Below are 121896 nucleotides of genomic sequence, written 5' to 3'. Positions count from 1 at the left end.
TTTGATTTATCAAAGAGCTTGCAGCCTCTTTCACAAAGATTTGTTCACAATGCCAAATTGTTTTTATCAAATGATATAAGTTGAATTCCATGCCAACACTGAGTGCTCATTTGTCATTATTTTATTTTATTTCATTTCATTTCGTTTCATTTCGTTGCGTTGCATTGCATTGCATTTTATTTTATTTTATTTTATTTTATTTTATTTTATTTTATTTTATTTTATTTTATTTTAATTTATTTTATTTTATTGCTCACAAGCCAAAGGAAAAAATGTATATACGACTACTCAAATATAATTAGGGTCCTTTGTGTCTAAAGACATCTCTGTATTTATTAATCTTATTCCGGTACTTTTGGATTTAGCTCTACTGCCTTGCTTTCTGTCCAAAGTGCCATATGTTGAGTTACTTTTGTGTGAAGTGATTGGTCCAGAGTCTGCTTGGGACCTACAAATTGGGAAGTATTTCCTGATTGGTTGCTGTGAGCAGTTCGGGTCACTGTGGCGACTCTCATACAAGTGTGGTCTTTCAGTGGTTGGGAACAGTGCTTCGTTTTCATCTCACTTTCATGTCGAGCCTCTGAGGCAGAAGGACCTGCCCTCACTTGGTGCTGCAATGGCTATGCCATGGTTTTACTGTGTGCATTTTGCATTTATTTGTCTTCTGCGTGGTGAGTTTTTGTCTATGTGTGTGTATTGTAATTGTTTTTTGAATTGTGTGTTTAAATTAATCTTATAAATTAGACAGGAGAAGTAACGTGAGTGTTGAGTGAATGTTGATCTTGCTACTTTTGAGTGTGAGAAGTTGTGTGAGATTTAGCTTGTGGTTTTTTTAGTTTTTTTTTGTTTTGCAGTAACCGATTGCCTCCAGTCAAAATCTGATTTGTGTGATTCAAGTTGTGCAGGTGAGAAATGTTTGTTCGAGTTTGTGTCTTTAATATTTCTCAGATTTTCTTGGAAAAAAAAGCTGCATCTAAATGATATTAGTTGTTTCTTTGAACAGGTATTTCCATACAAATCTAAAAAAAAATGTTGTTATCCCTGCATCTCCTCAGCATTCTCGACTGCTGGTATGTCCTGTCAGAAAGGGGTGAGGTATACTTACAGGTATAAAACAACAATCACTACATCCTTGCACGGCTCAAATGCCGGCAGAAATGGATTGGCTCTGGATTGTTTGGTTGATATTGATGCCATCTCCGAATGTCATCTCATGATGCAGGTCAGATTCTGTCTCTTTCGTGTTTTGACATCACAAAAACTAATTGTTGATGACTTACAATGTGCGACTTGTGTCATAGATAAGAAATCCACAGATAAAGCGACTTTCCCCGCAGAAGGAACACCTTGTGCCTCGGTTAAAAAGTTTGCGGTAATGTCAATATCGACCTGCATTTGCATCCTTGTATCAGTTGGTGTGCTCAATGTGTGTGGTGTTATCCTTTATTTATTCTCACAACAAATCATGACATATGATACTTGCAACGCTCGTCTGTGTTTTTGGGTCTCGCTAGAGCTCAGCTGGTGTTTTTGTTTCCCAGGGAGTCGTTGGAGAGAACACCCCTGAAGTTCTGCCTTCATGGGGGGAAGGTTGTTAACTTATGCATCCAGGAGGGGGAGCAGATGTGGACGTTGAATGTGAAAAGGGCATTTCTGAGCATGCTCCAGACCTCCAACACAAAATCCAAACATTCAGAAATGGAGGTGAGATTTGGTCCTGTTTGAATTTAATGTTGATGTGGACACTGTCGACTCAAGTACATTCGTGAATCAAAGACATTTTTAGTAGCCTCAGGCCAGTAGTCTTCATCCCTTGCCCTTTTATCTTATGGTGTCCCGCAGGGGTCAATTCTAGTCTAGTCCATTTCACCAATTACCTTCAGGGAAAAAAATCATTCACATTTACAACTTTTCCGACCTCCTAACTTTGATCAAATGTTCCCGCTACAGACCGACGTGCACGGGACGTGCGCTAGCGTGTATGAAAGGCGAGGACGATTACTGTTGAAAACCAGGTCTCTGAAACAGTGTCAACAATCAAGGCTTGCACATTTCTGGACTCATTCCGTGGCTCTAACAGGAGACACGGTAATTTCATGCTTGTTTTTTTAGCAATAAAAACAAAGAAGTAAATAAAATGCATTGTTTGTACAATACACGCACGGGACCAGGATTTTTTTTCCCACTGGTGATTTTTGGGTGGGGTGGAAATCTCATATTTCCAATGAAAGGATGATTAAAAACCACAATTAGTCGAAAAAAATAAGAGTACCTTGTTGAGTACCACTCAACAAAGTCAGATACAAGTGATTACAGGGCATTTTTTCTGCGTTTAAAATGTGGTTATGTACATGAACAGTGTCACAAAAGGTACATTTAAAATCCAAACTATACGTTTTACCCTTCAGTGTGGGCTACACTATCAAGCATCATATCTACAAAGACATCCTGAGATGCATGAATACATGCTTTCTTCATTGTTTTGAGGGTAATACAAAACGATTATTTACCTTACCCTTACCTTATTCTTGTTTGCTTCATCAACAGTTAGTGCATCCAGAGCTGCATTGTGTGCAGGCCTATGGCTCTTCAGTTATGGAAGAGGCTAATTGTACCGAAACCATATCTATAGCAATGTGGTCCAAGACTGCAGGGCAGGTGACGACGCAAACCGAGTCAACTTTGCAGTTGCTCAGAGCCCAGTCAGACACCGTTACAGGAGCAGGTAAACGATGGAAAGATGGAAACGGGACCCTAACAGATGAATTTTGTTTCATGCACCACATGGAATGTAAATGACAACAACAATATGATGCATAGTATGTCACTGCACTGCCAGGGTTCATAAGTTGTCGGACAAAAACCGACTTGCGCTTTGAGGACGAAGGCGCTGCAAGATCTGGAAATAGTTTTACTCCTCACCAAGTCATCCAAACGACCAGGATGTTGTGTAGCGTCACATCACTTCCACATGAGGTAGGTTTAAAATGCAACAGGTTTCAGCGGAACATCAACACATAGGAGGAGATGAAATGCTCTGACTTTTTTTGTGTAATGTACTCTCTAAATACCGTATTTTCTGGTGTATAAAGTACACCAAAAAGCCTTCATTTTCTTCAAAAGATGACGCCACGCCTTATACACCAGTGCGCCTTATATCTGAAGTAATATTGAGCCACGACAAGTCTCGCTACTACTGTCAGCAGCCACCGACTCCATTTCCCACCTTTCGAAGAAGTAGTGCTTAACCCCAGCCATTATAGCACCTTATGATGCCGTGTGCCTTATATCTGGAAAACCTTTATATATTTATATATTATATTTGGAGAACCTTTTTCATTAATTGAAAGTTTTTATTATTATTTTTTTGTTTTTGTTCTTTATCTTTGCCTTTGCCTTTCATTTTTATTTTTATTTTTATTTTACAGTATTTTATTGTTAATTTAAGCATGTTATTTTTTATTGTTTATTTTCCATCCTTAGGTGTCTCATTGGTTTCTTGAGTTGACTTTTCAGCTTAGAGATTTGACCCTACCGCAGCTCAAGATACTCTGGCAGGAAGCGTCTTTCAAGTGCCGCAATGACTGGTCAGTGCGGTCAGCGTTCTGTTGGCATAATGTTGTTATATTGTCATATATCTGCTTCTTAATGACATTGTGTTGTAACCAACGCTCAATTTCATTAATAAGTTGCACCCTCAATGTTTTGTATTTGCTTATTCTGCCCTTATCGAAGTGAACTGCATAATTTCCACAAATGCAGCAAATGTTTAAAATAATTTTCATTCACTATTGGGACAGGCAGCCGTTGTTGGATGCATTACCCGCTTGTGGTTCAGAAAACTGCATCATACTATTGACCGACCTAATGAAGAAGAAAGAAGTGGAGGGCGAACAGGCTCATTCTTTCCTCACCACCATCGCCCTCATCCCTAACCCTTCGCCGCGAATCATACACTCCCTCAATGTAGGAACGTTTGCTTGGCATGAACCACAGATGACACCTTCTGATTTTCCCTGATGAGATGAACTACATGTGCAAAGTATTGTGGTATAATCGACTCAAAATGTTGTGAGTTCGCACTTTGGAGGGTGGGATTCATCACCATTTATCCAGATTAATTTGTGGGACTTTTTTGGTAGTTTAATATATTTTTTTTGTGATTAATTAATTAACTCTTTCGCTGCCAGACATGTGCAAAAATGTGCCCACTACAGTGCCAGGGTTTTTGTCATTTTCGCTCACATTCAAGGACTCACAGAATATTGAGTTTTAGGAATACATCAACATTCAATGCAGTGTAAGAAACCTTAGACACTCTTCTTTCATCAGAAAAAAAAATCATTTCTAAGTTATATGTGTCTGAGTTATGTGAGCTTGAAATGGGGCTGGCTGTACAATACAATCCATACATATTGATTTATATCGCGCTTTAACAACAGCTGAGGCTGTAACAAAGCGGGCTAACATGGACAAAAGGCAATTGCTGCCTCTTTGTGGAAGGGAAAACATTGCCAGAGGTCTTACCAGTGCTTTATCGGCACCCCCTGCAAGAAAAACCAAAACCCGAACAAATTCGGGAATGGCGCTCCACATCATATTTTCAATTCCAGAATAAACTCGGAAATGGCAGTGAATAAGTTAATTAATTAATCAACTCAATAAAAAAAACTATCCAATTAATTAATTAATTAAAAATAAAAATTCTGTCATGAAATAAAATAAGTGAGAATCAATGGGTTCATCTCAATCCCTGATCTATGACTAAATCGGAAAATATGTCTCAATAACTTTGCCCATGTAGTTTAGATCCTATAAAATGCAACTATTTTTGAGGAATAAAAGCTTTAAAACTCCCGATTTTTCCGAAAGACTTTAGTTGAGGTCCAAGAGGTCCGGAACAAGGTTCTGCTGACGGGTTCCTCCCTGATCCATCAACTATGTCAGCGGTCCACGACTCCCTGCATTGATCTTCCTCAGGTTCAGTCCTTCATAAAGAAACTAGAAGTGTCCTTGAAGGAATGCTGTGAACCACAAAGTCCCGCAAAATTGAGAGAGGTATAATAAATGCTGAGTATAAGATTGGCATTTGTATTTCGAGACAAAGTTAATGGACAGAACATATTATAAAATCTTTTCTTTCATCCAACAGTTTATTTATGCGATGAAATCCGTGGGCAACATGGGCCCGGCTGCTTCAACCTTCATCCCTCTTTTAAATCACTGCGCACTCAATCAGTCAGCACCTTTGGAGCTCAGACTTGCTGCCATCAAAGCTTTCAGGCGTTTTAATTGCTCAACTAATGTGAGTAAACATGACAATGTTTTGCACTAAATGATTTCTCGTGTTCTGGCATTTGTTTTGTACAATTCAGTTAAGTGTCTAAATCTGTGCTTTACGACGGGTTGAGGTGAAAAGGTGAGGAGGTTGGCGGGAGTCTGACATGAGTCACTGACAACAGTTTCCCTTTTTCAGAGGACTTTGTTGTTGCAGCTGTACCGCTCCTCCCCAGAGGATTCGGAGGTCAGAATTGCAGCATACCAGCAGCTCATGCGTTGCCCGGATCAAGATGTGTTTGAGGCGGTGAAGGTGATCTTGAGAAATGAAAACTCCAGCCAAGGTCCGTAGATGAGGCTTCAAGATGTAGTTTGACTGGCTATGGTGGAAAAACAGTTAGCATGTTCACAATGGTGCAGGTGTCGATTACAGCTTTCCCGGACAGAGTTTGCTTATTCTTCCTGTGGTTTTTCTCTGTGTATTCTGGTGTCCACCCGCATTCTCGAAAATCATGGCTGTCAGGTTAATACAACAACCAAAAATCAGAATCAGAATTATCTTTATTGGTCAAATATGTAGAACGCACAAGGAATTTATCTCTGGTAGAACACGCTGCACTAGTATCATCATAAAAAAAGACATGACAAATAAGTATGGAGGACACTAATAAAAACAAAACGAATCTAATCTAATCTAATCTAATCTAATCTAGTGGTACCTCTCAGGAACAACTGTGAGACAATGTGCAAAGTATCAAGCAAACAGTGCTTCAAGTGAGTACAGGGCTGGAGCTACAGTGATTGTAATGAGATGTTGTTCCACAGGGTTGTGCAAAATTGCAAAGAAGCACTATCCAGTTATATTTGTCTTACTGTTTAGAGAGTTAGTGACTAGGGGGAAGAAGCTGCCTGCCTGAGGGGAGTAGCTGGAAAAGGTGGTAGGCAGGGTGCGAAGGGTCTTGATTCTTGCAATGTACAAGTCCCCCGGAGTGGGTAGGCGATGCCAATGATTTTTTTTTCCCGCCGTCCTAACTGTTAGTTGAAGACGGATTTTGTCCATTTTTGTGGCGGCCCCAAACCAAACCGTGATGGAAGAACACAGGATTGATTTGATGACTGCCGTGGAAAAATGTCATAGCACCCCCTGTGGCAGGCCATGCTTCTTCAAAACCCAAAAAATGTCCAAAGTGTGATTATGACGACGAATGGTTGCTCCTTTGCGACATTTAATGTTTTCCATATTTTGCATGAATTTTGTGTTTCTGAATAGTGGGTGCATTTGTGTGGAGTCACCTAACCAGCATCCTGAGAAGCGAAGACCCCATGAAGCAGACCCTCTCCGATTCTCTCCCGAATGACATCATCAGCAAAGACTTTGAATCAGAGTTTTTGAAATACTCTTCTTATTCAGACAACACAGTGTCAAATGGTAAGACAGAGTAAATCTGTAGATGTTTATTAAAAATAGAGTGGTACCTCACTTTACGAACTTAATTGGTTCCCACAAAGTGTGTATAAGGCGAAAAGTTCATCTGCCAAACATTTTTTCCCATAAGAAACGATTAAAAATTAGAATAATCCATTCCCAGGTCCCCATGAAACACAATTTTGTGATAAATAAGCCTTAAAACTACACAAAATATACATTATTTTACATATAATAAATGTGCTTTTGTATTGTAATGAAAGAAATAAACTGTACTGTATAATATAGTTGTTTTATTTACCTTTGTGATGGTCGTTGATGTAGTTGCCTCTTGATGATAGCCGAGTGAAATTGCCGTGCTTTGGATTTGGATTTGCCTTTATTAGTCTCACAGTGGGGAAATTTGCATTTTTCTCGGCGATAATACCCTCACACACAATGTCCCCTACTAGTTGCTTTTCGTTAATCCAAATCAACAGAAGTTTTTCAACCTCTTCTCTTGCCTGAGACCCTTTCTTAGACAACACAGAAACACCTTTAGCGAGACGTAACAAAGGTCGACTTAGCATACTGGTACTGGGATGCTAAATCACACAAAGGCACACCTCGTTCGTGTTGATCTCCTTCTTCTGCTTGACCGTAATTTTGTTTTGTGTCTTCTTCGGCTGAACACTAGCCTGTGTTGGGGTCTTTTTCGGTCCCATAATAGCAAAAGTGTCCTTGATAACAAACCACATATGCACTCATGGAAAGAGGTGATGAAAACTAGTCCGCCAGCCACCGTGGCGCTGTTCGCCCGTGTGGTTTGGTGTTCTTCCGCCGAAAACTAGTCCGCCAGCCACCGTGGCACTCCGTGTGGTTTGGTTCGTTTGCCGAAAACTACTTTGTATGCCAAGATTATATTCTCGCGAATTTAATCTTGGTAAGGTAAAAAGTTTGTAAAGTGTTCGTAAGCTGAGGTATCACTGTACCTTGAAATGAGAAGGAGTCTTGGTTTGGCAGGGGTAGTGTCAAAGGTCAAGCCTTTTTTTCCTCCGGCGCCACATAATAGCTCCTGAGAAGAAAAAAAAATCTTACACTCTTCATATGTTTCTTATTGTTGAATGTTTCAGGTATGGGAACCACCAACGTGGAAACAACTCTAATTTTCTCCCCCAAATCATTCCTTCCGAGGTCAGCATCCGCTAACCTTACACTTTATTTTCATGGTTGGGCCAGCAACCTTCTTGAAGTGAGTGCCATTTTTTTTAAGCTCCACTTTCTTACCAAAAAAGTACTAATGGAGATGTGTCCCCAATTTACAATCTAGGTTGATCTTCACATTAAAAATGCCGAACCCCTTCTAAAGAGCGTATTGGATCAGCTGAGTCCCTTCGCAAAAGGGGAACGCACATCTTCACATCAAAACGATTCAATGTCCAAAGAGGCAATGACGAGAGGAAAACCAATAAACCAAGACCATCTCGAGAGAGACGTTTGTTTATCCAGCGCCAACACTTATCTGAAGCGGGCCAGGGCATTGGTGAGGTCACACAAAAGGGTGGGAGACAATGACAACGCCGGCGTGTTATCATAGGCGTGTACAGTACATGCTCGGAAATGTACAGTCTGTGCCGCAGAAATGACAATTGGTCTTTTTGCAAAGGCCTAACCATGGGTCATGTTTCAATGAATGTATACTGTATATTTTTATAAGGTGATACGCGGTCTGTAAATTAACTTATTCACTACCAGACGTGCAAAAATGTGTCCACTCCAGTGTTTTTATCATTGTCACTTGAATTCTAGGACCCTCAGAATATTGAGTTTTAGGACTACATAAACATTCAGTACGGTGTCAGAAACCTTAGATTATCTTCTTTAATCACAAAAAAAAGAGTTAATTCCTAAACTATATGGGTCTGGAGTTATATGAGTTTGAAATGAGGGTGGCTGTCCACAATGCAATACATACATATTGGTTTATTTAGCGCTTGAACCACAGCTGAAGCTGGAACAAAGCACTAACATGGAAAGAAGGGAAATGCTGACCCCTTATGGAAGGGAAAAAAACATTGCCAGAGGCCATGACCAGCGCTTTATCGGCACTCAAGCATGAAAAAAAACAAAACCCGAACAAATTTTGGGAATGGCGCTCTACGTGATATTTTCAATTCCCGCATAAATTCATGGATGGCAGTAAATGAAGGCAATGAAAACAATCATAATATGTATTATTATAAAGACACCTCAGTATCTATATATTGTAGTTCTGTAGCACACGTTCTGAGAATGTATATTCAATATAGCGTCTGCTCATCATGCATTTGTTTATGTGTTCCAGTTATCCACAAGACAAAAAATGGAAGCGCTTCGCCCAGAGTGTTGGCTTAGTGTGAAAATGTTTGGTCATGAGCTCAGCGTGTTTACGTGCGACGATCTCTCAGCGCAAATGGACCAAATGTCACTTAGCGCGGCGGGGCTAGCTGTCAAACTGCTCAAGGTGTTTTATTCGTCATCATTGTCATGATCTCGATTTGAGTTTTCCAAAAAAGTTCCTCCTTTGTCTTCCAGGGTCACGAGGTTCAGTTGAATCACAGGGCTGTGCTCTTGACAGAAGAGTTAGTTCTGCCATCTTTGTCTGGTTTACCTATGAAAATAGCTACCAATGTCACTTCCTTTCTTTCACTGCGGCTCAAAGGAAACATCAACTACCGTGATGTGTCACACTTCTCCCTTGGTGGTTACATTAAACCCAAGTAAGTACATATCCAGAAAGCCATTTGACCTTTGATTCGATGTCCTTGTTCTTGGACTCTACGATCAAAATCCCCTATCGCAATACATATTCTGCCAGTTTCAAACTGAATTGAGTTGTGTCAATTTTCCAAAGTGCTTTTGTAGGCCTGTCCGCCGCAATGGGGGTTGATGGCGTCCTGGGTCAGGCTGCAGTCGGCTGGATATCTGAACTGGTGAGCTCCACTAGTCTGGATGGTAGCGTCCACATGCAGGAGGGGCAAGATCTCAGAGTTACACTGAACACCCCAGAGGATGTCATGGACATCACGTCCCTTCAGTGAGTGCACCGTGACACAAAAATAAATCACAGCAAATTCGAAGAAATGAAAAAAAGTAGTCAAAGGTGTTTTGTTGAATATGTTAAAACATTCCTCCATTTGTTTACCAGCTCTCAAGTATTTCAACTCAGTGGCGATCATATGGAGGAGATTAAAGGACCGAAACGTCGCATCCAGCACACTGCCTGCACACCAAAGACTTGTAAGACATTCACATGTCCACTGCAGACATCGGTGAAATGAAAGTAATGGTTACAATATGCCTCCATCTGCCTCCTTTTGTTCAACCATATAAACAAGACATGACGGCCATTTTGTCATTTAATCTCATCACTAATTGTCATATCAGTGCAAAATATCAAATACCGTATTTTCTGGTGTATAAGTTGCACCGGAGTACGAGTCGCACCCCCGTTGAATAGTGTATTTTCAATTCTGTCATATGTAATGCGCACCGGACTATAAGGCGCACCTTCAATAAATAAAAAAAAAAAGGTTCCCAAATATAATAATATATAAATATCTCAAAGTTTTCCAAATATAAGGCACACCACATTATAAGGTGCTCCAGCAGAGGCTGGTGTTACGCACTACTTCTTCTACCGGGTGGGGGATAATGGAATTGTTGGCTGCTGACAGTCGTGGCTCAATATTACTTCAAATACAGTAAAGTCTCGTTATATCGATATCGGATATATCGATAGTCCCGGTTATATCGATACTATTTCTATGCACGCACGGAGAAAATTACATGCAAACAGGGTCGGATGTATCGATAGTCCCAGTTATATCAATATTTTTTCGGACTCCCTTGAATATCGATATAACAAGACTTTACTGTATTAGGCGCACCCGCGTTTAAGCCGTAAGGTCATCTTTTGAAGAAAATCAAGGCTTTCGGGTGCGCCTTATACACCAGAAAATACGGCACATATTGACAAAGACAACATTTTTGTGTATATTTGCCACATTCAGCCACTTCCCTCAGAGTGTTGCCTCTCTTTCTGCTCTCTCTTCGCAGATTCAAAGATGGTCGGTTGGCAACTTTGCGCCAATGTGTCCCTCCCCTTTGCTTCTGGGGGCATCTCGCTCCCGCCCACGGGTCCCAGCCACTTATCCATTCGGCTGCTAAAACTGGACAGAGGTCTCCATTACTACTTGCTTGAGGCGGCCTACTCCATAACCCCACTGGTATGAGAAATCTATCAGATATAATGCAGAATTTCTATTTGTTCTTCTTTCGGATATCTGTGTGAGAGCGATAAAGGTCATATTGTCATGTAAATTTCATTCGAACCAAAATATAATCTTGATGTGATTTAACAATGTCAAATACTTCAAGCGTATTTTTGACTTCAGATTGGCAGCTGGTTCCCCAAAGAGGCTTCTGTGCACCTCTTTCTGGCTACTCCAAAATCATCCATCCCCAGGGACATGTCACTCGACGTGGCCTTCAACCCTCATAGATTCTTGCTCAGGGTATCGCACCCTCTAAAAAGTATCCTTGTACAAGGTGAGTCCAACAAACAACATTCGCCAGATTTAGTTTGCAAATACAAATGATGTTTTATGTTCTCAGGGCAACTCGAACAAGAGAGAAGTACAAAAACTGCAAAACTTGAGCTAATAATTGACGGCGTTCAATATTATGTTTTGGTAAGTTTTGTAACAGAAAGAGTCCCTCTGTTATGAAAACACACACTATCATAAACCATGGGTCCACCTGTAAAACGGCACACGCTGACAAAGAGTGGCAAAAGTCATAAACCAACACTCACTTGTAATTTGATGAGGCGTAGTTATTAAGCAAGCACATCAAATAGTTTTGAATTTGGATTTAAAGACTTCTTCAGCATCGGCATAGTTTGAATATGTTAAGTGCGCCCAAAGTGTCTGTGTAATTTATAGTGATTAAATTAGTAATTAACTCATTCACTGCCATTCCCAAATTTATTTGGGAATTGAAAAGCATGACGTGGAGCGCCATTCTCGAATTTGTTCGGGTTTTGGTTTTTCTTGCGAGGGGTGCCGAGAAAGCACTGGTCAGACTGGCAATGTTTATCTCTTCTACGAGCGGGGAGCATTTGCCTATTGTCCATATTAGCGCTTTGTTACAGCTTCAGCTGTTGTTAAAGTGCTATATAAATCAATATGTATGTATTGTATTGTATTGTGTTCAGCCACCCCCATTTTGAGCTCAAATAACTCCAAACTCAGATAACTTAGGAATTAACGACTTTTTTCTGATCAAAGAAGAGAGTGTAAGGTTTCTTATGGTGAATTAAAATTCAATATTCTGTGCGTCCTGCAATTTAGTTGCTTGTTTATGTGTTTGTTTATTTATTTTAACCAAACAAATTGAAATACAGTACCTCTATCTTTTGGGAACTACTTGGCAGTGCGTCATTTGAATTCAGGTCAGATATATATTCATATAATCCTTCAGAGCTTTGAAAGGCACTTATAGATGAAATGTATTATTATTATTATTATTATTATTATTATTATTATTATTATTATTATTATTATTATTATTATTATTATTATTATAGTATACCGGCACAGATTGTAAATGAGATTGAATGCAATGGATCTTACTCCATGTAAGGTGCAGTTGTGTCAAGTTTTCTAATCTGTACGTTTATTTGAATCCATTTTTCGTACTCAAGGGTTTGGTTGAAAAACAGACTCTCATCTCAGAACTTAGGACGCGCTACCATTTTGAAGCCAACATGCCTGGCAATCAAAATCCAATCATCCTCTCTGCCAATGTTACTCGTGAACTGGGCAGGAAGATGAGCTTTTCAGTCACGATGAAGAACGTGTTCAGACTACCCGCGTCACTTTCAGGTATACAACCGTTTTGCCATGTCTCGTGTTTCCTTCCACAATACAATTCTTACATAAAATGTGTGTCTGTAGTGGCCCTGGAGCGAAGGAGGGACAGCCAGAGCAGACAATACTCTCTGGAAGCCGATCTTCTCTTCCCCGACATGGTTGGCAGCAGAGTTCTGGGAATCATGGAGCAGAAAGGGGCCCTGTGGAGCTCTGCACTTCGTCTCAAATATGGCCTGGGCGGTGAGTGTTTGAGAGACATCCTCCAACATACTATTAGTATAAATACTTTTGTATACAATCTCCTTATACCTATTGTGTTGCTAAAATATCATTAATGATATTTTGGACATGAGTGTATGTCAATATTATTATGACAGATTGCTAATGTCTTTTCGCCCCTTTGTAGGTGACGCCCGACACCTGCATCAACAGTGCCACACATCCCAGAGTGTCAAGAGTGAGAGGCATGCAAACCTCACGTTCACGATGAGAGCTGGCCACGAGTTCTACTGTTCCAACACGCCTGCTATCAATCACAAAGTAACTGCTTTATAATGATATGATGATTTATTATGGTACAACTGATTATCAAATGTTACACTAAAAATATATTTTGATCGTTTGACCAACCAATTTGCATTCTTGTCAGATCCATTTCAAGCACGAAGAAACCCCCAGTCATGTGAGGTCATCTTTGGATATGAGCTACGGTAAACACTGGGACGAGATAAACAACAAACGCACGCTTTTTATGAGCCAGTCTTTTAAAAATCAGACTATGCAAAACAACACCAGCTACATCTTAGAGGTAATCCAAACCCAAAGTTTGATAATGTTTTGTTTACAATTCTGTGTCTCTTACAACAATATTCCACACTTTATATTGTTCCACGACACTGCCCACTTTGTAAATTTGTGTTTACGTCACATGATTCTGATACTGAAGAATACTCACAAACTTGCATGAAAGACTAAAATAGTCCCCAAATCTTTTCAGTTCAAGTTACAAGTTCCCGATAAAGATTTAAACTATCGGACCCAGCTATTGCACTCCTACGTTCGACAACTCGGGTCGGACAGCAGTACGCATCTTCAAGTCAACTACAACAACTTGACGCCTTTTGTGGTTGGTTTACACTGGAAAAGTCCTCTGAATGATATGCCGCACAAGAAATGGGAAGGTGAGCTTTGCTGTGAATTGAGTCATGTCAAACATCTATCTGTCTGTCTGTCTGTCTGGCCAGCTACTACTATACTTATTTATTTACTTATTTATTCAGTTATTTATTTGTATTTATTCATTAGTTTATTATATTTGTTTATATGTTTGTTTATTTATTTATCTATTTATTTATTTATTGTTCCTGTGTGAAGTGAAAAACACAGCATTTCAGTATTTGACTTCCTCAGGAGCATTTAATATGGACACTCCGTGGCTGTACGTTTACACCACCCACAAGCTGAGTCAGCACCATCGCCACACACTGCAACTCAACTCTGAAGTGACGGCTAACAAATGGGTGACCATCCGGAATCTCATCCTGAAGGCTTCCTACAGAGATAGAGGTCGCGAGAAGGAGGCCCATCTTGAGCTACGCACTCCAGATGTCACATTCCTACAAGTAATGTGAAACTTCACCTTATTCATTATGCCGGGTTCAGTGATTCTTATAAATCAGTGGTGTTCAAAGTGTACCACGTCCCTTGACAGGTAAGAGGACTGGGATTTAAAGGAAAGAAGAATATGAAAGCTTCCTGTTCTCTCAGCTCCCTGTGGACTGCTCCCTTGACAGGCGACATCTCTTTGGAGACGCTGAAATCCAGCCTCACCCTGCGGATGTCGTCCAGTTACGGCAAACAAAACATCACCTTGGCAGCTGCCCTTAACACCATTGACAAGGTGCTCCGCTCCTATTTGGAAAATGCACGTGCTTATATTATTGACTGTATTCTCCACTATCCTGTTGAAGCTTTTGAAAAAGAGGCAAGCGATACTGAGCTTAAGCTTATTGGAGCACGACAGTCCCTCTACCGTGTTGGAGTTTGAAGGGACGTTGGAGGAACTGAAGAAAGACAAGAAGATGTACCAGAAAACAGCAATTTTGCATCTTAGGTCTGTTTAAGACTTTCATTGGCGCTGGTAAACCTTTGTATTCATGATTTTGTTGTCAATAAATCCATCTTACACAGACAGCCTTTCAAGTCATTTCCTCAGAAGCTTCTCCTGAGGGAGACTTTTACCGTGGACCTCCTAAAAGGCCTTTACATCCTAGAATCTAGAGCCGGTTTCAATGGGATGAAAGAGATCATTCACACACTGACCCTTGGCTCCAAGTTGCCAAGCCCTTTTGTAAGTGCGATCAAATCATGAATTTACAAGAGGATTGCGCGAGTTGTTAATTCTGTACAGTCTTGTTGAATGTATGTTCACATATTTAGATTTGCTCTGCGCTGGTTCATCCTTTCAACACGGAAATATTTCCATCAGACTGTGAGATCTGTGTCATCACCTTCAGCAACCAAGTAAGTATTTTTATTTTTAAACCTTTAACATTATTGCCCTTTCTAGTTGTTTGAAAATTTGTTACACTGTAAAAAACAGACATACTTAATAAGACATAATATAATATTATATAATATATAAGGCAATATAAAATAATTAAAAACATTCAAGCAACATTAAAATTATTGAAATATTTCCATTTTAATTATTCAATTTCTTTGAAATTGACTGACATGTAATGTTCAAATCAAACATTGAAGACATCCATTTATCAATGTAACCATTTATCCATTTGTCATGCATATTAGCATAAAAGACAATAAAGCTGACTTTGACTTTATCAATGTATCCATTTATTTATTTATTTATTTGTTTGTTTAGTTGTTTGGTTGTTTATTTGTTTATTAGGTGTGTGTCACTTACACACGCCTAATAAACATGTATCGACATTTTCCTTCAAGACCCATAAAGGCATTCGAGGGTGGCTCCGGATCGGCAGCCAAGAGAAGCTGAATTTCTTTGGAGAACTTCTCTCAAATTCATTGCACCCAAATCAACAAGCGATAAAAGTTCGAGCCAATGTTACTCATCAACTCCAGGTAAATTAGCCCATGAGGCAATCAGACAATTTGGAGAAAAAAAAGCAACAACAGCAGAATGGCTTCCTAAATTACACCTAATATGATGTTGAGTATTTGTCTGGCCTCGAAATTGACCTTTTGACAAGTTCAACAGTTTTTTCCGTTCCAGCTGCAAATCCCCTCCTTTGCTTTGGTGGAGGGCAATGTACACTGGAGCCCCCAAAACAGCAGAGAATTTGATTACGGAGTTTGTGGGAGACTAAAAATTGAAAGACAAGAGTGTGAAGTGAGTAAACAGTTGAGGTGTTCATTCAAGTCAAACCAGGAGTTTTCAAATGCTTGCTTTTCTGAAACGCTATTTTCCCTTTAGCTCTCGATGCAGCTCAATGGAACTTCTGACAAAATTCTTCTTTATTCATCTCTCAAGCATCCTTTCAAATCAAAGATTCCCAAATCTCTGGAGGTGGGTTGATTATGATTCAATTTTCTGATACATTGTTTTTTTTAACTGATTGTGAAATACAGTATTAAATGTTTGGGAATTTGGAAAACAAATGCAACTAATCTAATTGGAGCAACCATGTGTAAAAAAAAATCCCCCCAGGTTTATCGTGATTTAAAGGACAACCGACACCATTTTTTTGTTTCCTAACTGACATCAGAAAAACGTTTGATAGCATCTAAAATACCCAAAACATGCAGGCTGATATTTTAGTCAAATGCAAAACACCAATAAAAATGACATAAAGTGTCCCAAAACTACTTCAAAATGACCCAGGCGATGCAGTTTCAGAAGGTCCCGCCCCCTTGTTCGTGACGTCACGCCAGGACGTCTTGCCTTGCTCTAGAATCAAAACAATGGCTTCAGATTCGGCGAAGATGCTTTCTTGTTACTCATCCAGTTATAAATATGATTCAAATAGTTCTGAAGAGGAAAGCATAAATGTTTGCAATCGATTAAAGAAGTCCTCCCGTATCAATTCGAGCCATCAGGACTCCAATGTAGCTTCCCAGAAAATGCACAAGATGGCGCCCAAGCTCTGTTGGAAATGGGCTGATTTGTCTGCTGGGAATTTGTGTCAACTAGTATCAAATAGTAGTCTTGGTGCAACACACAACGATTCACCACCGCGTTATTAATGTGTTTTCCTTCTAATTTCGCCATCAACACGGAAGTTTTCAGACCAAACAAAGTACCCACAATGCATTGTGTGTCGCTTTCTCGGTCAGGGGCGTTCCCGACGTGATGTCACGTCAGGCATCATCATTAACTCGAAAACAAGACTTCCTGAATATTTAGCGCGAGTCTTAAAACGTAAAATATAGCTATATGCCGTGGAATCTTTGTAAAATACGCTCAGTAGAAGTCATTTGAAGTGATTTTATGAATTATGGACGCAACTTGTCCGGGGGCGTCGGTTGTCCTTTACGTTTATTGTGATTAAGAAAACTAACAATAAAGGAATGTTTGTATATTTGTGCAGAACCTCCTAATGTTTCTGTTTTCACGTGAAGGCAAAAGCCACTGCTAACCTCTCTATACCAGTCGGGAGAGGAAGTAGCTCCATTCATGTGCAAACCGATGGGAAGGACAAGCTTATATTGGATGTGCAGGTCTCTCACTTATTCCTGCAGGATGACAAATCTGTGCTACTGAGGCTCAATTTATCGCAAAGTTTGCTGCCTCAACTCACTAACTTGCATATAAAAATGGCTGCCCACATGTCCCGACAAAGGCACGTATTGTTTCTCTCTTGTCCACCCCCACCAGTTGATCAGAAAGTATTGATATCTGGATAGTTTTCTTCTTCACTTCTGTTCTTCTAGCGTGTCTCTACATGGTTCCTATACAGAGGGACATAACACTTTGATAGCTATAGTGAAAGCATCTCGAAGATATGGCGGTGGTCTTCAGTTTGCAGTGTCGGGGAAACTGAGGCAGTCGATGACTAACCTTGCCGGTTTGCCTCCCATTATGGGATTAGATGTCATACTGGGACTATCAGACACCATTACAGAAGGTTGATCTATTTATTTATGTATTTATTTGTTGGTCTGTCTGTCTGTCTGCCTGTCTGTCTATAATAATAATAATAATAATAATAATAATAATAATAATAATAATACATGTAATTTCAAAGCGCCATTCAAAACTCTCAAGGACACTTTACAGTCATGGGATTTTAGTGCGGGTGAGCAGCGGCAGCCATTCGCACCAGAGTTCATTCTACCCGGAAGTGAGAAAGGAAAGAATAAAGTAGAAAAACAAAATACAGGAGCCGCTGGAAAGACAGCCACCCCGCGGTGCCGCCTTGAAGTAAAAAAAAAAAAAAAAAAAAAACTGAATAACAAATAATTTGATTTATCTAGCTAGGTACCAAGCTAGCTAGTTATCAAGTTACCTAGCTATCAAGCTAGATAGCTACTTACCTACCGACTGTACCTACCTACCCACCTAAAAACCACTCACCCATTTATTTGTGTATTTATTTATCTATATTTATTTAGCTATTTATTTATTTGTTTGTTTATTTAGTTGGTTAGTTAGTTTGTTATCCACCTATTTATTTTAGTACGTATCCATGTATTTATTTATCTATTTGTTCGTTTATTTATTTAGTTGGTTAGTTAGTTATCCACCTATTTATTTATGTCTGTATGCATGCATGCATTTATGTATGTATTTATTTATTTATTTATTTATTTATTTTTGTTAATTCTTCAAATGATTCAAGGGCAAGTCCGGGTGAGAGTGGAGGAGACTTTTTACAGCATGGATCTGAGGCATCAGGAGGAAACGGAAGAACTTCTTGATCAGATACTGCCCCCCACCCGTAGCTGGATGTGTGTTCTGTCGGGCGCTGAGAATGTCTGTGTGAATGCAAGTAGGCAATCGGAGACAAAAGGGGTGGGTGAGGTCCGCATCCAGCTTTCTCACATGTCCCGATTACTCAATGCCACAGGTAATCGGCAAATCACATGACCGCTGTATTTAGTTTTTCTCAAACCTCCATTTGTCATAACCACAGTTTGTTTTTAAATCCAAAATGTAAAATGGCGATTTAAACCTAACTTTTCTTGCTGTGTGACTCCTATTAGGTCTCCCGGCGAGTAGTAGTGCCCACGTAAGTTGGAACCAAGATGAAAATAGATTCACAAGCTCTGTAGAATTGCAGGCTGGACCTGAACATTTAAAAGGTGAGTTGAAAGGTGGAAGGACAAGCCGAATTGCCCCACGTTGGGAAATCCTCTCGACATTGCAACACGGAGTGAAAGCACTCCAGAAAAGAGGCTTACCGGACTCCATGCAAGTCATTGCGCATTGCGAGGTACAGTATGTCCGAAACTTTCTTTATTATGAATGTGGATTTTCACTTGAAGTGTCAATCTTTTTTTTCCCTAAAAGATAAATGGCACTGCGGTAGATGCCAGGCTGGCATTTGAAATGGAAGAGAAGACGATGATCGATGCCCTTTTAGTCGTTGGGACAAAAAAGAGCACGGCTGTATTTATAGCATCTGTGTGGCAGCAGATAAAGATGCTGCAAGGGATCATACCTACCATGTCGCAGGTCAGTTTAAATTAACTCATTCATTGCCAGACAATGTGCAAAAATGTGTCCACTGCAGTGCCAGGGTTTTTGCCAGGACCCACAGAAAATTGAGTTTTAAGACTACACAAACATTCAATACAGCGTTAGAAATGTTAGACTCTCTTCTTTCATCAGAAAAAAAGAGTTAAATCCTAAGTTATACAGTTCTGGGGTTATCTGAGCTTGAAATCAGAACGGCTGTACAAAATACAGTAAAGTCTCGTTATATCGATATCGGATATATCGATAGTCCCGGTTATATCGATAATATTTCTATGCATGCGCGGAGAAAATTTCATGCAAACAGGGTCGGATATATCGATAGTCCCGGTTATATCGATTTTTTTTCGGACTCCCTTGAATATCGATATAACAAGACTTTACTGTACCATACAATGCATACATCCCTGTATTGATTTATATCGAGCTTTAACAAGAGCAGAAACTGTAACAAAGTGCTAACATGGCAAAAAGGGAAATGCTGCCCCCTCGTGGAAGAGAAAAAACATTGCCAGAGGTCGGGCCAGCGCTTTACAATTGCCGAATAATTTCGTGAAAGGCATCATTCGCCGCCATCATAAGAACGACATTAGAAAGCACCAAAAACTGCATAGAAGATGTCATTGTTTTTGTGGTTCCCCAAATCGGTTGGGACCAAGATGAAACTAGCGTTGAGATATTGCAAAAATTGTAATTCAGCACATAGCTTGATTTCGCAACAACCAACCGTCGCATTGTCTTACATTTGGCCCCCGTTGCCGTTCAAGCTTGTTTGAAACAAATATGAAGAAAAAACGAGGACACATTTTCTGGTTCACGACCATAATGTGCTATTCCACGATGCTATTTTCCTTTCTATTTTCTGCTTTGAACAGCAAAGTCAATAACAAGTGGTTTTGGGGGCTGGGGGGTTGTTTTCACAGATGAACTGCACAGGGGACACAGCTGCAGACCATTTCTCTGCACAGTGCTATGGAGACATAGCGGGGTGCCCGGTGGAGGTACGAGCGTTTCGCTCTCATAGATCGCATCGCAGGCTCTGCTACGCTTTGTCACTCTCACACCAGAGCCTCAGAGCAGAAGCTAAAGGTTGTTTGAGTCCTGACGGGCGGAAGGAGTTCAAAACTAACCTCACACATTCTTCCGCGATGCTGCTGAGTTATTACGGTCTACCCACCGAATGCGGCCTCTGGCTGCTCCTCCGCCCCGGGCCTCGGAGGTGGGCCTTGGGAGTCGGGTTGTTACTTGGCCCGTGGACAACGGATTTGAATTTAGGGTTGAGAATGGAGAAAGGTGGACTGTATGGATGGAATGGAAAGTTTGCTTACGGCGATGGAAATATGACACATGAGGCTGAGATGGCCGGTCGTGTGAGGTTGGAAAGCTGGTGTCATATCTGGGGAGACGTCACTGTGTGGTGGGATTCGGTCAGCTTCGGTGTGCTGGTGTCCTTGGGTTGTGAAGGGAGGGGTAGGTTAATGTTGGAGCGGATTAGAAGACTTGATGGGGATGTACTGCGCAAGACATCTCTAGTGGCACACGGGCGAGCAGCGAAAGATGGACTGAAAGCGGCTCTTTTCTTCCATAATCAACACGACTCCACCCGCCGCATCTTCTCTCTACAAGGAAAACAATGGAAGACTAAACTGAGTGGGACCTTCACAAAAAAACGGGCCTCCCTCTTCTCCTTCCTACCAAGCACATTGGAACTACAAGGTTCTGGTCATCTCTTTGACGCCTTCCTCAATGCTAGTGCTCAACCATCCGCCCAAAGCGTCACAGTGGCCTTTGAATCTTTCCCCTCACTCAGGATGACGATTGGCCAAAATATGTCTCGTGGGGTACCAAGGACACTCGCTCTAGGTGTGCTCTCCACAGCGGGTCAAATCCAGTTTCAACTGGAAAGCGATGAATGTTCCATGCTTCTGCTCTATCAAAAAACAGGAGGAGAGAACGGGAGACACCACTGGAATGTTTATGTCCATCAGCAATGTGTCTTTCTGAAGGTTAGACGGGAAACAAGATGCATGTCAGACATCTTGTTTCCAAGCTAAATTCGAGATCTGCATTTTTAGGAGGATATTTCAAGGATGCATTTGGACCACGCCCTTGCGCCATTGATGCATTTTTGATAGCCACTTGCGCAACTTTATAACTCCACTGCGCAAGTCAATTACAATTAGCGCATATTGCTACATGATCTGCGCCACATATGACATACGTCTGTTGAAATAGCTAAAGAAACAAATTTAGTTAAACAGCAATTGAAAACTGCTCGCAGTTTTTAACTTTCATCGTCTGCCATCTTGCCTTAACGATGTCTAGCCATAAGCACCTTGCATTGGTTTTGGTGCGTTCCAAAGCCGTGGTAGATGATATTTCGGGCTTTTCCGTGATCCGCCGGACACTGCCGAAATGGATAATCGAATATTTATTTCCCCATGGTGCATTGCAGTATTTACATTGAACACGGCAGATGTTGCAATGAGAACAGGAGTAAAACTAAAAAAATTAAAAACAGGCAGCAAACAAACACATTTTCTTTTTTTAACAATCGAATAAGTCTGCGGAGGGTAGTGACAATTCGTTAATGATTCGAATTTAGTGGCAAATGTGAATGATTTCAGAGCTGTTTCGTCACATTGGAAAGCAAAGAAATTTGTTTAAGGAGACACTAGTAAGAAATATACTTAGTCGGTTCTCTTTGTCTTCTCTGTAATACCGTACAATATCAAAATAGCACAGGATTGATTGTGTAGTAACAAAAGAACATTGAAAATACCAACGAAGATATAATTTATGTATGAATAAATTATTTGACTTGAATTAAAATAGTTGATATATTAGAACAATATATTTTACTCAAATAATGTTTTTTCATTTGCAATTTAAAAATACTGAATCATGCTCCAACTGACCCCTTTTTTGAATTTCCCAGATACATCCCTGATTATTTTGTTCAACTATCGTTCAAGTTACTTTCATCACACGAAAAGAATTGATCGCAACTGATTATTCATTACATGATGGCGATTTGAAAAAATTGTAACAGTTTTTAGCGAGCTTTACGGATGTTAACATGCTTGATTTGATTTCGCACATAAAATAAAATATGTGAAGGACCAGATCCCAAAACCCTTGGCGACAAAGCGCCAATGGCCATCTTTTCAATGCACTTAAACATTTATTTTAATTGTCTATATAAAATTGTCATGTTAAAAATTGAATAATTCAAATGTATCCTCTTCCTAACTTTTTGTTGTGCAGGCGTTCCTACCCTCACAGACATCAATGAACATGTCCATCAACTCTACCAGTTCCTCGACAAATGTCCGCGTCGATCTTCTGGCTCAAAATAAACCCAAAGGCAGATTTACGTTGTCGCTTGCCTTTCAGCCAAGCCTTAATTTGAACGCATCAATCCAGCACTCTATCGAGAGATTGCAAGCATTGGGATTCCCTTCTAATGGCGCACTGGTCATCGGTGTCTCAGCTACACATTTGCATGTTGTCAAGGTTGGCCTGGACATTGGAAACTGTCACTTCAGTGGTCTTTTAGATCAAACCAAGTCTTCAGAAGCACAGAGCGATGGATTTTCTTGCAGCGTAAATGTGACAAACTTCTGCCCTGCCTTGCAGGTAAGCTAAAAAAACATTTTTATTATTATTATTATTTGATTATATATATTATGATTATATTTTACAATGGACCACTTTACAGCAACAAAACTATGAAATGGAGATAGTAGAAGACAAAAAGTAGATGAATACATCTTATGTCTATGTATTCAACAATAATAATCCGTTTTATATACAGTAAAGTCTCGTTATATCGATATCGGATATATCGATAGTCCCGGTTATATCGATACTATTTCTATGCACGCACGGAGAAAATTACATGCGCGCAGGGTCGGATATATCGATAGTCCCGGTTATATCGATATTTTTCGGACTCCCTAGAATATCGATATAACGAGACTTTACTGTATAAGCGCCTTTCAAAGCTCTCTCTGACAATTTACAATCACAAAACAAGCACAATAAAACCATAGATGAAATTATAAATAATAAAAGAAGAGAAAACTACAGAAAGAATGCAATTTTGAATAGGTGGGGTTTAAGATGCCCTTTATATAAAATTAAACATAAAAAATCGTTGATGTCATACTCACAACTTTTTTTCTCTAACATTTTGAATTGTGTAACACTGGAACATATTTAAAAATGCAACTTTTTAAATTTAGATTATTTTAGACATTGAAATATCAATCAATGTCATAATTAGTATTCGGAATATGAAAAGAAAAATGTTTTTAAGGGGTTCCTTTTTTCTTACAATGGAGCAATTCTCAATTTACAGCAGCAACATTATGAGAGGAAGAAAGTAGAAGACATAAAGTAGATAAATAAATATAAATGTAGAATATACCTTTAAACATATTAAAACTGGGTGATGTCTGACTCATACCTTTTTACTCTCTAAAATGTTGATCATTGTGTAACACTGTAAAATCTTTTTTTAATGACATCTACCGCGTAGATGTCATAATTAAAAACGTCTAGATTGAACCTTTGAACTAGATAAACAAAGCAGCTATGCAACAGAAGCAAACCACAAACATGCTCTTCATCCTTTTTTACTCTTCCACAGGGAACAATCATTCCTGTGATCTTGGTTCTCCGGGGGTCTTTGTCAGCGGTTCCATGCGGGCATATGATCATCTCTTCTCTGAAGGCGGACAACCAGGAGCTCGCTTTTGAGCTACGTCAGTCCTGCAGCTCCCCACATCTCGCTGCAAGCCTTACACACTCTTTTTTAGGGTTAAGCAGCCAAGGTGTTCCCAATACGGTCTTTGTTGAGGCCACCGCTCCGGGAAGCACTGAGCGGACCGGGGCTCTGTTCCTAAAAGCCGGAGACTGTCAAATAAGATTTGTTGAGGACCAAGACGTTGTGCGGCGGTTCTGGGTTCTGGAATCCGATTGCCCGACCTTGCAAGTACGGTTTGGCGGAGAAGTAGTAATAACATTTTCCACTTCCACGAAGGCTAAGACATGCCAAAAAACGATCACTTTGCGGCCAATTAAATCATTTTCATCCATATCATGTCTGGGGCCTCTCCTTGTCAAAAATATTTCCAGTGACCTTTCTCATTTCTCCTCAGGCTCAGTTGAATGGATCAGCATGGCGGGATAACAAGGGTAAATGGTTGGCCGTGTTGGACGCAAGCGCGGACGGCAAAAGATGTTTCCTGCAACTCGTTGCGCAGCCGTGGTCAGAATTAAGTGTGGAGGGTGAGCTCAGGCATGAACTTCCTTCCCTGTGGAATTTCCCCCAACGCAGCAAAGTGAAGCTCACGGGCAAAGTTAACAAACAACAATATGCCACAGAAGCTCTCGTTCAAATCGATGAATGTGCTGTGAGAGCCAGAGGATTTGTGACGTCACGGAATGGCCTGCAGGGGGCACTAGTGTATCACAACAACTGCAGTGTAATTAAGGTAGCGTGTGTGGATGTGTGTATGTCCCCCATGTCATTCATTCACACTGTTACTTCCTGCTCAGTTCAATTTTTCAAATGCTGACCTCACATTTGTACTTTGTAGGTGTGGGGTAGTCCGGACATGATGCGGGCGTCTGGGTCCTTGACTATCACCCCGGTTCATGCTGAATCTCAAATCTCCATGGCGATAGACAATGCCGAATTACATTCATTAGTTGCTCTTAAGAAAAACAAGGTTTGACAATCAAAAATAACAATTTGCAATTTCTGGTGTGATTGCTTGCCAACGCTGATGATCCTGAGATGCTGTGGACTTTTTCATCTCATTCACTGCCAGACGTTCAAGAATGTGTCCACTTTGGTGCCAGGGTTTTTGTCATTGTCACTTGAGTTCCAGGACTCACAGAATATTGAGTTTTAGGACTATATAAACATTCAATACAGAGTTAGAAACCTTAGACTCTCTTCTTTCATCACAAAAAAGGTTAATTCCTAAATTATATGGGTCTGGAGTTATATGATCTTGTAATGAGGGCGGCTGTCCAAATTACAATGCAATATGTACATACATATTGGTTTACATGGCGTTTTAACAATAGCTGAAGTTGGAACAAAGCGCTAACATGGAAAAAGGGGAATGCTGCCCCTTGTGGCACCCATGCATGACAAAACAAAACCCGAACAAATTCGGGAATGGTGCTCTGTCATATTTTCAATTCCCAAATACATTTGTGAATGGCAGTGAATGAGTTAAAATGAAGAATGTGAGACTTGAAGTTGTAATGATTTGAATCAGTCAAAAATCTCCATAGAAGGAGGAGAAAAATATGTTTAATAATTTGTGAAAACAATACAGGTATATGTGTAGAGTATAAAGCCATGGGGAAAAATAGCGTTTGTTTGCTTCACTTTCTTTATTTTAACATCTGGTGTTACTTGTCAACTGAACCCTAATTTAAAAGGTTTGAATCGGTTGACTTATGTGAAAAGTGTGAGGCCGAATGATCATTTTTCTTTTTGGGTGACCCAATCAAAACATACATGCAACAATCCGATCGTTAGAGAACTTGAATAATCCTGCATTTTTGCTTTTTCAGGCACATAATGAAGTATCGCTTCATTTCAACCACTCCGTGCCTCTGTTAAAGAAATTCGGCCTCACAACTAACGCAGACATCATACTCAGCTCCGGTAATCATGGCAATCAGTCATATCATTACAGGATGCACTGCAGAGCACAAAACCAAAAGGTAAGACATTTGTGGGACTGGTGACGATACTTTTTTCAACTCAAAATTGTCCCGTGTGGATTACAGTTGGATCAAGATGTGACCGTAGAGAAAACGTTGCAGAGGATCATTGTGAGGAGTAATTTCAAGCATACCCTGATCATCTTGAATTCAATGGGCCTCCCTGGCAACAATAGCATCCAGGTAAATTCGGCCATTCACCAACTCTGATAAATAAAAGAGACAATGTTTTAACTTGTGTGTTGATTCAACAGGTGGAGATTGGGTCCTCTGAAGGGAAGACACTAATTGTAAAGGTCCAATCCGGGCATCTACAAACAGGACTGAGACTAAATTTTAAATGTTCTCCCATGACCAAAGAGATAAAAGCAATCGTGTGGCACAGTTTGCCGTGGTTGCAGCAAAGAGGGATACCGTACATTATCGAGGTATGGTACAACTGTAAATGTAGTACCGTATTTTCCAATGTATAAGGTGCATCCAAAAGCCTTCATTTTTTCAAAAGATGATGCTGCGCCTTATAGGCTGGTGGGCCTTATACGTGAAGTAATATTGAGCCGCAACAGGTCAAGCAAAAACTGTTTGACTTCATTTCAACCTGTAGTAATAGTGTGCTGTGCATTCTGGGAGATAGAAAACGGCATTTCATTTCAATAATCGCTTAAAGGACAACCGACGTCTCCGGACAAGTTGTGTCCATAATTTGTAAAATGGCTTCAAATGACTTCCACTGAGCGTATTTTACAAAGATTCCACAGCATATAGTTATATTTAACGTTTTAAGACTCACGCTGAATACTGCGGAAGTCTTGTTTTTGAGTTGGTGACGAGTCCGTACGTGACGTCACTGAAGGAAACGCCCCTGACCGAAAAAAAATGACACATTGTAGCAGTCCTTCCATCACGTCAATGCATTTTGCTGTGCTTCTTTGGTCTGAAAACGTCATGTTGCACCAAAAAGAGCGAGAAGAGGGCGACCAAGCTCCATATAAGGAATTTATCAGCCTGTGGAAATGGGCTGATTAATTCCTCACAGGAGCTCGGTCGCCATTTTCTGCCTCTTTTTTGGTGATCCATTTCCCCCCAATGTTGCCTCAAAATGGCACGGAATAAATTCTTTAATCGATTGCAAACATGTATGCTTTCCTCTTCAGAACCATTTGAATCATATTCATAACTGGAGGTGTAACAAGAAAGCATATTCTCCGAATCTGAAGCCATTGTTTTGATTCTCGAGCAATGCAAGACGTCTTGCCGTGACGTCACGAACTGGGGGCGGGACTTTCTGAAAATGCCCAATTCGCAGCTCAATTTTTTGCAGATTTTGGACACTTTAAGTCATTTTTATTGGTGTTTTGCATTTGGATAAAAATATCATACTGCGTGTTTTGGGTATTTTAGATGCTATAAAACGTTTTTCTGATGTCAGGATTTTGCCTTAATTTTCCGTTTTGGGCACAATAATAAGACATGGGAGATGTGGCATTGTTTTGCTTGTTTTTTGTAATTAGTGTTTAAAAAATGTTTTCATTTTCTTCATTTTTGAAGAAAATGAAAACTTTTGGGTGCGCCTTATAATCTGGAAAATATGGTTGTTTTCTTTCTTTTGGTGTTTTTGTAGAGGGAGTTTACGCTGTTGTGGGAGTGAACACAGCCCATTTTTTTGATTGTGTGATATCTTAATTCATTCATAAAGGTGACATCAAATGCATATTTTTAACAAATTCACTGTCAGATGATGGGCAAAAATGCGTCCAATCCAGTGCCAGGGTTTTTGTCATTTTCACTCAAAAAACAGGACCCACAGAATATTGACTTTTAGGACTACATAAACGTTCAATACAGCGTTAGAAACCTCAGACTCTTTTCTTTCATCAGAAAAACAGTTTATATCTATTTTATTTGGCTGTAGAGTTTTCTGAAATCGAAATGGGGGCGGCTGTACACAAGGCAAATGCTGCCCCATCGTGACAGGGAAAACAGAGGATCCCCCCCCTCCCTCACACACACAAGAAAAAATAAAACACGAACAAATTTGGGAATGGCGCTCCACTAATGCTTTTCAATTCCAGAATAAATTCGGGAATGGCAGTGAATGAGTTAAGCACCTCGAAAATACAGTATACACACATGTATTCATTTTTATATATATTTTTCCCAAAGGGCTTATGTACCACACAATGGATGTCGTCCCAGATCCAGTCCAGGGCTCTGGTTACTTTAGACGGGCACAAACTGCTGGACTCGGGTGTGAATGTGAGCGCGGTTGATGGGCATTTGGCTGTACTTCTCGCCTACTCTACCTCACCTTCAAATCAAACTGGGAAGCAATTTAGTCTCAACGCTGTGGCGACTGTGCATTTGAAAGGTCAGTTTGTCTTAATAGCTGACCTGATTTTTTTTTTTGCACTTTTAGAGAATGAACTGTGATGATATAATATCCTCTCTCTTCAGGTCCTTTAAGGAGCATCTCATTGCATGCTCATAATCACAACTGGCGGTTCCACTTGGTTGCAGACGTTGCAGGCTGGGGGCTCCGGGGGGTGTCCAAAGAGGGTCGAATCACTCTGAAGCACACTCAAGCTGGTGACACCAGTCCTGCATTGCAAGTAAAAATTACACAGAGTAAAAACTACACCTAGGCATCGGCGACAGGACTTTTTGTCGATGACCGATCATCTCTCTGTTTGTTCATTTAGGTTGAGGTATGGGGAAGACTTTCTGGGTCACAGTTGAAGTCCTCCATGGCACTGAATCCCCAACTCGCATCCTCACTTGCAATGATTATCCAAGGGCATCATCAGCCCAACAGGTAGGCGTGCAAATAACATCATTCTTTCTCACGTGCAACGATTAGCATTTTCAACCAACTCACACATAGGAATTAGATTTGGCATACTTTGTTCTAACCGTAATCCAGAAATCCAGCTCATATTCATGTTCTATTCTATTTTTATTTATTTTTCTGTATTTAATAGTACGCCGATTCAGCGCACTAGTACTTTGTAGAACCATTATGTCCTCCCTGTGGTGTTTCAGTTGTAGTACGCCGTACATTATTTGAAATGATAAAAAACACTCACAATGCCGGATTAAAATTTACAAATTAACCAGCTGGCTATCGAGCTAGCTATCTGGGTATCTAGCTAGCTATTTGCTATCTATTTGCTATTTATTAGATATCTAGCTGTCTATCTAGCTCACTGTCTACAGTATTAGCTGTCTAGTTACCTATCTACTGTATTAGCTATGTATTAGCTATCTAGCTAGCTTTCTGTTTATTTGAGTTACTTCCGGGTTGAGTGAACGCTGGTGCGTGTGGCTGCCGCTGCTCACCCACAGAAAAACTTATCCTGTGACTGTAAAGTGACCTTGAGAGTTTTGAAAGGCGCTTAGAAATGAAATGTATTATTATTATTATTATTTCACTCCTAGCTTCTTGGCTCTTAATTGTTTTGTCTGTCACGATTTGTCACTTGGATTGATAGATGATCAAATCAACACCCATTTTAGCAAAGAATTATTTTTGGACCAATCGGATCACATGTCATGGAACATCTGTGTAGGCTCTCAGTCGTACAGGAGTGGTCCATCGATGAAAATGTTTCTTCTGCCGTCATCTGTACTTCTTTGAAGGTGTCGGACGTTTTGCTCCTCATCCGAAGGCCTTTGTCACTGAACTAAAGTTGTGTTGCATAAACCTTTTCATCAATGTTACGGAACAGTTTTTGGTCACTTTGACGAATGATGACAAAATATTGTTTGGTTCAGCATGGACCTGCTAATCCAGGTGGTCCAGAGTATCCCCAAGATGCAGATCTACTTGCCATCCCAACTCAATTTCCACTCACAGGTCTGTTGGAAGCTGAGTAATAACCAAGGCGATGCAACATCTCCATCAAAACATCACCAAAAATGATCTGTCTTTTCTTCTGTCCAGTTGAACCAAAGCCAGTCTGGCGTGGGCGGTTTGGTTGAGGTGTTCTCCGGCAAAAGGCGGCTTTGGTGCTTTGGGGAGTTGGCGGTGATTGACGGTGGATATAGACAATCTCTGGAGCTCAAACACTTGTACCCTCAGGTATTATTGGTAATTTGTATGCGGATATTTCCTCAGCAGTGCCAAGGTGTGGTTTGACCTGACGCTTCTCAGTGGTTGCACTTCCATTGTAATCCGATCTCACATTTATTTCGCTTTTCCTCCAAATCGGATTAATTCATTTATATAACTCGGTTTGTGTTCTTCAGTTGAAACTGCTGCCGAGGGAAGTTGCGGTGAGGACCGTGTATGAAGCCAGGAACTGGAGTTACCTAGTGCAACATGGAGCCTTATGGGGAAAGCAGGAGTTCGGTTTGTCGGGGCTTTACACGGCACCTCCATCACTGCAGAGTGGGAATCAAACCTTAAAAGGTGAATTTGATGCAAAAAAAAATCATCCATGGTGAAAAATTAGCTTTTTTTTGTTTCACGTCATGAATATAAGATCCATATGCGCTGCAGTCGGTAACAACAATAAATGGTGTTCTGTTTTATGGTCACTGTTTGAGAATCACAGCTGTGTTTTATTTCCTGTCCTTTTTCACATTTCAGGTGCCAAAATCATGGCACCACATCACATTTAATTATGTGTACAGTTTTTGGATTGGATTAGCCTTTCTTAGTCTCGTAGTGGAGAAATTTGGATTTCACAGCAGCAAAGTTATGGAAGGAAAAGGAAAGGAAAAGAAAGAAAGGAAAGGAAGAAGTAGAAAAACAAAATACAGGAGCTGCTAGAGAGGCACCCACTCTCGCGGCGCCAACTTGAAGTCAAAAGAACAAAATAATATGACAACAAAAAGACACAGTCATTCAATCTTAAGCGATTTCTGCACCCTCCTTGTGGTATGAAGCAATTCTAGATGAAAGAGGAGAGGATCAAAGCGACTTTTCACCAGTGGATCAGGGACGTCATGGTGAAATTTGCACGTCTGCTACAAGCTAAATGTCGAAAGCAAACACAAAGCTGTAGCATCCATTGATGAAAAGAGATTAGCTCACATATCCTGTCCCACGTAAATCCGCTTAAATTCCAAGCCGCGACAGTTCCACATATGCATCCTTACGCTCCTTCTCATCGCGGGCCATGCCATGCATCAATCCAGCCGCAGAATGTCCAACTTTCCGCTGAACAAAACGGGGCTGTGAAAATGCTGTCCATTACAGCCGCAAAAAAGCATGATTGCCCTAGAGCTGTCCAGCGATGACAGTCAAATGGCACCGATATTCCTCCCAAATCAAAAAACGGTGCTGGCATATTCGTGCTGTTGAAAAGGTGCAACCGCTAATCACAGTCTCCTCCTTGATAATGATTTCATGTGATTTCCATAGTTCAGATGATGTGGAGGCCTCGTTTGACCAGTTTGAATGTCGGAATAGAGCGCTCCCTCCAAGGTTCTCTGGATTGCGTTTCCATCAGATGGATGAGACACGGTCAACTGGAACAGGTTGACCTTTGCACGCATTGAAACAGATGACTGCCATTTTTTTCCTGATATTGATTTTTTTAATCACATTTTTCTTTCGTCTCTTTCAAGATCAGAGCTCTCAGCTTTAGGAGTCAATCCCACGAGTTGAATGAGACCAAGTTGGAGCTAAACCAGCCCTTTTCTTCGTTCCTTCGCCAGCTTTCACTTCACACACTCTCTCAAAGCTCTGAGAAAGAGCGGCGTAGCTTCCAGCAGGTGGTGGTTCATATTCTGATTTCACAGCATGATTATTCCCCTGTCCTGCATTATGCTCTTTTCCATATTTTTGCTCAACTCAGACCCAGCTGTCTTGGATCAGCGGAATGCCGCTCAACATCTCCATGAGCTTAAACAAACGCTGGCAGGACAACTCCAGCAGGGGACAGGCATGTGCTCACCTCTCAACCCAAACGGTAAGGAAATACCAATTGGTGTCATTCTCGAACCAGCGGACCATTTTTATTCTGAGTTTAATTCCGTATTTTTCCGTGTGAGTAGATACTGTTACCTCCTGTGAAAGGTTGTGTCTCAGTCAGCCAGGAAGGAAACTTACTCTCACAAAATGCTGAGCTCAGATGGGACAACAGGAGTGTAAAACAAGGCCTGAAGTATCAGGTACACATAATTTGGATAATCTTCCACTGGATTGAATAACAATATAAATTCTTCTTCTTTTGGCAGTTCTAATTATGTTGTGTGTTTCTTTAGAAAGGTCCACGAGGAATGCACAGCCTCCACATAAATATCGGCCTGGACAAAGTGTCGCCCGCGCCATGTCGGTCGCATTCCGTTTTGATGAAAATCCAAACTAACCTCAAAGATCACTTGGAGTACACAGTCTTACTGGCCGTCTGCCCACCACAGCCCGTAAGTACATGGATCCATTTTTTGTCTTCAATGCAATAAATCGGACCAGAGTGGGGCACCACATTCCAGTAACTAGCCGATGTGTCAGTCAATCAAAGCTCCACCAGCTGCCACTTGTCTGAAAATGGTGTCGAATTGTCTAACAGCGAGAACTTCATTTGCAAGCTTACATTGTTTTTTCAGAGTTGCAAGCTTATTTTACAGCGTGCTTCAGATACACTGCAACTTGAGGGAAGTGGAAATAAAAGGATACCGTATTTTCCGGTGTATAAGGTGCACCGCACTACAAGGCGCACCTTCAATGAATGCTCCATTTTCAAATTTTAAGCTGAAAAGTCAACTCAAGAAACCAATGAAACACATAAGGGTGGAAAATAAACAAACAAATAAATACATACTTAAAAAAATAAAATAAATACAATTAAATAAAAATACAAATACAAATACAAATAAGAAATAAAAATAAAAATATAAGCATCACTCAGTTAGCTGACATTGTTTATGGTATACCTTATTTGACTCACCGTATTTTCCGGTGTCTAAGGCGTTCAATGGTGTATTTTCAAACGTTTTCCATATATAAGACTATAAGGCACACCTTCAATGAATGAAAAACGTTTTCCAAATATAATATATAAATATATAAAAGTTTTCCAAATAAAAGGTACACCACATTATAAGGCACTAAAGTAGAAGCTGAGGTTACGCACGACTTCTTCTATAGGGGGAAATGGAGTCAGTCTGTGGCTGCTGAAAGTAGTTGCGAGACCTGTTGTGGCTCAATATGACATCACAAATAAGGCGCACCTGCGTATAAGGCGCAGGGTCATCTTTTGAAGAAAATCAGGACTTTTGGGTGCGCCTTATTCACCGGAAAATACGGTATGCGCCGATAAGATTTTGTGACTTGCCTTTTCCCCTCTCTCTAAATTTAAAGAGTATAATTAATGTCCTCTTAGAGAAATTTGAATTTTTTGCCAGGCATTGTCCAACATACAACGTGCAACTGTTTCCGTGCGTGTTTGTGTATTTCAGACTCTATCATGGTCAGGTTCTCACAGGCTGAACTCTGGTGAGGAGCTGTTTTTCACCCAGTCTCGTCTGTCAGTAACGGGACGTCCCAACCTCTGCAGTCTCACGCTTACTTTGACCAACTCATCGACCGTCCAGCTCTCCAATGTGACTCTTTTTACTGAGGTGCAGATTGGGGGGTCCGAGGGGAAGATGGGGGTCAGGGGAAACCAATATATGCACTTTGAATTTGGTCATTGTCTGTAAAATATCGTATTTTCCACACTATAAGGCATGCCTTATATCAGGGGTCGGGAACCTATGGCTCGCGAGCCATATATGGCTCTTTTGATGATTGCATATGACTCGCCGATGCAACTATATACATATTCTCGTTTTTTTCGCCGTTGATTTCCCGTTGGGCTGCAGTTGGCGGAAAGCGCAATTTTGATTGGATGACACTGACCGTCAGTCGAAACAGGTAAACGCCCCTTTAAATGAGCCCCACGAGTGCACTTCAGCTTGATTTCACCGAAGGATTCATTAGCCTTTGAGGAGAGAAAATGTTCGGATTCGAATTTGCAATGAAACAACACCATCGATGAAACAGTCGAATGTCAGTGACATTTTAACAAGCCCCGTGTTAACGTTAGCATCAACATACTGCTGCGAGAAGTAGATTGCAGATATCAACTGTGGAAACTTATGAGCCGTGCGCAGGCTAGCTAGCAGTAACTCCGCCTCCGGACCGGCAAGTTGAATTTCATTCCGATCGTTTGTCTGGATTTTTACTCATCACGAGGAACGGAAAAACATTCATAGTAACGGTGAGTACTATCACAAAGTTAGTTTAAATAATCCATTCTGATATTTTGTTGAAAAGTGACCGCGCGTGTTTGCGTATGTGCGCGCGCCCGTGTGTGTGTGTGTGTGTGTGTGCGTGTGTGTGTGTGTGTGTGCGCGCGCGCGCGCGCGCGCGTGGCTCTCTCTGAAGAACATTTCTAAATATTTTACTTTTATGGCTCTCTTAGTCAAAAAGGTTCCCGACCCCTGCCTTATATGGTTAGCATAATGGATGTCATATTTTAAAACTTTTTTCAGATCAAAAAGGGAAATTATGCTGAAATTCTTATATGTCAAACATGAAAATAGAAATTGCAGAAAATAAATTTATGAGCTCAAAAATATTCCATGGTTGATCATAATACAATAATCATTATAATTTTCAGAGATTATCAATCTTCCTTCTTTAAAATGTTTAGGGGTTTTCATGGAATATTTTAGCCTAAATGGAATACTTTAACACGAAAAACAAAAACAAGCAAAAGAAAAAAAAAACTCCAAATTTTCTATTTATAATCATTGTTCCAAAAATGAACAATTATGACAAAATTGAGAAAAAAATCTGCCTGGCAAACTAATTTTAAGAGATTACTGAAATGAAACAGTGGTTTATATATCGCAGCCTGCACCGCACACATCTTCTTGCATGGGAAAAATGGAGTCGGTGGCTGCTGAAAGTAATTGTGAGACCTGTTGCGGCTTAATATTACTTCACATATAAGGCGCACAGAATTACTTGGGTGCGCCTGGTTGGCTGCTAATTTAGGGTGGAGTCCCCGCAGGAAAGCAAATCCTATGGCGAGTTAGCATAAAAACTCTTCTCTATTTATTCAGTCTAGGATGGGGAACTGGAGCGTGGAGGTGGGAGGCAGTTCTTTGTCATGGCTCCAGGGGTCTGCTCTTCTTATACGTACAAGATTGGACCGCAGAGAGGAAATGTGGTTGAATGGCACACTGGAAGGAAAATGTCTCCAAACCACCGCGGCCTACACAAATGGTACAGACAGAATCAACGCTCACCAAATAACGATGCTTCGTTTGACTGACACAGTAAAACATTAAAACTTCTATCTAGTACACTATACACAGTATATAATGTATATTTCCATCCGTGTCTTTGCAGGCACTAGCCTGAGTGAGAATATTTCTATGGTGGCATGTTTGGGGACAAGTAACAATATGATGTTGGCAGTACAAAAAAGAGATGGCAGGAGCCAACCCGAAACCTTGGCAAGTCTGTCCGCGGGAGCAGCCAATCGGAAGCTCACGCTGACGGCAAGTGGCTGCGCAGCGACTCTGACTGCAGTGGAGGTAATGATGCTTCAGATGTGTCACTACATTCCATCTGTCATAAGATAATATAAGGCAATATAAAGTAAGATAAGGTAGGGTGATGCAAGGTAAGATAAGACAAGTTAAGGCAAGTTAAGGTAAGATAAGTGTCAGAGATATGACAGTCGGACATTGTGGACAAAGACTCGGAACCAGAAAGATTGTCCCTACTGCCGGCAGGACACGTAGTCATTCATGACAGACGTCTGAATTCTGCGGCCCTCTGCCGAGCTATTTATTGAGAGTACATGCAAATTAAATTGATACATTAGTAAAACATAGTTTTCTTGATTATAATACCACGCCCCTGGAACGTTCTGAGCCCCAACAACTGTAAGCAATAAAACATTCTGTTTTTCCATGAGATGATAAATTTGTAACCTGGCTAATGAGCTCTTCCTGTGCAGGATGTTCAAGTCGGAAATAACTTTGTTGATAAAGGAGTATCCCAAGTACTAAATTCTGTGCAAGGCCAGATCTCCGAGATGAAGCTGACATTTTAACTTGCTGTGTCTGTTGACCTGATTGACCCTAAGTTGTCTGTGCTTCAATTGTGTATTGAGTCACAAGTGTTGACTAAGCATATCCTGTCTAATCTCTATCAATAAGTTGAGTTAAGATAACCTTTACTCATCTCACAAGAGCGAAATTCGCAATTCACAGCCACAGAGTTATGAAATTAAGAAGCACAAGAACTAAATATAGGAGCTGCTGCAAAGGCAGCCGAGAGTGGAGCTATGTTGAAGTAAAAAAAAAATCAACATATTGACAAAAATAAATAATAAAAATCTGTAAGTGGATGAAATATGTTCCTGCTGAACCACACAAATGCATAATTGCTCCATCGCAACCCCTTGATAACGCTATCAAGTCACATCTAGTGTTGCAAAGTGTTATCGGCAGGTTGTGACAAACAATGCTGAGACTGTAAGAGTCACAGAAAGGTGGAGAAATTGAAATGTTCATGAATCAAATCATTTTTGCTGGTCATCTAGTTGTTAAGGCACCTCTAACCCCAAATTTTAGTCGAACATTCCAAAATATTTTCTAGTGACTCGTGGATTAACATCCTTCCATATTTGGGATTTATTTTTTAAAGGCCCGGATTCAAGCTGTCAGCTCGCAGATCAGACGCAAGCTTTTGGAAAGAATCAAGACGGTGATCTATCTCCTTGCCGAATTCAGACAACAGGTGACTTAACCAGTTAATACTGCTTTGATGTTATGTCCAAAATATCTCATTGGAATTTATGGGTCCTGTAAAATCGTGAATAGAAAACCTGCCACTGATGTAAATTCCTTTCATAAAACTCCCAAATATTATTTTGTAACAAAATGATGGTTTTTACAAGCACCCCCCTCCCCTTTTTTTTGCAGTCCAGAGACAGCGACTTGCTTCAAGACGCAAGTGCCGTGGTTCTGCTTATTGCCCGACAAGTTGAATCTTTGTTGGGACACAGAGGCGAGAATTTGTGGGACGATAGCTCCCTTCGACACATCATCATGACGAGCCTGCCTCGATATCTTCACAATTTACATCAAACCTCGCTACTGGGACAGCTGGAGCTGAAGAGTATGTCACACTTTTTTTTTAAAATAAGATCCGCTCTTATATTTCCCTACCTCGTCCTGAGATCTGTCGTTTGAGTGTGCTATCTCATCCACAGAGCCACTGGCCACTCTCGCAGGCGTGTACCAGGATGTTAAAGGACAGCGGGTGGAGGCTGTGTGGAAGGAGGCTCTTATTTTGTGGACCGACAAACTTCTGAAGGCTTCTCCCGTTTTTTTCCCAATCGCTCGAGGAAGCGTAGCTACGCTCAGCTATGCTATGGATTTGGTAAGGCTGACATGTCCAAAGTCTGGCCCGGGGGCCAAATGCAGCCCATGGTCAATAGCGCCTGGCCTGCATATAGAATTAATACATTGGGCAGTAGCGCCGTTACTTGTGTGTGCTAAGTGCTGCCATCTAGAGCCTCCATGAGGAATTGTAAATTAGTATAGGAGTACTGAATGAGGCCCTCAAAATCTAAAAAGCCCATTGTTTAATTTTTCGTTTGACTCATTCACTGCCAGATGTGCAAAAATGTGTCCACTCCAGTGCCATGGTTTTTGTCATATTCACTCAAATTCCAGGACCCACAGAATATTGAGTTTTAGGGCTACTTAAACATTCAATGTAGCGTAAGATACCTTAGACGCAATTCTTTCATTAGAAAATAAAGAGTTAATTTGGGTTTGGAGTTATATGAGCTTCAAATGAGGGCAACTGTCCAAAATACAATACAATACAATACATACATATTGGCACTTTAACAATAGCTGAAGCTGGAACAAAGTGCTAACATGAAAAAACGGAAATGTTGCCCCCTTGTGGAAGGGAAAAAACATTGCCAGACGCCATGGCAAGTGCTTTATTGGCACTCAAGCATGAAAAAAATAAAACCCAAACACATTTTGGGAATGGCGTTTTGTGTCATATTTTCAATTCCCGAACAAATTCATGAATGGCAGTGAATGAGTTAATTTTCTCAAATCGCGACATACAAAAGAGCAATTACTTCTGTTCAACTGTTACAAGTTTGTGTTAAAAAAGTGAAGTTCAATGAATATTCAATTTCAATTTTCAATGTCAATTCAATTTTGATATGCATGTTTCAAATGAACCAAAACACATGCTTAACACAGCTGAAATTAAAATAAAAAAGCAAATGTAAAACACAGAATGGCTTGCTGAAATTAATTGCTCTTATATGTAAAATACGTCCGCCAAAATTGTCCACCCTACAATTTTTAACCATACCAAATCTGGCCACCTTTGCAAAAAGTATAGACACCCCTGTGATATGGTAATCCTCTCGATTGTTATTATGATGACATAAATGTTTATACTGTGGTCCAAACAGATTCACAATTGCTCAATTGAATTTACCATTTTCCTGCGTATTTCAGGTTAGCTTCATCTCTTCAGCGTTTGTTATTTACGGCGACTGAAATCAGTGTTTGAAATAACGTCTGCCCGGAGGCCCGGGGCGCACAACTTTTACGTTGGGCGTACAACTTTCAAAACGTCGCGGCCCGGGTGGCCGACAACTTCTTCAAGAAAAAAAAATGTAATAAAAAAAATGTCAAATCAAATGTTTGTTTCATTCAATAAAGCAATAGCTACAAGGAAACCGCTACAAGCCACGTGGACTCCTCTTACAGTCACGGTATAGTCCGAAGCACAAAACAGGCTTCTGATTGGCTACTAGAGTCCACATTTGCATACTCGGCACGGCGGACAATCAGAAACCTCTTTCGTGCTTTGGACTATACCGTGACTGAAAAGTGTACTTGAACGTTTTTAAAGGGGCTTAGAAAGAGGAGTGCACGTGGCTTTTAGCAGACAACGCAACACAAACATTGCATTGTGCAACATGACGACAAATGACAACTGGAGCAAAATCTCCAGCAAGGGATATTTACCATAAATTAAGCTAGGGAGCATTTGTGGTTGGTCCTTCCTTAATTAAAAAAAAAAATCCTTTATGATTCGCAACAATGGTTTTTTTTAGCGATTAGTCGTCTTATTGTGTTTCAAGTTGTGAAAAATGGGGCAGGCAACTTTATGGCCGGGCACTAACTTTGTCATGAGTTTCAGACCCTGCTGTAATTTAAATTGACTTTGTTTATATTAAGTGAATCTGACGTTATTCTGTTCTGTGTTTATCAGGCAGGGCAGCAGACGTACCACTGGATAGAAAACAAACTGGCAATAACTTTTTCTGGACTCCGGAAACAATTGGCGTCACTCTATCGATACTCGCCAAGGTACCGCATGTGCGTCTCAAAAATATGTCAGGAGAGATTTGTTCAGGATTTTATATTTATTTGTTTTTCCAGCGAGTGTTCCGTTGCAGCGTCTATCTCACTTCCTCCGGTGCGCTGGACCCGTGTGGCCGAAGCCGGTCTGGTGGGGATCCTTTTAGAAGAGTGGCTCCTCAAACCGATGCAAAATCTGGCTTCCGTTCGACCCGCTGCTGAATTTTACCGCCTTCAGAGGAAGATCATGGACAGTCTGTTTATTCGTAAGAAACACTTTTATCTCATCAAGATATTCTGCTTACATACTGTCGCAATGTTTATTTATTTTTTATGTTGTTTCAACTTCCAACAGATCAAGCTTTGCTGGTGGCAGATCAGTTTGTAGTCACGTTCGATGGCCATCTTTATGAGCTGTCAACTTCCTGCCCGCTTCTTCTTGCCCAAGATATTAGCGCGCAGCCCTTATTCACACTCGTGCTCAATTCGCAGCCACGCGACCTCCTCCTGCTGCGGTTGAATAACAGCACTGTCAGGATTCAGCGCAGTGGAGAGGTACAGGAACATTCACCACGACGTTTTTTTGCAGGAGAGAAGCACGAATCTGACAGAGAGTTATTGTGAGCGTTGCTTGTGTCACAGGTAAATGTTCAGTGCAACAAAACCGTAACACACGTATGGCGGAGCGATGGCGACGGCGTCGTTGTCCGGAAGGGATCACACGTTGTGCGGGTATCCAGTCATAATGGCGTGTTGGTCTCGTGTGATCTGAGAAATGAAGTGTGCAGCCTGACCCTCGACGGATGGTTGCATGGTGAGAGCATTAGATTGGAGTGGATTGGATTAGCCTTTATTCGTCTGGCAGTGAAGATAGTATCATTTCACAGCAGCAAAGTTATGAAAGGAAGAAGTAGAAAAACAAAATACAGGAGCTGCTGTAAAGGCAGCCACTCTTGTGGCGCCATGTTGGACACCAAAGGGGCCATTGTGCTTTTTTGCGCCTGTAATGGGCAGCATCTTCACAGCCCCGCTTTGTTTAGCGGAAAGGTCAGTGCTGTTGGACAGTCTGCGGCTGGATGGATGCATGGCTTGAGGAACCCGCGATAAGAAGAAAGGAGCGTCAGCGCAAAGCGCCGATGCGTATGTGGAACTGTTGCGGCTTGGAATTGAAGCAGATTTATGTGGAACAGGAGATGTGAGACAATCTCTTTTCGTCAATGGATGCTACAGCTGCGTGTTTGCTTTCAACATTTAGCTTATAGTCGACATGCACATTCCACCATGATGTCCCTGATCCACTGGTGGAAAGACGCTTTGATCCTCTCCTCTTTCATCTAGAACTGCTTCATGTCATCACAAAGAGGGTACAGCAAGTCCTGAAGAATGAATGTCTCTCTGTATCTTTGTTTTGTCATATTGTCTCTATGCTGTCATATTATTTGTTATTTAGGTTTTTTTTGTTCTTTTGACTTCAAGACGGCGCCGCGAGAGTGGCTGCCTCCAGCAGCTCATGTATTTTGTTTTTCTACTTTCATTCCTTTCATCACTTTGCTGCTGTGAAATGTAAATTTCTCCACTGTGAGACTAATAAAGGCAAATCCAATCCAATCCAATCCAAAACAACAACAAAAAAATAAATACAGTAAAGTCTCGTTATATCGATATTGGTTATATCGATAGTACCGCTTATTACGATACTATTTCTATGAACGCAAGGAGAAAATTACATGCGCACAGGGTCGGATATATCCATAGTCCCGGTTATATCGATATTTTTTCGGACTCCCGAGAATATCGATATAAAGAGACTTTACTGTAAATAATATGACAACACAAAGACACAGAGAGTCATTCAATATTGAGCACTTTTTGCACTTTCTTTGTTGTATGAAGCAGTTCTGGATTAAAGAGGAGAGGATCAAACCCTCCTTTTCACCAGTGGATCAATGACGTCATGGTGAAATGTGCATGTCTGCTATAAGCTAAATGTTGAAAGCAAATACGAAGCTGAGGCATCCATTGACAAAAAGAGATTGTCTCACATCTCCTGTCCCACGTAAATCCTCTTCAATTCCAAGCTGCGACAGTTCCACATACGCATCCTGACGCTCCTTTTCTATCATCGTGGGCTACTCAAGCCATGCATCCATCCCTCCATCCAGCCGCAGACTGTCCAACAGCACCGACCTTTCCGCTGTACAAAGGGGGTACTGTGAAAATCCTGTCAATTACAGGCGCAAAAAATCGTAATCGCCCAGAGCTCTCCAACGATGACAGTCAAATGGCACTGACGTTCCTCCCAATCAAAAACGGTGCTGGTATATTCGTGCTGACGAAAAGGCGCAACCGCTCAGCAGAGTCTCCTCCTTGAGGAATGTTGTGGCCAAAAATGCTGAAAAACAACCCGTACGAAATGACAAAAGAAAACACAAAAACAACATAAAAAAGAAAGGCATATGAAAGTACTTGCTGATGGCTGCCTACTCGGGCGCCAGCTTGTACTTCTATTTAAATCGTGTGTAATGGAATAAGACGAACACTGTGCGGATTAAAAAAAAAGTTAAAATACAGTGATACCTCACTTTACGAACTTAATTGGTTCTCAGAAAGTGTCTTTAAGGCGAAAAGTTCATCTGCCAAACTTTTATTTCCCATAAGAAACCATTAAAAATGAGAATCAGTTCCCAATTCCCCATAAACCAGGGGTGTCAAAGTCATTTTATTGTAGTTATGGTTTCCTCCGTTATGAATTTGGGGAACCCATTAGAATGTTTAAATCCCTTCAAATATTAATATAAGCTAATGAATAACTCGTTTTCAAATCTGAAGTCAATAATGACTTTTATTGTGGTTGACATCCAAAAATATGAAATTTTGGCTCAGATTTTAGCAATCATCATGAAATTTAACAAGTTTGATTTGCTTTCGCGGGCCGAAAGAAATGATGTGGCGGGCCGGATTTGGCCCGCGGGCCTTGACTTTGACACCTGTGCCATAAACCAATTTTTCTACTAAATGTACTGTATAATAATAGTCGTTTTATTTACCTTTGTGATGGTCGTTGATTGCCTCTTGATGATATCTGAGTGATATTGCTGTGCTTTTCTCGGCGCTAATACCCTCACTCACACTGTCCCCTGCTAGCTGATTTTCATTAATCCAAATCAACAGAAGTTTTTCAACATTTTCTATTGCATGAGACTGTTGCTTAGACAACACAGATCGACCATGTGGTTTGGTGTTCAACCGCCGAAAACAAGTCTGCCAGCCACCGTGGCGCTGTGTGGCTTGGTTCGTCCGCCGAAAACTAGTTAGTATGCCCAGAGTATATTCTCGTGAATTTAATGTTCGTAAGGCGAAAGGTTCGTTAGCTGAAGCGTTCGTAAGCCGAGGTATCACTGTAAAGTAAAATAAAAACACTAGACCCCGTGACCATGCACTAAATGATATCGCCATGAACAATAGGTATACTTTCCGCCATATTTTATATCATGTGAGTACAGTATATACACGTTTGTGGGCATACAGGCAAATCGACAGGTCTGTTGGGGACCAATGACAACGAAGCGGGAAATGACTCACCTTTGCGTGATGGTTCCCAAGCTAACAACATGAAGGACTTCATCTACAGCTGGCAGGTAAGCCTGGTATTTATTCGACTTGTTATTGATCCGTTTGCCGCAATCAAGGATGTTAACCTGGATGTTCATGTTTGGTGCCAAGATGAACGCGAACTGTGCAAGACTGTCAGCTAAAATGGAATTTGGAGCAACCGGGGCAGTCACATGCGAATTTCTGTTCTCCTCCCCCGATTCTCCTCTAAGTTCCTGTTTCGCGGTGGTGAGTATGAAAGCTGAGTGTGTGTGTTGTGATTGTTCATTGAGGTTGATCCCTGAGAAATCAAATCTGTTTTTTGTAGAGAAAAAAAAAAACATTTCGATTATGATTCCATGCTTTTATTTGGTGTATAGAGCTCTTAGTGTTGGTTTAAGTGCCCAGCGGGCAACCCCCCTGACATCTAATTGATTTTAGATTGATTTAGAGCCAAGTCAGTATATCCAGAAGCTCTGTATGACGACTGTGATATTAGAAACCGAACATCATTATTGTCTGGGCAAATCCTCATGACACAACTTATCTTGGCAGCAAGGAGTGGAATATTATCCAAGCTCATATTACACTATGTTAAGATAAACTTTAATCGTACCACAATGAGAAAAGTTCACTGGAAAAAGGTCATCGTGCATTTTAGGTTCATCTTGAAATGGCGCAAAAAATCTGATTGTCACTGTCACTTTTTTTTTTCTACGTGTCTACCATCAGGTGGATCCTGGTCAGTTCTCCGTGGTCTGCGAGTCGAGGTCCTCCAAAGCTCCTTGCCGACTAGCTGCTGCTTTTGTTCATCTGTGCCAACACAACTACATACCCCTCGAATTACCCGGCCAGTGTGGTAAGTTCGACCCTTATATACCCAATCATGAATTCATTCTTTTATTTGTTTTTTTTTATGCTTGTTTTATGTTTTAACTCATTCACTGCCATTCCCAAATTTAATCGGTGATGTGGAGCGCCATTCCCAAATTTGTTGTTTTTTTTTTTTTTTTTTTTTTTTTGCGTGGGGTGCCGATAAAGCGCTGGTCAGACCTCTGGCAATGTTTTTCTCTTCCTCAAGGGTGCAGCATTTGCCTTTTGTCTATGTTATAATAATAATAATATTCCATTTCATTCATAAGCGCCTTTCAAAACTCCCAATGTCTCTTTACAGTCACATGATACGTTTTTCGGTGGGTGCGCAGCGGCAGCCACATGTTAGCGCTTTGTTACAGCTTCAGTTGTTGTTAAAAGCGCTATATAAATCAATATCTATGTATTGTATTGTATTTTGTACATCTGCCCCCATTTTAAGCTCAGATAACTCCAAACTCATATAACTTAGAAATTAACTCTTTTTTCCTGATCAAAGAAAGAGTCTAAGGTTTCTTACGCTGCATTGAATGTTTATGTAGTCCTAAAACTCAATATTCTGTGGGTCCTACAATTTGAATGAAAATGACAAAAACCCTGGCACTGGAGTGGACACATTTTTGCACATCGTTTGGCAGTGAATGAGTTAATATGGTGTCGATACGGTAAAGAGTTTATTTTCCTTTTGCTTTCTTATTTATTTATTTATTTTAATCTGCCGGTCTGTATTTATGTATGTGCATTTATTTAAGTGTATCAATTTTTTTCTTTATTTTGTTTATTTATATTCCCCCCAGTGCAAGTGTAATGATGGCCACGTTTCTGAGGGGCCAAAATGAGATTTTCATGCCTCTTCGCTGCTGCACCCATTCTGGACACTTGTGTGGTTTGAAACAGTCACAATGTGAATATTTAAAAAGTAGCAATCTGTTTTTTCCTTGGTCATGAGTTCTTTTTTCTTCTTCTTTTGTACAATGAATATAATCACTGAGTGGTTTAGGTATAATTCAGCCGTGGGTAATTCAACTGTCTTGTGTGGATTTATTAAATCCTGCTGCTTTTAGTGCATCTCATCCACGTCTTCACTATTTTAATTTGTACCTGAAAATGCGCTGATCTCGTTTGAGCGACCCACTCAGCGATCCAGATCATGATACAGATCTCTTGCTCTCGCCAGTATGTTCTCGTCACTGGCGGCTAGTGATAAGAGGAATTTTCGCAAACTATAATTGGCTAGTGACGAGCCAATCATAGTTTGAGAAAACTCTGACGTTGACCAGCGCCTTCAAGAAGGCCCCTTTTTGTACCCCTTTTGGGTTGCCAACTCAAAATCTGATTGGTTAAAGCAACCGTTTCATCGATATTGATTTTTATGCTCAAGGGCCTACAGAACTGATTGTGAAGGCGTCCAGGTCGATTTCTGACCCTGGTAACAAATGATAGCTGAAATGTGATTGGTTAAATGCTTACATACAAAAACACACATCTGGAAGCAGCGCAACAAGGGAAAAACATTTTTGGTTCTTATCCTGTGACTGTAAAATGTCATTGAGTTTGGAAAGGTGCTTATAAATTTAATGTATTATTATTATTATTATTATTATTATTAGAAATGAAATGTATTATTATTTTTATTATTATTATTATTATTTGCTACCTATTTGCTATCTATTAGCTATCTGGATAGCTACAGTAAATTATTCGATATATATATCGATAGTGTTATATCGATACTATTTCTATAGAAAATTACATGCGAACAGGGTCGGATATATCGATAGTCCCGGTTATATCGATATTTTTTCGGACTCCCTTGAATATCGATATAACGAGACTTTACTGTATTTGCTATCTAGCTAGCTATTTATTCACTATCGAACTGACTGGCGATCTAGCTAGCTATCTGTTAGCTATCTATTAGCTAGCTAGCTTTCTATCCGAGTTACTTCCAGGGTTGAGTAAAGGCTTGGCTAGCTATTTGTTAGCTATCTATTAGCTAGCTATCTTTCTAGCCAAGTTACTTCCAGGTTGAGTGAACGCTGGCGCGAATGGCTGCCGCTGCTCACTCGCACAAAAAAATTATGGGACTGTAAAGTGTCCTTGAAAGGCGCTTAGAAATGAAATGTATTATTATTATTATTATTATTATATATAATGAAAGGAATCTGAAAGACAATTTGGAATTATTTAATAACAATTCACACAAAAAATATTGTTCACATCAGTCGGTGATTCAGATATTTTTAGGCCGGCAGAGAAGGCTTTGCAGGCATTGATGGTCCGCCACTGACTTCTGGCCATAGGTTGTCAAAACCATTGGAATAATCCTGAAATTATTCTCAACACATGAATTAATGAGTCAATTCACTGTAGCCGCCACATCTCCAATTCAAAAGGGGTGTGCACACTTTTGCAACCAAATCATCATAGTTTATTTTTGCGGATCACATATCGAATGTCTGTTTCATTTGAGTTGTACAGCTGTTTTAGGCTCCAGCAACCCCCGCGACCCTAATGAGGAATAAGCGGTACGGAAAATGAGATGAGATGAGATGAGATGAGTTGGGAATGTTTAAATCCGCTGCGCATCACATTATCAAATTAATCCTCATCCCTACAACGTCGACGCATGATACTTTTCTCATTCTTTTTGCTGTTCGGCACATGGTAACGTGATGTTTACTCGAAGCCCATGCACAGAATTTTCCTCCTCCTCAAACATGGAGGCTTAAAGGACAACCGACACCATTTTTTTGTTTCCTAACTGACATCAGAAAAACGTTTTATAGCATCTAAAATACCCAAAACACGCCGGCTGATATTTTTAGTCAAATGAAAAACACCAATAAAAATGACTGAAAGTCTCTCAAAACTACTTCAAAATGACCCCGGAAGTGGCGAGTTTCGTGACGTCACGCCAGGACGTCTTGCCTTGCTCAAGAATCAAAACAATGGCTTCAGATTCGGAGAAGATGCTTTCTTGTTACTCATCCAGTTATGAATATGATTCAAATAGTTCTGAAGAGGAAAGCATACATGTTTGCAATCGATTAAAGAAGTCTTTCTGGGTCATTTTGAGGCGTCAGGACTGATGTGTAGCACCCAGAACATGCAGAAGATGGCGCCCAAGCTCCGTTGGAAATGGGCTGATTTGTCTGCTGGGAATTTGTGTCAGCGAATATCAAATAGTTGTCTTGGTGCAACACACAACAATTCACCATCGCGTTATGTATGTGTTTTCCTTTAAATTTCGCCATCAACACGGATCAATACGAAGTTTTCGGACCAAACAAAGTACCCAAAATGCATTGTGTGTCGCTTTTTTGGTCAGGGGCGTTCCAAACGTGACGTCACGTCAGAAATCGTCATCAACTCGAAAACAAGACTTCCTATAGCATTGGCTATTCAGCGCAAGTCTTGAAAACGTAAAATATCGCTATATCCGGTGGAATCTTTGTAAAGTACGCTCAGTAGAAGTCATTCGAAGTGATTTTACAAATGATGGACACAACTTGTCCGGAGGCGTCGGTTGTCCTTTAATCTTCCAGCAGCGGCAGATGGCGTTGAAGAATCGACAACGGCAGACGGAACAGGGGCCGCAGCATGGCTCGCTGGATGAGCAGTTCCCCCTCGGGAGGCTGCAGCGACGCACGGGTGCCGAGACCTCTGACTTGCATTTCTGAAAAATCGCCCAAAGCCTATTTTGTAAATGGCTGTTACGTTCGACAGCTTTTTTGAAACGTGACTTGATTTTAATGATTGCAAAGCCCAGAATGACAGTGTGCTGTTTTGTACGAATGACGCGTGAAACAAATTAATGATGCTTGTTCAATTGATGTGTTCTTTTCATGTTGGAAGGAATGTGAGAGAGACATTGAATACTTTCTTCACTTTCCACAACGTTTTCAACGTTATTCTTCACCAAATCCATTTAACATTTTGGATGTTGCTATGTTTCATGACTTAATATGAATTTTAATATTGGATTGGATTTGCCTTTATTAGTCTCGCAGTGGAGAAATTTATATTTCACAGCAGCAAAGCGATAAAAGAAATGAATATGTTGTTGAAAATATAGGTATGATCTCACAGAAGTTCAGCACACTTTTCACATTAATTTTAATCATTTAATGTATTTATAACGGGACGACATGGATAAATAGCTAAAATACTGAGTGAGAGAAGACAAAAAAAAAAAACATACCGCACTGCGAGCCTCTATTGCCATTGAGATCTTTTGCCTTGCAAATAGTCTTCTGGTCCGAACTGTGGGGGGAAAAAAAATACTTATATTTGAGATCATTGCTATTAGGCGTAATCATTACATTAAAAAAAAGGAAATTGACCATATTTGGGCATCGGAAGTATCCCGCACATTTTGGCTAAAGTGAAGACATCTTTTATTTGTTTCTTATACAACGGACCTTTTCTTCACGTTACAGAAAAAAAACAAAGAATAAGCATCACACTTTTTTTTTCTTTCTTTGTTTTGTTTTGTTTTCACCAGGCAACACCACGATTGTTTTAGTTTCACATATTATCACTCTTGTCGACATGTTAGAATGATAAAAGCGTTGCATCGGAGCAATAACTTTAGAAATTTGAATGAGAGTAAATTTCTTTTACTACCAGTTTTGTCACTTTGGGACAAGCTGTTTATACTTTTTGAAGGGAATGAGCACGGTGGGTGGGGAGATACTTTTTTATAATCAAGATGCATGTGGGCCCGTTTAACTTAACACTGTCGAAAACAACCAGAAGTATGAGGTTATTGTATTATTCCGACAGATAACTAGCTAGAAAGCTGGATGGATGGATGGATGGATAGAAAGAGAGAGAGAGAATAAGAGAGAGAGAAAGACAGAGAAAGAGAGAGACAGAGTGAGACAGACAGCTAGATAGATAGATAGATAGATAGATAGATAGATAGATAGATAGATAGATAGATAGATAGATAGATAGATAGATAGATAGATAGATAGATAGATAGATAGATAGATAGATAGATAGATAGATAGATAGATAGATAGATAGATAGATAGATAGATAGATAGATAGATTGTCATTCTGACCTCCATCAACGTCCCGCTGGCTCAAACTTTTCTTGGCGTCCACACAAAAGCACGGAGGGACAACGAGCAGCAATAAAAAAGGATAATTCCCTTCAAGCCGAATTTTTCTCATGATGGTGTGGTTTGATGGATCTAGTACTGTACGTCTTTACGAAATAGCCAAGATTGGTGGCTCTCTTGCTGTTGCTCACTTGATGAGGAGGTTTCGCTCCTTTGAGGAGATTCAATTTAGTCTTGACTCGATTTGGAGGCTCCACCCACCTGCTTGAGAGATTTCAGGGAACGATGCCTGCTGAAGAACAAGAGGGTTGCCCTTGTTACCGTGAACAACATGAAGAGGTAATGTGGCCAATTTTGTGCTTGCTCTGATCAAAAATATATCTAATAATCACAGGCTCTGAGCTCCGGTGTTGGTAGGGGTGGATGTCATCATATTTCATTTATAAATATGACGACAACGTGTCTTGTGTCTCTGGATTGGGAAAAAGCATCTGGAGTTACTTTGCTGGCTGCCTGACAACTATTCCATTTGAATTTGCCCGGTTTCAACAACAGATGATAAAAATCAGGTGCTTCGCACAAAACAATTGGAAAGTACAACACAAGGCAACGATTAGAAAAGTCAGCTTTATGATTTTTTTCCTCCTGCGTTTACCATTCCGAAAATCCTATCAATCTTTCGAAACGCGAAGCAAAACACGCGATCACAAGATCAAAAAAAGAAGGCGAATCAATCGTCTGAGCAATACCATGTTTTTTCATGATGTGAAACATCTGTACTGTTGTGTTTTCATCTTTTTTTATGGAGATTTTCTTGAATAGAAAGATCATAATACTACAAAAGTAAAGTTCTATTTTGGAAATTAACTTTTTCAAATGTGACAATTTTCTTTGTTAATGTTTAAATAATGAATAAAGTTTTGGTCAGTCACTTTGATATGTTTAAAATAGACGAAATTTGTATCGTGATGTGTTGTCTGTAGCATGATGGGGTTGCTCGGGAAAACAAATCTCATCCATAGGGTTCTCTGAAAACAAAAATTATGTCAGAAACATCTGCAAATCAGCGAACCTTAATTAATTACAGTGCGGCGGGGGGCTTCTGGCGCCCCTTAGCGGACATTCGTGGGAAATTCCGGTGATTGAAATCTGAAAGGTTCAGATTAGCAAAATATCCCAAATATAAGAAGCAGAGAACAACACGCTTATTTACCTAAATTAACAACACAATGCTTGAAAATAAATGTCAATAGTTTTTCTTCATCAAAAAATGGATGTGTTCAGTTCTCTCATTCAGGGTCCTCTTCAAATGTTCAACTTCTCGTTTTTTTCCCATCAATTCCCTCTGTAGGTGATGGTTCGTCTCCTCTAGAGCGGCACAGAAAGCCTGCAAAACATTAAATCATTTTAATGACGTCGTGTTTACTATACTGAGGCGATGGAACTATTTAATTTTGAAAAGAAGGTCAGAAAGATAACCGACTCTGCTTTCTTCCAGACAGTCGAATGGGCCCGGTGATTCACTCACACTGAGAAACTGCCTGACAGAAACACTGGCAACACAAAAGTCAAGGGTGAGACAATCGTGCAGTATTCATTTGAGCCATAACGGGATCAGAAAAAAATCCTGACTTTATTTCATTGAGACGATAACAAATCAGACATGTACACGTGTTCTTGGAGTTTGACTTTGATTTCCAAATCCTCTTTTTTTCATCAAACGTCAAACACAAAACTAAGACAGAACAGATATATCTTGAGTTGAATATTGAAAACATTGTAATACAATGTTTTTTTTTACATTGAAATGTTTGACGTTGTTGTTCCAAATTGACGTTTATGTCATGTGGATTCAGTGTTCGACATGAACTCATAAAATCGAATGACTCGTCAATATCAAACCCGGCATTTGAATTTATAATTGCATTTTACAGTACAATTTCTTTTAAATGCCCGATTTTAGGGCTGTGCCATTTGAAGTCTGAATTTGTAACAGATTGGTTTTTTTAATCTAAATATGGCACAATACGTTTGTTACATTTTGATTTTCATTTTTTTTCTAAATTCAAACTCCCATTGCACAGATATACACTCATCTTGTATTCTCTCATCGCATACTTTTTGATAAGTATTGAAAGGTGCTGAGAAATGAAATTTATTATTATTTGCTAGCTATTTGCTATCTATTAGCTATCTGGCTAGCTATTTGCTATCTAGCTAGCTATTTATTCACTATCAAACTGACTGGCGCTCTAGCTAGCTATCTGTTAGCTATTAGCTAGCTAGCTAGCTTTCTATCCGAGTTACTTAGCTAGCGAATTGCTGGATAGCTTTCTATCTGAGTTACTTCCGGGTTGAGTGAAGGCCTGGCTAGCTATCTGTTAGCTATCTATTAGCTAGCTAGCTTTGTAGCCGAGTTACTTCCGAGTTGAGCGAACGCTGGCGCGAATGGCTGCCGCTGCTCACCCGCACAAATAAAATATGTGACTCTAGACTGTCCGTGAGTTTTGAAAGGCGCTTAGGAATGAAATGTATTATTATTATTATTATTATTATTATTATTATTATTATTATTATTATTACCTCTAAAGATGGGGGACACTGATTTGCTTGAAGGGAAAAGTCGAAAGGAAAATATTATTATTATTATTATTATTATTATTATTATTATTATTATTATTATTATTATTATTATTATTATACCTGTTTCTGATGTCTTTGTGACAAGTCAGATTCTCCAAAAAAGTTTGCAAGCCAGTCTGCCTCTCGTCCAGAAACTCTTCGTCGTAGTTGTCTTTGAGCCAACGCTTTGGAGGCAAAACTAAGTGGACGCTCGGAAATAAAGCCTTGAGCTTCAAAAAAATCATTGTATCAAAAGAAAAATATGACATTGTCCAATTATGTGCACGCTTCACAACAAATCATTTTTTCTTCAATCATACAGCATTGGCTCAGATTTTAAAATCTTCCGACGTGAGTGAAATATGCGAACGCGCATCACCTTGTCTTGCAGTCTGCAAAAGTCTGTGTATCGTCGGAAGATAATCCAGCTGTCCCCCTGACCCCCAAGCACCAGAATCTTGTAAACCTGTGGTCCAAAGGTCATTGTGCTCTCCTGTATTTCAAGTTATTTAAAGGACAACCGACATCTCCGGTCAAGTTGTGTCCATAATTTGTAAAATGGCTTCAAATGACTTCTACTGAGCGTATTTTAAAAAGATTCCACCGCATATAGCTATATTTTACGTTTTAAGACTCGCGCTGAATATTTAGGAAGTCTTGTTTTTGAGTTGGTGACGAGTCCGTACGTGACGTCACTGAAGGAACGCCCCTGACCAAAAAAAGACACATTGTAGCAGTCCTTCCATCACGTCAATATATTTTGCTGTACTTGTTTGGTCTGAAAACCTTGTGTTGCACCCAAAACCCGCCAGAAGAGGGTGTCCAAGCTCCATATAAGGAATTTATCAGCCTATGGAAACGGAGGTGGCCACAGGAGGTCGCCGTTTTGTGCCTCTTTTCTGGTGATCGTTTCTCCCCAATGTTGCCTCAAAATGGCATGGAATAAATTCTTTAATCGATTGCAAACATGTATGCTTTCCTCTATAGAACTATTTGAATCATATTCATAACTGGATGTGTAACTAGAAAGCATATTCTCCAAATCTGAAGCCATTGTTTTGATTCTCCGGCAATGCAGGACGTCTTGGCGTGACGTTACAAAGTGGGGATGGGACTTTCTGAAAATGCCCAATTCGCAGCTCAATCTTTTGCAGATTTTGGACACTAAGTCATTTTTATTGGTGTTTTGCATTTGAATAGAAATATCATACTGTGTGTTTTGGGTATTTTAGATGCTATAAAACGTTTTTCTGATGTCAGTTAAGAAACAAAAAAGTGACATCGGTTGTCCTCTAAGCATTTCAAAATGTCACAAGACATCATCCTTTGCTTATGTTACCTTAGCAAGATACGATCATATATTTGTCAAATAATTACATTATCATTGTCAATAACATGTCATATTTAGCACAGCTCCCAAAATATTTGAAAGCTAAAAACTCAAAGTTTTATGTTACCGTGAATTTTTCCCTCCCTCTGAGGATTTGGTGATCCTGCAGTGTGACAGCGAACGGTCTCTCCACCCAACCGTCACCAAGGATCCCTCGCGTCTCCGGCCCCGCGTAAGACATTCTTCTCTCGGATTCATCGCCCATTTGTGGAGATGAGAAGCAACCGTTTTTAAAATGGAGAGTGAAAAAAATCTCTGGTGAGATGTGACGTGAGGTTTAAGGTGCTATGTGAACATTGACTTTTTGCTAGTTGGAACACCAATTACAACACAAAATGGATGTTTCAGATTTTACAATCGGCGGGCAAGGCAGCAATAAAGTGGTCAATGATTTGTCAACAGTCTGTTTTGTTAAAGTTTTACGATTGGTGTGTCGTCTCTGTTCACTTTGCAAGGAATAGATGAAACGATGTCATGTTTAAAAACAATTATTTTATTTGCGGATTGGTACCATCAAAACACAGTGAAAACCAACTGATTATAGCCACAGCGTCAGTTCCAAGATGGAGGTAAAATGCAGTGATGAATACAACTCCAGAGAGCCTTTTTTGCATGTATTGCAGGGAACCGTAATGGGTGGTCTGTGTAAATATGAAAGGTTTGCCCCAAATTTATTTTTCACAATAATGGGTTTATCTTGATCGTTCGTCCCTGGCTCATCGCTTCTACGGGTGGTGATGGCAGAGGACGTATAAATCAGCAGGAAGGCAGGTTTTGAACAGAAAGTTAATTTAATCTTGAAGACAGCGGAGTCATTGTGGGAGGTCGTCCGAGGGGGACGCAGGAAGGGAGAGAGAGAGAAAGAGACGGACTGGGAGAGCATTTATATGACAGACAGGGTGCGAAGCAATAGGATGTGACATGGTATGCGACATCATGTAAAGGAAGGCAGAATGACGTATCCGGAAGTCCAAACCAAAACCAAATGATGAGAAGAGATGTTTAAAGATGTTCGTATAGCAAATTACCTCAACACACAACAGTACAACATACATGTTAAGTCTCACGATTTGGTCTCATTTTATAAAGCAACCATTGTCACAATAGAGGTACAGACAGTTCATTTGCAAGGTGAAACAAAAGAAAATGTAAAAACAAAACACATTAATCCACTAATTGAATGTATAAATAAACAATGAAAGCATTTTAGTTTTATTGACTTCTAATTTACACTTTTGTAACGCATACCACAGAGTCGCGAGTACGAAAATCTCCCGATTTATGAATTCTGAAATTTAACATGGATGGCACAAAAATGGCTCCTACGCCATTAAAGTTACACGTTGTAATAGTACTGTTCACCACAGGACGGCAGACTACCGCGCTCTGATCGTTTTATTTCCAAGAGTGAAAACGACGCCTGAGGCTGATGGGAAAAGACTTAAAGTCGCCGAGTGGCCAAAACAAACATGCCAATCAAACCTGAAGATGGAGGACACTGATTTGCTGTGGCGACCCGTTGAAGGGAAAAGCCGAAAGAAAAAGAAGACGGTGGTAAAAAGGCTGTGGGGAAAATCCAACAAGTACGCTGAAAGGACATATCACGCCATTACCCGTAGGACAAAGTCATTTTCTTCTTTGTCATCAGTGGTCGGACAACTTTGGCGTGTTAATAAGACTAATGAGGCCGAACTGCACAAACTGCATTCTGTGAGGTCAACTTGTTTCATAACTTGATCCGAGATCGTCTACAGCGGTACTGTCGTAGAGCAAAGATTAAACTATGGCACAATTTTGCCTTATTCGTAACATTTAGTGGTCATATTAGTGTGACGGGTGTCACAACAGTGACTGTCTTCATCCCCACGATGCTGCCGTATTAATGAAGACGAGACGCGTGGATGTGTCTTTTTATTTCTTTTATTTCTGCAACACTGCAACACAGTATGGCAGAAGGGATGGGTGAAGTCGCATGGGTTTCGTCTTGTGATTAACCTGAATCTCCTCGAGATTGTTCTCAAATGCAAAACATTGTAGATAACAAAACAGAATTAACAACATGTGATCGTATAGTGGTTATTTACAGAAAAAGAGAATACAACACAAGTTCACTGTTATTTACAAGATGTCCCTGAACGCATCATGGGCGGAGACTCGGCAGAACACGCGGTGCGCTTGTAATGGCGCCACCCGCCACGGACACTCACGGGCAAATGAAACACGACACAAGAAACTAAATATTGTTCAATAAAAACGAAATGAAACAATTATTACCTGCAACACAGTATGGCAGAAGGGATGGGTGAAGTCGCATGGGTTTCGTCTTGTGATTAACTGCACAATAGAAAAGCACTATGAAGCTAAGTTCCACTCGACAAAACGTGAAGTAAATAATGACACAAAAAGTAATCTGGACTCGAATGAATAAGGGAACTAATTAGATAACACTAGACAGTAAAAAAGGGGAAACAAAATAAGATATTGTCATGAAAATGCGCGTTAATCAAGACCAACAGAAAATTGCGACTCACCCTGAATCTCCTCGAGATTGTTCTGGAAACTATGGGCGGGACATAGTGCCACACTGTGCGCCGTTGCGTCACTTCCTTCATAATTTAATAACCTAAGTGTACAACTCCGTTACATACACCCCCCTTAAATTATGCAGAAGTGAGGCAACATACACACGGAAGACAACAGAAAGACCAACAGGCAAAATAGACAAGGTTATCGGGCAAGGATGTACAAGGAAGCTGTCTAATTATGTCACTCATCTGACCAACTACGTCAGGTGACTGGAGTGAGGGATCTGTCGCCGGTGTGTCAGGGTCTGTGTGCTCGTCGGAGATGCACTGTACTGGGTCTGGGAAGGAACTCTGTCCCCACTAACATAAGTGGCCTCAGCTCGCACCTGCCCATTCCCCTCTGTACAAACTACATCACCCTGCATGGCACTACATAACTGTGACAGACTGGAGAAAGGGATCTGTTGCTGGTGTATCAGTTGTCTGTGCGCTCGTCGTAGATGCACTGCACTGGGTCTGGGAAGGAACTCTGTCCCCACTAACATAAGTGGCCTCAGCTTGAACCTGCCCATTCCCCTCTGTACAACCTACACCACTCTGGATTGCACTATACAACTGTTACACAGTTGGGAAGCCTCTACCTCTAGCAACACACTCATTCAAAGGTGTGCTACTGGTTAAATGTAAGGAGCTCATTCTTAGACTTAACACACGAAAACACGTACATGAAAAAAAACACACTAATTGCAAAACAGCAGGTCAGACAATTAACACACTACATGTATTTCCAAAACGGGGGTCGACACACCGTCCACCGAGTGATGGGACTGCACAGCGTCTTCATTGTGCAGCATCGCGGTCCCGGTCCGAAGTGGAGAGTCACTTGTGATCCGGGTCACGGCACCAATGTGACGGGTGTCACAACAGTGACTGTCTTCATCCCCACGATGCTGCCGTATTAATGAAGACGAGACGCGTGGATGTGTCTTTTTATTTCTTTTATTTCTGCAACACTGCAACACAGTATGGCAGAAGGGATGGGTGAAGTCGCATGGGTTTCGTCTTGTGATTAACCTGAATCTCCTCGAGATTGTTCTCAAATGCAAAACATTGTAGATAACAAAACAGAATTAACAACATGTGATCGTATAGTGGTTATTTACAGAAAAAGAGAATACAACACAAGTTCACTGTTATTTACAAGATGTCCCTGAACGCATCATGGGCGGAGACTCGGCAGAACACGCGGTGCGCTTGTAATGGCGCCACCCGCCACGGACACTCACGGGCAAATGAAACACGACACAAGAAACTAAATATTGTTCAATAAAAACGAAATGAAACAATTATTACCTGCAACACAGTATGGCAGAAGGGATGGGTGAAGTCGCATGGGTTTCGTCTTGTGATTAACTGCACAATAGAAAAGCACTATGAAGCTAAGTTCCACTCGACAAAACGTGAAGTAAATAATGACACAAAAAGTAATCTGGACTCGAATGAATAAGGGAACTAATTAGATAACACTAGACAGTAAAAAAAGGGAAACAAAATAAGATATTGTCATGAAAATGCGCGTTAATCAAGACCAACAGAAAATTGCGACTCACCCTGAATCTCCTCGAGATTGTTCTGGAAACTATGGGCGGGACATAGTGCCACACTGTGCGCCGTTGCGTCACTTCCTTCATAATTTAATAACCTAAGTGTACAACTCCGTTACATTAGGATGATACGAATAATAGTTGGACCTTAAAATGGATGTCAAAGCATGATGATAACGCCCTTGCCGAAATATAAATATGTCCACTAGAGTGCGCCATTCTTCACCGTGTGAGTAACAGGTGACGAATTTCAAGAGGGAGTTCCCACAATTACGCCCAAAAAGACGATAAGGAGTGTGCATGGGAGGATTTCACTTGGCTCCTCATGCAGTATGTTGGGAGCCTTAACTTTCAAGGCTACATTTTGTCAAACAGAAAAGGACGTGACCATTCAGTGAATGAGCATTCTCGGATGGCTCGGAGGCCATATTCTTCTCCACCAGGTAATATGCTCGAGTCGGATGTTCAACTGTTTAAGTTTCAATGGCGCATAAGTGTGTGTGTGTGTGTGTGTGTGTGTGTGTGTGTGTGTGTGTGTGTGTGTGTGTGTGTGTGTGTGTGTGTGTGTGTGTGTGTGTGTGTGTGTGTGTGTGTGCGTGCGTGCGTGTGCGTGTGTGTGCGCGTTTTCTCTCTCATGTTTAAATGTGTTTTTACATTGCCACAAAAGCCAGAATGTAAGTCAGAGGTGGAGTTGTGCAATGTTTGTTTTGCAGAGTAGATATACACTTACTTTCCATTACCAAATGTGTCTGAATTTGAATAAGGATAGAGGCCTTGCCACAAATAGTGAAAACTGCGAGTACTTAAAGCGCGCCTGAAAAGGTTTATACTTTATTGTAATTCCTAATGTTGCTACAAAATGGCAGTAAACTACTTGGGTCTCAATGAATTCCTCAACTCACGTCAACACTTCCCACTAAAAAAATAAAATAGCGGGACTGTTAGATATGTTTTTCTTTACCCTGAGTGAAAAAGCAAAAAAAAAAAAAAAAAACAGGAGACTTGCCTTTCAATCAAAGCTTATTTTGCATGTTAAATATTTTCTGTTCAGGGAATCCTGAGTTTAGGTCAACCCCAAAAAGTGAAAAGGGGGCCTTATCACTAACCTAATTGTAAGGCAACAAAGTAGAAGAGTCAGCATTTGCATGAGTAAAATGTGAAATTATCCAAACAATGTAAAACAATGTAACTACGCTTGCCATCTTGCGTGTAGCGACTTCAGTAACGCGTCTTAAAATAAGCACCACCTGCACCTTTTTACGACATGTCTGCAACCCACTCATAATGGTTTCCATCTCTCTTGTTGAGAATTGTGGCTTGAAAAGGTTTACATCCTGGTGATGACGAAAGGTTCAATATTTGTCTAGGTCAACTCCCTTTTCATGCACATTGACGAAACGATCACTTTTCAAGTGGCAGTTTTTGTATTTATATAGAAGTTTTCGAATCAACAACATTGTAACACAAGCAATATCCGAAGAGAAAAGTCACTACATTCGCGTTGTATCATATATTGCGCAACACTGCCAATCAGAAATTAGCACATATTTGAAACTTGAGCAAAAATAACCTAACTACATAAATAAATACACAAATAAATGAATAAATGAATAAATGAATGTACAAACGAACGAATGAATGAATGAATAGATAATAGAAGTCCAAGATGGCGCCCGAGTAGGCAGCCTCAGCAAGTGCTCTCACGAGCCTTGCTTTTTTTGGTTGTTTTTGTCTTGTTTTGTGTTGTCTTTTGTAACTTTGTGTTGTTGTGAATCGTGTGGAACGGATACAGATTGTTGCTCAGCATTTGTGACCACGACATTCATCAAGGAGGGTGACCTCCTACAAGTACCTGGGTGTTACTCTCCACAATAAACTGGACTGGACAACAAACACGGATGCCCTAATCAAAAAGGGACAGAGTCGCCTCTTCCTACTCAGGAAACTGAGGTCTTTTGGAGTTCAGGGGTCACTCCTAAAGACTTTCTATGACTCTGTGGTGGCATCAGCCATCCACTATGGCATTGTCTGCTGGTCAGGCAGCATCACCACCCGGGACTGAAAAAGACTGGAGCGCCTTGTCAAGCGGGCCAGTTCTGTCGTGGGCTGCTCGCTGGACTCTCTGGAGGAGGTGGGCAACAGACGGACGCTAGCTAAACTAAAAGCTATGACGGACAGCCCCTCCCACCCCCTCCTGCCCATCCTGACAGCTCTGGGTAGCTCCTTTAGCCAGAGACTATTACACCCGCGCTGCAAGAAGGAGAGGTACCGCCGCTCGTTCCTACCGACTGCTGTCAGGCTTCACAATTCTCAATGATCACATGTGAAAAAAAAAAACAAAAAAAAAACCTGGACACTTGTAAATATGGGTTGTAGCAATATATCAAAATGCATTTCTTGATTCTGCACTATGTACAGTTTTCTTTCTTATGGAACGGTTTTGCACATTTACATTTGCACAGTATACAGTTGACATTTTTATTTTGTTATGCTTAGAATATCTTGTTTTCTATCCTTTCACCGCCACCCCAACCCCATCCCTTTTCAATTGCTGCTGTGGACTGCAAATTTCCCCATTGTGGGACGAATAAAGGTATTCTGATTCTGAGACTGTGCTGAGCGGTTGCGCCTCTTCGGCAGCATTAATATGCCAGTACTGTTTTTGAATGGGAGGAATGTCGGAGCCATTCGACTGCCATCGCTGGACACCACAGGGGCCATGTGCTTTTTTGCGCCTGTAATGGGCAGCATCTTCACAGCCCCGCTTTGTTCAGTGGAAGGTCAGTGCTGTTGGCAGTCTGCGGCTGGATGGATGCATGGCTTGAGGAACCCGCGATAAGAAGAAAGGAGCGTCTCCGCAGAGCGCCGATGCGTATGTGGAACTGTTGCGGCTTGGAATTGAAGCAGATTTATGTGGAACAGGGGATGTGAGATAATCTCTTTTCGTCAATGGATGCTACAGCTGCGTGTTTGCTTTCAACATTTAGCTTGCAGTCGACGTGCACATTCCACCATGATTGTCACATCTCGTCGCCGCCCGGGGCGCGCCCCGCCCCTCCTGTCACCTCCTCCGCTGCTCCATGGAGACGGCCCCTCCCATCATCACGCACCTGGGTTCCCACAGCTGATTGTCATTCCCTTGATTGTGCCTTCTGACTATATCTACCGATCGCGCTACACAGTCGCCGTTGGAGTATTCTGGAAGCCACCCTGCTAATTCCGTGCCGTCAGGTCTGTCGTCACCGATCTCTCACTTACCTCTCCCTGCTGTTATTTTTGCATGCGTGCCTCAGTAAAGACTTTTTGTTCACGAGTATCTGTCTCGCCGTGTATTTTGGATCCAACCTCCCCGCTTTCCTTTCGTCACTCGAGCCCTGCCCTCAAGCCTCGAGTGCCGTGACATAGATGTCCCTGATCCACTGGTGGAAAGACGCTTTGATCCTCTCCTCTTTCATCTAGAACTGCTTCATGTCATCACAAAGAGGGTACAGCAAGTCCTGAAGAATGAATGTCTCTCTGTGTCTTTGTTTTGTCATATTGTCTCTATGCTGTCATATTATTTGTTATTTAGTTTTTTTTGTTATTTTGACTTCAAGACGGCGCCGCGAGAGTGGCTGCCTTTCCAGCAGCTCATGTATTTTGTTTTTCTACTTTCATTCCTTTCATCACTTTGCTGCTGTGAAATGTAAATTTCTCCACTGTGAGACTAATAAAGGCATATCCAATATCCAACAAATAAATAAATTAATTAATTAAATGCAGCGAACTCAATTCACTTCACAACAAGCAACGATTTCACAGATGGTTTTAATCAATGAACATTTGAACACCAATGGTGCCGCAACTCACATTGACCGACAACCTAGCAATTCTCACCGGTATTTGATGATATTATTATTGATATATCATCACTCCCAATAGCCAGATAGTTTTAATCAATGAATATTTGAACCCCAATGGTGCAGCAACTCACATTGACAGACAACATAGCAATTCTCACCAGCATATGTTAATTCTTCTTTTCCTTTCGGCTTTTCCCTTGACGGGGTCGCCACAGCGAATCAGTAACCTCCATCTTCAGAGGTATGATACGCATGTTTGTTTTGGCCCAGCTTTTACGTCGGATGCCCTTCCTGACACAACCCTCTGTATTTATCCGGGCTTGGGACCGGCACAAAAACACTTATGTCCCTTTGTGGCTACAGAACAAGCAACACACTCAGTAAAAGGATCCCAAACACAAAATGGTCATGATCACAGCAACAATCAAAAAAGCAAAACTATACTCACCATATGATTGTGGTTGACATCCAAAAATATGACATTTTGGATGTCAACCACAAGCATATGTTAATTACTATTGATATATTGTCACTTAAAGGACAACCGACGTCACTTTTTTGTTTCCTAACTGACATCATAAAAATGTTTTATAGCATCTAAAATACCCAAAACACGCAGTATGATATTTTTAGTCAAATGCAAAACACCAATAAAAATGACTCAAAGGGTCTAAAAAGTACTTCAATATGAAACCGGAAGAGGCCAGTTTCAGAAGGTCCCGCCCCCATGTTCGTGGTGTCATGGCAAGACGTCTTGCCTTTCTCGAGAATCAAAACAATGGCTTCAGATTCGGAGAATATGCTTTCTTGTTACTCATCCAGTTATGAATATGATTCAAATAGTTCTGAAGAAGAAAGCATAGCAATGTTTGTAATCGATTAAAGAATCTATTCCGTGTCATTTTGAGGCATCAGGGGTGGGAAATGTCGCTAAAAAAGGCAGAAAATGGCAACAAAGCCGTGTAAGGAATTAATCAGCCCGTTTCCACAGGCTGATTAATTCCTTACATGGAGCTTTGTCGCCCTCTTCTGCCTCTTTTTGATCCTATACGACATTTTCAGACCCAAGTACCGCAAAATGCATTGACGTGATGGAAGGACTGCTACAATGTGTCCTTTTTTCGGTCAGGGGCGTTCCTTCAGTGACGTAGGGTGAGGACTCGTCACCAACTTGTCACATCTCGTTGCCATCCGGGGCGCGCCCCGCCCCTCCTGTCACCTCCTCCGCCAATCTTGGGAGACGGCCCCTCCAATCATCATTCACCTGGGTTCCCACAGCTGATTGTCATTCACTGATTGTGCCTTCTGACTATATCTGTCTGTCGCTCACTACCGTCTCCGTCGGAGTATTTTTGGTCATTGCCGTTTCCACTTCCGTGTTGCCAGGTCTGCTGTCATTTAGTTATCTTCCTCCACTCTTCCCTGTTTGTTATTATTTGATGCATGTTCCAGTAAAGACTCTTGATCCATCCAAGCCTGTCACGCCGTGTATTTCGGGTCCTTCCCTATCGCCAAGATTCCGTCGCTCGAGTTCTGCCTCCTTGCACTCGAGCGCCGTCACACAATACTCCGACCACCCATGGACCCCGCCGGCGATGACAGGTATTTTGCCGCCCTTGTGCAAGAGGCGGAGCGTTCGAGCCAGCTGGCCCAGGCGATTGAGGAAATGCGCTACGCCACTTCCTCGCTGGCTCAACGCCTCAAGGAGATGGAAACATGCATCGCCACCCTCACTGTTCCTTCCCCCCCACCCGTGGGCAGGCGCACTCCCCCGCTACCCCAACCCTCACGCTACGCAGGTGAAACCGAGCGCTGCGCTCAATTCCTCATGCAGTGTGCGCTCGTGTTTGAACAACATCCTGACGCCTACGTTAGCGATGAGGCTAAGGTAGCCTTCATCACCAGCCTGCTCGCGGGTGAAGCCGAAACATGGGTGCTGGCGGTACGAGAGTCCCGACCGGAGCTGTGCGCCTCGTATCCGGACTTCGTAGCCGAGATACGCCGGGTGTTTCACCATCCAGTGACGGAGGTCGAGGCGGAAGGGAGAATCCTCGACTGCGTCCAAGGGGCCCGTTCGGCCGCAGAATACTCCGTCGCTTTCCGGATCCAGGCCGCTGGCAGCGGCTACGGCGACCGAGCGTTGAGGGGGGTGTTTCGTCGCGGCTTGAATTCCGACCTAAAGGACGAGTTGGCTACCCGCGACGCCGGCACCACCTTCGACGACCTCGTCGAGATTGTCATCGGCTTGGATCATCGTCTCCGAGAGCGGCGAAAGGAGCTGAGCGACCGACGGCCCGAGGTACCCCGAAGCCGACCTCGGTCGACCACACCCGGCAGCGACCGCGCGCAGCCCCAGGAGGGACTCCTTGAACCTATGGTGATAGGGGGGGGAGACGACCGCGCCAACCCGAGGGCTCGTCGCACCCGAGGCCCCCAGCCTAGGACCCACGGCCAACTTAAGTCCCCGCCGAAACGGCATCCGTTGGGGGCTAAGTCCACAACACGAGTCACACGGTTGGAGCTGGAAAGTGAACTATTTGGCCCCTCCAGCTCCCAAAGAGTGCGGGCACTAGTGGACTCGGGGGTCGACGGGTGCATCATCGACCCCCACTTGGCCGACCTGTTGGGCTGCCAACTTATAGATCTCCTTCCCCCTAAGGAGATCGTCGACCTGGATGGCCGATTATTAGCCCGGGTCACCCACCTCACGGCCCCACTTAAGCTCCGAGTGGCAGGCAACCACGTGGAGCACCGCCAATTTTTTGTTATGCCCTCCCGGAACGCGCCATTGGTCTTGGGTCTCCCCTGGCTCAAGGCCCATGACCCATCCATTTCTTGGGAGGGCCCCACCATTCAGGGCTGGAGCCCCTACTGCTACGCAAACTGCCTGCGGTCGGCTACGGCAGGGCGTAACCCCTCCCGCGGTGGCCCGCCCGAGGCCATCTGCCTCAAAGGCGTGCCACATTGCTACCACGACCTGCGGGAGGTGTTCAGCAAAGACAACGCCCAATCCCTGCCGCCCCACCGACCGTATGACTGTGCTATTGACTTGCAGCCAGGGGCTCCATTACTGGACTCGAGACTTTACCACATTTCACAACCGGAACGGGAAGCCCTGAGCACTTACATAGACTCCTCTCTAGCGGCGGGACTCATTCGCCCGTCGCGTTCCCCGCTGGGCGCAGGGTTTTTCTTTATCGACAAAAAGGACGGATCCCTGCGCCCATGCGTTGACTACCGGGGCCTGAACGACATCACCATCCGCAACAAGTACCCTCTCCCCCTCATGGATTCGGCCTTCGCGCCCCTTCAGTCCGCCACCATTTTTTCAAAATTAGACCTTCGCAGCGCCTACCATTTGGTCCGAATCCGTGAGGGGGATGAATGGAAAACAGCCTTCAAGACACCTTTAGGGCACTTTGAATACCTGGTGATGCCGTTCGGGCTCACGAACACGCCTGCCGTATTCCAGAATTTGATAAATGATGTGCTCAGGGACTTCCTCAATGTTTTTGTTTTTGTTTACCTTGATGACATTCTTATTTTTTCTCGCTCTGCAGAAGAACACCGGCAACACGTCCGACGGGTCCTGGCGCGGCTCCTGCAAAACCGGCTCTATGTGAAGGCAGAGAAGTGTGACTTCCATGTCCGCTCTCTGTCGTTCCTGGGGTTTGTTGTGGAGCAGGGGCAGCTCAGGGCCGACCCCGCCAAAACCAAAGCGGTGGTAGAATGGCCGATCCCAAAGACGCGCAAGCAGCTTCAGCGGTTTTTGGGGTTTGCCAACTTCTACCGCCGCTTCATTCGCGGGTATAGTCAGAAGGCACTCCCCCTCACTAACCTCACGTCCACCAAGCTCCCTTTCAGGTGGACTCCCGATGCTGAGGGGGCTTTCAACCGCCTCAGTCGTGCCTTCACCAACCCCCCTGTTCTGCGTCATCCCGACCCGGAGCTCCCGTTCACGGTCGAGGTTGACGCATCCGAGTCCGGAGTAGGGGCCGTCCTTTCCCAGCGCTCTCCCACCGACCAGAAGCTACGCCCATGCGCCTTCTTCTCCCGCCGGCTCAGCCCCTCCGAAGCCAATTATGACGTCGGCAATCGGGAACTGCTGGCGGTCGTCCTGGCCCTGCAGGAATGGAGACACTGGCTAGAGGGAGCTAAACACCCCTTCACCGTCTACACGGATCACAAAAACCTGGCGGCCATCCGGTCGGCCAAGAGACTTAACTCACGGCAGGCCCGATGGTCACTCTTCCTCACCCGTTTTGACTTTTCTCTCACCTACTGCCCAGGGTCACAGAACACCAAGCCCGACGCCCTATCCCGTATCCATGAGCCGGCAGAAAGGGAGGAGACCACCGCCAACATCCTGCCGGCCCAGCGCATCCTGGGCGCCCTGAGGTGGGAGGTTGAGAGAAAAGTCCAGCAAGCCCAGGGAACTACCACCATCCCCAGGGGCTGTCCCAAGGATCGCCTGTTCGTCCCCCCCCCCCTCTACGCACTGAGGTGCTTATCTGGGGGCACACATCTAAGATAGCCTGCCACCCGGGGGTCAACAGGACGATCCAACTCATCGCCCAACGGTTCTGGTGGCCGGGGTTTAGGAGGGACATCACCCTCTTCGTGAAGGCCTGCCCGACCTGCGCCCGTGGAAAGGCCTCCCACCAGCCCCCGGCCGGACTCCTCCAGCCCCTACCGGTTCCGTCCAGACCCTGGTCCCACATCTCCGTCGACTTCGTGACAGGCCCTCCCCCCTCCCGTGGCAAGACGGTCGTCCTCACCGTAGTGGACCGATTCTCCAAGTCGGCCCACTTCGTTCCGTTAACCAGGTTGCCGTCCGCCACCGAGACGGCTCAACTCCTGGTTAACCATGTCGTCCGTCTCCACGGGATTCCGACGAACATCGTGTCGGACCGGGGACCGCAGTTCGTGTCCAAGGTATGGAAGCGTTTCTGTCGGTCCCTAGGGGCATCGGCGAGCCTGTCGTCTGGTTACCACCCCCAGACCAACGGACAAACGGAGAGGAAGAACCAGGACCTGGAGGCGGCCCTCCGGTGCGTGTGCCTCCACAACCCGGCGTCGTGGGCCCTGCACCTACCCTGGGTGGAGTACGCCCACAACTCCCTGGTCTCCGCAGCCACAGGTCGGTCCCCATTCATGTCCGCCTGTGGCTATCAGCCGCCCTTGTTTCCCACACAGGAAGGCCAGGTGGAGGTCCCGTCTATCGATCATCACCTCAGACGGGCCCACAGAGTCTGGAAGGAGACCAGGGACGCCCTGTCACGCACCGCATCCCGGAACCGGCGGGTGGCAGACCGCCATCGGCGGCAAGCACCCAGCTACCAGGTCGGGCAGGAGGTCTGGCTATCCACGAAGGACCTTCGGCTGGCAGGGTCCTCGGCCAAGCTGGGCCCACGCTTCACGGGTCCCTTCCCCATCGAGGCCATCCTCAGCCCGGTCTCGGTGAGGCTCCGGCTCCCACCCACCATGCGGATCCACCCCGTGTTTCATGTTTCCCTCCTCAAGCCAGTGGAGACCAGCCCCTTAGCCCCCACGCCCGCCCCCCCACCTCCCCCCGGATATTGGACGACGGACCAGTCTACACAGTGCGGGAGATACTGGACTCCAGGCGCAGGGGCAGAGGAGTGCAGTACCTGGTCGACTGGGAGGGCTATGGACCTGAGGAACGTCAATGGGTCCCACGTTCCTGGATCCTCGACCCATCCCTCACCCGGGCGTTCCATGCGGCTCACCCATCCAAACCTGGTGGGCCGCCGAGAGGCGTCCCTTGAGGGGGGGGCACTGTCACATCTCGTTGCCATCCGGGGCGCGCCCCGCCCCTCCTGTCACCTCCTCCGCCAATCTTGGGAGACGGCCCCTCCAATCATCATTCACCTGGGTTCCCACAGCTGATTGTCATTCACTGATTGTGCCTTCTGACTATATCTGTCTGTCGCTCACTACCGTCTCCGTCGGAGTATTTTTGGTCATTGCCGTTTCCACTTCCGTGTTGCCAGGTCTGCTGTCATTTAGTTATCTTCCTCCACTCTTCCCTGTTTGTTATTATTTGATGCATGTTCCAGTAAAGACTCTTGATCCATCCAAGCCTGTCACGCCGTGTATTTCGGGTCCTTCCCTATCGCCAAGATTCCGTCGCTCGAGTTCTGCCTCCTTGCACTCGAGCGCCGTCACACAACTCAAAAACAAGACTTCCGGAATATTCAGCGCAAGTCTTAAAACGTAAAATATAGCTATATGCGGTGGAATCTTTGTAAAATACGCTCAGTAGAAGTCATTTGAAGCCATTTTACAAATTATGGATACTACTTGTCCAGAGACGTCGGTTGTCCTTTAAAACAGTCATCAGAATCAGAATCAGAATACCATTATTCGTCCCGCAATGGGGAAATTTGCAGTCCACAGCAGCAATTGAAGAGGGATGGGGTTGGGGTGGGAGTGAAAGGATAGAAAACAAGATATTCTAAGCATAACAAAATAAAAATGTCAACTGTAAATGAATGGCCTCTTTGTTTGTCATTGTGAGTATTTTATACCCCAATTGGTGAAATCTCACAAGAAGGAACTAATGAATTAATCATAAAGCAAAATGTGTTAAATTCTTTACATTCGATTGGATTATGTTAAGTAAAGTGTTATTTACCCTGATTTGAAAAAATATGTAAATAAATATGTATATAGAAAATGTATTTGGGGGTGGGGTAGTAGGGAGGCTGAAACTGATGACTTGAATTTCAATTGTAGTCACTTTGGAAAGATTTAAATTGTGTTCTGATAGTACAGCGCAGTCGCAGAACCGTGTTCTTCTTCATAACGTTTTAACATGATCACGAAAATGAAACTCCTTTCCGGATATTTTCTGCAATTTGAAGCGCTATTTACATTTGTCACTGGTTAATGTGCGACGAGCTCACTGGAAAGTGTAAATATTCACCGAAGTCTACCCCCCATCTACATGTGAGCATATGCACAAGGAAACCGTGCGCGCTGCTTCACAGACACAGTTTGCGTTTTTTTTTTGTTTTTTTTTTGAAAGTATGGAAAGAGACGCAGTGAGGGGAGCGTTTGTTTGGAGGTGTTCTACATAAACATAAACAGACGGTACACTCGGGGGATTGTGCGCCACTCGACAGATCTGCTCCACAAAGAGGTCAGTGTGTATGAGAGCCACACCTCTTATTTTGTCAAAATGCTACTTTGTAAACTCTTACCGGCATGGAAGCTATCCAAAAGTTAAAGCTTTCAACATTTAGCTTGTAGCAGATGTGCACGTTCCACCATGATGTCTATGATCCACTGGTGAAAAGGCTTGTATCCTCTCCTCTTTCATCTAGAACTGCTTTGTATAACAAAGAGGGTACAGAAAGTGCTTAGGAATGAATGACTGAAGGAATAAATTTTTATTGGTGTCCTGAGCTGACCCATATGGTTATTCAATTTGTTTGCCACTTTCTGTATTTCTCTCACCCTGATCATGAACACCTGGTACCACTTGTTTTATCGCTTGTTCCACACTTATCTATATTTTGTATTTTCTTGCATGAACTGCTCATTTTCTCATACATTCATGTCATGTTTTTGTTCTTTTGATCTCAAGATGGCGTGGCGAGAGTGTGACGGAGGAATTCAAGGTGGATGTGGGACTCCATCAGGTCCGTCAGCTCTAAGCCCTTTCTTATTTGCTATTGTGATGTGACAGGCTGACAGACGATGTTAGACAAGAATCTCCTTGGACCATGATGTTTGCAGATGACATTGTGATCTGTAGCGAGAACAGGGAACAGGTGGTGGAGAAACTAGAGATGTGGAGATATGCCCTGGAAAGGAGAGAATGAAGATCAGTCGCAGCAAGACGGAATATATGTGTGTGAATGAGAGAGATCCAAGTGCAAGAGTGATGCTACAGGGAGAAGAAATAAAGAAGGTGGAAGATTTTAAGTACAGTAAAGTCTCGTTATATCGATATTCAAGGGAGTCCGAAAAAATATCGATATAACCGAGACTATCGATATATCCGACCCTGTTTGCATGTAATTTTCTCCGTGCGTGCACAGAAATAGTATCGATATAACCGGGACTATTGATATATCCGATATCGATATAACGAGACTTTACTGTACTTGGGGTCAACTGTCCAGAGCAATGGAGAGTGTGGAAAAGAGGTGAAGAAGCGTGTCCAGGCAGGCTGGAGCGGCTGGAGAAAAATGTCAGGTGTGATGTGTGATAGAAGGGTTTCAGCTAGGATAAAAGGAAAAGTGTATAAAACCGTGGTCAGACCAGCCATGATGTTTGGACTGGAGACAGTGCCACTGAAGAAAAGACAGGAAGCAGAGCTGGAGGTAGCGGAGCTGAAGATGTTGAGGTTTTCTTTGGGACTGACCAGGTTGGATAGGATCAGGAATTAATACATAAGAGGGACAATTCACGTTAGAGGCTTTGGAGAGAAAGTCAGAGAGGCCAGACTGAGACGGTTTGGACATGTCCAGAGGAGAGAGAGTGACTATATCGGAAGAAGGATGTTGAGCCTTGAACTGCCAGGCAGGAGACCGAGAGGAAGACCGAAGAGGAGGTTTATGGATGTAGTCAAAGAGGACATGAAGGTCGCTGGTGTGAGAGAAGAGGATGCACAAAACCGGGATAGATGGAGGACATTGATTCGCTGTGGCGACCCCTGAAGGGAAAAGCCCAAAGGAAACGATGGCGCCGCGAGAGTGGCTGCCTTTCCAGCAGTTCTTGTATTTTGTTTCTCTACTCCTTTCATTCCTTTCATCTTTCATAACTTTGCTGCTGTGAAATGTCAATTTCTCCACGACGAGACTATTAAAGGTTTAGGTTCATAAGAAAAAAGACAGGAAAATCCACCCGGTTCTTTCAACCATTCCCACAAATCAAGTTCCACCTGTTTGACAGCACGGAGCTAATCAACTCACGGTTGAGGATAACCTGGTGCAAGCGACAAACAATGTATATTTTATGTAAGCAACGTTTTGAGTATTTTGTTGAATTCTATTTCTCAACCTGTCATGAGTGACTGTTTCCCCCAGCTTTTAAAAACGAAATCACTCTGACACCTCAATTTTAGCAAAGCTGGCGTTGAAGGTATAAATGGGGATTTCGCACAGTCAATCACAGTATTTTTATTTATTTATTTATGTTTAATTTGTTTGTTTATTTATTTATTGTTTTTTATTCATTCGCTGTCATTCCCAAATGTATCCCGGAATTGAAAATTGTGACGTTGAGCGCCATTCCCAAATTTGTTTGTGTTTTGGTTTTTCTTGCAGGGGGGTGCCGATAAAGCGCTAATTTGTTGTTTTTCCATTCCGTGTGAGGGCAGCATTTGTTTTTGTCCATGTTAGCGCATTGTTCCAGCTTCAGCTGTTGTTAAAGCGCTATATAAACTAATACATATATAATGTATGTATTGTATTGTATTTTGGACAGCCACCCTCATTTCAAACTCAGATAACTCCAGACACATATAATTTAGGAATTAACTATTTTCTTCTCAAGAAAGAAGAGAGTCTCAGGTGTCTTACGCTGCATTGAATGTTTATGTAGTCCTAAAACTCAATCTTCCGTGGGTCCTGCAGTTTGAGTGAAAATGACAAAAAACCCTGGTACTGGGTTGCAAGATGCAGCGTTTGCGCCCACAACGGGGCAAGCTACCCGTTTGTAGCCCACATCGTTTGCACGGTTAAATCTGGGCGGGGCGCAAATATTGAGCCCTTCGACATCCACAGCCTCAGGTCCTGTGGGAATAGAGTGTGATTGTTGACTCAACCTGAATTTGAACTCATTCACTGCCATACGATGTGCAAAAATGTGTCCACTTAAGTGCCAGGGTTGATATTTTTTTTCCTAACCTTTCCCCAAATATTCTTCAGAATCTCCCAAAGAAGAGTCCCTCATCATGGTGGCCTCCATGCATTCTATGAGGATGAAGTATCTGTCTCTGGGGGTTCTCGTATTGCAGACCACCTCGCTGGTACTCACCATGCGCTACTCCCGCACTGTGAAGGCAGACGGTACCCGCTACCTCGCCTCGTCCGCAGTCGTATCCACTGAGGTCATCAAGATCATCATTTGCACCTTTCTGGTCTTGATGGAGAAGAGTGAGTATATTTGTCTCTCGTCACGTTGCGATTCTTTTTTGTATATAATTTTAGATTTTCCATGGTGGAACCTTGTGCGGATCCTTTTTTTTCCCAAAGGGACTACCATTGGCTCACGAATCAAGCATTTGGAACCATTTTTCTCTGGGAAAAAAAAACAACAAAAAACCGCTGTCGAATGTGAAAATGGTGACCCCAAGTGGACAGGCCCAATACCTGCACCTCACATGGATATTTTGTATTGGTATTTTGCATAAAGCTTTAAGTCCCCCCCAAAAAATCGAATACTTTATACTTGACTTTATACTATGGCTGCTAATTTGTGAATTTTGATCAATAACAGGGGGTGGAGAAACTGAACATAAATGTCATAAACTTTTCCGAATTTCCTGTCACAAGTCTGGAAGGTTCTGGAAAGAAATGGTCCAGAAATAGTCCCAGTAATTGTCATGTCAGACAGGTGTGCAACAAGAAAACCAGGACACTAATTTATGATGAAAAAATCAACCAATCAATCAATCAATGAATACATAAATAAATAAAGGAAACCCAAACTCATGATTTAATAAATAAATGCATAGATACACAAATCTTCTTTTCCTTTCGGCTTTTCCCTTCAAGGGGACGCCACAGCGAATCAGTAACCTCCATCTTCAGAGGAATGGTACGCATGTTTGTTTTGGCCAAGCTTTTACGTCGGATGCCCTTCCTGACACAACCCTCTGTATTTATCCTGGCTTGGGACCGGCACAAGAAGACATATGTCCCTTTGTGGCTACAGAACAAGCAACTCGCTCAGTAAGAAGCTCCCAAACACAAAATGGTCAACAGCACAGCAACAATCAAAAATAAATAAACAAATAAATAAATAAATAAATAAATAAATAAATAACCAAACGAATGAAAGAATAATCAACAAATATAGGTAAATACATAAATAACTAAATAACTGACTAAATACATAAAAAAATACACACATGAATAAATAACAACTGCTGACATGTAAATAAAAAGACAGACAGACAGATAAATAAACAAATAATTACAAACAGATAAATAGACAAATACATAAATACATAAATGAATACACAAATAAATAAATATCAAATGCTGACACACAAATAAACAGACAGACAGATGAGTAAACAAATAAATAAATAATTAGAAAACAAATACATAAATAAATAAATAACATATACATTATGTGAATCAAACCTCTGAGGATGGAGGACACTGATTCGCTGCGAAGACCCCCTGAAGGGTAAAGCCAAAAGGAAAAGAAGAAGTACCTGACTGTGTCTTCACTGACAAGACTGTCTTCTGTATCGGCTAGATTTCAGTGTGCGGGCCATGTACCAGCTGTTGACGGAGGAGATTTTGAGCAAGCCTCTGGAGACCATGAAGTTGGCCATTCCGGCAGCAATTTACACACTACAGAACAATCTCCTCTATGTTGCTTTATCCAACCTGGACGCAGCCACATATCAGGTGACGCATGTGCCACTTGACTGCAAGAGTGAATGCTTTTTTTTAGCCGCATATATGTGAAAATGTGCGTACCGTTATGTCTGCGCACTAAATGACGATTGAGTGGTGTGTGAATGAAGTACAATTAATGAATGAAGCCTTGGCTAACGAACTTTTCGGCTTCCGAACGTTAAATTCATGAGAATTTAATCTTGGCATACAAACTATTTTTCGGGATACACACGGAGCACCAAAATGAGTGATGTGTCGTTCGCGAGCGAGCCCGTTCTCCTAACAAGGAAATGGCAGACAACTTTTTTTGTCCTCTATTCCCCACCCCCAGTCTTCGGTTCAAGCTGCACGTGATTCAAGAACGCAGCAGTGAGGGGGCGGGGGGCGGATGTCCTTTAAAGAGTTGTCCTTTAAAAAAAAAACACACAATATATATATATATATATATATATATATATATATATATATATATATATATATATATATATATATATATATATATATATATATATATATATATATACAGCTACAAGTACCTCGGTATACCACAGGCCAATGGCAACCTCGAATTAGCAACAAGGAAAGCGGCTACGACCAAATACCTCCAGCGGGTGAGGCAAGTCCTCAGAAGCCAGCTCAATGGCAAGAACAAGACCCGGGCAATAAACAGCTATGCCCTGCCAGTGATCAGATACCCTGCAGGAATAATAAGGTGGCCAAAGGAAGAGATTCAGACCACGGATGTTAAGACCCGAAAACTCCTCACCATGCACGGAGGGTTCCATCCCAAGTCCAGCACCCTGAGACTGTACACAAGCCGTAAGGAAGGAGGCCGGGGACTAGTGAGTGTGAGAGCCACTGTCCAGGATGAAACATCCAAGCTCCATGAATACATCAAAGAGAAGGCTCCACCGGATGATGTAGTCAGAGAATGTCTCAGTCAATGGGGAACAGAGGATGAGGTGCTGGAAGAGGGACAATCATGGGAGGAAAAGCCCCTACACAGGATGTACCACCGAACCATAGCAGAAGTGGCTGATCTCAAGAAGTCCTATCAGTGGCTAGAGAGGGCTGGCCTAAAGGACAGCACAGAGGCACTCATCCTGGCTGCCCAAGAGCAGGCCCTGAACACCAGAGCCATAGAGGCAGGGATATACCACACCAGACAAGACCCAAGGTGTAGGTTGTGCAAAGAGGCACCTGAGACAATCCAACACGTAACTGCAGGATGTAAGATGCTGGCAGGGAAAGCCTACATGGAGCGCCATAACCAGGTGGCTGGCATAGTCTACCGAAACATCTGTGCGGAGTATGGACTGGAAACCCCAAGGTCAAAATGGGAAACACCTCCCAAGGTGGTGGAGAATGACCGAGCAAAAATCCTGTGGGACTTCCAGATACAGACTGACAAGATGGTAATGGCCAACCAACCAGATATCGTGGTCATAGATAAAGGGGAAAGGAAAGCCGTTGTCGTGGATGTAGCGGTCCCGAGTGATGGGAACATCAGAAAGAAGGAACATGAGAAAATCGAGAAATACCAAGGGCTCAGAGAGGAGCTGGAGAGAGCCTGGAAGGTAAAGGTGACAGTCGTGCCTGTGGTGGTCGGAGCACTTGGGGCAGTGACCCCCAAACTCGACGAGTGGTTGCAACAGATCCCGGGAACAACATCGGATATCTCGGTCCAGAAAAGCGCAGTGCTGGGAACAGCACGGATACTGCGCAGAACCCTCAAGCTTCCTGGCCTCTGGTAGAGGACCCGAGCTGAAATGGGGACAGACACCACCCATGGTGGGTGAGACGAGGATTTTTTTTATTTTTTATATATATTATATGGGAATGAGTTAATAACAATGAAACAATTTTTTTGGTTTCCTAATTGAGACGGGTGGGTGTCAGCGCACGGGTCGAGGGTCCCCCGACGCGGGCCAGGACGAAAGCCCAGGCGGATCGACCGTCGGCGCTCGGGCGCGCGAGATCGGCGCGACGCGAACGCCGCGTCGGGCCCACGCCGCCACCACCTCTTTGAGACTTTTTTTTCCGTCGGCGTCCGCCTAAGTCCGAGCGTGTGTGTTGGGCGACCTCTTCTGGCTTCTCTGTTAGCAGCGAGAGCTATTTTTCAACAGCGCGCATGCGTGGGAAGCCGTACGTATTTGAGTCAGCAGACCGACACAGTAATAAAAATCGATAATATGAAATATAAAATGATAAAATTGACACAAAAAGTTATAAGATTTATCATTGAACTGCAAGCAGTTTGGTATATAATAGTATTCAATTTAAAATGTTCTTTAAAAACAACGGATTGACATGGTATCCTATACTGTCATATCAACCTCGCGTCAGCCATTTTGAATGCATTTCGACTTAGGACCGTTTGACTTACGACCGTTTTGTCGGAACGGAACCCGGTCATAAATTGGATGTTACCTGTATTTAGTTTTATCGTCAAGCCAGATGCAATCATCAAAAGACCCATAGGTTCCCGACCCCTGACCTAAACGATATCTAGAGTTGAGTTGTATTTTAATTTTTTTTGGTAGGTCACATACCAGTTGAAGATTTTGACCACAGCGCTGTTCTCCGTCTCCATGTTGGGAAAGAGGCTTGTTTCCTTTCAATGGTTGTCCCTTCTCCTCCTCATGGCTGGTGTGACTTTAGTGCAAGTAGGGAAAAATAGGTGGAAAAGTTAACTATTCTCTCCTCACAGTTGTCACAAATTCTCACCCAAATATGTTTTTTTTTCTTGACTGAAACTTCCCGCAGTGGCCCACAGTATCTGTCGGAGATTCCGAGGTGAAAGTTCTCTCTGCCAGCATCCAGTTTGTGGGTCTTATGGCTGTGCTGACGGCATGCATTTCCAGTGGCTTTGCCGGAGTTTACTTTGAGAAAATTCTCAAGGAGACAAAACAGAGTTTGTGGGTTCGTAACATAGAAATGGGTGAGCATGCGGTTCCTTCGTCGGCGGCTTTTTAATGATGAACAATGGGCGGATTTGCATGTATTGTTTTTAGGGATGTGAAGTGGAAATCTTTTTTTTCTTGAGCGCGCGACTGGTCTCTCGAGGGTTCCAACCAGTATTGGCTATAAAATATCTGAAAGTGTTTCATTGTTATTAACTCATTCACTGCCATTCATAAATGTATTCGGGAATTGAAAATATGACATAGAGTGACATTCCTGAATTTGTTCGTTTTTTTTTCATGCTTGACTGCCCTTTTCCACAAGGGGGTAGCATTTCCTTTTTTTCCAGGTTAGCGCTTTGTTTAAGCTTCAGCTGTTGTTAAAGTCTATATAAACCAATGTGTATGTATTGCGTTGTATTTTGTACATCCGCCCTCATTTCAAGCTTATATAACTCCAGACCCATGTAATTTAGGAATTAACACTTTTTTGATGAAAGAGGAGAGTCTAAGGTTTCTAAGGCCGTATTGAATGTTTATGTACATAGTCCTAAAACTCAATATTTTGCGAGTCCTGGAATTCAAGTGTCAATGACAAACACCCTGGCACTGGAGTGGACACATTTTTGCACATCTGTCAGTGAATGAGTTAAACTGAAGTAATCTCACATAATCAAAATGGGATAGAAACACATGATCAAATGTTTCCGACAGGTTTGTTCGGGTTTGTGTTTGGTACACTTGGAATGATGGTGTATGACGGCGAGCGAGTTACACAGGCTGGAATGTTTCAAGGGTTCAACAAGATCACTTGCATTGTGGTTGCCTTGCAGGTAAGACACTTCACTTTTGTACTTTCCTTCTTTCTGCATACAAGTCTCACGATTTGGTCGAGAGACTCCCGATTTTGACCACAATACTCACGGCTCACGATTAGTGAGCCAAATCTCCCAGTTTACAAAAAAAATCCATTTTTTGTCGCTCTCATTTTTCACTATTTTGTAACAATATCATTTGCCTCGATTTAAAAAGTGACCGAACTACGAATAGTCTCAATCGCTGTCATTTTCTGTAATTTGCTAATTATAAATAATTACAGCCAGTGCATTTGTAAGGTGAAACAAAAGAAAATATAAAAAACAAAATACATTTTTATACTATTTGAATGTATAAATAAACAATGAAAGCATTTTTGTGTTTTATTTACTTCTAATTTACACTTTTGTATTGCTCACATTATTTTAACAAGTACCACAGAGTCACCTATATGAAAATCTCCCTATTTATTGAAGGAAATAAATACATGTAGTGAGTTGGTTAGTATCAATGGTGTTTTGTTTTCAGTGGATGGATGAGGGAGCAGATGTGGAATGTGTCGGAGTTGTATTTTTGCAGGCACTAGGGCAGGGGTCGGGAACTTTTTTGACTAAGAGAGCCATAAAAGTAAAATATTTTGAAACGTTTTCAGTGAGAACAACACGCGCGCGCGGGCGTGTGTGCGCGCGCCCATACAAACGCGCGTATGTCAGCGCGCACATAGACACACGCGCGCGCGGCCACTTTTCAACTAAATATCTGAATGTATTATTCAAAATAACTTTGTGATAGTACTCACCGCTAACATGAATGTTTTTCCGTTCCTCATGATTGGTAAAAATCCAGCCAAACGATCGGAATGAAATTCAACTTGCCGGTCCAGAGGTGAAGTTACTGCTAGCTAGCCTGCACACGGCTCATAAGCTTCCATACTTGCTATCTGCAATCTACTTCTCACAGAAGTATGTTAATGCTAACATTAACATGGGGCTTGTTAAAATGTCACTGACATTCGACTGTTTCATCGATGGTATTGTTTCATTGCAAATTAGAATCAGAACATTTTCTCTCCTCTAATTCTCCGGTGCATTCACGCTGAAGTGCACTCGTTGGACTCATTTAAAGGGGCATTTACCTGTTTCAACATGACGGCCAGTATCATCCAATCAAAATGATGCTTTCGGCCAACCTAGGTCAGTGTCATCCAATCAAAATTGCAACAACAGTTGGTCACGGAGAGAGCGATACACCCGTACGCCGCTCAGCACCCCACCCTCGCGTACGCACTCACACGTTGTCTTGCCGAAGCAAGAGTATCTCGAATATTTTGTTCGAACTCCGATTTGTTCGAACTGTGAGGCGTTCGAGAACCGAGGTACCACTGTAACTGTTAACAATAATATTAACATGTAATATTTTAACCTAACATTATGATTTATGAAATTTAACATGCATGTTTCTGCTTTGGGTCTTTGATTTAGTAAAGTATGCCCTGTTTTACAAAGTAGTTTTTGAATAACAATGAACCTCTCACTCATGCTGTCTGTCTGTCTGTCTGACTAGCTAGCAAGCAAGCTAGCAAGCCAGCAAACCAAGAAACCAGCAAAGCAGCAAGCTAGCAAGCCAGAGAGCTACCAAGCCAGCAAGCCAGCAAGCTACCAAGCCAGGAAGCAAGGAAACTAGGAAGCCAGCAACAAAGCAATGCAGCAAGCCTGCAAGCCAACAAGATAGCAAGCCAGTAAGCTAGCAAGTCAGCAAGCTAACAAGCGGGTAAGCCAGTAAGCCAAGAAGCCAGGAAGCTAGGAAGTCAACAAGCTAGGGAGCTAGCAAGCCAACAAAAGCCACTAAGCTAGCAAAACCAGCTAGCTAGCAAGCCAGCAAAACCCTCAATAAGGGTCCCTTGAATCGAACGTGGTACATCACTGCTCATTTGCATAGTTTGCAGTACAAAATTGTGTGTGTTTTTCCCTCACAAGTTGCTTGAAAACAATGTTTTGTGTGCCGGCAGGCTTTGGGAGGCTTGGTCATTGCTTTGGTGATTAAATATGCCGACAACATTCTGAAGGGGTTCACCACCTCTCTGTCCATCATCGTGTCCACGCTGATCTCATATTTTCTGTTGCAAGACTTCAACCCGACCGGGTAAATCCGTGCATGCTAATGACACGAGCCTTTGAGGGATTTGAATTGCAAATGACCGTTGACGACGTTGTCGTCTTTACACCTGCTTCCACTTCCGACTGCATACGTGTGTTTGTAACACGTCTTTCTCTTCCCTCTGCTATCTCTCGCTGCTCTTCAGGGTGTTTTTCTCAGGGGCACTGTTGGTTATCGTGGCCACATTTTTGTACGGTTATGAGTACAAACCTGTCAGCGGCAGCACTGCAAAAGTATAAAGGAGAGAAGACCCACTGCCTGCAAAACACAAACGGAGCAGGACTCTGTGGATTGCTGTGAATTGAAAAAGAAGACTGTTACAGACAATCTGTAATGACGCTGAATAAACATGCCCCCGCATCACTGCGACTTTGCCAAAGAATGACAAAAAAAGTAGTTGCACATTGCATTAAGTACTGTAGTAGTCGTGAGAGACAACTGGACTTGAATGGATATTTCAATGTTATTAAAATGGCGGCTCATGATACAGAAAAGTGTGTGAGTAAAAAAAATATTTATGGTGATGAGCATGTGAACGTCAGGGAGGAAACTGATGAAAAGGTTTCTTCAGCCGTCATCTGTACTTCTTTGAAGGTGCCGGATGTTTCGCTCCTCATCCGAAGAGCTTCGTCAGTGAACTAAAGTTGCGATGGTAGTCAATGCAAATTAAAGCTTAAACCACCATATTTGGATCGTGCTTACAACATACTTCTTAGGTGGTTACCATGTGGGCTTAGTAATGCTGATGTGGTGATACCCGAGCGAATGGGGCAATCAGAGCCAGTTATACAACATAATCAGACAGACAAAAGAAGTCATCAGATTAGCGTCGGGGCAGTAGTCCTCTGCTCCCCTCCAACCTTAGAGCAGGGACCTATCAAAGCAGAGGTCTCGCACCGCCACCTCTAGACATTTTGGATATATATATCGGGCCAGAGCTACCAGCACTATTTTATTTTGCTGATGAAGCTCTTCGACGAGCAAAACGTTCGGCACTTTCTAAGAAGCACAAATGACGGCAGAAGAAACCTTTCATCGATGGACCACTCCTGTACGACTGAGAGCCTACACAGACCTCAGGGAGGGGGGGGGGAAATCACAACTAAGCTTCCGTCTCATGGAAGAATGTCAATCAAGTGAGAGAGAAAGTGAGAGAGATTTGAGACAAAATATGGCAGTGTTACTAATTTCATAATGAATGTTATTGTGTTGGAATAAATGAATTCAAGAACTTCTAAATTGAAATCAGGTATTTATTTCTCGCCTGTAGAAGCATTTTCTATTTTTCATTTGTATTGATGTATGTATTTATTGGATTGGATTGGATTGGATTTGCCTTTATTTGTCTCGCAGTGGAGACAAATTTATTATTATTTATTATTTATTTATTTATTATTAATTTGTATGTTTAGGGCGGCTCGGTAGTCGAGCGGTAAGCACCCCGGCTTCACAGTGCAGAGGTCGCCGGTTCGCGTCCCGTCCCGGCCTCCCTGTGTGGAGTTTGCATGTTCTCCCCGGGCCCGTGTGGGTTTTCTCCGGGTCCTCCGGTTTCCTCCCACATTCCAAAAACATGCAGATTGAACACCCCAAAATGTCCCTCGGTGTGAGTGTGAGAGTGACTGTTGTTTGTCTTTGTTTGCCCTGCGATTGGCTGGCAACCAACTCAGGGTGTCCCCCGTCTCGTGCCCGAAGACAGCTGAGATAGGCTCCAGCACCCCCCGCGACCCTACTGAGGAATAAGCGGTACGGAAAATGGATGGATGGATGAATTTGTATGTTTACTTATTTATCCATCGATCAATTTTCCGTACCACTTAGTCCTCATTAGGGTCGCGGGGGGTGCTGGAGCCTATCTATCCCAGCTGTCTTTGGGCACAAGGCGGGGGACACCCTGAAATGGTTGCCAGTCAATCGCAGGGCAAACAAAGACAAACAACAGTCACTCTCACACTCACACCGAGGGACATTTTGGAGTGTTCAATCCGCCTGCCATGCATGTTTTTGGAATGTGGGAGGAAACCGAAGGACCCGGAGAAAACCCACACGGGCCCGGGGAGAACATGCAAACTCCTATTTATTTATTTATTTATTTATTTATATACACATTTATGTATTTATTATGTTTCTCTATTTTTTATTTTATAAATATTTTTACATGGATATTCATCCATCCGTTTTCTGAAAAAAGGCCTCTTACTTGGATGCAAAAATATGTCCACTCCAGTGCCAGGGTTTTTGTTATCGTCACTCGAATTCCAGGACTCGCAGGAGATTGAGTTTTAGGACTACATAAACATTCAATGCAGCGTCAGAAACCTTACACTCTCTTCTTTCATCAAAAAAACTAAGTTAATTCCTAAATTATTTGGGCCTGGAGTTATATGAGCTTGAAATGAGGGTGGTTGTCCAAAATACAATACATCAGCTGAAGCTGGAACAAAGCGCTAACATGAAAAAAAAGGTGAACGCTGCCCCCTTGTGCAAAGAAAAAAAAACATTGCCAAAGGCCATGGCCAGCGCTTTATCGTCATCCTAACATGAAAAATAAAACCAGAACACATTCGGGAATGGCGCTCTACGTCATATTTTCAATTCCTGAATAAATTCGCGAATGGCAGTGACTGAATTGAATTTAAAACCGTGTGTTTACATTGTTGTCAACTGTTGAGGGATAAAATGTAGCAGATTTCCGGGCAATCGTAACGGTATCCCTCATTTGGATTAAAATCAGATGTCCCCGCTTGTCATCAAGGTGTGCAAAGTGTGTTAATACAGGTAAACTGCAGGATTTCTCCCTTGCGCATGATGATGATGTCGTCAGTCATTAATGTGGCGTGCCAAGTTGACACTGCCTTTCATCCATAACTGTGAGTCCATGTGTTCTGGGTTATATCCCTGTCATAAGAAAATGCTAGATGGACGTGCATATTTAATTTGAGAGCTGAGACTATCGCGTCATCTTTGTATGATTCTGAAGGCTCGTTCCATTGACCTGCCTTTTTCAAAAATTGATTGAAATTTAACAGGCTTGCTTTATTTTCAATTCATACACACATCGCCGAATATTTTGAGAATTGTTCTGTACTTCGTGTGCACCCTCAAAAACCCAAAGCGGTTTCCATGGCAACAGACACATCCTGCAGTCAGTGCAGCAACACGATCCACGATGAATCAATCAAGGCTGCCGGAGCATTTTTTTGAAATTTACATGATTGTAATGGCCATTTTATTCAGCAAACAACCGAAGATGATAACAGAAGTGAAACTGATCTTTTTTTTCAGATTTGTTTTGTTGTTGTATTTTTATACACTCAGACATTTGCATAGTTGTGGCCTTCAGAGCAAATGAGCAGGTTGGAATGGAGGTAGTGCGTGTTTGCGTGTGCTGAGGTGAGCAGACGAGCGCGTAAGAAGGATGAACCTGGGAGATAGAAGCACGGATGGACGAATCAGTCATGTGGCTAGTTTGTAGAACATCGAGCAGAACCCTGGACGGAGCCCAGCAGGAACCGGACCGGAAAGAGGCTCCCGTTGGCGATCATCCACACAAAAACCACTGCTACAGTCACTGTGCCGTAGGTCATCAATGATTTTATCATTGCTAGAATCTGTCCTGCTTTTCAGGAATTGGGCTCTGAAATAAGGTTCCCTGATTGTCTGGAAATACATTAGATGTACCTCGCGTGGAACGCTGCAAGATGAGGCGGTCTGACGAGACCCACATTCCCTTCGTAAGTCTCATTTCATTTCATATGTTACAAATATGACCTGTGATGACACTTGTTTCAAATTTGTCATCCGACACCATTCGGTGACGCTCCCGTTCGAAGCCGGTTACAATTGCACATTATAGTTTTTTTTCCCCCCGATGAAGTCATTGTGCTATTAACTCCAGCAGATGTCTCTTTGTTTTTGTCCGTTTCACACAAACTTGTCGCAATAATAGTTATGATCTTAACTAAAAAAAAAGAATAATACATGGGCGTCGTCCTAAATCATCTGAATACATTCTTAAACTCTGGTGATGAGTACACTGATGAAGGCCTTCAATGGCAATAAAGAGGTATCATCAGCCTTCTGTTTGTTTGTGTTTTTTTGGCCGATGTGACGTCTCGATCACGGAGGCTTTCGGCAATACAAAACAAAACGCGTTTCGCTCTCTCATCGCATGCAAGAAAGCTCGACATGAGGATGCAGGATGTAGTTCTCGTTAGGGCGGGGAGGGGGTTTAAAATCATCTGACGGCGTATTTAAAAAGACTGCTTGTAAAAACGCTAGCCAAGCTTTGTAATTGCAGCTCTTGGCCAAACAACACTTGACGCAATACCAGATCGTCGTGGTGACTCCGGCGCTTAACGCAAATAGTTCTTTTGTTGGCTTGATCACTGTCATCTTTTGTTTTGGCATGAAGAAATATATAGATTTTTTTTTTTGAAGGGGGGGGTTCTGTCATTTTGGCGGTATGACAACAAGTGGCGCTCCTCGCCGTGGTCTCCACATTAGCACTTGGGCATCATTGGCGTTGGGCCTTCCCAGGGCGTTGGGAGGGATGGGCTCCTGATAGTTGAGGATATGCGGCTGCTCCTGATAAGGCCGACCTACTAGGGTGGCCCGTGAACCCAGCGGCATGTCGGGGTCCACAGCAATGTCCACCCGCATGCGCCACCGGACCGTCTGCAGTACAATCCGCTCCTGAAATAAAAAGAGGGAAACAAGATGTATCATGCAGGAGAGCACCGTTAACTTTGTGTAAGCCTGCCGCTAACACCCGAGTCGGCGTATTGACGTTCAGGCTTCTGCTATAAAGCAAAAAAAAAAAAACAATAAAAGCCCACCAGAACATGTGGAACTTATTTGGGGTAAATTAAGAGGCACTAGATGCTGGCAGATGTATCCTGACAAAGATTTTCTCATGACTGTGAATGTGATTGGTTGATTCTAAATAAGAACACATGCCAGTTCTGATGAGGGTGTGCACACTTATGCAACATGATGTCAGTTATTTATTGTACAACACCTCAATGTTTTTTCTCTATACATACTATATATACGTGTTCATGTATATATGTGTATATATAGCTAGCTTTCTATCTATTTGAGTTACTTCCGGGTTGAGTGATTATTACCTAACTCTTAGCCAGCTAGCTTTCTATCTATTTGAGTTACTTCCAGGTTGAGTGATTATTAGCTAACTCTTAGCCAGCTAGCTTTCTATCGATTTGAGTTACTAACAGGTTGAGTGATTATTAGCTAACTCTTAGCTAGCTAGCTAGCTTTCCATCTATTAAAGTTACTTACGGTTTGAGGTTTTGAGTACGGTTTTGAGTAACTATTAGTATTAGTATTAGTAACTACCTCTGAGCTAGCTAGCTAGCTTTCTATCTATTTGAGTTACTTCCGGGTTGAGTGAACGCTGGCGCGTGTGGCTGCCGCTGCTCACCCACAGAAAAACATCCTACTGTAAAAAAGCCCTTTAGGTTTGAAAGGCGCTTATAAATGAAATGAAATGTCTGCCTTTTGGTTTGTCGCACCTTGGTGACGGAGTTCATGGCCACCAGCCATGTGATGAAACTCTGATCCCTGGTGATGTGGGTGAGCATGGGCGTGTTACTGTTGCTGATGGGAACGGCCCAAGTCACGCTCGGGTAGAAGTTGTCGTTCATGCTGACCATCAGGCGGGACGGTTTGGAGGTGGGACCGGTGAGGGTGACCGTCTCGGTGGTGTTGCCGTACCAAGGGTAGCTGACTCCATCTGAGTCGCTTATAGCCTTCACCCTACCCTCTCGTAGCTCTGGTAGTTCCCAGCTGGACCTGATGGCGGGAAATGATCAGAATTTAAAAAATGACTTGCAGATAATCAGATTTGTTATTTAAAAAAAATGGAATGGAAGTGCGCAAGTACATGCATAGGAATCTTTTATGACAAAAGCTAGCAAAAAATACTTCCCGACATACACAACTTGCATTTACAGTGTTAACACGACATATGTGTTGAATTTGTTCGATGACAAATCTTTCTTTCATCTACTTGTATCCCAAATCAATCATCCTCATTGAAATCAATTGTAATGTCATTAATTCGTTCCAGGCTCTTTTAAATTACAACAAAATTGTCTTTTTAATGAGAAAAATAGCACTCCATAATATAATGTATTTAAAAAAATAGCCGCTGTTGTGATATTGTGATTTAGATGTATGGTTTGTCTCGTAAAAAAAGATGGTTTGGCCAACTTTTCCTTCAGTTATGTTCCCCATCCTGCCACCCAGCGACAGTTCAACTCCGACGCACTGTACTGTGGAAATTGTGAATGGCGAGTAGTGATATCCAGATACTCACATGCCAATGTCACCATAAGTATTGTAAAACTCCATCTGAGTACAAGCTTGGATCCAGCCCACCACCCAAGTTTCATTCCGGGGTACCGGTGGCATCACAACGCCCGCCGAGGCCCTGAAGTACGGCGTCTTGTAACGAAGTACGATGGGCGAATTCTCCTCGATGATGGTGGGACATTGATCGATGGAGGCTGACACCTCATACACCACAATATTTTCCCGTCTGATGCGGGGCTTGCACGCGATGCTTTGAATACATCCCATCGTGCAGGTGACCAGCAGAGCGAGCGATAAACAAAACCTGACCAGCATGCGCATCAGCCCCATGCGGGTTACACCCTTGTCTGTAGAACCAGTCACCATTCATTAAATGGAAAAGCAGCACGCACGGGGGGGGGGGGGGGGCGCTGATGTGGAGGTGACAGTGCAGTCGGGACTGGGGAGGAAGTATCACAGATTTCTGCAGCCTCCTCCCCCCCTGTGAGCCTCCTGACTGCCGCACTGCCCTTGGCGCTCGTCCCCACCAACTGTAATCCGGCCTCCCCGAGGTTGTTGATGATGATGCTGATGCAGATTCGCCGCCGTGCGTCCGGAGACTCCTTTCTTGGGAGGCTCCTCGATCCCGCTGCTGCTGCTGCTCGGCTCCCGGCTTCGCGCTGCTCTCATGTCAACCGGACTGACAGGTGCGCCAAAAGGAAACACGGTTCGAGGAGGGGGGGCGGGGGGGTCGTACTCCTTTTGTTTGCCTACATTTACACGGTGCCCGAAAAATATAAAACCCCGCTCCGTAAAACTACACGAGAAGAAAGCAGCGTCAAAAGAAGGCCGGCGAATCGGGCTGGGAACGATAGGCTGCCGCTATTTTAAAGCCCCGTTATCTGTGCCATGCTTCCGTTCTTACAAAAGCCGACGAGGGCATCATGTAGGGAGGAACGATACATGTAAAAAAACAAACGCCGTCTCTCGATGCTAATTCGGAAGAGCATCCTTTTCTTTCTCGTTGCGGATTTTTTTTGCTTTTGGAGGTGCTGATGCTGAAGAGCGAGAGGAGTGGCGTCATCCGATCTCTTTCTTATTACGTCACAGACACCCGAATTTCTCATTGGACGTTGAGCCAGCATGCGGAAGTGGTGACCTCGGGTTCCTTTCTTTTCCGATTGTATGACACACGCTTCACCGAGAGCTATCCGGGCTTCAACTCTTCCTCCCTTCCCCGAGACGCCCCGTTCGACACTTTAGGAGCCAGTTTGGCTGGTTTATGATCGGCCGTTTGGCGAATAACGTCGCACAGAGGGTGGCAAGCCTGGTTCACCGGGTATATGCAATGAAGAAGCCGCAGGTTGTGTTCGTGCTGGGCGGGCCTGGCGCCGGCAAAGGGACCCAGTGCGCCAAAATCGTCGAGGTAAGCTACAAGAGGTGGCGAGATTGATTCAAACCCCTTTATATGACGTCTTATCATGGACAGAAAAAAATACACAGAATGAATACAGTAGTTATTATCGCCGCTTCATTGACTTCCGGTCGTCCTCTAAAATGAATCTGTGTTAGCTAGCTAGTTAGCTAATTATTCGAGGTGGCAAAAATACCCAGACCTTGTATTTCGCTAGTGAGATACTTGTCGTTACACAGAGAATTTGAAGATAACCATACATTTATGACTAGCTGAGCCTTAAAGCTGCACTCAAACTTGTTAAAATCACACACGTTGACTTTTTATCAAAATAGTATTTGGTAAAATACTAAAATTGGAGGTAGGTCCCATATTTGTAACCTTATCAGTCTCTTCTGATAGCAGATGTCGTGTTAGGGTCAGTTTGTTTGTCTAGACTGCACATGTCCGTTTAACCTTTTAAACCAAACCACATAGAGATGACATTCATATTTATGTCAATCATTTGTCCTCACTTGCTTTTAGTTGGAATCTATCACATCAAAATTTGGGCCAGAAACTGTCTCCATTAGAGGAGCCTATCAAGTAAATCTTGAGCTACAAGTAGCTTTCAAAAGAACTGGTAGCGTAGCTTTTATTGTATCTACTCAATCTTTACCAGCTCTTCCGGTTTTATGATGTTGACGTGGTTGGTTGTCAACCCACTGGAAAAAAAAAACAAAAAACATCACTGCAAATGCAGTATGTATGGATTCATATCAAATGGGTAGTAGTGTCACTTTATTTGGATGACCAGTTTATATTTGAATTAGTGGTGTGATGACTGCATTACTTCCGGGTTGAGTGAACTCTGGCGCGTCTGGCTGCCGGTGCTCACCCGCAGAGAAATTCTTATCCTGTGACTGGAGAGTGTCCTTGAGAGTTTTAAAGGCGCTTATAAATACAATGTAAATACAAAAAAATAGTTATACAAGGTGTATGTATTTTTATTTTTATTTTATTTTTTTAAATACAGTTATGCAAGGTACGGTGAAACCTCGGTTTACGAACCCCTTGACTCACAAACTTTTCGGTTCACGAACTTTACATTTATGGAAATTTTACCTTGGCAGACAAACTATTTTTCGGGATACACACGGAGCTGTCACAATGAGTGTCGTTCGCGAACGAGCCCGTTCTCCTAACAAGAAAATGGTGGCCACTGTTTTTGTCCTCTATTCCCTGCCCCCAGTCTTCGGTTCAATTCGTCAAGAACCCAGCAGTGGGGGGGGGGGGGGGGGGGGCAGGCAGACAGAGAGTGCGAAAACACACACACGAAAGGGAGATGACAGAGCTTGAAACAAAAAAACAAAAGTGTGAGAGTGTGAGAATAGTGAGAAAATTGATAGAAAACAGTTAAAATATCCCATCAATCAGGCTCCACAAATAACTCACACAAGTCATCTATACACTTGATACAAAAAGCTATCAACCCAGCTAAACAGATCACAATTGATGAAGAACTCGATAAAATTATCACAGAGAAAGCACCTAAAAGGGATCATTCCTCAAGATGGTGAAAGAAGCCTATGTTCCTCATCAAGTGTTTAATGCTGAGGAAACTGGACACTCCATCAAGCCATTAACGACCATCACAAAGGTAAATAAAATGACTATTGTACAGTACAGCTTATTTCTTTAATCATAATACTGTAGCACATTTATTATACATAAAATACGGTGTATTTTGTGAAGTTTCAAGGCTTAGAAAATTAGAAAGTAGAAAATTATGTTTTATGGGGACCTGGGAACGGATTATTCTCATTTTAATGGTTACCTATGGGAAATTAATTTTTGGGATACACACTTTTCGCCTTACACACACTGGCTGTGAATCAATTAAGTTCGTAAGCCAAGGTCCCACTGTATTTGTAAAAAATTGTGTGTATTATTTGCAAAAAAATAGTTATGGAAGGTATTTGCATTTTTTTGTATTTACATTGTATTTATAAGCACATTTCAAAACTTTAAAGGACACTACAGTCACAGGATAAGAATTACACACACACACACACACACACATATATACATATATACACATACATATATACATCCGATTTACGACCGCCGCGAGTTACAACCGCCCGTACTTGCGACCACGACCGCCAGACCTTTTTTTTTAATTCTACGGCTGCCACCGCCACTATGGTTGAACTCAACAGCGTGTTTGCGATGCATTTGGTAGAATAAAAGACTCGAGATAGTCCTTCTTGTTTAGATCTGCCGCGTTCCGAACAAGGCAGAAAGCAGCCGAATCGTCGGAGCGAAATTGAATGTCTGGATCCCCAAGTAAGCGACAGAGACAGTGGTCCGTGCAGGATGATTTATTAAGAGACAGCAAAAAAGCGCTGGCCCAAAAAGAGAACCAGGGGAATAATGAAAAATAAAGAATACCAAACAGGACGAGTGGGGGCTGGGGTGTGTGGGGGGGGGGGGGGGGGGTCTATGGGAAACCCGACCCGTAAAGCACACGCACACGGTGGTGCAGAAAAGGTACAATCCCGAAAGCATTAGGGGATGTTTCAGCGATTTTTGGACAGCTCACCCGCGTGGGAAACCATGCGTATTTGGGCCAGCAGAAAGCGTGTGCGCCGACACAGTAATGAAGATCGATAATATGAAATATAAAATGATTAAAATTACACTAAAAGTTATAAGATTTATAAATGAGCTGTCAACATTTTGGTATATAATAGTATTCAATAGAAAACGTTGCTTAAAAACAACCGAATGATATCGTATACTATCCTGTCGTATAAACCTCGCGTCCGCCATTTTGAATGCGTTTCGATTTACGACCGTTTTGTCGGAATGGGATCCGGTCGTAACTCGGATGTTACCTGTATAGTATGTAAATCTAACTGTATTTGAAATAAGTACAACAGATTGATCGTTTTGAAAGGCGCTTACAAATGAAATGTACTTGGTCATTGTAGTATTATAACTCACTGAATGCACCTGCCCAGTGGAGCAAAGAGGCTCTCAAACACCACCTTTATTCCTCGGCCATTTTCTCTTCTAAAATTGCTTCGGGCGATTCATGTTGCGTCTCAAAACATTTCCGGCGAATACAATTTTCTGATTGGCGTGTCTTGCCCGTGTCTGTGCAAGGGTCACTTGCTCGATAGACAAACAGAGACAACCATTCAAGTCACATTAAGCCGGTCTTCCAACATGCACGTTTATTACGTGGGAGGAATCTCGTGAAAAGCCACGCAGGTACAAGGAGAGCATGCAAGCTCTTCACAGGAAGGTGATTGTGTGAGCCACTCAGTCACCGTGCTGCCTAAAACACTCTTTAGTATTTACATTTCTGAATACTTCTATTTTATAGTGGTTCAGCATGTGTTTGTGTGCGTGTGTGTATTGCTGGGTGTGGGTGTTTGTCTTCACGTAGGGGTTTCAGACCTGTATGACAGCTCTACACAGAGGCTCCATTCATTCAGTCCATCCGGATTGGGTGGAATATGTCTTAAAATCCCTTGTATCGCTTTGTGCCTCAGAGCTACAACTACACCCATCTGTCAGCTGGCGACCTGCTGAGGGCAGAACGGGCCAGAGAGGGATCTGAGTTTGGAGTTCTCATCGCTAACTTCATCAAGGAAGGCAAAATTGTCCCTGTGGAGATCACCATCAACTTGCTTAGAATGGTGAGCGACGGATTCGCCCTTTGAAAGTCATTTCCTGAAGATCTTGAACAATGCTGTTAGCTGAAATGTTGACAATTTTCTCACAACTTTCTTCATGACAATAAAAAAAGTTAATTAACTCATTCACTGCCAGGCGTGCAAAATTGTGTCCACTCCAGTGCCAGAGTTTTTGTCATTGTCACTCGAATTCCAGGACCAACAGAGTATTGAGTTTTAGGACGACATAAATGTCAATGCAGTGTAAGAAACCTTAGACTCTCTTCTTTTATTAGAAGAAGAGAGTTCATTCCTAAAGGATATAAGTCTCGAGTTATATGAGCTTGAAATTAAGGCGGCTGTCCAAAATACAATGCAATGCATACATGTGGGTTTATATAGCACTTTAACAACTGGAGCAATGCACTAACATGGAAAAGGGGGAAATGCTGCCTCCTTGTGGAAAAGGCCAACAAAGCATGAAAAAAAGGGGGAAAATCAGGAATAGTGCTCTTTCGTATGTGTAAGCTCTCAGTCATACAGGAGTGGTCCATCGATGAGAAGGTTTCTTCAGCCGTCATCTGTACAAAAGTGAAGGTTTCGGACGTTTCGCCTCCTATCCAAGAGGCTTCGTCAGCGAACTAAAGTCTGACTGGTCGTATCGGCCCCATTTATATATCCCTAATGTCCAGACATGGTGGCGCAGGACACAGCTATGATAGGTCCCTACTCTCAGGTTGGGGGGGGGGTGCGGGACCCCTCCCTGTGGCCCCACTGATTGTTCCTACATTCCTGACTAACGACTGGCCTATTACCCCCATTCCCCCTGAGTTGTATATATCCGCTGCTCACACACAGAAAAAATATCCTGTTCCTGTAATGTGTCCTTGAGAATTTTGAAAGGTGCCTATAAATGAAATATATTATTATTATTATTATTATTATTATTTATTTTATTAGCAGCTCATGTATTTCGTTTTTCTACTTTCATTCCTTTCATCACTTTGCTGCTGTGAAATGTAAATTTCTCCACAGACTAATAAAGGCATATCCAATCCACTCCAATTATTATTATTATTATTATTATTATTATTATTATTATTATTATTATTATTATTATTATTATTATTTAAAGGTGGGTACAGCAAACATGCATTGATGCCCCCTAGATGGCAGCAATGTCAAAGGTACTGTTGAATAAATGTTTCAAAGTCTCCAGTACACAGCTCTGTTCAAATGGCAAGATTTTGCGGGCAAAGGCGGGGGAGGGGTGATTGAATCAAAAATCCCCCCCCCCCCTACGCACTACCCATTGATGTGACGTCAATTTTCGGCCAAATGTTCTTGTTATGAAGTTGTACTGTATTGCTGTATTGTTCTGCAAGGAGCCTTTATGTCCACAAGGGGGCAGTAGAGTCTTAACAAATATTTTGTACTTTGGCAGGGGAGGCGGATGTCTGCTCAAAGCCTAACCGCCATTGCAATTCCGTTTTAGGTCACTGAAAAGAAAACAAATGCATTTTGTGTCAAGCAATGAACAAAATATTTTGTTTCCTGTTTTTGTCGTGATTTTCCATCAACAACAATGTCCTTTTTTTTCTCCATCCCTCCCCTAAAGGCAATGGAAGAGACCATGAAAAAAGATGAACAAAAGTTTCGCTTCCTCATCGATGGCTTCCCCCGTAATGAGGACAACCTTCAGGGTTGGAACAAAGTCATGGATGGAAAAGCAGATGTCAAATTTGTCTTGTTTTTTGACTGCAGCAATGAGGTATGCCGGGGATCTCCGTGCCGCGAGGAAGTGAATCCATTTTTTTCTCGTCCTGACACCGACTACACTCTTTTCTCTCTTTTGACCCGCTCGCAGGTCTGCATCAAAAGATGTTTAGAACGAGGGAAGAGCAGCGGCCGTACAGATGACAACAGAGAAAGCTTGGAGAAACGGTGCGCTAATAAACCCGTGAACAAAATTTCAGATGCACCAATGCCACCACATGATACAAGTCCAAATATTCGCTATTTCGAACTACCAACACTTAATCATGCCAATATTTTGTTTGATTTGATTAAAATATATTTGGCAAAACCCAACATGATCTGTAATACGCTCACATAGTATTTTGCTGATACATTGTACTGCAATTTTGCAGTTTCTTTGGACAAAATGACATAAAAGCTTTCCATGTGAATTCGACAAGTCCTTCATTTGAAGTTCCTATTTCAAATAGTACGCTGGAACTTCAAACGTAAGCCAAATCAATAAATATATTTATGAGCCCTTTTAACTCATTCACTGCCATTCCTGAATTTAGTCGGGATTCGAAAATATGACGTTGAGCGCTATTCCCGAATTTGTTCTGGTTTCGGTTTTTCTTACGGAGGAGTGCCGATAAAGCGCTGGTCAGACCTCTGGCAATGTTTTTTCCCCTTCCATGAGAGGGCAGCATTTGCCTTTTTTTTCCATTTTAGCGTTTTGTTCCAGCTTCAGCTGTTGTTCAAGCGCTATATAAACCAATATGTATTTATTGCATTATATTTTGTACAGCCGCCCACATTTCAAGCTCAAATAACTCCAGACCCATATAACTTAGTAATAAACTTTTTTTCTGATGAAAGAAGAGAGTCTAATGTTTCTTAAGTTGCATTAAATGTGTATATAGTCCTAAAACTCAATATTGTGTGGGTCCTGCAATTTGAGTAAAAGTGACAAAATCCCTGGCACTGCAGTGGACACATTTTTTTGCAAATGTCTGGCAGTGAATGATTTAAATATATTTATATTTTATTATGTACTGTCACACCTTGGCGGGTGTTTTTGGAACTGACTTAAAAGCACTTCTCATCCCTTGTGTGATCTGGTCCCCCATATAGAATCCAAACATACCTGCAGTCGACACGACCGATTGTCGATCTGTACGAGAAGCAAGGCAAAGTACGCTGTGTGGATGCCTCGCACTCTGTGGCTGAGGTGAGTTCACTCGGGAAACGCGTCCGTAGCTCAACCCCGGGTTGAAATAGAAACAAGAACTTCTCCGTTTCTAAATAGCAATCATGTGTGAAGGGACTCACCCCTTTATCCTCTCCCGATAACGCCAATTCTCTGTATATCAAATAGCTGGCCGACAAATGACCGGGGACTCGTCTCGGGTGTGGGCTGCTTTTTTAAAACAAAAGTGAGCTAGAATTGAAATGCAATGTTACTTCCTTTTTTTAAGACTTTACAGATCTTTTTATTTTATAATTTTTTATTTTATCATCACTGCAGCATGCTCATTTTCCTCACCGCAGGCCTCAAAAAGAATATATTTTTGTTGTTGTTTTTTTGGGGGGGACTGTGGTTCCTTGCAGTCAGTTGTTGACTCCTCATGAATTTCGGCAGCTTGACTGCATCAAAAAAGCTTGTCCGGGGTTTTACATAAAAAAAAATACAGTTTTCAAAAAAAAACATCTAAGACCAAAAACAAAAAAGCCAAGCTTCAGTGATTACTGGGCCCTGCCTTCTAACAGGTTTGTTTTTGTGCTTATGTCCAAAGGTTGCACGTATATTTGAAACAAGGTTTAAATTTGTTCATTCTCAAAAGACAACAAAAAAAGATAAATTAAGGCTGTAAAAGTTGGTGATTAAAAAAAAAAAATCATAGCAGCTCTATAGGGTTTGAGTTTATGCTTCCTATTTGGAAGTCAAAGCAAAAAAAAAAAAGAAAGAAATACAGACACTCCCCAACTTACAAACGAGATACATTCCGAATGGTCATTCGTAAGGTGAATTTGTTTGTAGGTTGCTTTAGTTCTATATTTTGTATGGAATGTGTGTTTAAGGCTTATTATAAGTATGTTTAAAGGACAACCGACGTCACTTTTTTGTTTCCTAACTGACATCAGAAAAACGTTTTATAGAATCTTAAATACCCAAAACACGCAGTATGATATTTTTAGTCAAATGCAAAACACCAATAAAAATGACTTAAAGTGTCCAAAATCTGCAAAACAATTGAGCTGCAAATTGGGCATTTTCAGAAAGTCCTGCCCCCAGTTTGTGATGTCACGCCAAGACGTCTCGCATTGCTGGAGAATCAAAACAATGGCTTCGGATGAGGAGAATATGCTTTCTTGTTACTCATCCAGTTATGAATACGATTAAAATAGTTCTGAAGAGGAAAGCATCCATGTTTGCAATCGATTAAAGAATTTATTCCGTGCCATTTTGAGGCAACATTGGGGGCGAAATGTATCACCAAAAAAGAGGCATAAAATGCCCACCAAGCTCTGTGTGAGGTATTAATCAGCCCGTTTCCACAGTCTGATAAATTCCTTACATGGAGCTTTGTCGCCCTCTTCTGCCTCTTTTTGGTGCAACACAACATTTTCAGACCAAACAAGTACACCATAATGCATTGACGTGATGGAAGGACTGCTACAATGTGTGTTTTTTTTAGGTCAGGGGCGTTCCTTCAGTGACGTAGGGTGAGTACTCGTCACAAACTCAAAAACAAGACTTCCGGAATATTCAGCGCGAGTCTTAAAACGTAAAATATAGCTATATGCGGTGGAATCTTTGTAAAATACGCTCAGTAGAAGTCATTTGAAGCCATTTTACAAATTATGGACACCACTTGTCCGGAGACGTCGGTTGTCCTTTAAGGCTTGTATAAGTAACTTGTATTGGTACTCAAAAATAAACATTTAAGAAAAGATGTGCTCTATAAAGATATGTACATGTGCAAGTGGAGAGAATACTACATATTTTAGGAAGAGAAAAAGCTCTCACAGCGCCTAACGTCTGTATTAGCGGTGGAAAGAGGCACAACACGGAAAAAGTCACGCAATACAAAATCTAACTTACAGCATCTCTGTCCAAACATTTTTCGTCATATCCACAAAAATGTTTGGATGTACTGTTGTTCGTAACTCGAGTGTTCGTAAGTAGGGGAGCGTCTGTAAACAATAACTGGCCAAACAGTAGCTGCCACCTTGAAAACCCCCCGAAGTGGGATCACGCGGACCTCAAGGCATCACACTCGTCATGTGTTTGTCTCTTCCAGGTTTTTGCTGACGTGAAACTCGTCTTTGACAAAGAGGGTTGACTTACACCCCCGCTGTCACCGGCACTACTTTTTTTGTTTACTCTTTTTACTTTTTATCACCTGCCATTTTGTGATGAAAAGCGGCATATTTATCTCTGCATCCATTGGCTCTTTTGCTTTAACTGTTTAACTATTTCTTTCTCTTGTAAAATCTGCACTATTGTTTGTTTTACTTTCCTTTGGTTTGTAGTGTACAATGTTAAGGGTAGGAATTAGCACACAGGGGGTCCATTTGTGTGATCTTCCATCATAGTTCGTTGCTCTACCCTTAGGGACAAAATGTACTGTTACCAAGGAGATGTGCTTTGCTTCACAAACGTATTCCTGATCACGTTACATTTTGGGTCGTACTTTTCCAACCAAATCATCGAACGTACTGACTCGAGAAATCAAAAGGGAGTTGAAATAGTTCCTAAAATGCATCATGATGCCATTACGCCGAGACCACGGCCAGACGCACCTGACCAAGTTGCGCTTTCCGCGCATCGAACTGTATTTAGAAAATTCTGTGTATGAGCCATGCGCTTAATCCCGCCCACCCCTTCTGAGATGTCTCTCTGTAGAAGATAAAAGCGGTTCTGAAAATGTTCCTTGTATTTATTTGCATCTGTGCATCTTGAGCAATAAGGACTCAAAGTTGTTAAAAGTGACATCCACTCAAACCCACCATAAATGTACCTATATTTTTGGTAATTTGTGTTTTTAACTCATTCACTGCCAGACGTTGTGCAAATATGTGTCCATTACAGTGCCGGGGTTTTTGTCATTTACACTCAAATTGCATATCCCACAGAATATTGAGTTTTAGGACTACATGAACATTCAATGCAGCGTAAGAAACCTTAGAACCGCTTCTTTCATCAGGAAAAAAAAGTTAATTTCTAAGTTATAAGGGTCTGGAGTTATCTGAGCTTGAAATGGGGGCGGCTATACAAAAAGCAGATGCTGCCCCTTCGTGAGAGGGAAAAATGTACCCAGAAGTCTGACCGGAGCTCGATCCGTAACCCACAGCAAGAAAAACCAAAACCCGAACAAATTTGGGAATTGCGCTCCACATCATATTTTTAATTCCTGAATAAATTCAGGAATAGCAGTGAATGAGTTAAAACTGACTGCTATCGCCACCTTTTACATTTTGAACATTTTTCATTCAGGAATATTTTTTTAATACAGTAAAGTCTCGTTATATCGATATTCTCGGGAGTTGGAAAAAATGACGATATATCCGATCCTGCGCTGAACTGCATTAACAAAAGCCGCCAAAAGAGGGCAGCCAAGCGCCATATAAGAAACGGAGCTGGCCATGATCTCCATTTTGTGCCTCTTTTTTTTGGGTGAGAGATGTTCCCCCAATGTTGCCTCAAAATGGCACATATAATTCTTTATTTAATTTCTTTGTATTGCTTTTTAAATTACTTGTACAACCTTAACCAAAAATGGATTTGATATCCCCAAAATGGTGCTCGTACGGTGTTAAAAAGAAGTGTCACATGACAAAATGCTGCTGCGGTATGCGCATTTATTTCTGTTTCATAAATATAAATATATATTATGTATTCTGCAGTTACAAAGATGCAATTAAAGATTGGCAATATTCCTGAGCATGTTTTAGCATGTCTGCGTTTTACGAGCGGCATACAGTGAACAACTAACCAAAAAAAAACAAATAAGCATGACTGTACATAGCATTTACATTCAAAACCGACAGTTGCCAAGAAAACGTTCCAATGTGAAGGCACTGTAATACGTAGTTCGGTCAAAGGTGTACTGTTTTGTTCAGGAAATTTTGCAGCACCAAAAAAATTAATTGGGACAATATGGCAAGGTATGTTTAAATGCAAAATAATTCATCGGGGGGTGAGGGGTCATGTTTTCAAGAGGATTTCAACGTGTTAGTAACAGTAAAAAAAAAAGCCAATGTGAAACATCTTTGAAGGCTTCTGAATAACGGCATTATGTGTGCAAAATACGAACAATGGCTTATGAAAAGATTGTACTGTACACACAAAAAGGCAAATACAAAATGGATGTGAAACTATACACAAAAATACGTACCAAAAGCGACCACAAGACGAAGTGTCTTTGTGTCACTTGTCCTTCAGTAAAGCTCAGTGGGCATGGAAAAAAAGTCCACGCTCTGCCAGCAGACAGCAATCTTATTTACAACAAAAGTGATGATGTTGGCAAACTTGGATCAATACTGGAGCGAACTGTAACAAGTCATGTTGTGTTAGAAAGAAAAAAAATAATAAAAATGATGACCTGGGGGGAAAAAAAACGTTCAAATTCACAGTCCCAATGTACATTCAGTTGAGGTTTTCAATAAACGCTGAAATACTTTGAAAAAATAGTCAAACATTGACAAAATGGTTCTTTGGATGACAAAAATCAGCTTTTGTTTGTTTACAATACATTAGCTGATGGAAGATCGGGGGGTCGGGGGTGTGGACTCAACAGGGCACATTGCTGGATGCGGGTCGGTACTGCGCCTTGGTGTTGGTGATGGCGCCGTGCTTCTGTCGGAGATGAAGTCTCAGCTGACTCTTGTGTCTGAAGTGGAGGTCACACTTTTCACACTGAGGAACAAAGGACGCAATTTAAACTCAAGTTGTTGCGGAGGCTTGCGAAATTCCCAACATTTTTTTTGGGGGGGGGGGGGGGTCCAAGTTGCTGACTTTAAAGTCAAAAAGTCAAAGTCAGCTTTATTGTCAAATATGCTAATATGCATTAAAGACGATCCTCACGTCTGGAACGCCCCTGACCGAGAAAGCGACACACAAACCATTTTGGGTACTTTGTTTGGTCTGAAAACTTCACGTTGATCCGTTTTGATGGTGAAATTAGAAGGAAAAAAAAACATAAATAACGCGATGGTGAATCGTGTGTTGCACCAAGACTACTATTTGGTACTGGTTGACACAAATTCCCAGCAGACAAATCAGCCCATTTCCAACTGAGCTTGGGTGCCATCTTGTGCATTTTCCGGGAGATACATTGGAGTCTAGATGCCTCAAAATGATACGGAAGGACTTCTTTAATCGATTGCAAACATTTATGCTTTCCTCTTCAGAACTATTTGAATCATATTGATAACTGGATGAGTAACAAGAAAACATCTCCGAATCTGAAGCCATTGTTTTGATTCTAGAGCAAGGCAAGATGTCCTGGCGTGACGTCACAAACAAGGAGGCGGGACCTTCTGAAACTGCGTCGCCTGGGTCATTTTGAAGTAGTTTTGGGACACTTTAAGTCATTTTTATTGGTGTTTTGCATTTGACTAAAAATATCAGCCTGCGTGTTTTGGGTATTTTAGATGCTATAAGACGTTTTTCTGATGTCAGTTAGGAAACAAAAAAATGGTGTCGGTTGTCCTTTAAGTTGCGTGCCTGTTTGGATGGTTTCCATTACCCCGTTTGGACGAGCGCTTGGCGGATAGGCGCTTACGTCTTGTTTGGCCCCGGAAACACTTACATGATAAGGTTTCTCTCCGGTATGAATGCGCATGTGACTCTTAAGCGTCTGTAGGTGGCGAAAGTGAGTCCCGCAGGTTTCGCAAGGGTATGGCTTTTCTCCTGTGTGAATTAACACGTGGGCGCGAAGGTGGGCAACCTGCCAAAACAACAACATGATGATGATTCAAACAATGTGGGAATGTCCAAAACACTTAATGGGGTGCAAATAATTCTTTCTTCCCTTAACTGGTCCAGAAACGTATTTTGAAGAGGCTAAAATTTGAATAGGAGCATTCGAATGGAAGATTTTACTCACCTGGACAAATCTGGAGCCACACGTGTCGCACTTGTAGGGCTTCTCCCCAGAATGGATGCGGGTGTGGGTCTTTAGATTCGCTGGCCGATTGAACTGAGCCCCGCATATGTTGCAGCAGTACGGCTTTGCACCTTCAAGAGTCATGACAAATTCAGTCTCTGTATCAAATATGTTATTTTTATCCAAGTAGGCTAAGTGGCGGACAAAATATAAGCTGTTTCCTCATTTGGACACGGCAGGGGGAAAAAAAGTTGACACACCCTTGTTTGAATGGCCATTTTTTTTGTGAGTTAAATAAATAAAACCACAAAATTGAACGGCGTCGACAAAATGTTTTCCATAAGCGAAGCAAAAACAAACGACAGCAATAATGCGGTCGGTTGCACAACTGGTGCGTGAGTGTTTTTTCCGAGTCAGCCATCATTTTCAAACTCGTGTTAAGTGACTGTCAGCACACACCTGCCACCGTTTAAAGCGCCCTTGATGAACCGCAAATACATTTCAGATGTTGCAGAAGGCTTTCCCCCAGTTTTTTTGGGGGGCTTGAAGGTTTTGTGCTCACACTGACGGTCATTTCGTAGCGCTCATAATTCCTTCCATCTTGTCCGAGGCGCCAGTTGCAGCTGAAGAAAACAGCCTCAAAGTGTAATTCTGTCACCACCGTGCGCTCATAACACAGATGATTGGTGGATTTTTTAAAGGGGGGGCGGGGGGTAGCGTCTGTGCTAAACATACCTTTTGTAATGATAGACAAAAAGTTCAATATGGACTGTCACAAAATCTCCCAAACACGCATGCGAAAATGTGCTAGAATTACACGGCTTGCTTTTTTTTCATAGCAATCAATGTTAGCACAAAGCCTTCATGTTTTTCCCATGATGCAAACATTTCAGCAAAAGCCTACTGGAACATCTGAAAAGTATTTTTGGTCAATCTGAGGCACTTTCAATGGCAACCGGTTTGTAGGCGACCTGTTTGAATTGATTGATGCGCTGGATAGGTTATAGGTCACGGTAACTCGTTCACGAATTTATTCGGAAATTGAAAATATGACGTAGAGCACCTTTCCTGAATTTGTTCGAGTTTTGTTTTTTTCTTGCTGAGGTGCCAATAAAGCGCTGGCCGTGGCCTCTGGCAATTTTTTTCTTTTCCACAAGGGGCAGCATTTCCCCTTTTTCCATATTAGCACTTTGTTCCAGCTTCAGCTGTTGTTAAAGTGCTATGTAAACCAATATGTATGTATTGCATTGTATTTTGGCCAGCTGCCCTAATTTCAAGCTCATATAACTTCAGACCCATATCATTTAGGAATTAACTTTTTTTTCTGAAGAGAGAAGTGAGTCTAAGGTTTCTTACGCTGCATTGCATTTTTATGTAGTCCTAAAACTCAATATTCTTTGGTTACTTTAATTCAAGTGACAATGACAAAAACCCTGGCACTGGAGTGGACATTTTTGCACATTGTCATTTGCACTCAATTAATCTGGCAGTGAATGTCTTGAAAGTGGCAAATGGCTCAGAAAACATAATTAGTGATACCGCAAAAATGATGTGAACAGGGGCGTGTCCATTTTTCGGATTTTCTTTTCATTGTTTTACAATGACAATTGGCAGTAAAGAAAATATATACAAGTGGGTGACGATGAGTTTAGTGGTCATCTCACCTGTGTGAACAGTTTTGTGGCTGGCCAGGTTGCCTTTGTAGCGGAAGGCAGCCTGGCAACAGTCACACTTGTACGGCTTCTTTCTGTGGGCCTGCGTCGTGTGGTCTTTGGGGCCATCGTCTTCGGGGAAGCCATCTGTAAGTCAAAGATGCATCGTCAGTGCGGTTTCGTGTAAATACCCTCGAGTGGTCGCAGGTTTCATTACCGCAGCTCGACGGAGAGAACTTTGATTCTCTGCAGTAGGAGTTGGGAAAGAGGTGAGTGGCCTCCGTCTGTCGAGGGCTGTTGCAACCGCACGAGGAGCATTTGTGGTGGCTGCAAGGGAAGGACAGACAATGATGAATTCAATGGACTCTTATTTGTATCCCCCCACCCCCACGTTTCACCGTGTTTAACTCGTGTTTATATTTTGCTGTTTTATTGTCGTGTTTATGCATCGCCATTTTTTTCTATACATTGACTTGAGTTCAAAGTTAAATACAACTAAACTGCACGAGATTCTTTCCATTTTTTTCAAAGCTGAGCAATTTTGGAACCATTTATCCAAGCTCGAACTGATGTACTGTAGTATAGTATGCATAAAAATGGCAACATTTTGTGCAAAGTACGAGATTTTCAAGTGCGCTTGGTGGCCCTCCCACTAGAAAAATGTGCAAGAACTGCCAAAGTTGAGTTCAGTGCATTTAATCTTGTACAATTTTATCTGTAAATTATTTGTACGTTTTTTGCTTTTTGACCAAATAAACCCGCTTTTCACACCAAGCGATTGAAACGTGTCCGTGAATATAACTCACCCATCAACAGCCGCTGCATTTTCTTCCCGATGTTCTTCCGTTTGGGATTCCCTTTGGTCTCCGCCATTCCCGCAGGGACTCGGCGAAGGAGATCCGCTTTCGGGGCTGCTTCTCTGAGCATCCGTTTCTTTGCTCTCGGGGTTTTGGTTCATCACGATGAATTTGTATTTTTTCCAGTTTCGGACTTTGGCTTCTTTGTGGCAATCAGGAGGTTGTTTAAGGCTGAGGGTCGCGTTTCGACTGCTGCTCGACTCGGTCGGCGAGTTGGGTTGGCAGTCGGATCTAAGGGGGCTCCGCGGGCTGCAAATCACACCTTTGCCAAGACTCAGAGACGATCGACGGCAATCGGCGAGCGGGTGCTGAACGCCGTCTTCCTCCACGTTGCCGGCGGCTCGAATCATGGCGGAATGGAAACCCATAATGGCCAAGGACTCCTTGTGAAGCGCGTCGGCGCTGGGAATTTGCGCTAGTGCTTTGTGGGATGAGGAGAATGCTCTGCTTGGGGAGCCCTTCGGTTGGGAGTCGAGAGACTTGCCAACGGGGATGTGGCGATCGCCGTATACGTGATAGCAGCCGGAGGTGTTGATACCCCGAAAAACGCTGTAACCCCTGCTCTCCTGAAGGGGGGGCGATGTAGCCGTGTACCTGTTTTGTACATCTAACTCTGTCACGTGCATCGGCCTCAGTGTGGGTAGTTGGTCGGCCAGCGGTAACATGCTGGTCTGCGCCTCTTCGACGTACGTGTTTAAAGATGGCCTGCAGAAACAAAATCCAGCCATGTTATGGATGTCCATTCGCGGAGACACCGCCAGAAAATATTTTAAATTGCTTTTATTGGCATTTTTTAACCAAAATAGATCGCTACAAAAATGAATATATATATACATAGACATATATTTTTTTTAACTTTCAACTTAACTTTATTTTAACTCATTCACTGCCAGACGATGTGCAAAATGTGTACCACTCCAGTGCCAGGGTTTTTGTCATTTTCATTCAAATTGCAAGACCCAAGGAAGATTAAGTTTTAGGACTACATAAACATTCAATACAGCGTAAGAAACCTTAGACTCTCTTCTTACATCAGAAAAAAAGAGTTAATTCCAAAGTTATATGAGTCTGGAGTTGTCTGACCCGAAGCTGGTCACTGTCACGATGTATCACTTCAATATACAGTAAAGTCTCGTTATATCAATATTCTCGGGAGTCGGAAAAAATATCGATATAACCGGACTATCGATATGTCCAATCCTGTGGCATGTAAATTCTCTCCTTGAGTTCATAGAAATAGTATCGTAATAAGCAGTACTATCGATATAACCGATATCGATATAACGAGACTTTACTGTACTTATTTGACAGTAATTTCTATTTCGGCGGCATCCTGGGACATTTTAACTCATTTACTGCCAGACGATGTGCAAAAATGTATCCACTCCAGTGCCAGGGTTTTTGTCATTTTCACTCAAATTGCAGAACTCCCAGAATATTGAATTTTAGGACTACATAAATATTCAATACAGAGTTAGAAACCTTCAAATCTCTTCTTTCGTCAGAACAAAATAGTTAATTCCCAAGTTATATGGGTCTGGAGTTATTTGAGCTTGAAATGGGGTCGGCTGTACAAAAGATCAACACTTTATCAGATAGGACAAATTCGGGAATGCCATTTTATGAGTTAAGTTGAATATCGCAAGGGTTTAATGCATACTTTGTGTACTGCGATGGTTACCTGGACTTGATGAACCTGTGACAGGTGTCAGCCAAGTGCTCCATCTGCAGGTAGAGCGCCGTGTTCATGGTGCCCACCAGCATGCTGTCCGTCAAGTTCAGGCAAGACGTGTACATGAAGTCCAGGAGGTTTGAGAAACTCTTGGCATCTATTTTAGGATCCAAATTGATGACGCTGAGGTTTGTGTTCTCGGGGTTCATGAAAACCGAATAAAAGAAGCCGCTGAAAGAACAGGACAGGAATCAAGATCGTTGTCCCCCATTGCTCCCTGTGGTTCGGGTCGCATTTCTGCATTACCTGCAGGCCACCAAGATGGCCTTGTGGGCGTAAAAAAGCTGACCGTCCACTTGAATGGTGACATCGGTCAGGATATTTCTGCTACGGAGGCGGTTAAAGTTGAGCAGGACGTCACCTGCATGGCGCGTAAATTGAACACACCCATTTGCAGTCATCGCCGTGCTGTGAAAACTAAGCAAATGGAAAAAAATGTCTCCAAAATGAACTGATGTTTTATTCGTTGATCCCGAAGTTGAAGGTCCCACATACAATTTCGTGTTTTCCATTCAAAACTGTCAATGGGTCTGCAACAACTAATCAAACGTTGAGAAGAATTCGACGTTGTGACTCACATTTAACCGGTTAACGACCAGCCGTATCTGAGCTCACAACATCAGAATCAGAAAGCCTTTAATCGTCCCACAATGGGGAAATTTGCAATACAACTCTACTTTTGTTTGTTGGCGCCCACATCACTTACCAGACTAGGCATCACCTTTTAAAGCAGACATGGGAAAACTACGGCCCGCGGTCCACATATTTTTTAATGCGGCCCGCAGAACTTGTCCAAATTAGAGTAAAAACCTCATTTCCTTCCCCCTTTCCCTGCAATGCCCACGTTTCCCCAATAGATGGCACACTAAAAACACATTCATGTTCATTGTTGGAGTGGCACGTATTTCTCTTTTTTTTCACTTCCCTTTCTTTCACGTCACCATTAAGCCCTTCTGTGAAAATGAGCAGACCAAAGAGATGGAAAGTGGACAGCGAATGCCAAGTGTTTAACAACAAAATACTTCTTCACTGCAGTCCGATCAACGGCTGTATGTCTGGTATGCCAAGAAGCTGTTGCGGTTTTCAAAGAGTACAATGTCAGCCGTCACTTTGCCACGAAGCATGCAAACTATGCTCGCAAGCAGTCAACACAAGAACGGGCGGCTACTGCTTATTATGTTCCTGGAAGCAACTAATGCGGATCACCAGGACCTACTTTACCACTCTCGCGTCCGCTGGTTAAGTTTGTGGAAAGTGTTTCAACGAGTCTGGCAGCTCAAAGACGAGATTTGCTCTTTTTCTTCATTTAATGGGAAAATCCGAAGAATTCCCTGACTTTGCGTTTGCCGTGGACATACGTATTTTCACACATGAATGAGCTGAACGTGAAGCTACAGGGGAAAGATCCGTTTGTGCATGACATGTACACAAATGCCTTCAAATCCAAGCTGGTGTTATTCTTCGGGCAAATGTCAAACAAATCTTTCGCACATTTCCCCACACTAGCCGTGCAGAAAGAGGTCGCCCAAAATGCAAAGAAATACAGTGAGACCTCAACTTACGAACTTAATTGGTTACCAGACAGAGTGTGTGAGTGTAAAGTGTGTATCTCAAAAAAATAATTCCCATAGGAAACCATTAAAATGGGAATAATCCGTTCCCGGGTTTCCATAAAATATACTTTTCAACTAAATAAGCCTTAAAAGTACACACAACATACCTTATTCTACATATAATAAATGTGCTATCGTATTGTAATGAAAGAAATACACTGCATTGTATCATAAAGTCACTTTATTTATATTTGTGATGGTCATTTATGGCTTGATGGAATGGCGTTGGAGGTCGAAGGTTAAAGGGAATTGCTGTTTGGAAAGAGAGGCGCATTACATGACGACTGTAATTAAAGAAATAAACTGTGCTGTAAAATAACGTTTTATTTACCTTTTTGATGGTCGTTGGAAGGAGATTCACCTTTCATAAGGACTGTTGGTAACTTAACCTCTGGTGCTGTTCGGTCAGGAGCTTCCGCCGAAGATCACTCCGCCAGCCGTGGTGGGTGTGTATTATGAAAATAGTGATTATTATAAGGTTTAATTTTCATAAATTTGACGTTTGTAAGACAAAAATTTTGTACGTTGACGTCTCACTGTACTGCAAATCACCGGATGATCTGCACAGAAAATTTTGCCGTCCTGTGATTTTGAAAAAATTGACAAGTCACTTCAACTAGTATCCTGTTCCCTGTCACAAGACCCCGAATCAGCACCGCGGGAGCTGCAATTGGAACTGATCGATCTTCAGTCTGACTCTGTCTCAAATGAGAAGAATGACTTTTACGCTTCACTTAACAAGACCGCGCTTGCAAACCTCTGGAGGACGGTGCAGAAGATGCTGGTGTTGTTTGGCCCGACCTATGTGTGTGAGCAGATGTTTAGCGTCATGAAAGTCAGCAAAACCCATTACTGATCCATGTTAAGTGACCAACACCTCAGATCTGTCCTGAGAATTGCCACAACTAAACTAACTCCAGACTTTGATGCACTGGCAAAAAAAGGACACGAACAACACTGAAATGGTGAGTTTTTCTGCTGTGTTATGAAAAAATGCATGTGGAAAGTTTGGCACTTCCAAACTTTCCATATGCATTTTTTTTTAGTAAAAGCAATGCACATTTACGCACGGCAGCGGTACAGTAGCTTAATTAACACGTCGCACATCGCTCTTAATTTAAATTTTAAGCTGCAGGTAGGATATTTAATACAGCCAATATCTGTGTGCTTGGCAACGATACACGTGTACTGTTTGCGCGTGAAGGCGAGGGCGTGCGTCCGTGGCGAGTTTGTAAGAGTGCGCGGTCAGGACAATCCATCCATGATTTTGCGTTTGAGTTTAACACAAGGAGATATTAGTGAGTTTAAGAATATATTTTGAATGTTGAAAGTGATTCCATTTTTCAATAAATGTTGATTTCTTTAACTTTGCACCTTCAATTGAAACTTATTAAAAATAGACGCAATCTTGATAAATCACAGTGCGTATATTATTTTAATCTATTTACATTTCCTCCTCCCAGTATCTGCGAAATAGTATGTAAAATGCAATATCTTGCATATTCCTTGAGACAAATTTATTAACTGATAAGGGCTATGTTTCACATTTGAAAGATGGTTAATAAATTGGGTTGTCGTGTTCTTGAGGTTTGCACACACTACATTTAATGCTTTATATATCCAGCCCAAACACTCTCTCCAAATGCTCCTGGCCCGGCTCCTCTGTCAAATTTAGAACCCATTGTGGCCCGCGAGTAAAAAAGTTTGCCCACCCCTGTTTTAAAGCCACCCGCACTCCAGTTGTTGTCAGGTGGACAGCGAGTATAGCGACCTCAAGCGGACAACAACCACAAATGCACCTCAAATAGCATATGTAGACGATTAGGGGAATGCTGCAGCCACTATACATAAATATTTTTTAAATGTCTAGATTGTAATTCTTATTAATTAGTTTAATCATTTTTAAAAACTGCTTTTCTTTCAAACACAAGGACATTTCTTAACAACCCTAAACTTTAGAACGGCAGCGTGCTTATATTGTTTTATTTTATTTTGTACTTAATACCTGATTTTAGTGCATTGCTCGATGGAAAATGATAATAAATACTAATGCTATTATTCCATCCATCCATTTTTTTCATCGCTCATCTTCAATGGGGGCATGGCCAGCAGAATTTGGGCAACAAGACGACACCCTGGACTGGTCACCTGCCAGCTGTAGTACATATATTCCATCGACAATATTAAAATAATAAACTACACAGTAACATATAATGACAAACTTAATTGTGCCTTTTGGTTTTCAAAACCAGTTGTTTTTCTTGTTTGAATACCGTTTTGTCCTTCCCTGGCCTCAGGACGGTTTTAAAATGTTTACCCGCCTGAAAAGTACAACCTGAACTCATGCCAATCATCTTTAGTATGACACACAGCTATTATGTTGCATAATTTGCATGGATAGTATCTATCTGTCGATTGCTATTTTACGTTGCGTTCGTTTTCTTTTCTTTTTTTTTTTGTGTAGCTCGTGGCAAAAAATAAGTTAGTGAACTGACACTTGGCAATTTCTCAGCAGGGGGGCGGTGGAATTATGTAGAGTAAAAAAAACGACTATAACCTCCATGCCTTGATCTGACTTAACACGGCCTCTTAATTACAGGGCGATTGCTCTACTTATAAAAAGCGATTACATACACTCGGTGACTCAGCCGTCTCCGTTTGATGGATTTGAACTTCAAAAACAATCATACTCAAGTACAACACAGCATAAATAAAAATTGACGTGACAGTGGATGAAACGGATCATCTTCGATCTCAAACATCGAAGTCTTCAAAGTCAACAAATAACCATGTTGCATTCAAAGACACTTCGCTCTACCCGCGCTGGGTTGCTTGGCCACGCCAAAAAAAGTCAGGCCCGGAACACAACAAGGCTGCGTTCAAGTTCAGACTGCGCCATTGTTGGGCTGTCTAGAATTTGTAGAGGAAAACGCATCACCGTAACCAGCTTCTGTAAGGTTACCTGTCAGTAAAAACGACACTTAAAAACCAGACAGACCGGTCAGATTGCGCCACGTTTAAGTGACAGCGGGGTCGTAAAAAGTTTACCAAGTATGACTGCTTACATAAAAGAAAAAGGCAAGCCAATGTGGCGACAATTCAAAATCAACAACCCAACTTTCTCAGCCGCGCATAAACCTATTCAAAAATGTCAACAAAGAAATTCATCATCCACATATTACACTTTTTAATAGTCACCATTTGTTATAAGGGTCTAAAGGTGTAAAAAGCGACGTTGTTCATGTCTAATAAAGGAAATAGGAAACAGCCCGAGGAGGGAAGCCTAAAGTTGTGCTGCTGTGTAGGGAAAAGTGAGGGCGAGGGAGGCCGGAGAGTTAAAAAAAAACTAACCTTGTAAAAAGTTTCCTCGAAAATCCGAGCCACTGCACTTCTGCGAATCCAGTTCTAAGAAACGGAGCTACTCAATTCTCGGAATTTCAACATCGGCGCGTACCATTTTCTAAGCGACGGGAAGGTAGCGGGGGAAAAAAAACACCGGCCTCTTTCTAACTGCCAATTAATAAAGAGTAGACAGCGTAACAAAATATACTATTCTATGCGTTAATCAACTAATATTTTTTATTTGTACCGCGTTCTCCATGGCAATGTCATGTTCGAATGCTTCACCGACGTCCCCGAGAAGTGGAACATTCCGAGTGAACGGTCAGCTGACCAAGTTATAAATACCGAGAGGAAAATGAGAACATGTTGAACTTATGTGGCAGAACACTCGCACACAATCGGAACACGCAGGACTCATTTTTGATTTTTTCATCATGTAATAGACGTATTACATCCTCCCTGCGTCATAATAATTGCCCATAGACCGATTTTTTTGGGAATTGATGCATAAATTATGAAATTATTTTACTTTGGAAACGTGACAATGTTTGGCATTATGAGCTCACGCATTGCACAATATGCAGCAACTCAGATTGTTTTAGGACAGAGACAGACATTAGGAATTCACTATGTATTAAAAATAATAATATAACCTACCTACAAATGAAAACAAACCCAAAGAGATGCATTAAGGAGGACTACAAATACATGTATGCTGAAATCCAATCGAAAAGGGAAATAAAAAAATAGAAGATTAAGACGTTGCATGTAAGTACTGACTGTTCAATGAAGCTACAGTAACATTTGTACAGTTGTTGCAAAATCCAATGCAGTATAGGTGATATTGACATATACATACAATGCTATAATGACAATTTTTAATACACCCATTACATACATAGACTGTATGGAAGGAAGTTGCTATGCTTGATATTAAGTTTATGCATAACGGTTCTGTTGCGATTTCATAGAAATTCTCAATATTTAATGTGACCGATTGTCAGTTTGATGTCATGTTCGCACAAGTGCAAAAGAAGGGGCCTAAATATGAATTATAGCTGAAATGTGCAAAGTACAGAGATTAATAGGCATAATAGTCATAATACATGTGTCATATGCATAATATTATTGCACAGTTTGCAGACTTATTTGTTGTGGAGGGAGATGCATTTTTTTGCATGTACAGTACTTAAACGACTACTGTATATTTTTGGATTGGATTGGATTGGATATGCCTTTATTAGTCTCACAGTGGAGAAATTTACATTCCACCCCTCGCATGTCACGGACTTCTTGAAAATGTGTTCTCAAGTTCTCAACTTTCCACCTGCGCTTATCGGTTCCCACCACTTCCTGTCTCAACACCATGCAGCTGCATATCTAAGTCCTACAAGGTGCAAGTCCCACCGTTTCGCAATACACGTGTTAGACAACGCTCGGACCGAATGACCTCGGAAGGCCAATCCACTTGTCAAAGACGTTCAATTCAATCATGATCGCATAATGATAGGATATGGAATTGGCAGTTCAAAAACAAGTGCATTGGGGAAATGCCACTTCCTCTGTTCGTCCCAAAGAACTGGTTGTGATGCACTGCAATTTTCCATGTGTGATTGACACAGTCAGAGAGGCTAGTGGGTCAATCTCACGACTGTATAAAGTGCAGATGGTGTCCTCGTCAGAATCATTCAGTCATCGTGAATGTGTAGTAACACAATGAAACTGCGTTGCATAATAATATGATGTTTGAAAGGTGGCTGAAAGTGTCACAAAGGAAATATTGACAGTTCATTTGAGTACATTACATCGTATGATGTGTGTACAAGGGTGCCGTGAGATGCAAGTGATCCTGAGTCATTCAACGTATGTGTTGTCATTTGGTTGAATTCTTTATTTAAATATGCTTTGACTTGAAAGTGCAAATTTTGCACTATGGTGGCAGTGAACTCAGCTAATTTCATGATAAACAGCAGGTTTGTCAGACAGTGAATGATAATTTTAAAAAAAGTTTACCATTAATTCATTCAGTGCCAGATGTGCAAAAATGTGTCCATTCTAGTGCCGGGGTTTTTGTCTTTGTCACTCAAATTCCAGGAACCGCAGAATATTGAGTTTTAGAACTACATTAACATTCAATGCAGCGTAAGAAACCTTAGACTCTGTGAATTCCTAAGATATATGGGTCTGGAGTTATCTGAGCTTGAAATGAGGGTGGCTGTCCAAAATACAATGCAATACATACACATTGGTTTATATAGCGCTTTAACAACAGCTAAAGCTGGAACAAAGCGGTAACATGGAAAAAATGGAAATGCTACCCCCTTGTGGATGGGAAAAACATTGCCAGATGTCTGGCCAGGGCTTTATCGGCACTGAAGCAAGAAAAAAAAACTAATTCGGGAATGGCGCTCTTCGTCATACTTTCAATTCCCGAATAAATTCCTGAATGGCAGTGAATAAATTAAGTTAGCTAGCCCAATGCTAACATATAATCTAGAATGCTAATGACACGCTAACCAATAGCATCTTCAGTATGCAGTGGTGTTGTAATGCTGTCATTAATGATGAATGGTTGGTTATTCGAACACAAATGATGCATCAACATATTTAGACAGACCATACTCCAATACTCACGGTCATATAATGAAATCTCTAGTTACAAACAACTGTTTTTATGTATAATTTGCACTAAATTTTCACAGAAAAAAATAGCGACCGATGTGATTTTTTTAAATATAAGAACAGTCCCGTTGTGGGCAAGTGGACTGATCTATTTTGTGCGAACACAGTGGACGATTGCTAAAGCGGGTCCCAGAGTACACAGACACGTCGAAATTTTGCCAAACCTTTAGAAAAAGCGCTAACCAGTCAAAATGGCTCCTAAGCAAAGCTAAACCGCTAAAGAATGTCTCATTGGAAGCAGCACTTGTCATTCTGCGCTATTCCCTTTCGTCATCAGGTTCCGTATCTGTTGATGTTTTGACTTTGATTCGTCAGACCCAGTGACGTGCGATGAGGTTCATGGCTGGTGAGGCACTGACGTCATCACAGTCAGATTTACAAACATGAACTCCACAAAGTAGCTTATTCACCATTTGATTGACAACAGTTAACGTATTTTGCTTAAAATGTCATGTCAGCATTCTTTATATACTGTATATAAACTGTAGCATAGAAAAAACGAATTAAAAAAACGTTATTATCGTGTTACCTTTAGTCTCTGTCTCAATGGCGACCATTGTCAGTGAAGAAAGTCGTCCTTGATCAGTCCTGTCACGACTGTATGTTTTCAGTCTTTTGTGCCGAGAATGACCGCTCCACTGATGCTGTAGTAGCTGGAACAGTGAGCACGAGCTGGAGCAACTATTCGCCTCAGGAAGAGTTTCAATGAGATCCTTCTGGGCCAAAAAGCTGAGAAGCTGTCCAGGAGATTTACATTCATCCCTCACCGTTTGTGAGCTATACACTCCGGTGTTGGTCTTCCTTTAATTATTATCTCCTGCTTCAATTCAATTTAGATATGTAATCCACCATTCTGAAAATAAAGCCAAGCAACACGAAAATGGCGACGTTAAATGGAAAGAACGTTAAAGTACAAATCACTAAATAAGTATAACTTTAATGTATTTTGTCATTTGATATTTCCATGATGACAGGTGAGGCACGGCCTCACCTGCCTCCCCTGACTGCACGTCCCTGGTCAGACCAATGAAAAAGCACGCGCTGATAATCGCGTGAGCGAGACAATCATCCATCCACCCGCCCTTCCGTTGTCCGATCCGTCCACCACTACCACCTTCCCCCAAGGGGGGTTGTAATGAATTTAAAATTGATCAAAAGCAAATGTGTAGCAAATTCATCTTTTCATTGACAATGTGACATCCGACTTCATGATTTTTTTTAACAGGAAAAGGCAAGTTTCCCCTGAATTGATATGCCAAAATCAATCAATGAATTAGAAAAGCAACAGACATAATAGGAAACACATGAATCAGATTTTCTCCAAGTTTTTTTTTTAATTTTATGAAACAGTCTTTTTTTCAATGGAGGAGCTGTAGTCCACCCCTTCCTCCTCTGCTAGAGTTTTTTTATTATTATTTGTATTTGTAATGTTTGCTACTGCCGGGGGTAAAAAGCGAAATTGTCAAAGTTCACGCAGTTTATTTGAAAAAAAAAAATACGGTTCACCTTTACGAGTGTTGACGTACAGGCACAGGCGACACTCTGATACGTTTGAATGAGATAAGTAAATATGGCTTTGTAAACATGGAGTAGAAACAAGATAAGGCTCTCTGCATTATAAATGCACCCCATTTACCTTTACCGTTTTGAACTCTTCATTTGTTGGACTTTGACGTGTTTTTCGTCAAAAGTAAACATCGTCACCTAAAATGAATTTGTCCAAAATGTGGATATTCAGTGCAAGTATGAGCTCCAGTTTTTACGGTGTATATATATTTTTAAAAAGAAGGAGATACTCTGGTATTCTACTACCTGTATGAATTAATGGCATTCCCATGAATTTCATTTCGTGTTTTGAGTGTGTGATCACAGAAGAAATTTAACCGTTGTTGGTTGTTGCCAGGTTTCACATATCCGCACGATTGCCGTGAGATATTATTTTACAAATCCATTTTTCAGAAAATCCAAATACTTGGTCAGAAAATACGTCTGTGTAAGCTCTCAGTCGTACAGGAGTGGTCCATCGATGAAAAGGTTTCTTCAGCCATCATCTGTACTTCTTTGAAGGTGTCGGACGTTTCACGTCTTATCCAAGAAACTTCGTCAGCAAACAGTTTGCTGATGAAGTTTCTTGGATAAGAAGCAACCAATTATGACGCAAACAAACCCATTCCAATCTCCGACACAACATGCTCAGAGCGGATCAACAAATTTAAACTACTTAAACTACCGTTCATGTCACCGTGGCAACGGAAAAGTCTCGCTTGATGACGTTTTAACTTTTTACGTTTTTTTTTTACCCTGCAGTTACCTTCAGAAACACAAATGTATTTCCCCCCCACCCCGTGCCCTCCCTTCATCTTATATCTGTTGGAAATGTAAAGGGAACAACTTGAGACCTTTGAAGAACAGCAATTATCTCAACTGCTGTTCCCTTTATGAAATGCATGCACTCAAGGCTGACAATGAGGCGCTCGAAAGTATTGTTTTCGATTGATTCGCTAAATGCATGTCACTGATATATAGACTGATATATATATATATATATATATACATACATACAGTAAAGTCTCGTTATATCGATATTCAAGGGAGTCCGAAAAAATATCGATATAACCGGGACTATCGATATATCCGATCCTGCGCCGAACTGCATTAAACAAAAGCCGCCAAAAGAGGGCAGCCAAGCGCCATATAAGAAACGGAGCTGGCCATTAGCTCCCTTTTTTTTGGGTGAGAGATGTTCCCCCAATGTTGCCTCAAAATGGCACATATAATTCTTTAATGATTGTAAACATGTATGCTTTAATCTTCAGAACTACAGTGTATTTGAAACATATTCATAACTGGATGTGTAACAAGAAAGCATATTATCCGAATCTGAAGCCATTGTTTGGATTCACAAGCAATGCAAGACGTCTTTGCATGGAGTCATTTTTATTTGCATTTGAATAAAAAGTGACATCGGCTGTCCTTTAATACACAGTATGGAATGTTAATAATTTTCAAAATCATCGCGCTTCAGCAGACAAAACAAGAAACATTGTTGCAAAAAACGATTGCATTCATATACAGTACAGTGGGCATGTACATAACACAACAGGGAAACTGCAACGCTTACATCTTACTGTATTATGTATACAATTTAAAAAAGTCATCAATCTTCTTCTTCTTCCCATTTTTACCTTTTAACACAAACACTTCAATCTCGTCTGCTACACACGAGATAGCGTCTGAAAATGAAAATGGCTCTGCTACACGGGTGCTGGGCACATAACCAAGTCACCTGACCAAATCGACCAATGGCGCGACCGATGGCGTGTCACGTGACAAAGTCACACGGCCACGTCGACCAATGGCGCGACCGATGGCGGCTCATGTGACGAAGTCGACCAATGGCGCGACCGATGGCGGTTCACGTAACAAGACACGTGACCAAGTTGACCAATGGCGCGACGGATATATCGATATAAACAACAAAAATGGCCGGCGGGGGATGAAAAGGAGCACCGTAATAACCGGATTATCATAATAACCGGGTATCGTACTAAACGGTACTAATTATACATAAAAAGACTAGAAATGTGCAAGGGAAATGAAAATAGTATCGTAACTAGCGGTACTATCGATATAACCGATATCGATATAACGAGACTTTACTGTATATATATATATATATATATATATATATATATATATATATATATATATATATATATATATATATATATATATATATATCAATCATTCGCATCAGTGACATGCATTTAGCGAATCAATCGAAAACAATACTTTCGAGCGCCTCATCGATATAATCGATATCGCTATAACGAGACTTTACTGTATATGTATATGTATATATATATATGTGTAAAAAAGTAGAGTGATTATTTTGTGCTAACTGGTACACCCAACCCCCTCGAATGAACTCGACTGACCCAGGGTCTTAGACGCGGACGCTTATCAACGTGCCTGTCCCAAAACATGACCCAGGCACATGGTTGCCTGACAGGGATCAAAGGTCACATCAGTAAAATATGACTCTGAAACTAGTTTGGCTTCACACACACATATAGCCTAGGGGGGTATGTGGGGAGGGGCCAGGTATTTATTCCTCTTCGAGGCAACCTTGTACTTGAGACCTAAATTACAGCAATGAGGTCCCTGGAAAAAAAGAAAAAAACAAACGCAGCCACATGACTTTTTATCTGTCTGTAAGATTTTTTTTTGAAGACTTAAAAGTCTAGGGGTTGGGAGAGGACAAAAGCAATGCGATGTGATTTGAATCAACAAGGCCGCCAAATACTTGCCTTTCTTATTTATAGCTGAGTGGCCCAGTGTCTTTTTTCGCAGCTGTTGCCAAGGTGCATGTAGTTCACCGGGTTGGAACACTTGAGCGAGTATGGAAAGTCCATGCTAGCGTGGACGTTTTGAACTTTGAGCCGCTTTAATTACGTATATCTGAGGCTTACAGGGAGTTGACTAGCAGGTGGTATGCAGCCTTTGCGTCCTTATTCACATGACCCTCATGCATTGACCGAGTACTACCGTTGCCTTCAAACAGACTTTCGAAATGCTATTCACATTGGAGGATTATTTTTTAATTAAAAAAATAAAAAAAAATAAAAAATAAATTTAAAATTAAATAAAAATTAAAAAAAATAAAAATGAAAGAGATTGGGATTTTTTTCCCCCCTAAATTTCTATCTGTTGTGTTTTTTATCTTTCATATTGAAAACACACTGTTTGGAACAGCTACAGTGAAATACACACCATGTGAGGCAAATTTCACCGTGAGAGATTTCTAATTGTAAAATACACTATTGATGATCATGAGTCAATTCCAATCAAGAAACATCAATGGAAAAATGTCATTACTGATTACATAATTACTTTCATCACTTTGCTGCTGTGTAAATTTCTCCACTGCGAGACTAATAAAGGCAAATCCAATCCAATCCAATACAAACCTGATTTGAAATTACCGTATTTTCCAGTATATAAAGCGCACCGGAGTCTAAGGGAATGAATGGTGTATTTTCAAACTTTTTCCATATACTGTATAAGGCACACTTGAACTATAAGGCGCACTGCACCTTCAATGAATGAAAAAAGTTTCCCAAATATAATATAGAAATAGATAAAGAGTTTTCAAGTATAAGGCACACCACATTATAAGGTGCTGCAGTAGAGGCTTGGGTTACGCACGACTTCTACTAAGGAAAAGTGGCAGTCGGTGGCTGCTGACAGTTGTTGTGAGACCTGTTGTGGCTCAATATTACTTCACATATAAGACGCACCTGCGTATACAGGTCATTTTTTTGAAGAAAATCAAGGCTTTTGGGTGCACCTTATACACTAAAAATACTGTAAACCAAGCATGAATGACAAATGAAACACAAATGAGTTACAATTGAATAAGAAAAATGTATTATTTTAAGTTACACTTGAATGGTGACTGTAAAAGTTAAACATTAAATCATCCAAATCATAAAAATAAAATAAAATAAAATAAAATAAAATAAAATAAAATAAAATAAAATAATAATAATAATCACATCCTCTCCCGACAAAACTACTGAAGGAGTATACACGTTTTATGTCTCTTCATTATTTTTAATGTTTTTTTCATTAGCCATGTCCCAAGTATTAACATCCGCGGGGTTGCTCAGAAGAATGGTGGCCTTGTTGTACCCCAGTCAAGAATGCATGCTCAATCGTCGCCGGCTAAATGGATTAAGTTTAGAGTGGAAAAGTTTAGTCAGAAGATCCGCACAACGATTGAATGATACAAAATTGTAGAGAGAAGAGACAAAAGTTAGACTTTGTCCTTATTTTTTTGTGTCCTTAGATACTTTTTGTTAATCTTTTTTTTTTTTTTTTGCCAGCATCATGAGTAAATATCTGGCTCCCAAACAGATCAGCTGTCAAGCAGCTGCAGCCACCCCGGGCTTGATCAGACATTTTCAGTGAGAGGAATTGATCATAGTGTACCTTGCCTACATGGAATGTTACCAAAAAACACATTACAACAACCCCAGATACGCCCCCTTACACCTCTCGCTGTGGAAAAGTACAAGGGTACACCATGTCGACATGGCAGATTCCCTCTGTTGTTTTACAGCAAACTCCCGATGATTGGTCGGAGTTGATGAGGCTGCCCGTGGATTCAACGGGGCGGGCGAATGCATGCATTTCAGTGTGGGTGTGCACGTGTGTGTATGTGTTCACACATGTAAAAGGCAGAGGATGTTTTCCTGGGCATCTCTCCAGTCGCTGAGGTTTGGACAAGTAGTGTCGTAACAGAGGAGCCGAGAACATTTCTCTGGGGGAACATCAAGAATTCAGGCAAAGTATTTTTGCCTCGACAAGTTTGTTCGGTGACACGGACGACGTCCCCAGTACAAATAATTTGGGATTCGCCCGTAGAATCAGAAATGAAGTTGGGACTCAAAGAAGTCATTAATATCCCAAAAGTGCTGCACCAGGAAAATCTTTTTAGGGAGATTTGGTCACTTCCGAAATCTCAAGAGAGCAAATATATGGAAATACGTTTTCCTAGTGCATCATGTACATTTAAAAAATGTGTCATTTAGCATTGAAAAAAAAAACAAAATAAGTATCGCAACAGCCATAGTAACATAATTTCTTACTTTTTATCTTTGTAGTTTGAAGGACAATCGACGCCTCCGGACAAGTTTTGTCCATAATTTGTAAAAATCACTTCAAATGACTTCTACTGAGCGCATTTTACAAAGATTCCACGGCATATAGCTATATTTTACGTTTTCAAGACTTGCGCTGAATATTCAGGAAGTCTTGTTTTCGAGTTGATGACGATGCCTGACATGATGTCACGTCTGGAACGCCGCTGACCGAGAAAGTGACACACAATGCATTTTGGGTCTTTTGTTTAGTCTGAAAACTTCGTGTTGATGGCGAAATTAGAAGGAAAACAGATAAATAACGCGATGGTGAATCGTTGTGTGTTGCACCAAGACTACTATTTCATACTAGCTGACACAAATTCCCAGCAGACAAATCCAACCATTTCCAACGGAGCTTGGGCGCCATCTTGTGCATTTTCTGGGACGCAACATTGGAGTCGAGACACCTCAAAATGATGCGGAAGGACTTCTTGAATCAATTGCAAACATGTATGCTTTGCTCGTCAGAACTATTTGAATCATATTCATAACTGGATGAGTAACAAGAAAGCATCTTCTCCGAATCTGAAGCCATTGTTTTGATTCTAGGGCAAGGCAAGATGTTTTGGTGTGATGTCTCGAACAAGGGGGCGGGACCTTCTGAAAAAAAAACCTTTCCAAGGTCATTTTGAAGTTTTGGGACTAAGTCATTTTTATTGGTGTTTTGCATTTGACTAAAAATATCAGCCTGCGTGTTTTAGATGCTATAAAACGTTTTTCTGATGTTGGTTAGGAAACAAAAAAATGGTGTCGGTTGTCTTTTATGTACATTTTAGTGTCTGGAATTTTTTTTTTTTTAACCAAAATACAAAAGTAGTTAATTTTTTTATGGACATGTGCCAAATATTTAACAAATACATTTAAATAAAATATATAAATAGTTTTATTTTTTATTTATTAATCGATGTATGTATTTATGTATTTGTTCGTTTTTTTGTGTGTATTTTAAATGTAAATGTAATTTTAAATTTTAATTTTAATTTTAATTTTAATTTTATAAAAAATTATCACACCACAGTTAGTAAAGGAATGAATGGGACATGCAAAAATAAAAATCACGTACATCCAATGGGAAAAAAATCTGAATAATATGAAGGAAACACGGATGACTTCTCATTGAACTTATTTAATGCGTGCCAACGTTTGAACCATTTATAATGACCCCCAAAAGTTTCCCTTTTCTGTTCTGTTGTCACGATAACTGAGTGATTGTGATGCGAATCCCAAAGACGCTCCATCACGCTACTGACCCACCTGCATCATTTTTGCCGTGGCCTCCAGAGTCATTTCCACGGACTGAAGCCGCTCGTTTCTGCCCCCTCCGTTCCCAGACGCTCTGTAGAAACCCCACACAAAGTGAGCTTGTCTGTTGTTTAATGTCACTGAAATGTAAACAGTGGCTGTGGAAGGTGCTGGGAGGTAGCCGGCTGTCGTGTTGGCCTCGTGTTTACGCAACGATGCAAGAGAAAGGCCAAACGGGACTGTGGATACGCAGGGGAGTTGGGGGGGACACTTCCAAATAGGTGTCCCTTGATTTCAGTTTGAGGGAAAAGGAGCATCTCGGTTTATGTCGTTTTATCGATCACCTGTTAAAAGTGTTTGTGAGCTGTGCTTAGAATTTTTCTTTTACTGTTCCGCATCTTCTCACGTCTTACACGGAGAAATACAGACGTGAGAAGATGCGGAACAGTAAAAGAAAAATTGTAAGTAGGTCTGATTCCACAGCCAGCATGTGGTCACAGCCTTCTTAGGGCATGGTCGCTTAGGAGCGCCTCATTGTCGCCGCACGGAAAAAAAGCCACCCGCTGGGATATATTCCAGCCACTGGATTTGGATATATTCTCACAGTTGTTTTTGTTTTTGTTTGTGGGGGGGAGAGAGAGAGAGAGAGATTGTGGTAAGTCCATCAAAGAGCAGAAGAGGCTGGTGGATCTGAGAAGGGAAATCTGCGCTGTTGTGGCAGTGGTCACAGGCAACTTAAATAATAGCCTATCTCAGCGACTCCTCTCAGGCCCGACAAACCTGACACGCTAATTACACGCTAAAATAAAGTCTCGACATGGCGAAAGTACATGAAGTGGGGCCTCCTTTTCCTGTGATGGATCATTCAACAAATATAATACAGTGAGTCATAGGGTCTGTTTCCTGCTGTTCCTATATTTATGAACAAAATACGTCATGTTCGGCCACCTGTCTGTCCTGTGTCATTATTAGACAAGGCACGACTCCAAGATATTTTTTTCACAACTGAGCATTGAAAGGGGGCTGGGGAAGGTGGGGGGGGGGGTTGACAAATATGTAGGCAGAGGTGAGAAAAATAATTGATCAAAATATTTTAGAATTCAGCTGAGCCATCCCTGAACAGGCAATAGATGTAGGGAATAGGTCACAGTGCAGAGGTGCAGGGTATGAACTCGAGCTTCTATTGGCTGCGTGGCTTTTCTCACATATTCCAAAAACATGCATGGCAAGTTGATAGTGCACTCCAAATTGTCCCAATGTGTGAGCGCGAGTGATTGTTTGTGTCTGTGGTTGGCTGGCGACCGGTTCATAATAATAATAATAATAATAATAATAAACATAAATTTCATTTCTAAGCGCCTTTCAAAACTCTCAGGGTGTCCCCAGGCTACTGCTCAAAGATAGGTGGGATATGCTGCAGCATGCCTTTGTGAGAAAAAAAGTGGGTTAGAAAATGTATGGCTGAATGGATGTATAAAAATGAATGGATGCATTCAAATAAAATAAAATACAATATAATAAATACAATAAAATAAAACACAATAAAATATAATAAAATAAAATAATGAGTTAATAACTGTCACGGTCTGGTTGGTGACCAACAGGTGGCGCTGTCGGCCCCACCTGCACCTGCACAGGTGTTGGTCGTTCCAATCAGTGGCAGTTAAAAGGACTCCCGGCACGACCATTCCGTGTCGGGTCATTGTATGTGTTTGCTGCACCCTGTCAGGTTTGTTTCGTCTTGGCAGATTTCTACTCATTGTTTTCTTTGATACTTTTACTTTTCTGTTCGGATGACTTTGATGTTTCAGATTTTGTTCCTGCTGACTTTATTTTAATACCATTTGTCAAATACAACCTGCTGCTCCTTCCTGCCTGCTTATTTGGGATCCACAGCCATCACCACCTCGCAAACCGTGACAATGACAATAAAATATAATCATAAATTAATAAAAACATAAAACAAAATCAAAAAATAATAAAAAGCAAAACAAAAGGAAAAGAAGATTAAAAACATCGAATAAAATCCTAATTTAATTTTTTAAAAATTATGCATCTTCCACTTCGTTTGAAAGTGGTGCACGAAACCAAACATTTTGTTGTTTGTCCATTCAAATCTGCGCCCTCCGCTTTCCAAACTGGCTGCATTCTGTTTGTTGTCTCGAGGTATTACGATGACGTCATTCTTAATTTAATGCTTTCCGGCTATTTATTTGTGGTGAGGGGTGGGGCTTGGTGGAGGGGTTCAATGATCTTGAATGAGTTAAAAGGACTCACTAAATCGACTTACTCATTTTGAAATATTGTTAGGTTCCGCTCCCTTCTGTGGAGCATTCCTTGCACGTTCCTGCCTCGGATTCACCCTTGACCTTGAGTAAGGGGTTACAACATAGGCAGGCCGGCGCGAGATAAATATCACAGTGTACTACCAGGGTGCGAGCTGCCTCATCGTTCTGCCAAATATTATATATCACTATGCAACCCAAGCTCCTTATTTAAATAGAGTGGTCAACAACAGGGCACAGTCCCTCTGCCAATTCACGCTGTAGTTGTACCCTATTTTCTGGTGTATAAGGCGAACCCAACTATAAGGCGCAACCCCACTGAATGCCGTATTTTCCAACGTTTTCCATATATAAGGCGCACCGGACTATAAGGTGCACCTTCAGCGAATGAAAAAACGTTTCCAAATATAATATACAGTAAAGTCTCGTTATATCGATATTCAAGGGAGTCCGAAAAAATATCGATATAACCGGGACTATCGATATATCCGATCCTGCGCCGAACTGCATTAAACAAAAGCCGCCAAAAGAGGGCAGCCAAGCGCCATATAAGAAACGGAGCTGGCCATTAGCTCCCTTTTTTTTGGATGAGAGATGTTCCCCCAATGTTGCCTCAAAATGGCACATATAATTCTTTAATGATTGTAAACATGTATGCTTTAATCTTCAGAACTACAGTGTATTTGAAACATTCATAACTGGATGTGTAACAAGAAAGCATATTATCCGAATCTGAAGCCATTGTTTGGATTCACAAGCAATGCAAGACGTCTTGGCGTGAAGTCATTTTTATTTGCATTTGAATAAAAAGTGACATCGGCTGTCCTTTAATACACAGTATGGAATGTTAATAATTTTCAAAATCATCGCGCTTCAGCAGACAAAACAAGAAACATTGTTGCAAAAAACGATTGCATTCATATACAGTACAGTGGGCATGTACATAACACAACAGGGAAACTGCAACGCTTACATCTTACTGTATTATGTATACAATTTAAAAAAAGTCATCAATCTTCTTCCATTTTTACCTTTTAACACAAACACTTCAATCTCGTCTGCTACACACGAGCTAGCGTCTGAAAATGAAAATGGCTCTGCTACACGGGTGCTGGGCACGTAACCAAGTCACCTGACCAAGTCGACCAATGGCGC

At 41.8% G+C, this 121896-nt stretch overlaps 6 protein-coding genes across 15 annotated transcripts; 3 read left to right on the top strand and 3 right to left on the bottom strand.

The window, feature by feature from the left end:
• The first annotated feature begins 561 nt into the window (after positions 1–561).
• apoltp (apolipoprotein lipid transfer particle homolog) lies at positions 562–44919 on the top strand. Of its 5 annotated transcripts, XM_089008636.1 has the most exons (74): positions 562–671; positions 855–905; positions 1056–1222; positions 1302–1372; positions 1542–1704; positions 1951–2088; positions 2548–2725; positions 2840–2976; positions 3484–3587; positions 3801–3966; positions 4873–5058; positions 5153–5305; positions 5477–5621; positions 6548–6706; positions 7816–7934; positions 8013–8225; positions 9027–9185; positions 9257–9441; positions 9576–9758; positions 9870–9961; positions 10781–10950; positions 11119–11272; positions 11339–11415; positions 12429–12609; positions 12682–12837; positions 13004–13137; positions 13247–13405; positions 13595–13778; positions 14008–14219; positions 14309–14497; positions 14568–14710; positions 14788–14947; positions 15037–15120; positions 15562–15699; positions 15851–15967; positions 16052–16144; positions 17197–17417; positions 17509–17702; positions 18417–18644; positions 18781–19010; positions 19088–19252; positions 20197–21279; positions 22541–22912; positions 23928–24272; positions 24439–24774; positions 24880–25011; positions 25874–26026; positions 26093–26209; positions 26281–26454; positions 28190–28394; positions 28481–28635; positions 28726–28838; positions 29798–29879; positions 29967–30104; positions 30272–30434; positions 31392–31507; positions 31598–31744; positions 31828–31941; positions 32027–32143; positions 32237–32395; positions 33431–33592; positions 35084–35246; positions 35373–35560; positions 36681–36773; positions 36959–37154; positions 37249–37418; positions 39294–39391; positions 39464–39648; positions 39738–39937; positions 40025–40196; positions 42911–43020; positions 43106–43222; positions 43706–43832; positions 44644–44919. In XM_089008636.1, exons 1-74 carry the CDS (start codon positions 617–619, stop codon positions 44652–44654), a joined length of 12426 nt encoding a protein of 4141 aa, XP_088864762.1. In that variant the 5' UTR covers positions 562–616; the 3' UTR covers positions 44655–44919. The 5 variants fall into 5 exon arrangements, with proteins under 5 accessions (XP_088864762.1, XP_088864763.1, XP_088864761.1 ...); XM_089008637.1 differs by lacking the exon at positions 44644–44919 and having other exon boundaries at positions 20197–20274; positions 43706–44627; XM_089008635.1 differs by lacking the exon at positions 44644–44919 and having other exon boundaries at positions 28544–28635; positions 43706–44627.
• Positions 44920–49236: 4317 nt separating this feature from the next.
• Positions 49237–53135, bottom strand: LOC148891503 (sorting nexin-16-like). 2 transcript variants are annotated; one of them, XM_089008237.1, is made up of 5 exons: positions 52998–53135; positions 51920–52033; positions 51622–51770; positions 50402–50471; positions 49237–50305 (listed from the first exon to the last, which is right to left on the bottom strand). In XM_089008237.1, exons 1-5 carry the CDS (start codon positions 53133–53135, stop codon positions 50165–50167), a joined length of 612 nt encoding a protein of 203 aa, XP_088864363.1. In that variant the 3' UTR covers positions 49237–50164. The 2 variants fall into 2 exon arrangements, with proteins under 2 accessions (XP_088864363.1, XP_088864364.1); XM_089008238.1 differs by having other exon boundaries at positions 51920–52006.
• Positions 53136–57179: 4044 nt separating this feature from the next.
• On the top strand, positions 57180–79609 carry slc35a3b (solute carrier family 35 member A3b). Of its 3 annotated transcripts, none has more exons than XM_089008575.1 (9): positions 57180–57502; positions 68514–68568; positions 70804–71031; positions 72365–72519; positions 75054–75176; positions 75277–75451; positions 76128–76246; positions 78238–78371; positions 78532–79609. In XM_089008575.1, exons 1-9 carry the CDS (start codon positions 57458–57460, stop codon positions 78623–78625), a joined length of 1128 nt encoding a protein of 375 aa, XP_088864701.1. In that variant the 5' UTR covers positions 57180–57457; the 3' UTR covers positions 78626–79609. The 3 variants fall into 3 exon arrangements, with proteins under 3 accessions (XP_088864701.1, XP_088864700.1, XP_088864702.1); XM_089008576.1 differs by lacking the exon at positions 57180–57502 and adding an exon at positions 67945–68066; XM_089008574.1 differs by lacking the exon at positions 68514–68568.
• Positions 79610–81952: 2343 nt separating this feature from the next.
• fam78ba (family with sequence similarity 78 member Ba) lies at positions 81953–85776 on the bottom strand. Its single transcript, XM_089007689.1, has 3 exons — positions 84724–85776; positions 83918–84197; positions 81953–83078 (listed from the first exon to the last, which is right to left on the bottom strand). Exons 1-3 carry the CDS (start codon positions 85083–85085, stop codon positions 82836–82838), a joined length of 885 nt encoding a protein of 294 aa, XP_088863815.1. The 5' UTR covers positions 85086–85776; the 3' UTR covers positions 81953–82835.
• An 81-nt stretch (positions 85777–85857) lies between these two features.
• Positions 85858–96531, top strand: cmpk1 (cytidine/uridine monophosphate kinase 1). 2 transcript variants are annotated; one of them, XM_089007691.1, is made up of 6 exons: positions 85858–86124; positions 89655–89801; positions 91396–91548; positions 91645–91721; positions 92649–92745; positions 94214–94255. In XM_089007691.1, exons 1-6 carry the CDS (start codon positions 85981–85983, stop codon positions 94238–94240), a joined length of 645 nt encoding a protein of 214 aa, XP_088863817.1. In that variant the 5' UTR covers positions 85858–85980; the 3' UTR covers positions 94241–94255. The 2 variants fall into 2 exon arrangements, with proteins under 2 accessions (XP_088863817.1, XP_088863816.1); XM_089007690.1 differs by lacking the exon at positions 94214–94255 and adding an exon at positions 94820–96531 and having other exon boundaries at positions 85860–86124.
• Positions 96361–107915, bottom strand: bcl6ab (BCL6A transcription repressor b). Of its 2 annotated transcripts, none has more exons than XM_089007687.1 (9): positions 107835–107915; positions 103117–103287; positions 102820–103041; positions 101088–101843; positions 100499–100608; positions 100294–100428; positions 98630–98760; positions 98333–98470; positions 96361–97437 (listed from the first exon to the last, which is right to left on the bottom strand). In XM_089007687.1, exons 2-9 carry the CDS (start codon positions 103269–103271, stop codon positions 97312–97314), a joined length of 1773 nt encoding a protein of 590 aa, XP_088863813.1. In that variant the 5' UTR covers positions 103272–103287; positions 107835–107915; the 3' UTR covers positions 96361–97311. The 2 variants fall into 2 exon arrangements, with proteins under 2 accessions (XP_088863813.1, XP_088863814.1); XM_089007688.1 differs by lacking the exon at positions 107835–107915 and adding an exon at positions 104815–107813.
• Positions 107916–121896: the final 13981 nt, after the last annotated feature.

This window comes from Hippocampus bargibanti, linkage group LG11 (assembly GCF_051943395.1).
Source record: "Hippocampus bargibanti isolate YZ-2025 linkage group LG11, ASM5194339v1, whole genome shotgun sequence".
NCBI classification, from domain to species: Eukaryota; Metazoa; Chordata; class Actinopteri; order Syngnathiformes; family Syngnathidae; genus Hippocampus; species Hippocampus bargibanti.
Note: the sequence above shows the minus strand (reverse complement) of the source record. Positions and strands in the feature narration are given on the sequence as shown.

Coding starts and splice junctions, on each gene's coding strand:
- apoltp (XM_089008634.1), top strand. CDS start 617: ATGGCTATGCCATGGTTTTACTGTGTGCATTTTGCATTTATTTGTCTT. Junction 17,418..17,508: donor GCCCACATGTCCCGACAAAG/GCACGTATTGTT, acceptor CTGTTCTTCTAG/CGTGTCTCTACATGGTTCCT. Junction 24,775..24,879: donor ACAACTGCAGTGTAATTAAG/GTAGCGTGTGTG, acceptor TGTACTTTGTAG/GTGTGGGGTAGTCCGGACAT.
- LOC148891503 (XM_089008237.1), bottom strand. CDS start 53,135: ATGGGCGATGAATCCGAGAGAAGAATGTCTTACGCGGGGCCGGAGACG. Junction 52,034..52,997: donor GAGGGAGGGAAAAATTCACG/GTAACATAAAAC, acceptor CTTGAAATACAG/GAGAGCACAATGACCTTTGG. Junction 50,472..51,621: donor CACAAAGACATCAGAAACAG/GTATAATAATAA, acceptor TTGTGTTGCCAG/TGTTTCTGTCAGGCAGTTTC.
- fam78ba (XM_089007689.1), bottom strand. CDS start 85,085: ATGGTGACTGGTTCTACAGACAAGGGTGTAACCCGCATGGGGCTGATG. Junction 84,198..84,723: donor ACTTATGGTGACATTGGCAT/GTGAGTATCTGG, acceptor TCCCGCCATCAG/GTCCAGCTGGGAACTACCAG. Junction 83,079..83,917: donor CCATGAACTCCGTCACCAAG/GTGCGACAAACC, acceptor TTTTTATTTCAG/GAGCGGATTGTACTGCAGAC.
- cmpk1 (XM_089007690.1), top strand. CDS start 85,981: ATGATCGGCCGTTTGGCGAATAACGTCGCACAGAGGGTGGCAAGCCTG. Junction 86,125..89,654: donor AGTGCGCCAAAATCGTCGAG/GTAAGCTACAAG, acceptor TTTGTGCCTCAG/AGCTACAACTACACCCATCT. Junction 91,722..92,648: donor AGAGAAAGCTTGGAGAAACG/GTGCGCTAATAA, acceptor TCCCCCATATAG/AATCCAAACATACCTGCAGT.
- slc35a3b (XM_089008574.1), top strand. CDS start 57,385: ATGCAGTATGTTGGGAGCCTTAACTTTCAAGGCTACATTTTGTCAAAC. Junction 57,503..70,803: donor GCCATATTCTTCTCCACCAG/GTAATATGCTCG, acceptor AATATTCTTCAG/AATCTCCCAAAGAAGAGTCC. Junction 76,247..78,237: donor GCATTGTGGTTGCCTTGCAG/GTAAGACACTTC, acceptor GTGTGCCGGCAG/GCTTTGGGAGGCTTGGTCAT.
- bcl6ab (XM_089007687.1), bottom strand. CDS start 103,271: ATGACTGCAAATGGGTGTGTTCAATTTACGCGCCATGCAGGTGACGTC. Junction 103,042..103,116: donor GCCATCTTGGTGGCCTGCAG/GTAATGCAGAAA, acceptor CTGTTCTTTCAG/CGGCTTCTTTTATTCGGTTT. Junction 100,429..100,498: donor GTTCTCTCCGTCGAGCTGCG/GTAATGAAACCT, acceptor TTTGACTTACAG/ATGGCTTCCCCGAAGACGAT.